Source organism: Copadichromis virginalis, linkage group LG13 (genome assembly GCF_057382275.1).
Source record: "Copadichromis virginalis isolate Kocher_CV1m ecotype Utaka linkage group LG13, C_Virginalis_male_GT1.1, whole genome shotgun sequence".
Taxonomy (NCBI): domain Eukaryota; kingdom Metazoa; phylum Chordata; class Actinopteri; order Cichliformes; family Cichlidae; genus Copadichromis; species Copadichromis virginalis.
Genome location: NC_140630.1, coordinates 13,832,116 through 13,975,937, shown reverse-complemented (window position 1 = coordinate 13,975,937; position 143,822 = coordinate 13,832,116). Strand labels below are relative to the sequence as shown.

Here is a 143,822-nt window from a genome sequence, read left to right as displayed (position 1 = left end):
ATTTTCTTTTTCATAGAAAGAGGAAAAAGTCCATAGCTTTGATGCTCTAAAAGCTATGGTCTAAAAGCTAAAAGCTGAAATGCCCTGTTTGTGTTACTGCAACAGTGGAAAGTTTAAAATGTCATAGTCGGTCAAGCCAGAAATTTTCCAGGTTGATTTGAATATTATTTTGCAATATTCACATTTTCCACTTGCCAAATATAAATTGATATCAAGACAAAGTTGATTTTAATTTCAACAAGTACTTGAAAGCTCTTTAGCAGGCGTGACTGGGAAGCCATTTTTAAGGTTACTTGAAAAGATAACAGTTTATTTTTGAGAACAATTAATTACACAGCTTGTTTGCAGTGTTCATTTGGAGGATACATGGATTGGTAGCCTGTAAGTAGAAGCTGCTCAGGGAGGATTGGGTGTATCAGAGACATCTGATCCATCCCTAGGCGCACTTTTACAGCCTCTGAAATGAGACGCATCTTTGATTTGCCTGCCCTGTAAACAGAAAGAGACATGAAGGGGCTCTGGTCTCAGCCTCACTCCGAGCTGCCAAAGATTCACTGCCTGAAAAATGGACACAGTCAACCTCGTGACTCTGACACGTTTTTTCCACTACCCTGCCATGTTAGACAGCTGTTGAAATGATGGTTTTGTCAGTGTTGATGTAATTGGAAACTTTGTTAACACACTCATTGTAATGGAGGAAAATAAAGTATATTCATAACCGACAGTTGGGATCAGGATTAACAACATACCAGCAATGTTCACATGCCCATTGCTATTTACTTTTTTTATTATGAAATACTTCCCAGTTTGGAAACACACACACACACACACACACACACACACACACACACACACGCACACAGACTCTCTCTCTCTCTTTCTGTCTCCCACTCTCACTCACACACACAGACGCACTCTTGTTGTTTGGGTTCCGTCATACCCCGGGGCCTCTTCTTGGCCTGTCAACATAAGGGCCGCGGGTCCGTGAACCGACTGACAGCCTGCTGGTGCTTTCAGTGGAAGCCTAATTACATTGTACAACATATTTAGAGGAAAGATAAAACCTCTATGGGAAAATAGTTGGGCTTAAATGGGGTGACAGTGTCAGTGGTGCGCCGTAATCTCAAAAGGTTACAGATTTGTTGTCTGAGAGGAAGATCTCATAACTTTTACAGTTGGTGCCTTGAGATGAACGAACAGGTTTCTCAATCTGAATGAGATGCCGTGTACAAAACAGCTTTGTAAGTGCTGCTCGGGGCTTTTATAGTGCATTAACCTTTTTCCAAAAATGTAAGGAAATGCATAACACTTTTTTTTAATCCTTCAGTGAGGTCAATTAAATTTTGGCATTGCATTGAATATTCCATTATGTTACTACATAAATTGTATGTTAAATTTATTATTTACCGCTAATGTAATGTAATCCCAATGATAATAAATAGCAAAGTAAAGTAGGGTTTAAAAGAGATTAATATTGCACTTAATTAATAATGAAGAAGTAGGCTAGCTGCAGTTAATTAATATGAATTAATGTAATTAATATTAATTAATGAATTAACTATATTTAAGGATACCTCTTTTGTTAAACACAGAAGCTACACTTAGTATCAGTAATGTTCAGCACTGTACTGTAATATATGAATAGTAATTTTGCAGTAGTTGCAAATAGAAGACATAACTGTTTTTGCTATTAATAATAATATTATATTTGGTTAGTGAAGACTTTTCAGTGCACCCTAAGATGAAAGATAAAACTCCACTAAACAATACATTAATTTGAATAAGGTGCGCCAATAATTTTTTCTTTTCTTTTTAGTGTTGGTGCAGCCTTCAATGTGCTTGTGGGGAGACTTTGAGAATCAAGCAGCAGCCATGGAGAACAGTCTGTTGCTCCGGGGTTGGTGCTTGGCCCTGACTGAGCATCAGAGGAGCAGAGTTTGTTCAAAGCACCGCAGTGATGGAGTATGTTGGTGAGGTATGAGGGTACAGTACAGTCTAACTCGCTTGAAACAAAACCTCCTCCAAGGTAATTACAAAAAGTGTCAGCAGTCTAAATGATGACCAAAGAGACCAAAAATATAATTGTTGACTACTGAAAATGTTCATTATGATAAGTGCTTATGCTGTTCATAGCGACACTATTTCTACATAAATTTGTGTGGGGTTTTTTTTGTTTTTTTTTTAAGTGAGTGTGTGTGTGTGTGTGTGTGCTTAACATATTAATGCCATCTAGACAGATGAATCATGACTTAATTGGCTGTAATGAGCTCAGTTGTTTTTAATAAGCTATTCCTGGCAAAGTGAACAAGTAGAGTGGTGGGAGGTAGAGGACAGAGTAGTCCGAGTTGAAAAATCCTGTTGATGCTTTCATATAAACACTGCATGCTCTTTCCTTGTGTAAAAGGGCAGCTGGGCATTACTCAGCCTAAATTTATATTGTAAATATTTTTATTTTTATATTTGACAATCTAAACAAAGACAGATGTGATTTCCACACTGTGCCTTTGGTCTGCTGTGACCTTTCCTGTTGTCCCTGCTGCTGTGGGCTGAGAGTCAAAAGAGCAGTGATGAGTCAGGAAGGAGGATGGAGTGATGGTGAGTGTTGCTCCTCCTCCAGACAGTCTGCCTCCACTCTGTGAACATGAAGCGGTGCGGTTGGCTAATGTGGCTGGGGAGAGAGCGGCAGAGCTAAGATGTCATGTCTGTCTGTTGGCTAACAATTAAATGTGGCACCTCAAGCAGATCAATTTGACTTTGAGGCTTCAGGTTTTAACTTCTCACTCATCTCTCACCCATGTTCTCTCTCCCCACTCTCTCTCATTTTTCTTTTCTTTTTTTAAAAAAAAATCTCTCTGGCTCGCTTTTTCTCTCCTGAATTTTTTATTTTCCCTTTTGGCAAATTAACCTCTAATTTCCTCTAATGCCCTCACTTCTATAATATCTTTTCCCCTTCAGTTTTTCCTTGTTTCCTCCATTTTTTGAGGTTATGTCTTTGTTTTAAAAATGCAACTAAGCTGAAATCAGAACATAACAGCACATCGCAGAAACCAAAGTAAAAAAAAACACAGAGAGTCACTCGCGCCAGACAGACTCCTGATTCAGGACGGAGACGAGCGATGCTGCGGGGAAACACAACACCAGCACAAACCAGCACTTGAAATATCAACGCTCCAGCCTTCTAATTAAAGCCAAGACTAATGGGCCCTAATTGCATCGCTAAAATGCACCAGTTCTTTTCTCTCCAGTGTAACTTGACTACACTTCCCCCGTATGGATTAATGGGGAACGGAGCTGCAAACTAAAAAGCAGTTAATTTGTTGGAAGATCTGTTAGGAACGATGGGGGCGGAAAGGGAAAAGGAGGAGAAAACAGTGGAGGAAGATGAGGGTTGCCAGAGAAACAGGATATCATCAGGCTCTTGTTATTAAGAATGCATTTCATATCTGTCTTAAAGGGGTTGCATTTAGATTAAGCTTGTTGATTTTACTTGTTAGTGACATTTGGCTGCTACCCAAACCTTTTTAGACTGTAAAGAACAGGAGGACTCTTACATTAACTACTTGTGGTTGTTTCTTAGTGGTTAGTTCAGAGAAAGGGGACTGGGGAGATATGCATTATTTCAAGGTTGCGGATGATATCTTGGCAGATATGATGCTGTGCATTAGAGTGCCTCTATTCCCTTTGTTTATCCAGGTAAAAACAAGAAGCCATTTTCTGTGGTGAGACAAAATGTACTTAACAAGAGTACAATATAAGCGTGTAAATTACTCTTTTTCCCCCAGGTGGAAAACCATTAAAGTTAGTACACTAATCTGCTTTTTTCTCCACCAGCCAGATCTTTCTTTGTTATTGGTTTACTTTTCATAATGGTTTTTTTCAATCAGATATTGCTATTAATCCATTAGAGGGTGATATTAGTTTTGTGGTCACTTCTGTGCACATTTCAACCATAGGAGGCATGAGCAAGAAGCTTCTACCCTGCATTTAAACTAATGTACCTTCAGTTCTGATGTAATACCCATTACAATGTAATACACAGGTCGGTGTATTGAGAAATGTGCTTTAATATTGGCCTTGTTATCCCTGCCAGTTAACTGAATGGGGGAAGAAATGAAGGAAAAAAATGGTGAAAGCACTTTGCAAGTATCTTTCACATCATTACTTTTGTCCAAGCGTCAAAAATAAGCACAAAATGAGAAAGGTCTTTTAACTTAAAAAGCAATTTGCTTGCAGTTGTTCCGCATCTGTACTTTGGGAAGTTTCAAGCAGTCTTTATGTTCACTTATTTTGGTCTTTTCAACAATAGATTGTAACTGCCTTCAAAAATTGTTGACATTATTTTCTATTATGTTTATTTCCTATAAGTGAGCTTCTTATGTTGCAAAGGTCTGCATAGGTGTACACACAAAAACATATACGCTGGCTGCGACAGAAACCTGCCAGTAAACAAAAAATTTGACTGGTAGTGGTGCTGATTTTCAGAAACTGAATGCAGGAGTGATTTGCATATCCAAATGTGTGCTGCAGGAAGAATTTTTGATGTCAGTGAGAGTATTGCAAGGTATAAATAAATACAGTCAAAACATGTGCACACTGAGAACACTGATATGATTTTTTAAATGTATTTTTTTAACAAATTTGCTGCTTTGAAGCTGTAAACACATCTTTATTTCAGTCAGTATGAAAATGAAATGTGCACGTGGTGAAAGGCGTGCAGCCAAACTGCTGTGTTTGCATATTTACAAATTAAACAAATATGTCGGATCTTTAAATGAAGTGAAAACTATTTGCACCTGTATTAATACAGCTGACTATCTGTTGTGTAGGAAGTGAAATATGAAATAAGCGGATTTAAATGACCCAAATTCAGAGTGATTGCTTTGCAGTTTACATGAATGCCTGTTCAAATTCAAATTATATATACTGAACTCTTGGACTTAAACATAGGCATGGCCTCTTCTCATGCAATAAAGTTACGCTGTTGAAAAATGTTTTGGTTTATTTAGTGTTTTCCAGAATGTTGCGATGCCTCAGTGATGCTGCCTTTTGACCTTTTGATATTACATATCATAACTCCTAATGTTTTATAACATATGATGATATCTTGAGTTGTGGCTCAAAACATGCGTAGTTACATTAAAGCTGGACATACACTGTGGGGTTTTTTCAGTCGCGTTATTCAGCTCCTGCTCAAACTGTACAATTGAATCTCAGGGGTTAGAAGTTCGAAGGTCACGATTCTGGGTCTTACACTATACGGCCCGATGCTCTGATGCGAGCTGAGTGCTCACACTGTGCGTCCATAACATGAAGCTTACAGCACAAAATCTGTCTCTCGCTCTCTCTCTCTCTGTCTTTCACTCACACAGACACACACACCACCACCATCAACTTTGCTAAATTGCTAATGAAAATCCAGGCAGCTGCAATTGAGCAGCAATGTCCATCCAACTATTTTCACGGTTGTTGTGGTCGTGATAATTTTGTGAGGCCACATCGAAAAGGCTCAGATGAGCTTGGCAAAGTTCTACAAGTTGGGCATCCATGGCTTGTGTCCAGATCACACGCTGCACTCTGTCTTTTTCACTTTTATTTCTGTGTTTGCGCGTGCGCAGTGTGAGAGGCTGCGTTGATACCCTCACCAGGGGCGACAGGATTTCAAACAGGTTGGATTTTCTTGCGACCATACGATTGCTGATTGGGAGCTGGTCGTGAGGTGTTAATCGCTTCTCGGCGCCCCATGTATACTACACGATGCACACGATTAAGGTGAAACTCGGGCCGATCCCCAAAACGGTTGCACGACTGAAAACTCGGCTCAAAATGGGCCAAAGATCACGCAGTATATGCCCAGCTTTAGATGACCTTGACCTCTATGTACCCAAATCTAATTGAATAGGTGGTGGGGTAGTTAACACCGGAGCCTCATCGCATAAGCGTCCTGGTTTTGGATCCACCGGCCAGCTGGGGACTTTCTGTGTGCTCTCTCTGGGTACTCAAGATTCCTCCCACAGTCCAAAAACATTAAGGTTTGGTTAATTGGGGATTCTAAATGTAAGCCTTGGGTTTGCACTGCCACAGACTGGTGACCTGTTCAGGGTGCACCCCGCCTCTCGCTCCATGACAGCTGGTACAGGCTCGAGTGCCATTATGGGGCGATCGTGGCTCAAAGAGTTGGCAGTTCGTCTTGTAACCGGAAGTTTGCTGGTTCGAGCCCCGGCTCGGACAGTCTCGGTCGTTGTGTCCTTGGGCAAGACACTTCACGTACCGCCTACTGGTGATGGCCAGAAGGGCTGATGGCGTGATACGGCAGCCTCGCTTCTGTCAGTCTGCCCCAGGGCAGCTGTGGCTGCAACTGTAGCTGCCTCCACCAGTGTGTGAATGTGAGAGTGAATGAATAGTGGAATTGTACAGTGCTTTGAGTGTCTAGAAAAGCGCTATATAAATGCAATCCATTATTAATATTGGACAAAATGAAGCAAATGAATGGATGAATCTAAGGGAACATATGACCAAACTTCCTAAAGAGATTTTGAAAATATTTAGAGTTATGTTTTTCAACTTCAAGTAAAAAGATGTTTAACAACTGGTTGAGTGCTTCACAAGTCTTCACTTGTATCCGTTTTTGATTACATTAGTCTTTCCTGAAAAGTGATACAAAATGAGCCATCTTTCATTTTATCTGAATTTGGTGGTTTCTGTTAAATTGGCTTTTGTTTAATGTACTTATTTAATTTTTTCCAAGAAAAGCTGTATGTTTTTGGATGTTTTCCAAGTCTTTGAGCGTTAGCAAGTTCCTGAAATCAATCATCACATTCAGGTGTACTACAAAGAGAATCTTATTTAAATTTGTCAAATATAAAATTTAGCCCAAAGTTCACTGTGACACCTGTCTTACTGTTCCTTCAAGTCAAGTTGACACAAGTACCTACCTGCTGCTGTCTGAAAGGCAGTCATCTGAAAGCAAGCAGAAGGTGTTAAAAAAAAAAAAATCATAAACTCACATTTTAATCAGAAAACATATTAAATGTTTGAACTTAAAAAAAATCTACCATTGTCATACAGGCATAATGTTGTGAAGAAAGTGCACATTTTGACATCGAAGACATGAAAATGAAAATGTCGACATGGTAGCTGTGACCCTAACTGTATGCAAATTTAACACTAGCAAAAACCTTCTCAACACTTCCTGTTATGTAATGTAAAAATATATTACCGGTTCAGCACCTGCCAAATGCAGGCATATTCAAATTAAATACTGTGAAAGTATAGCTAAAATGCATCATGTGACCTTGTTTAGAATAATGCAAAGATTACACACATATACAGATTACAGAAATGATGTAGCATTTATAACTTACAGGGTTCAGCTTGTGTTGTAATGCTGTGCTACATGCACTTTTATTTGAACTTTTTTAATATGTTGGCAGTGCTTGCATATCCTGAGTTTGATTAAGACTTAAGTTCTGTAACTGAAATGTATATTATGGTTAATGTACAATGACTGCAGTGTATCTCCAGCTGTGATTCTAGTCAATTGACAGTTTGACTCTGCCCTCCTGCCTGACCAAACCTTTTATCTTTAATTGTGCTCACATTGGACTTCCAATCAGACCAATTTTGCCTTTAGCAACAGCTCAATCTGGCTAATTGGTTTCAGCATTTTTTTAAATTGTAGGCTATTGATTACACAAGGTCATCTCTGTTTCACAAATAAGAGAGTTTGCTTTGCTTTTGTTTGGAAACTTGTAAGGCTCTCATCCTTTCAGGCTTATTGAGAAGGAACCGTAGTTCTGCTCATTAGCTCACAGACCGGCTGGCTCATGAATGCAGCTACTCAGATACACAGTAATATATGCGCACGTACACAGAGGAACAAACCTCTAGTACACATGGTGCTATCCCCGTATGTGCTTAGAGCAATCGTCTCTGTTTTTTTGTTTTTTTTAATTAAACAGTCCTGTACAATGTACAACTAGGGCGAAAAGAGCTGCACTTTTAGCTTCCATTTATTTCAGGCCTGTTGATGTTATAGGGAGACCAATAGCAAATAAAGAGAGAATCAATGGGGCTTCATTAAAAGCAGCAGGCAGTCTTTTGCCTGGACACAGCTTAATTACAGTTTCACTGACGTTTGCTTTAATTGAGGAAAATAAAAGGAGTGAAGTAGAGTGAATGGAGGACATTAGCATATCTATCACTGGGAAAGGCCACAAGGGCCTGTCCAACCTGCGGCTGTAAACCTCACCTTTTGCTCTTCAGATCTACACGCACAGAACCACACATTTTTCCCAGCTTATTCACGTGTCTCGGATAACTTACAGTAAACACACAGAAATGTGCACGTGTATTTGATTTTACTGGTTTTTGGCACATAGACCTATTGGAATCGGGTAGTATTTCTGGAAACCGAGTCAGAAAAATTTGAAAGTATTTACAGGCAATGAGCACCATCATGCTTTTCTGATACAGCCTTGATCTGTACAGTGGTATATTTAGCTTGACAAATGACAAAATGGATAGTAAGTAGATATTTAATGGTAGCAGCACAAGATATATCATGGGTGTAGATTTTTTGTATTCCTGTATATCTACTTGAGATACAACCACAGCACATACAGCTTAGTGATTTGTGATTGTAGGGGTTTAAAAAGTGTACTTCAATAATGATGTAAAGTCATGTAGTTTCTTTGTTCCCTAACATTTGAGAATGAATGAGTGAAATCAAGTTTGACAAAAATTTCAGTCCTCAAATTTCATCCCATATCAAACTGGAATTGACAATACAAGTCCAAATGTATATGTAAAGCACAAATCTAAGCATATAACCCACCGTTCAAGTTGTGGTTGCGTTTGGAAGAGTAGCAAATGCAGAGGTAAACTTTCATTTTTATAGCAAGTCCAAGTAGGAGAGGAGCATTTGCATAAAGTAGTGAGGAAATAATTTTACATGCTCTGTAAACTTCACAAATACGGGTGCAATAGCCTTATGTTTTTGTTTTAACATTCACTGCATGCCTCATAATGCAGTAATTTCTGCCACACTGATAGGAAAAAAAACATGTATATTTTATTTGCATATTCAAGCTGAGGGACTGGAAAGTTGCTTTGACACTTTTATAACACATTGTTCCAGCAAAAGTGATAATAATGTAAAAATAATTTTAAAGATTGTTTTCAGGCATTCAGTAGGTAATAGATATGAATATTACAACTCTTTGTCTACTTCAAACTATATTTTATTTTTTTTATTTTTTCTATAAGTTAAATATATTTTTTTAAAGTCAGCGCCTTTCCAATTTAGATTCACTTTATACTTTTCAAAGGGGATTTACTGTGTACTCTGCATTCACTCTTAAAAGAGTTTCTTCTGTTTTGCAGTTAAACTGGAGTGGCAAACAATTTGAAGTGAGCCTTTTGGCTCTCACAGGTACATACAAAAGAAAATATATGAATATACTTAATAGTTGTGAATCATTTGCTGCTAAACCAACCTCTTATATGTAGACTATGGGTAGGCAGTATTGCCTCAAAATTATACCACGAGGAAATTTGCACAAATAATGATACAATAATGATATTTCTGGTGAAATCGAAGTGCTGAACAATGTTTTTAATGTGATTGCAGCTTGCACATGTGCTGATTTTATGCCATTGTCCACTGAACTAACTGTCATTGACTGACTACCTAATTCAAAGTGTAAATCTATTGCCAGAAGGTGCCAGTAGCAGTATTATTATAGTGCTATAGTGTGTTTAGGGTAGTTTAACACTAATAATAACTACAGGAACTTAACCTTGTAGTTCTTCAGGAACCTAAGGAATATTGTCACAAAATAAAATTGACGTTGAAAAACATTTCTATCTGAGCTATTGCATCTTGGGTTGAGCTTTTTAACCAGCTGCTTAAAGACCTGCTTTACCGCATCTGTAATTTCCCTCCACTGTTTTTCTCCCCCTGTTATAACGAGTTTAACTACTAAGTGTTCAGACACTGAGTCACTTGTTTATTTGTTTACTTTTAAGTCGCACATCACCAGCTGCTATTATCTGCTCCTTGCACGCCTTCATAGCCTGGTTGTACTAAAGTGGTGAAACAAGTTTGTTGTTCCCACCTTTCGAAGGAATGGTTTTCTTGCTTATTTTGCAAAGTACTGTGCTTTGTTGGAAGTTGTTGATGTGGCTTCCTCGTGGCTCTCGCTGTTAGACATGTCTGGGTTTGTTTTATTGTTATATGTGCTAAGGAAATAAATAGATGTTGTCACGGTATTAATAATTTATGATATTATACTTAATCCATTCATCCTCTTCCGCTTATCCAATTCAGACGCGGGGATAGGCTCCAGCTCTTCCGTGATGTTATACTGATGTCACATAAAATTTAATTTCGTTATTATCGCAAATGATGCGATATGGCACAGCCCTAATTTAGACACTTTAAACACAATTTCAGAAAACTAAAAAAAAATTATTCAAAATCTCATCTAAGTGAGGATGTGAGTCTATCTGTCTATCTATCCCCTCTTCCTGAGTCTATCTCTGACAATGACAGATTGCCAGTCGGGATCAAACCATCCTCAGCAGTGCTTTGGTGACAGGTGAGCAGAGACAGTTTGAGTCTCATTCTCTCCCCCAGCAGTTAATAACAATTTGAAAAGGGGTTCAGGGTTAATAACACAATCATTACCTGGATGAGGACAGGAGACAGCTGTAAGCATGTATGCAGATGGACGGCCATCATTAGTCCTTGTCAAACAAGCTGAATAAGCGTGATCTAAGAGAGCACTTCAAATTTTAGCCATGAATGGATAACAGTTTAGAAAGGTCCAGCATTTAGCTTGCTTTCTTGATCATACGAGAGTGTATTTTTGTTCCTGTCCACACAAAGTCAAACCGGCATCTGTTGTTATGATGTGTTTTATTCATGAGGACAATTTTAGTTTAAAAATGTTTTAGTTAAAAACTGTACATGATGTGTTGCTTCATGGAACAATAGACGTGACCGAGTGAGCGCACTGGAAGGTCCTTCATTATTAAAAAGATTGATCTGTAATTTGTAGTGTTCCCATCTGTCCTGGTTACGCAAAATTATGGCTAAACCAGTTAGTAAACACTTTGCCCCATTGTCTGTTGTTTTGATAATCACCCATAATAGCATCCAGCATCAGTATGGTCTTTAAACCTGATTTAGGAGTTAATGGAATAAGAGGGAGAGGCAGTCAGTATATGTACCGGGCCTAATGTCATTAGAAATGTTTGCGGAGGCTAAATTAAATCAGTCGTAAATTGTGCTCTCAAGTAAGCCAGAAAAACCCTGCCTCGTTGAGGAGAGGAGGGGGCGGCGGGGATTCATATTTTAACCTTGCGTAGAAAATGCACTTAAACAGATTAAAATAAAATAGGGACCGTGTGGATGGATGGGAATGGTAATTGCTGGTGCTTTAATGGTTTCCTGTTAGCCAAGTCGGGCTGAAGGCAGAGCTATTTTAAAGTTGGAAATGGTGATTGAGGTCGTAACTTTGCAAATCTGGTGATTAAGGCAAAGGGTGCATGTCACCAAACAGCACGTTAGACATCTAATGGGGCTTTTGCTGAAAACAGATGTTTGTAGAGGGTTTTCAGTGCTCTACATGCTAAGTCGTGTTGCAGAGCAGGTGTGGGTTGGAGTGGATGGCTTTTGACCAAACAATCCAGTAGAATGTGGACTGTGAGCAATATAGCCTGCCAGAATGGGGAAATCTGTGTGTGTGCATACTTGTATGTGAATGCACATAAAGCCCACCCATGTGTGTGCCTCATCCATTTCCCTTAATGCTGTCAGTGCAGGCATACTGTTTGTCTGGTTGCATCAGGTAGCTCATCACACAATGCAGCCCAGACGGTAATGATAGCCATAAATACTCTGGGAATTCCCAAACGTGGATTAAATTAAGACAGTGTCTTTCCCAAAATCTGACAAAAGGCAAAAAAGCAGTGTCTATATCAGGGGGAATAATATAGTTACCCATCAGACATAGTATTATAGTAATAAGACACTATGGATAAAGGATTCACATTTCTGGTCACTGCTCTCTGACATGTCTTCCTTTTCTCTTAATTTGCACTCACTCTTCAGGGTCACACCACATACCTTAGGTAGTTTGAAGCACAGTTCGTGCAGACACAACATATTTCATTCCTTGAACACTGTAGTTCTCAGACTTTGCAGGTTTAGCTTTACCTTTCTAAGTTGGGTTCACTTGTAACTCAACACTGTTGGCTCCAGGTAAAACTGTGGCCCCATGCATGCTCATGTTCAGCTATTGTGTAAATTAACAAGGAAAAGCCTGTGCGGATCTAATGGCAAATATGCCAGTGATGACACATCCCAGGCGCACACAAAGTATGTGTCATTGCTCAATGCCAGTTAAATAGTCAAACTGTCTATGATAAAATCCTATAGTTTCTCTTTGTCTGCTTATCTTTCTTTTATTCTTCATCTGTTAAAGTGGTGGCATTTTGTCATTCATGAATATTCAGTCACTTTCACATAAATGTTCCTCAGAGTTTAAGTCAGACACACCTATGCTGGTGACCGAGGAAGCCACTGGTTACACGCAGTACATGCAAAATATCTGTTGCACTGAGCACTGAGCATTGACTCAAATGCAATCACATTTTTGAATGTTTAATTCGCCGTGCAATTTTCACAGCAACTCAGTCTGTCTGTTTGTGTTTTTATGTGCGCTTCTGCTGCAGCAGCAAGTTATAGCTGCCCCCAGCCTGCACACGAACTCAGACGGTGAGATCTTTTTTCTGGACTGGAGAGAGAGTGCATCGTAGATGAGAAACGGAGATGGTTAGACAAGGTGTTATGGGTTTGTTATTGCAGGGCCTCCTGGAAAACAATGAGGTTTTGAAGTGAACCAAGTACCTGCCATGAGAGACGTGCAATGATAATCTTAGGCAGTAGCAGTAAGGCAAGGCAAGGCAAGTTTATTTGTATAGCACAATTCAACAACAAGGTGATTCAAAGTGCTTTACAGAGACATTAGAAACAAGAACAAATAAAAAGCATGATTTAAAATTGATTAAAACAAGCAAATAAACTAACTAACTAATTAACAAACAAACAAACAACAGTATATAAAATCAAAACAGATAAAATCAGAACAGTAGATAAAATCAGTAGTTAAATGTAAGTTTTGAAATTTAAGCTTAAAGTGTGGATTTGGTGCTTTATTCAAATGCAGCTGAGAACAGGTGAGTCTTCAACCTGGATTTAAATAAACTGAGTGTTTCAGCTGATCTGAGGCTTTCTAATAATAATAGTAATAATAATTACGAAACTTTTCTCCAACAGTTTTCAGTGTGCCATACAGAACGAGAAAAAAAAGCTCACAATTAAAAGTAAAAAGGCTTATAAAAATAAAAACATGGCATAAGACCTGAACAAAAAATGTGATAATATAGCAAGTAAAAAAACTAAATATAATAGAAATAAATAAGTCAATAAAGAAATATGATGGGAATAAGAACAACAGTTTTATCAGAATAAACCCTTTATGTAAAAATACGTTTTAAAAGTATATAGCCTACCAATAAACCGAATGCCTGTCTACTAAATTGACAGCATGAATTTTAGTCCTGTGCTTTGTTGATGCGATATGTAAATCTGGGTAGCAACATTTCCGTCAGATGGATGGAAATGACTGCATGACTGAAAGGGGCTTTTTGTGATGCTTTAGCTTTTTATAAATAGTCAAATTAGGAAGAGAGACGTTAAGAAGCATTTAAGACATTAATCCAGCGTAGTATTTGTTTTGGTGTGGAGGATAAAAATAATTTGAAACGTTGGCCACGCCTGAAACACTATGGACATGGGTTTAGTTTCAAGTCCCGACCTCTTATTGTCATATCTCCAGAGACCACTGTATTGTCCGTTGGTACAATTGAAACTAAATTTAGAGAAGAAGAAAATGACACCATCATCCAAATAAAATGAGGAAAAGTCATCTTCTCCATCAAAGACTTTATCGATGTGTGTCATCTATGTAGTGACACGCTATGATACTTGTGGGCGTCACAGAGTTAATACAAATTGTAAATAAATTAATCGAAATTTGTGAAAGAATTACTTTTAAAAAGGTCGTTGGATATCTGTATACTTACTGTTGCTCTGTAAATTGAAACCTGGACTAGGCTGTCAGTGTGCCAAAGGTTGATGTCACTGAGTAGCACAGGGTGACAGAGACACAGAGTACAAGTGTTGAAAAGGCAGGACAGGAGCATGTGTAGAATCACCTGTGTTGTTCCCTTTGTGTTTCACGCTGTAGGGCACATAGCTCACTGGGTCACAAGTGTGAGCTAAAACTCTTTTGTCCAACGTCTGCGCCCCTAGGGTTTAAATCTCCTAGCTGGGAAAGATATTGGAATGCACCCTTTTCTAAATGCACTGGCTGCAGCATACTAGTGCGCTGAAAGTTTTTAACAGTGAATTGGTTCTATGTACAAATAATACCAAAGTATAGCCAAAATTTAATAAAGACTATTTTTCTGTGCTAAACACCTCGATTCTTGTTTGATGGACACAAGCTTTTAAAAGAAAGCTATAAAAATTGGACTTCTTATTTATATCTCTTAATGGTATTTGTTAATGCTGGAGATCGTGACATAGCCAAAGTTATCATGATTGCATGCAGTGACCTTGCAGTCTTGTTCTGCTCTTAGTCTGATATCAACGTGCAGGTGAATGCAATCTGTTTGGGTTAATATGGCGATTACTTGTGATGAATGGTTGAAAATCATAAACCTGTTGCTGTCTGCATACACATAATTTCACATTAACTACATACATTCAGAATCCAGACAGAAACTTGTTGATTTGAAGTAGAAATTAAGACATTCCTTGGCAAGTAGTTGATGCAGGATGATGATTTAACTGCAAAATAACATAGGCAGTTGGCAACTTTAAGCTTTAATTTTGAAACATAACCAGAATACAATCTATGGTCAACCGGTTAAGTCAAGTCCCCTATTACAAAGAAATGTGTTGCAAATAGGTTGCACTCATCAGCACAGACTGCGATTGATTGCAACCTGTTAATAATCTCTCTGCTTTAATTGGACAACAGACTATTTACAAACCATTGCCAGTCTGTCTGAGAGCGATTACAGTCTGTCCAAATTGGTCTATGATGGTTTGGAGACAGTTTGCTTCCCATCAGGCAGCCTTTGCCATGTCAACAGTTGAATTTTGTCTCCTTCCACCACCAGTCACAAGGTGGTTGCCATCCTATCTTTACTCTACTGTAAGCCATTAGAACCTGACTGATACACTAGTTGGTCAATATCATCATTACAAAAACTGTATATTAGTTTTGTTCTGCCTGTTGCTCAAAATGAAACATTATGTGTCCGAAACACACCTAGCATGTGAAATGTGTGGTGTGTGCATGTGTGTGGTTTTAAAATTACAATGACAAGTTTTCACAAGTAGAATGAACAACACAAAAAGCCTGAAAACCTTCACGATGCCAGCAAAAAGTGTCTTGATTTGGGGAAAACAGAAAAGACTTGCTGCACAATATTCATATATATCTCTGCATGCGTTGCTTGTTAAATAATCATCTGTACCATTAGTCAACAAAGCTTCTTACACTCTTTGACCTTTCACACAAAGCTACAATTGGTGTTTGTGAGTCAAAAATCGCTCTCGGGTGGCTCATGCTTCACAAACACCTTATTCAGTAACAGCAGCCTGAGCTGTGATTGAAGGCATGGGGAAATCCACAGGTAAGAGTAGTCAGTTCACGTCCCTTGAAACCAACCCAGACAGTGTTTAGGCACACAGTCAACAACTCTTGTCCTTGCTTATCTTAAGAATGTAAACCTCTATAAGCAAGCGCTTCATCTGTAATTCTATTGTGAGTTGGCCGGTTGTCTCAAAGTGTCTGAATAATCTAATGTAATGTAAAACCAGCTTTGTCTGCGACACCAAATACTTGCTTTAGCACAGGCGTCTCGACTGTTGGCCTGCACTGTGTGGAATTCACAGGTAGACAGGATGACTAGACCACACCAAAACCTGCCAGTTACATTCTTTGCATGATTCAGATGTATCCATTTCCCCCACTGGGACTGAGCTGAGAGCTCTGATCAAAAGAGCCATCATCCTGAGGAGCTGAGATTTGGATGTGAGGTTGGAGAAAGGAGGGATAGCGAACTGTTGGTTGTTGTGTTGTTGTGTGTTATTATTTCCATTTGTTGGGGAACAGAGAGATGAATGGAGGAATAAATGGATGATGGGTGTGCGGTGGGGAGGAGGAAATTCCCTTGTCTCGATGGAATTGGATGGTGAGCTTGCGGATGGATGGAGGGAGGGATGGGGGGCACCTGATGTAGAGGGTGCTGTCAGGCCCAGGACAGCGGGGTCTTTGTCTTCTCAATAATCACTCGCGGTACCTCTTCTTTCCATTCCTTTTCTCCACACTGCCATTTTACCTTTGTTTTTCTATTTCTCATCGCAACTTTTGGCTTATAGGTCAACCGTCTGTCAAAAATAGTGAGAAAGAATTAAAAGTAAAGCCTAAAATTTATCTCAATCCTTTATCCAATTTTTTCAGTCGTGGGGAAAAAAAGCTCCTTTGAGGTATGTACCATTTGCATTAGTCTGAAGGTAAAAAACAAAACAAAAACATGCTGGTCTTATATCTAAGTTTGTTGCACTTCAAGTCTGAAGTGAACGGTGTCACATTTAAGGTAGAGACATCAGAAAATGAAACACATACAGAGAAAAAAGGTGGGACAATTTATATAAACTTTTCAGATTCCCAGATTCAAAAACAAAAATTCAAGTAACTTTCTCCTGTATTTACATTACTTCATTCTTTCTTTCATTTAATAGCTCCAGCATGGGACTTTACTGAAAATATATAAGCTAATCGGAGTTTCACCATTTTATTCTGCCGTTAAAGTCCAAGTCCCAAAAATGTGTTTTGATGGCAGACACATTACATTCTATGCCAGGTCACATAATCCAGGTAACTTCATATGTAGAGGACAGGGTTATACTGTATTATACATGATCTGTTACTGTTGATTTACACGTGCATGTTGCAAAGATACGACCAAGAGATCAAAATCCTTTGAATATACGCACATTATGAATGTATGTGTGTGTTCAGCGAACACAATTTCAGGCCGATTGGATGTCATGTAACGCCGTAGCGGTTTCTAAGCTATCCTGAGAAGTTATAGTACATCTGAAGACATTTCTGGAATGTGAGTTTATCCTCCTCATTTGAGGCGCTTGGTGGCCAGCAGTAGTTAAAATAATCAGACTGTCATTATCGCACAAACCACAGGAGACAAGAGGCATAATTCATAACCCGCAAGAGCCGTGAAGATGACAGGTGGGTCTCATTCATCAATGGGAAGAATTGTGTTTGATTTAGGGATTCTTTTTGGCTTTGTTTTCTGAACAACAAGACGTTTATTTCTGTAATGATATAGTTGTGGTTAGATATATTCATTTAGAACTTTGTGATGCAGTATTTACTTACTTACTTACAGGTAATACCTGACATAATAACATGCATTTTTTTCCTACTTTTGTTTATTGTATCTCAGCGCTACAAGCTTTTGACAAAGTGAGTTTTCACGTTTTTGTCATTATGATGAAAGTTGCCCCTCTCTCTCTTATTCCCTCCTATATTCTAGATATTTCCAAAAGCAACTTCTGAGCAGCTTCCATACCTTAACCAATTCACCTGACCCAATCAATTCACCTCAAGCCTTTCTCTGAGTCAGTCGTAAATCATGAAAAAAATGGCTGCAAAAATGACGACAGTGACAGTAAATAAATGTTTGTTGTTTCTTTCCCTTCCTTGTTTCCCACCCTTTTTCTTTCTCTACTCTTTGTAATGGATGGGATATTGGTGGTGCTGCCCTCTGGGCAGGGTGAGTTGTTTACTTGGGTGTAAAGTCCCCCATCCACCAAGGGTCTCTGTAGGGGATGTCTCAGCCTCACTCCTAACCTCCCTATAGCTCCAAAAGTTAATAGCATGGAGGAGACGTGATTTATATCAGCTTTGGAACCACCACCAACAGACTGACTTCTTTGTGCTCGTGGCCTGTTCAACCAGCTCTGTTCATCAATAAAGATCACATATAGAATTCACTCCAAACTCAGTAGATGGTGATTTAATTTCTGCAGAGTTTTTCTAAATAAATAGTCACCCACGTTTTGGAAGTGGCTTGAGGCAATAGGACTGATTTTTTATTCTTCCTGGTGTAAAACTTTTTGAGATAGGATGCAAGAAGGAGCTCTGAGATATCAGTATGCTAGCACAAACATACAACTCTCTTTGGCTTTAGAGTTTGGAAATTCCTGCGTGGAAAAAATAGAGGTTTATATGTTGCATATTTTTTACAGGAAGTTTCCATTTGTTTTGAAGCCCTGTGACCAACAATACAGTGAGCCATTTCAACTGCCCATTAACACGAAAGGTCATTTTCATGAGGACTTTCACATACTGACGCTCAGCTAAACTATTGCCTGCCTGTTTCACCTTTAGAAAGCCACTAATTCAAAGCTTTGTGGAGTGTTTTTTTTTAACTCTTTCGGTTCCATACAGAATGCTTTTGAAAAAAAAAATCTCTGTTTTGGTCTAAGAAATTTAAACTCTCAGCAGTTCTGAAGCATGTGTTGTAGCTAAAGAAATGGCGTAATCTGCAGTGTAAAGGTACCGTTTTCTGCCCTTCTGTTGCACATTGAATGTGTGTAATTTTAAGTATGTAGCCTCTGATCAGTTACACGTTTTTCATTGTGTCTTCAGTCACGTAAATGCTACCCTTGAATAAGATACATAAACTGGCATAGCATAATCTCCTTACATAAAGGAGTCATTTGCTTATCTATTATGGCTGTACTCCACTTGTTCCAACAGGCCTTTTAACTGGATATGTGGAGTTGAGATTACAAGGTGTCTTGTTTGGGAATGAAAAATGAGGAGCTTCTTGGCAATAATAGTTTTCATATTAGGTTTTTTCAAAGAAAGATCTCGGCACTGACACTAATCCCTGTTGTGTCAGTCTGTGGTTGCCAAATGTTAGTATATCATCTCCTTTATGTGTGTGTGTGTGTGCGCGTGTGTGTGTATTCTTTTCACTTTGAAATATACCAGCACATTGTGTCACTATCATAAGCTTTACCATAGAACTATGGCAGGACGGCAAGATTCAGTTTAACCACAACTGTTTACAGCTGTCAATATATGGACCAACAGCACAATAAATGCATTAAATTGCATGTGGCCTCATGTCACTGAAAATAAGGTGAGTGGACGGGCTGTGTAGGTGATGCCGGCTCTCACTATTATTACACGGCTGTGTCTTAAGGGTTGTCTGGGCTGCTGTCCATTGGATTTAATCAGCCTCTATTACCTGCTACCCTTTTCACAGTTAAAATAATCACCCACAATTACTGACATAAAGGGGAGAGCTGACAGGAGAGTCAGAGGCAGAGAAATCACACACAAAGTAATTTCTCTCCACCTTGGTTGCTTACGTGGCTTTTGATGTTTCGGGGTGTATAATAAAAGGATTGAGGGGTGTCTGGCACGACTCGCCTTTGGAGTAGATATTGAAATGCCCTTTAAAAACACACACACACACACACACACACACACACACACACACTGACACACACAGAGACAAGTAAATGTAGAAGATACAGAGTATGCATGGTGCACACAAAAATACAGTCTCACATGAGAGAAAAAACACACATTTATAGTACATACAATACACTAGATAACCAAAAGGGGGAAAGAAAAGCACATGTACAAATACAGACACAGTATGCATTCTCACATACATGCAGTGCACACAGGTGTGAACACACACAGACACCCACTGCCAGTGCCATTAACCAAAGAGCTTCGTACAATTTATTGTATGTTGGAGATGAAAGAAAAAGTGAAAATAATTTAATAATTGACCACCTCTAAAATGAAGAAAATAGAACCACGAGAAAAAGAGCATTGTGATCTACTGTACTTTAATCCTCAACACGCCGCTGAAAAATAAGAGACACCATTAAATGTACCTTTGAAATAAATGGGCCCAATTACTGAGATGGCTGGGGCTCTCTAATGAAGCTTTTGTCAAGGCAGACAAACATGGTGCAGGGACACTCAAAACTGGGTGAGGAGCAGGAGGTAGAAATGGGCGAAATCATTCAAAAATGATCTTTCACATGAAAGTTAAATTCACATAAATGTTAATGGCAGCATAGTTGTGATGCAGGGTCCAGAGAAAACATGACTGAAATTTCCCTATTTGACGAGATAAAGAGTGAATGATAGCAGTCATAACCACATGAGTGCAGTGAGTAAAAAAAATATTCACACAATTAAAAAAATATGCTAAATGTAGACAATATGAACATTAGTCACAATCATTACCAAGAGGGTTGCTCAGTTACATTAGCTGTTATGTGTTCGGGAAGTAAGTCGTGTTAAATGGGTTTAGGAGAGTTGTTTTGATAATGGCGTTTTGTTGAATCTCTCCTTTTTAATTATCAGGTCAGAGGGTAGCAGCTCAAACTCCCTCTTTTTCATCCCTCTTCACAACAGTGAGTGCTGCCGACCCTTCCCACAGCAATACAGAACGCTCTGTACTGCTGGTGTAAAACATTGCCTCAATTACTTTTCGTTGGAGCTCTTTCCCGAGAGTGGATTGAACAAAGAAAATCAGCGATTGCATGAAAAGTATATAAATCAGGCATTATTAGTTATGATTGTATGGTTCAAATAGCTCTGCTTTTTATAATTTAGAGAAACGAGTATTTTCTAAAGGGTGGTCGAAAGCTTCTAATCAGGAGATAAGATTTGTGGTATCGTGTGATGACCTCTATATGCAGAAGGCCTTGATCCTTACTCGGAAACGTCCCTTCCTTGAGCTTGATCGATCCAGGAAGGAACCAGACCTTAGACATGGATCTTGTAGATGATTTTGGACATAACAGCTTGTCAAAGGGTAAAGGTTAAGGCCACGAGTGTCTGCTGGAGCACAGACAGAGGTCATAAGGTCTCAGTCAGGGTCAAGACCCCAAATGACCCCAGGTCTGCACTCACAGTTGCTTGTTGCATTCATGTCTGTGCATTAGGCACTGTTTTCACTGTGGCTTCCCTTCTTTGTTGCACCAGGAGAAAATCAGGCATTTAAAACTCAAATATTCTGTTTTTGACTCAATTTGTGGTTGCAAATATGATTTTTGATGGCATGTTTCAGGTATCTGTGTAGCATAATGTAATACAGTGGACTTTAATAATAGTAATATTAGAATTGAGGGTGACAATAACTCTTACAGCTCCAAATTACGCCCAGATCCTTTATTTTGATATTTGTCTGAATTGTCTGAATTCTCTCTCTTTTAGCCCTGCGACCATCCAGGGTGTCCCCTAGGCTCCATTACCCCCCGCCAACTTCAATCAGACACGTGGAAGAAAATTCACAGATGGATGTAAGGTTTCTTCATTATTATTATTTTTAATGAACACTGTTACAGTAAAAACAACCAAAAACCATATTCACAGATATAATAAATGATTTTGCAAATAAAGAAAACAAACAGGAAATCGGTGACAACAAACATACAACTCAAGATTTAATAGAGACATCACATTATCTTGATAAAGCTCTAACAGGTTAACAAGTGAAATGTAAGCTTTACGCATCGTCTGCAAAGCCAACGCTTCAGCCTCAGCTGGTGCGTTAAACATAACAGAGTGTAATGTGTACTGCAACCCTACTGTACTATTCATTTCTTCATTACTATTTTATATATGCGTATGATTAACACTCATTGCATGGCTCAGCTCCCAATCTCTCTGTCGGAGGCCTCCACTAAAGACAGCTCAAGCTTGAGAGATTTTTTTTTTCCTCAGTCATTTAAATTTTTACACTTCCATTTACCCGCCTTTTAATTTAGCGTATAATGATGCCATTAGAACAAAATCCATCTGGAAGTTCTGTTGGGAGCGGTTAATGTTCCATGGCTTTTTGCTGCTAATGCCATTGCGCCTGCATTGGCAACAGATGCTCTGAAAGCAACAGATACATTCTCTCACAACATCATTACAATCATGCCCATGTCCAGGATAAATGTTGCTGCTTGTTTAGGACTATCATACCTGCAATGGGACTGTAAAAAACAAAGGACATACAGAAGGCTGTAACGCTGCCAGTGAATTCCAATTTTTCAAGCTGATGATTCATAAGCATTGGGTGTGATCTTATCCCATAGGAAGCTGAAAGGCAATGATGCCTTTAGAAGTAAGGGGGAAAGAATGAGAAAAGGGAATGCATACATATTTAAAACTTGCTAGTTATTAGATTAAACCATGTACATGAAGTGTTTTGTCACAGCACACTCAGATTCTTTTGCTCCCATTGCAGCCAATTTAGTGACCTCTCTCCCACCCACCAGCAAACACTCTTGGACAGTTCATCTTCTGTGATATGAAAGCTAGAGAAAAAGGCCAAAAAAAATTGATTTCAGTTGCAATTTAGGTGATTAAGTACGGTGGATAATTAATTGGAATAACAAACAATTTCCTCCATAGAGGATTACTGATTCGTCACACTCCCCTACGCTGCCGTGGCCTTTTTATCCTCTCTGCTTCAATTATGTTAATGCTAACTTTCTTTCCCAGAAATTATTGTGATTAATTTTGTCTTGTTTTGAATTACAATTGCACCGGCTTCTAGCACTTTAAAGCATTCATTAATTCCCAATTAGATTGGTGGGCTCATTTGCTCCAGTGCTGCTCGGTTCTGTAGCGCTTTGTGTTTAATGTGCTAATTGGGCGAGATTAAAAACAACTAACCTCTTATGAGAGGAGAAAAGTTATTCAACGGTTACATTAGCATAATTTATCCCGGGATGCTTAATTAGACATTGCCACAATAATCATGAAAACTGACTAACAACTGTTGTCAGCAGTTGGATACTAAAACTGTAGTAAGTTTAGGGTCCAGTTTAATGCACATGCTGGCTTTCTTCAGATCTGAGTGTCTCACTAATGTGTTGTCTGTGCTTATCTCCAATCATCCGACATGTCTAAGACAGTACGGTGTTTTTTTCGATTTCTGCATTTTATGTCTCTTCAGTGCTTTGTTACAACCACTCGAGCAGCATTAACAGCTCACTACTCCATTTACCCAAGACTTGGATTGTCTCTAACTCATTTACCACCATCAGAGGATCGGCGCTTCAGGCAAGCATGAATGGGGTTGGATATAAGGAAAAAAGAATGCTTTCATGTCCCGATGTGATCTCTTCAAATGGGACCTGGAACCTGGGAGTGAAATATTGTTTAGCTGTGTGTACCGCACAAGCTTTTTCATCATAAGATGAGAGATACTGGTGTGTGTAAGCCCAGAAACCGGTCTTGAGAGGTTTGGTAAAGAACTGGGGTTGTGCAGATCAAAGGAATATAAACCTTGATCATTCATCTATCAGAGCTGTGTGTAGGTTTCTGAAGTCTGAACTTTTTAAAAAAAAATTCACCAATATTTCAGTCTGTCATTTTGTTCAGATTGAATAATATCATCAAAATTTAGAACAGGGCTTTTAGTTAAGTGCTTACCTGTTTTTTATTTACTTTTTCCCAGATTTCCTTATCTCTCACTTACACCCAGGATGTGCAAACGGCAGAGCAAAGGCTATTTGTTAAAGATAAACAAAATAACCCTATAGCTCTCAGACATTTTCGTTTTTGATGTATATCTTTTGTGGGACTCACGGATGAGGAGGCCCAGAGGTTAAAAAAATAAAGGAAAACCATAATAACAACAAAAACTTGACCTGTGTTTCTTGCCATGTGACAGTGTTCAGACTGTCATGTGATAGTTGGTGGTTCAACCAGAGGGATGCTCTGTTCAGTTGTCAGGTGCCCAGTGACACTCTGCATTTGAAAAGGCTGCCTGTTTAATGTTTTTCAAACTGCTTTGCTGCAGCCTTAGTAAGTGTCAGAAACCTTTGAATTTTAAAGAAAAACTTCCAGCACTCAAAGTGACTTTGCTTGCTTTTCCTTCCAGCACCTTAAACTTATCAATTATCAAGGGGGAAACTAACAAATTGGCACATGTAAAAAGCAGGTGTCATAAATATTTTGTGTACTTTACCAGCATATCTGCTCAACACCTCACCTGTATACAGTTATATTTACACGTCACAGGTGTATTTTACATGTCAAAATTTGAATATGGTAAATGGACTAGTTTTATATGGCGCTCTCCCATTCTACCTCAGCACTCAAAGCGCTTTAACATGCTTAAGTGCTTTCTGTCAAACATTCGCTCTCTGATGGAGTCATCAGAGAGCAGCTTGAAGTTAGTATCTTGCCCAAGGATATTTGGTATACAGACTGGAGGAGCCAGAGATTGAACCACCAACTCTCTGATTAGAGTATAACCTACTCAGCCTCTTCCACTGCAACATATTTACTCACCAAAGCTGTCAGGTAACTGTAATAAAATAAAGACTTTAATATTTTCCTGTAAAATGTACACTATAGGCTTTACACCGTATGCCGTGTTGCAATGAGAATCATACCTTTAGTCAAAGAACAAAAATGTCCACACCTCAGTGTATAAGTAATACATATAAAAAGGGGAACTCACAGTGTAAATAGCTCCAACAGAAGTTGTGCTTTTCAGTGATTCAAGCCAAATCGCTGCAGGGACAGTGACCACATGCAAGGTTCAGCGAGGCGGCAGTTCTAACCATTGCTCCACTGTGCTTGCTACATTCAACGGGCATAGACGCCCGTTGAATGTAGCAACGTTTTGTTTTTGAGGCTCTTAGCCAGTCCATGAGAAAATGATTCAGAAGCAGTCTAATTCTACCCTGAAATCCTTTTTCTGTCTGCTTGTCCATACACCTCATACAGAGAGCAAGCAGCAGCTTCTGTGTTAAACCCAGTTCTTATATTGAGGGCCATTACACGGACGAGAGGTGGATCTCCGTCTCTAACCTAGAAAAAAGTGTCAGTTTTCAGTGTAGGAGCTCACAGTATTCAAGCCCAAAGAAGGTGCATTAGCTCAGGAGCATGACCAGTGTGCAGGCTTTTTATTTTGAAGTTATTAGTGGTTAATTTGCCCAAGTTCAGATAGTCAACAGTGAATTATATTGTCGACTAAGGCATCGAAGGGGGAATATTCAGTGCAAATTACCTAAAATGTGTTGTGGCATGATGCGCCCGCTCGCTTTGCATTGTAAATACCGGAATTTCTTGGATGTTTTGGCTATGCCAGCATAATCAAATTCGCACTGTTTCCTTCTTCAATGGAATCATTTCAGAGCTTTAACTGTTCCGCATAAGCAGATGTTATTTTGGACCATTTGCCACAACAACTTGAGGTTTCCTGTTTTGATAAAACTTGATAAATATTAGTTGCTAGGTTGGAAGGTTACCTTCAGTCTTAAAGATATTTGTTTGCCCAGTGGGGATAAAGAGTTCACGTAGCTTTACAATTTGATCCATACAGAATCTTTCCTAGACTGCACATACACTAAATAGTAAAAGACCCAAAAGGAACTGGATACACTCACAAGTGTGGATAAGTGAGTATAATGACATCTGGTGTAAATAGGAATGAATGAAGAGGGGTACTATCATCTCAGTTCCAGTGTTGCTTTAACCTCTTTCATGTCTCAAGTGCTCGGACACTGGCAAAATCTATTAGTACCCTTTGAGAATTTCAATGCAGTGAATAGTATCCTATCTAGTGTTTTGTTCAGGTAATTCATGGAGCACTTTGAACAATACTGAAGCATCAAGATGAAAACCATTGTGCCTTGTGTACAAATGGACACTTGCTTATTTCATTGCACACATTTCATCTATATGGAAATGAAATGATGCGCTTTCAAGCTTGTTTGCTTGTTTGTGTTGTCCAGCAGGGACAATGAAAGGAAAATAAGAATTGCCTGTGTGCTGGGAACTTTTGTAGAGAAAGCTCTCGTGGCATTATTTGGGGCAAGAGGAAAGAAGAGCAGGATAAAAGAGATGTCTAGTGTCACAGGCAGCCCAAATTCTTATTTTGGAAAATAACTATATTTTTAAGAGAGTCATTGTACTGTTAGCACTCATCTATACGTTCTACCTCTAAAGATGAAATAATATTTAGGCCATATAACCCTTGCTCTTTTTGATTTTGTTTCTATTAAATTTCCTCATGGCAAGTCACATGGAATAGGAATATTCCATGTGACTTGTGACTTGTAGGATCTGTTGAAAATTATTTAGATTTTATTTATTTATCTATTTGGCAGATGCCAGGTAATTTGAGAATTTGAGGAAAGTAAAGATGATGGTAGTATAGCTTCTACATGTCTTTGGTGATTCCACACATGCCCTTTTTTGTCATTGTGAAAACTGAAATTAAAATAATTTAGATAATGCCTCAAAACTAAGCACGTGTTCAAGGGGTGAAACTGACTTATAGGAAGACTTTGGTCATAATATGTTTTCAACCCAACTTAATCCAAGCAATCCAAAGATACCTTTCCTTACCCTACCTAAAGATATGTCTTAACCAAACTTGAACTTGTTTATCACTTGTTCTACTGCAATCACATTACATTTTATTTAGTAACACACTAATATAACACAATCCTGTACTTAATTCATTAATTATGCTAGAGTTACATGTATATTGTTATTTTTCTTACAATGGTTTTTCAGTCATCTGCAGGATGGACTGATAAAAAAGATTTTTAAAAAAAAAAATTTTCTCCAGGAAAATGGTGGTGTGGTCTTCACCTTTTGATGAGGGAATTTTTTGGAAATGCAGATATTGACATAACTTTTATTTTTAATCGATTGAAAGGACAAGTGTGCGATGGAAAAGAGCAAACTGCATCCAGGTCAGAGAAAACAGCATTCTGCACAGGTACTACACTAACACAAAAGTTGTGAAGAACCCAGTGTGATGTTAAACCTGAGTATATGCTGACCAAACTAAGCAGCCAGATCCTGATCTTCAGTAACTAAGACGAGCAGTTAGGGTCATAGCTTTGTAGCCTCTATTTCTACATGCACAGCTGCAGTAGAATCGATGGTGATTGCACGAAAGTCTCTTTTTTTTTTTCAACTTTGCTTTGTTTTTACACTGAAATACTAAAAGAAAGTTTGTCTGCTGTGTCTTCATTAAGATAGAGATTTGTGTCAGTGTGTGAGCCTGTGGGTGTATATTGTTTATTGGAAAATGTGACAGTGCATTTCAGGTAACATAAAAGTAATTTAACAAGTAGTATAACAAATTACTTTTGTGTAAAATAGCGATCTAACTTGTGAATACAAAGATGTATTACAAAATACTGAAACGTTGGGTCTTCTTTTAATTAAATTTTAAATTACATTTTTAAAAATCTTGTAGCAAACAACAAAAATTTTGTCTGTTTTTAGCTACTGTAATTCTCAGGAAGCATAGCACTTCAGTCACACAAAAATCAGTCTCAGCAATATAACTTTGGATAACTGAGAGAACTTTTCACATGGATTTTCAGGTACTTCATACAGTACAATGGCATGCCTTCACAATTTTTTTAGTACTTTTGCATGTTGTTGATAAAGAAAAAGCTGCCTCTTTAGACCTTTCAGCTACTTCTCTTCAATTCCCAACTCAATTTCTTCTACTTCCTGTCACAAACAAGGGACAAAGAAACTCTTGTCTGCTAGCCGTGTCCACTGCCATTGGGACGTTAAGGCGGAGAGAATTAGGAAGGGGCAGGAATAGGGCTCCCAACTACAAGGTAACAAGGGAAAACCAATCCCACCTGGAATTATCCTGATACTGGAGACACAGGGCTCACCAGACAGTGGATCAATGGGTCTCTCTGGGCCGAGAAGGAAGGAGGAGGGGTCCAGAGCAGGATATTGCCCCCAAGAAAGTGTGCCACACCATGTCCAAATTACCCCCAAAGTTGTGTGGGATCCAGTTACCTGTTCAGATGTTTCAGTTTGAATGTTCACTTGTCTATTTTGGCTGTATGCCCACCCCACACCTACCTGGCTTTGAGACTAGTATTACAGATTACAATAAAACAGAAGTGTTCAACAAGGTTTATTCTGCTGAGGTCTAGAAAGACAATGTAAAGAACAAAAAAGGTCTATCTGGACTCAGTTTAGTTCAAGTTTGGTGGTGGAATTGCTACCTGATAACATTTTCTTTAAGACATGATCACTTGGCAGATTGCAATTCTGCAGATGCACTATAAATCTGGAAAACTAGTAGGTTTGAAAATGGCATGAACAAGTGCCAAAATAGGGTAAACGCACTGTCTTAACCAATCAAATTCTTGCAGGCATACATTCATAATAGATAGATTTGTGGCATCAACATGGAAATCCTGATATTTTGCCTCTATCATGTAGACAGAAGATAAATGCATATCACTTTAATACAATTATAGCTCTATGATGATCAATCAATGATCACAATGAACAATATATATTTTTTAAAAATTTAGGCATATGCTGTAGCTTGTGAAAAATTATGACTAACACATCTTCAAGAGTTCCTGCACCACTTTTCTCTCTAGGCGCTACCTGTTTACATCTTTTCTACAACCACATTCATTAAGACTGAGGCTCTCGTTTCCCTTTATCCACCAGCACACATTACTCTTCCCCCCCACCCGTTGTCTGCCTTTATGTAAGCATTAGCCAACACACGTTGGAAATGAAAGAGCAGAACACTCTTGGTCCTCACCCTCCCAGTCATTGCCATCATCCCAGCCATACAATGCACTCTTGTCTAGTGCGAGCGAATGTCATCATCCAACATCTATGAATGAGTAGAACAAGCGCATCACATATTGATCCACTCCCTTTGTGAGACCTTCCAAGCTTGTGATAATTAACATCGTCCATTAGCGACTTTGCCGTGCTAACATGCCCATTAAGAGTCAAAGCTTCTGTTCTTCTCTGTGAACATTCATTTGGCCCAGATTTTCTTCTTTAAAGAGCATAATAAGGGAATGGTAAAATACGTTGTGGACAGATGAAGAGCGGACAATATAAAGTGGGTGTTTAAATGCATTAAAAGGCATCCAGATTTAATTAACACCCTAGATAGCTGGCAGCTTTGTTCGTGTGCTGTAAATGATCATCTTAGCAAAGAAGAGAGCTATAATTTTGAGTATGTTTTTAAAAGGTGCTTTGCAGAGACATTGCAGATGCCTTCTTTTCATAGCCCAAATGCATAACTTCTCTTTGCCAGCTTAAAATACCAAAGTAACCTATTAGACTCCAACGCAGTATACTACCCTTGCACTCATTCCCTGTCCCTGTTTTTGTAATTTGCCTTAATTAGGGGAAGAATATGTGTAATCCTCAGGTTTGTTAGCAGCAAACACACAACTCCCTGACTCAAATTGAAGATAACAATTTAATTAAACAGTGCATAAAACAGGATGACACTGTAACATTTTGTCAAGAATAACAAAACATAAAAAGTAACTTAAAATAGAACATGTGAGCACTTGATGGAATTGTTCCTTTGGTGGTCCAGAGCGGGGTATTGATTGCAGCACAAGAGGTTCACATCTGCCTGTTTACTTTCTCTGTTTACTGTTTGCATTCCTCTGGCAGGCAAAGATATTATTTTTCTGTTGAGGACCCTAGAAAAGCGGCCACCCTGCGCTCAGTGTGCGACCTCAGCCCCCATTGCATCACTACTGATATAATGAGAGACTGTAGAGAGAAACTACCAGTGCCAGTAGAGGCTCTTTGTGAGGCACCCAAACAGCAGCTTCCGCTCTTGCCTGTATGGATGGCGTTCTGGGATGCATGCATGTCATGTTGACCTTACTGGCCATCAGCTGGCTAAGAGGGGAAATGAGCGCGGGGTATGAGAAGGAGGGAGTATGAAAGTAAAGTGCTCACCCTGAGCCATTATGATTAACCATCAGCAGTTTTTGTGTTATCATCGGCAATGTGCACACTGCAGAATCCAGTATAGAAAGAGCTTCAGAGAAAAATCAATCACATTATATTACTGTGGACATGCTTTATTGACCTCTGTTGGTGTTCACACATTTCATACTTGATTTGTATCTACTGGCGGGCATTTAGAACAATGTGGGCAATTTGGGCAATGAGGAAAAACAGGGCAGCATTTTCAAGCCCGGAGCCCATGCTTATAGATTGAGTGCTACTTCATGAAAAAGAGGAACCTATTTAGATGCACTTTCTGCATACATTTCATGAAATACCCCGAAGCAATGGATGGAACTGCCCCTTTATTCAGTTCATTCAGGCCTATAGTTTGGGCTGAGTTGTTATATATATATATATATATATATATATATATATATATGCCATATATGGTTGGATAAGGGCCAGCCACACGGTACAATGTGCGAAATATCTTGCTCAGGCAGACAACAGTAAATAAGATTTGGATGTCTCATTATCTGTACACCAAGCTGTGACAGATGCATTCATCCAAAATGCATTGTATCTAAAGGTTAAGAGTAGTTATGAGAAAAGTAATGTATTATTAAAATACCTTTCGGAGTGAAGTACCTTCTGATATATTTTCCTTGGTAATGAAAGTAGGATTCGGTGGAAATGTAGTAATTTGGAGGCCCATTTCTTCAAGCCTTTATTCCCCCTCTCCCTCTTCAACAATTTATCTGGGGAGAGTGAAGAGCTCACAGCTAGCGAACAGACAGTAAACATTTTGTTATAGTCAGAACCATCTCTTATTACTGGTTTTTCATTAAAAAAGAAAGCCTTTTGAAGCATTCAAAGCATTTCGGCAGATGAAGATGCTTCACAATTTTCTCCCTCTCACCCTCTTTCTCTCCTCACTATACCTGAATCCTTTCTCTTTTTGATGCTGTTAAGGGAGTAATTGAGTGCAGAAAATGGCTTGGCTTATTTGGACTGAGCCTGATCCAGAAATGATTAAAGCTAAAGGGGTTTGAGGTATTCAAAAAGAGAGAATGACAGAAAGAATATGGTTAATGCTTTTTTCTTTTTCTATTTTGTGAGGAGAGAAGGAGACGGGAGGGGTGGTCAGGCTGAGCACCGAGCAGCCAGACAGGTTGGTGTTCGAGGGGACTCGAGGGGAGGGGGGTGTGGACGCACAGAATAGCCCCTACTCATACCCCTATTAAAAGCATCACGGTTGTCAGAGACGGTAAAAAGACAGGAAATCACTGTAAGAAATGAAGCTTCTTTTACCAATTACTGAATACCGAGTGCACACCTTGGAGTTCTTTGTCCTTTGTAGCACCAGTTCCCTGTCTCTCAACCCCTTTCTTCCTCTTTTTCTTTCTTCCCGCCTTTCTCTCTCTCGCTGGCTTACAGCCTTTGAGTCAGATGCATTAGCACCAAGGCCTGGAGAAGAGGCAGCATTTTCAAAGCCCAGTTGGACTCACTTCTAGCCTGTCGTCGTAGCTCCTTTTCAGGCTTTTATTCACAGACAGCAGGGGCAGGTCTGAAAGAGACGCCCTCAACCTCTCCACTCAAACATTTATCTCTCCCTTTTTCCCTTGCTACAGCAGAGATGATTAGCAAAGGGAGCCATTTACTGATTCGCAGCACCTTTCCATACAGAGTGTTAGAAAATAAAAAGGGTGCACATTCAGTATGTCTGATTAACACACACCCACACAGTTGTGCACATTCAAACACGTCCTCCAACAAACATGTATCGTACATGGGCACAGTCAGTCAAGCACACAGACAAATCTGTATCATTCAAATTGCACAGTGGTGACAGCAGTGTTTTTTTTGGGGGGGGGGGTTGTCCCTAAATAAAGTCTCTTTTATCTCATCAATAATTGATATGAGTGTGAGCCTTTAGTTGAGGATCTGTCAGGTCATTGAGTTTGGATAGATGAGCTCTGCTTTGCCCCCTCACCCCAGAAATGACTCTTGGGACCTATAAACACCTTGCAGACTGGCTCTCCATCCCACCTATTGACAAAGTCAGTTAATTACCTCCCTGTTAAAACAATAGTGGATAGCCCATGCAGTCTGTAGAGACCATTTAATGCCTTTGGTTGTTTGACTTTGTAGCCTGTACATCTGTGTAACAGCACAGCAACATCCTGAGCCAATGGGAGCTGCGTTAATGTGGTTTCACATCATGGATTTTGCGAGGATTGTTGCTGTGGATGCAGTAATCGTGATAGTCACTGGTAATGGTGTCGTTAAAGATATACTTTCCAAATCAGAGGTTCACAGAGCATATTTGCCATGGATATAGCTGCCTTCAGGATCCATAACATTGTTAGTGGGTTTTCATAGATATGCTGATGGATGCTGTCGGCTTGTTCAGGGTTTGCTCTTATCAAGACACATGAGGATATTATTATGTAAGATTACTCATTTTGAAGGGGTTTAACTCAGGGTCTGTTTCTCTGCAGCCACTCCAAACACCCCAACCCCAACCCTTCTCCACACCAATTCCTTTACATCGTCCTCACCTCATCTGTCATCCCCGCTAGCAGACAGCAGGAGACACTTTTCAAATCACCCAGTATTTTGCCACGAGCGTTGTTGTGATGCTAATAAGATTTTCATTTATTTGGAAATATATGGCTTCATTTTAGCTCCCTGCATGAGTACAGGTGTTTTTAATGGTTTGAGATTTTTGGCGTGGTGTTAATGTCAACCATCAGGAAGTTGCCAGAGTTGACAGTGTGAGTGTGCGCGCATGTGTGGCGTGAGACATAGCTGCTCTCTGGCAGCCATTTGCAAGGTTAATGTTGTAGAAAACAACATCCATCTCTCCGTTCTCACCTCGCAAAACAGTTTCATTAGTCCTACAGCTCTGACCCCTCTTCTTATATCGTTGTTGAATGCGACATGCGTCATATTATCAACGAGTGATACGATCAATAACATTTCAGAGTCAGCCCCACTGCCAAGGTACCCATCCTGCGTGCATATTTTAAAACAGAGTTAAATTGGCATGGTGCTGCCTGGCTATTTCTCATTCATTCCCAGTGGGTTAATAAGACACGCTGAAGGCACCGACTATCAATAATAATAACAGAGTGAGTTAAGTTTGAGGCTGTTATGATGAACAAAGCTTGCATGCCTTTGAACAGCTTTTCGTTTTTTGTTTTTAGTGCTGACATGTTGGTGTTCTGGGCGAGTAAGTCTCAGACAAACATTCAGATTAATTACATTAATAAAACAAAAATACAACTGGGATCAGCCATGGTCTCTGCCTCAGTCCATCTATCCTGTTTGGATAAACTCTGCTGAAATATTCTAAGCATATACATTACTGGTTAATTAACTTTGTTGTCTTAAAATGCCATCTTCCCACTGAGGTAACACAGTTGTTGATTTTTTTATAGCAAGAAATTTTCATATGAGGCGATAACTGTTGGTATAATAAAAAAAACAACAACATCCCATTGGGATTTAAATAGTTGGAGCCTGGAACTGGTTTATTTCTTGCTTGTAATGAGAGTAAATATTATTACTAGATAAATAAATTTAAAAGGAAACGCTATAGATGATTTTTATTTTTTTTTATCAGTTTTGATTGGTCCGCTAATAGCGACATTATCTCTAATCACATCGGGAGTTTGGAAGAATTTTTTTTCTTGAAATATCTTTTGTGTTCAGTAATACAGAGAAAACCCCAACAATGAAACAACAACCTATCAGCATGCACTTGGTGACAGTAGGAAGGAAAAACTCCCTTATAACAGGAACAAACGTCCAGCATAACTAGCCTCAGGGAGGGGGCAGCCATCTGCAGCGACCGGTTAGGAGTGAGGGGAAGCAGAAGGGACAAAAGACACCACCAGTGGTTGTGAATACAGAGAAAATCAGTACACCCTCAGCTGTGGCTGAATGTGCACAGATCTAAATTAAGACCCACTTTAGGACCTATTTTTAATGCAACTTTTAGGATGGGAAACTATCAAAGCCTGTGGCTTTGATAGTTTCTGTTAAACCTGAGTTAAGTTAATGGGTTGTTTTAATAAGTTTTATACTGACTATATGATGCTGCCTCGATCTTGAACTGGTGCACCTTATCGCAGGTTCAGATTATAACACCATAGATTGAGACACAACTAATATTGCCTGTCACAGGCAGGCAGAAAAGCCAGAGTGTGATCAAAACCAAGAGCTGGATGCTGTTCTCAGCCTTTTAAAATGAGCAATGAGTACGAAATGCATCACATAAAGTGACACATCATCTTTCCTTTACCCTATTTATTCCGGGAGGAGGGGGGTCTCTCAACTGGCAGGATGCAATGACTGGATGAACATATTAATGTTTTTTTATGCATCAGAAGGAACATAAAGTGTATTCTGTGGTAATCCAAAAGGCAGTAAAGCAAGCATTTTTGTCAGGTAACACAAAAGTCTTCAAAAAAAAAAAAATCCTTACCTTGACCTTTTGGGGGCTTTTACCAGAAAAATAAAAAGCTTCATAAATTAAAGTCAGTGACGTTTCTGCACTGAGCATTATTTTGTATCTGTAACACAGACCTGAGTTTAAAAATATAAACTGAGAGCCTAGAAAAAAATAAAAAAAAATGAACAAATTCACAAATCTGTAGGAGTTTTTTTTCAGTCTCCATACGGTGCTTTGTCATTATTCTTAGAAATCATATATTTATTTATGTTGTGGAAATTACAACATGCTTTGGTTAATGACAAAAAAAATATTAAATGAATACAAAATGTTGCACCTGTTTTTTGTTAATGCAATGTACTTAAAACATGTTCATATTGCATAAAATACTTTAAGAAAACTGAAACAAGCTCGTCATTGATTTAGGAATTAGAAATAATTCTTGATTCATTTAAAAATAAGAAGAAGACAAAAAAAGGTATAGATATCCCGGAAGGTGTAAAATGATCTAACTGGGGATTTTACAATAAAATCATACTGGGTTATAAAATTCAGGATACTGCTGGCGGATCATTGTTGTTGTTTTTTAGCATAGACACTGTCAAATATATTGATGCTGCTGTTTCCTGTGAGTGTGTCAAATGCATTTTTTAAAATGGACAAAACAATGGAGTGAAGGTCTCCTGTTCAAACAAAGTTAGAGTCTGACACATTTATAAAATGACCTGCAGGTAATCAGTAAGTAAAATATTCTTAAGCCCGAGCCAGCAGAAATGGACAAAAAAGCACTGATAAATTGCTGTGCTCATTGTGAATTCCATACTCAATTGTGGCATTTTCCAGGGTAAATGGAATTGTACATTAAAGTCTGAATATGCCTGACTTTGGGGGAGTGATACATTTTATTTTCCTTTTTTCCCTACAGATGTGGCCCGTGGAAGCCACAGTATTGCAGTGCTTTCAGTGAAAAGGCCATCTTTAGGACCTCTTGATCAATCTGTGACCTTTAAGTACACAGCCATCTCGTAAATAGGAGGGTGCGCTTACAGAGACTTCAAAAGCAAGGGGACCCGATAATTTCAAAATGGAGCGGTGTGGAGTGGCGCTGGTGGGGAGTCCATAAAAGCCTGCCTTGTTCTCAACACACCTCCTCTTTGCTCCACAACAGCCAGTTAGGGTAATAGCTCAAGGGAGAAAGGAGAAGAGAGAGAGGGACAGAGACAGAGAGATAGAGGAGGAGGGATGGATGGAGGGAGCGAAAAACAGGTAATTACTTGTAATCATTGGTTGAGGAAGAGCTGATGATCCCTCCAGTATAACAGATTGTACTGTTCCCCGTTGAAAAACACTGAGGAAGCCGGATGTGGCACTGTCGGCAGTAACGACTGGGAAATTAGTTGGTAACCTTAAACCCCCTTCGCAATCATGGAGAAATACTCTTTCCCTCTTTCTCTCCTTTTCTCTCTCATTGAGAGGAGTTATATAAATCTCAATGTTCCACTCAATAAGCACCGTATAAGTAGGGACTATGGGTCCTTTATTATATTACAATCTTTTTTTATTTAGATTGCACATCAAGTAGAGGGAAGTAGCTGTGGTTCAACAAGGAGACATGGTGATACAAACAGAAATATGTAAGTGAGAGACAGAAGCACTTGGAGTTGTACCTCAATCTTCAAAACATATTCGCGGAATATTTTGAAAAACCCATCAGATCTCTGTGTTTAGTCAAATTTGGTCGGGTTCTGGTTAAAACTAAATCACCGAGTCAAATATAAGCTGTGTCCACCAGGCAATCAAAGTGAAATGTGATTATTATTTTTTAAATCCATATGCTGCAACAAGATTCTCCTGTAATGCCCCTGCAAATAGCATCAGGTTTCTGAGCCTGGCTGTCCAGCAGCATTATCAATTGTCTGCTAAAACCATGTACGTAAAACACAGACTACACCATTAATTAATGAAACTGCCTCTAACCATTTGGTAGAATGTGCCATAACCTTTTCCAGAAATTACTGCCCATTGATTGTTGCAACAACTATTACTTCTTCTTTTTTTTTTAAACTGAAAAGCATATTTTAGTCCCTTACAATAATAAACGAGAGAACTGCAGTATAGCACAGGTAAAGCCAAAGAGGAGACATTTGTAGAAGAAGTCATGACCAAAAAAAAAAAGTGGAAAATAAAATCAAACATATATCCAGATCAATTCCAGTAGCCCAGCATAACACCAGTTTTTCAAAGTGCACTCAAACTATATTTACATCACTTGGGTTTCATATTGCATAAAACAACTTGTGCAGTTAATATCATCAATGCTGGGCTACAAGAAGTGTGGACTTTAGAAGAGCCAGTGACACAAGAAGAATTATTGATTTTGAGCAGTGTCTCTTCTTGGGCTCCGTGTGACTAGACAGTGGCCTCGTCACATTGGGGGCCTTTAGTGAATCAATTGGGAGCACTTGTGCTGCTTGTACCTGTTTGTAACTGATAAGACAGCACTTCAGACAACTGATAATGATTAGCTGAGGATAAACAGAGCAAATCAAGATACTCAGGAGGAGCAAATGAAGAAAAATATGGAAGAGCAACATTGATTCTCTTCTAATTAAACTGTAGTACTTCTTTTTGGTTTTCTCACTATTTTGCTTCACACACACGCACACACACAATTATTAATTTTATTAGACAGGGGTGTTTTAACTATAATGCCCAACAAGAACACAAATCCTTAAGCTGAAAATTGCATTGTGATATTTTCTTGCGTGACAAGGTGTAGTAAGTGGGTATTTTGTTGTCACTGAAGACTCATGAGATCACCACAGTTTCATCCATATCCCATAATGTTGACACGCAGAGCCCATACCCTGATCCTCCCCCACATGAAAAGGGAGTCATGAGATTCAGTTTTGACCCAGATGTTAAAGAACATACTGTGCACGAGCCCATTGTCTCAATTTCTCATTTTCTTCTGCAACATAATATTTACTGAACTGATTGAATTCACTAACTTTTATATTTATGTTGCATGAGAAAATGCAAATTGCTCCTTTCATGAGTAAAAAGTAATTGACCGAACTGATCTCTGATGGGTTGAAGATTAAAAAAATAGATGAGAAAGACAGGGCCATAAAATATGAATGAAAGTCGAGGAGGGTTGACGTTTGAGGGCAGATGCCTCTTGTCCTGACATGTGACAGGGCTAACTGTTGTCATGGGAAGCCCATCACTTAAAACAGGCCAGATCAAAATGCGCCGCTGGGAGTTACGCCTTCCGTCAGCACTGCCAAACAATACCACAGCAGTGCAGGCGTAACTCTTACTCTCAATTTGTTTTCAAAATTACAGTATCACTAGCACGTTATCCACACCCATGCAGTATCCTATTTTTTGAAGCCCGTCTTAGCCATTGCATAGTTTTTGTCATGGCAATTCAAAAGGAATTACCAATAACACAGCTAATAATAAAAGACTTGTAATGGATACACGGGGGTTTGTCGTCTTGCTACAGTTTAATCTGCCCTGCAGTTACTCCAGCAGTGGAGGACAGGTAATGTGAGACTCAAAGATTCGCTGCATTAGTTCTGCTTAGCTAACCGTGAATGCTAATTGCAGGAAGAACAAACTACTATTCTCCCCTCCTTTTCCTCTCTCCACCCATTTGGACAACAGTAGCGCTCATTGGAAAGCACAGAGAGTGTTAGACAACTTTACATGAAGAGGGAACAAAGAAGGTTGTTCTGCAAGCGATATTCAATATGTAGAGGGGAAAACAGTCGAACATACTGAGTTCCCCACAGCCATCTCATAGAAAAATCAATATAAATCTTCAGGACATAGCTTTAACTTTACCTTGCCAGGTAGGATGCTGCGTGGTCGCCTTTTAGGCCATATAGTGCAAAATATTGTTTTGTTTTAGCTATAATTAGATATAAAAAATCAAACATTTCTTAAGCCTAAACATATGCACATGGGGTATTCATGAGGCACCGATTTTAAAATTGTGTCTACTGGAATTTCACACAGCGTGACCGAAGACAGAGTACAACATGAAACCAACTGCAAGAGCTCACAATAGAGACCTAAAGTCCCAACTTCAAGAGTGTTCTTATGGAAAGGAACCCAACCATGACATGCCTTCATGTGAAAACAAAACAATAAAAGAAGGAGAACTATGAGTTAAATCCAGTACTAAGACTGATACTGATACTAATCTGTGGGCAAGGTCAAAGACCCAGTTACACACCAGAGGCTATAAAAGTTCAGAGGTGCTGGTCAGCCTGAGCTGTGAAACCTGTGATCACTCACTGAGGTTCTGACCTGGGCAAATGAGAGGCCACTACCCTGGTGGCAACCATTCTCTCCTATCAGTCTTCTATCCAAACATCTATAGACTACCTGCAGGCCCTCGGGAAAGAGATATCATATAGCCACTGTACCAAGCACTTCTGTCTTTACCTTGCAGTGGAGATTTATTGTAATTAGAAGATTCCTTTACAAAAGCTTGGATCTGCGTTTCTCCAAGGCTCTCCGTGCGGTCCCAAGGGGGACACCTTTTGATCTCGACCTTCGAACCTTAAGGGTTAATCCCTTTCTTTGCAAATGAGTTTGACATGATGGACCACTTCCTAACTGGCAAGTTGCTTGGGTCATGCTGGTTTAACAAGTGTATGTTTTACTTCACACACTCTCCAGTGTCTTTCCAGATCAGTGGTTTTAAAGTGTGTCTTTTGAGCTACCATAATAGAATCATACACGCTTGATGTATGGAAAAGGATCAAATAGTGAAGTACTATAAGAGATGTAAGAATAAAAAACTTAAGGGCTCACTTGCATTTGCGCCTTTGAAACCACATAATAATTAAGTTTATACATTTGTGACCCAATCAGGCTTTTAAAATGTGTTGAAATTAGTTTGCGTATGCCACTGGGAGTATTGCGTGTTTTCTCTCTTTTGTCTGTTTCACTGTTCCTCCTACTGTGTGTTAGCTTGATCATGCTGATGGCTATGGTAGCTCCTTAACGATCAGAGACCCTGGAGAAGAGGTGGTGTCGAGTCCCACCCTGCAGCATGTGGTTTGTAAGTTTCTGCCCCTCCCCACCTCCTTCTTTTCCCCAATCAGATTAGTTTGTCTAAATAGTGAGAGGGAAGGTTGTTGCCAGTGAGCCCTTCAGGCTTAGAAGAACAGGTGGCCAAGTGCTGAAATGGTTTCTCTGGACTGAACTGAAGAAATTATGTTAATGGAGGCCTGTATCCAAGATTTCATAAAGATTTTAGCAAATAAATTAGATCGTACTATCCATTAATTTCAAAGCAGATTCAGAATTTTTTTTGAATGAAATTCTTAAATAAATACATTGAATTAATAAATCTGTTTGTGTGCTTCAATCGGCAATAAGACTTTGTTTCATTGCAAATCCTTAGAATGCCTTTTTACATATAGCTATACTTTCACATTCTACCTGCAGATGTTATTCTGATGGATTATCCAGTAACCTTTCCCGAGCACCTATGCAAAGTTTGCCCACCTGCAGGACGACTGGAATCTCCCCTGCTAAAGCACCTCCTCCTCTGTCCACCAGGAACGTGCCTCGCCAGCCGCCTAGGCATGAGACGGATTGCTTAGAGGTGCAGAATTAGTCAGGTCAGGGAATCCTTGGCCTTAGGACTGGCTAATTCCTTTCTAATGTGATGACGATTCTTTTGAAGAACCAGTCTCTCACTGGCCAAATCTCTTTAAAAGCATCTTGGGGGGTGCAAAAGGGGCCGAGAGGGAGTGCACGGTGGCAGGCCACACCAGGGCCAGAGGGGGGGCTCGGGTTACACCCTGCCTGCCGTGATGCATTGTTGGTGGGACGCGTAGGCTCCAGTGATCCCCCCCCACCTCCTCCTCCTCCCCCCCCCCCCCCAGCCACCACCTCCATCCTCCTTCTCTCAGTGCAGTCCCTCCAAGAGAGGCTGCCACAGAGCCTCACAGAAACTCTGACACCAGTCCAGAGGATGCACTCTGCACATGAAACCTTACACTCAACTAATGGTTACAAATGTGTTTTCAAAGAAATCCCAGGTCTCTCTCATATAAGCCATAGACTGACACTCCTGGCTGTGCATATGGACGCACACACACTCACTGCCATGAATATGGCCATGCTAGCAGACAAATTTGGGGAGAATTGTTGTTGCTGAACTCTCAGATTTAAAAAGGACTGTATGAATGTCTAGATACAGTATGAAGTTCTTACTTGAGTTCACGCGTGTGGGGAACAGGACAGAAAAACTAAAACGGCCTATAATTTAGATATTATTTACTGTTTAGAACAAAGATAACCAGACATCAGGAAGTCCGCTCTTTGATAAATTCCCTTTAGAGATTGCAGGTGTCTTGTGGCTTTGACTGACACTTCACACAGATTTCAGTGACCTCTTGCTTTCTTTCCTTCATTCCCTCAAAGACAATGTATTCCCTTCCAGGGGAGTGATCCCTAATTAGCTGTCAGGTGATAGTGTGCTGCTTTCATTGTACTGCCTGCTGCTGCACTGCAGGCTATGTGATCACTAGTCAGTCTCAGACTGAAGTGATAGATCATCTCTCTATACGTGAGACCCCTGCAGCTGAAAGAGACCACTTGGTCCTTACAAAGAGATCGCAACTCTCGTGTTAAGAAGACCTCAATATCATATCTCATAACAAATGGATCACTGGCCCAGAAAAGACAAAGGGATCACTTGAGAATATGCCTGTGCTCTCACTAATAAAAACAATAAGCAGTGATGTGTTTATCATCCACCAATAGATGACTGTGGACTGGATTTGGATCTGAATTATTTTGTGTCTTTTATGTGTGTCAGTTTGTTCAGTGTAGGGGATTTTAATGGCGAGAATATTGTCATATCATGTTCCAACATTCAGTGAATCTGACAAAGTCTTTTATAAAATCACAATCACATATTGCCATAAAAGTGCAAAAAATAACTATCCTTTCTTGTATTTTCCAATAAAAGCCATATCTTCTCACTTCCCAGGATATGACAGGGCATTCCTGATATAAAAGATATGATTTCTTCCTGTCTGTCTGTTAGGTCCACTGCAGGCTCCAGACAGTTCCAGTATCCACCCAGGCAGCAGAGGGACCTTGTTTGAAGGTCATGTCAGCACCAGGGCGTAAACGTTAGACCTTTTTGTGGTCAGGGCAAATGTACAAGGCCGCCCTGCGGGAGCACTCCTTCCCTCTCTTTAATCGGCGTGTAACAGGCCCTTGTAGAGCCAAACTGTCTGCGACACATCAGCACTTAGAAATAAAAACCCCTCACCCAACCCTGCAATGGCTGCGGTTGGAGAACGGCAGCTGGATCATTTCAGAGGGACAGCACAGACAGGTCTACTAACTGATGGGGAACAGGAAGGGAAAATCCATCGTAAGCTTAAATTCTGCATGTCTATAGCATGTTTAAACTCTTGAATATAACATAGTTATTTATTATCTACAATATAAGGTAATGAGCAGCTCTCCTGATAATGTTATCAAGAGGAAAATTACGGAACTGGTTCAGTACCTTTTTTTTTTTTTTTTGACACAGTGGCAGTGCAGATACATTTTATGGCACCACTGTTGTCTTTTAGTGCTATAACAAATTGACCTAATTTGGATTCCAGCTTCTTTTTTTCCCCCAAAACAGTGTTGAGATTTGTCTCTCAGTAAAACTGGACTAAAGTTTAGACTCACTGGCTTAATAGTAAACCATGAATGTAAAATGTAGCCTTAAGGAATTAGCATGCTTTGTGTTCCCCTGTGATCTGGGTTACATGCCCAGATTATTTTAAAACTGTGTTTGTAACAGTTTTGTTAATGCTCCAATATTCAGCTCTGTAAAGCGTACAAAGTTAATGAGACAAAACAGAGAATATGCGGCCATCTCTCTGTCAGTGAATCCAATCATTTGAAGGAGCCGAGAAAGCAAACTTAACAGTTCTAATGCTCCAGCCGAGAAACTTAATTTACCAATTTGCAGGAAGACAAGATGGCAGGAAACAAGCCAATTTGCCACGTGTGCAGCGCACAACAAACCCCAGCCTTGCTCCACAGCCTCATGAGAGGTAATTATCCCTAAAAAAGAATGCCATGCTGTATTAAGATGAAGCCGCATCAAAACGAGGGAGACAGCCTCATTACAAGTAATTATGAGGGAATTAGAAACATCATTTAACTAAACGAGCAAATAATGTCCAGGATATTGAAGAAGCTGCCTGCACTTCTGCCGACCACTGCAAGTCCCATTACAAAAATTGTAGGTCTTTAATAGAATAATGACATGCTTTATCTTCCCTGCCTCTCTCCGAGAGGGTCTTGGAGCAGAGGGGAGGGCCGAGGGAGAGAGGGGAGGATGTGAAAACAACTGTTGCAGAGCTCTCTGTCTCTGTGGTCTCATGCTTGAGCGTGTAGCATAAGGCCTTCAAGATAATCCCCCTATTATCCTTACAAATACAAAATGGAGTGCACAAAATTATATCTCACATCCATTAATGTGTCAAAGGTAATGCTAATGGACTTATCTCTAAAGTAATAGCCAAATTCTCTGCACATACTGTAGTCTATAATAGTTTGATGCATATTGACCAGAGAAGGGCACTTCAGAATGAGAGTTTCAAGAAATGGTCGGTAATTTTACAATTACGCACAGTGCATTTTGCCATTAAAGCGCTAGTCCACATTACTGGGTAAATATTGTTCTTGAGTAGTTTGACTTAGGCATGGAAAGGTTTTCATTATGGTTCAAATAAAAGAGATTTTTCTATTCGGCCTTCAGTTTTTAAACAGCTTAAAATATACAGTATATTAATGTAGACAGTCACAATATCACAAGTTTAACTAAACTGATTTTGAGACTGAACACCATTTTTGTTATTTTTAATCAAATAACAGACTTAAACTTTTAAAAGGCGTATTTATCTATTTAAAAGATATAGCTCCTTATTACAGGTTTTCATTACAATTTTGGTTTAAAGTAATTTATAAAGCTGTAACTTTACCTTATTTCATTTAATAAACTTAGTCCATATGTTGCATTTACTGCGGCCATTTGCCTGGTAGCATATTCCTCCCCTGTTAAGGCGGGTAGAGGCTGTGGAGGGGGGACAAACACAATTTCCCTTCAGCTCCTTCATTTCCAGTTGATATAAAACAGAATCATGAAAAATCACTTCTGCTCCAAGCTCTCCTTTTTAACCATTAGCCCATAAATACAGAAGCTGGTTAAAGCCAGCGGATGACAGGGCCTGCCTCAAAAATCTTGTTACGCTCCTCTCAAATTCATTTAGGGAGCAAACAGGTCTTGAGAGTTGTCTGGCTTAATGCATTGCGATCGCTTTTAAAACTCTTGTCTTGAGGCAGACCCGGGGCTCTGCATCTGCTCGTGGTGTTATACTTCATAACCTTCCACTCTAATATGAAGCCACACATACCCTCTTTAAATCAAATTGGTGCTGTAAATATGTTGGGAGGTAGTTGAAAAGCCCTCATCCAAATAAATGATGAAAGGAAGGGATATTTAAAAAAAAAAAAGAAGAAGAAGAAGAAATCTTCAGATGTTAGAAGAGAGCATTACTAATGAAAAAGTAAAGTGTTAGATAGTGTTTTTGCAGCCTATATCAATTTAATGTGGTCTCAATTAATTTAGTTTTGATCTTCATTTTATCTCAAGATGTAAAAGAGGTGATATCTGGGGGTTTTAATTCATTACAATTCTGTAAATATGCTATAAAAACTATCCTGAGAATCAATTTGCCGGGTGCACGCTGTCTTTGCTTCTCCCTCTCCACACTGTGTGTAGCCCACAGTTTCCATTACTCCCATCATAAATTATACCACAGAGTGAATTACACTTGCTTTTCACCTTACCAGGCAGGTTTGATGAATCCTAAGGCACAACATATCATCTCAACAAATCTTCATCACCATGCCAGTCGCTGTCTCTTCGCAGTTTAAACCACTTCAAATCATTTTCATTGCCTTGCTATTAAAATTTGTAATTCACGCCTGCCATTGCAGTGATACATAGTTACATCGAACCCCATCCCCCCCACCCCACCTATTCCTCTCTTTCACTTTGGCTCTTATTTTCTCCACACATCTCTCTCCCTCTCGCCTTGTCTTCTAAATCAAACAACTTCAGGTGACAGGTCATGCAGATTTCCCAGAAGTCAGTGGGGTGCAAACATTCATCCAAAAGAGCAGCATATTACCGTCACACCTGATGACATAATGACCACTTGGAAACTAATAAACAACTTCATTCAACCAAAGCTATTGCTCCTTTTCATAAGTGTTACTGTCCCCCATCGCTCTCTCTATCTCTCTTTTCACTCTCTCTCCTATCTGTCACAAATTCATCCTCCTGCACCTCACCTCTTCGCTGCTGCTGGAGTTGCCCATAAATCACTGCTGTTGTCTAACGCTATCCATTTTCCCAGAAACACAGGGCGGCTGTTGCAGAAATTGGGTCAGGCATAATCTGCAGGGCAGCAGAGCCTGGCTAGTCATGATTCTGCTAGGTAATGTAGCCATTAGCACACAGTGAGAGATTGGTGGGATGGGTAGAAGGGCTTGGTTGGGTGTGTGTGTTGGGGGGGCTTGTACATGATGTGACACCCAAGAAAAGCTGGCAAATGACACAATTTTATCGCTCCCCATCAACCACAGGACACGTGCATGTGCTTCTGAGTGAGTGCGTGTATGTGTGTGAGATTATGGTCAGGTTTATGGTTAATATTTACATGTAGTGAATTGTTAATAGATAGTAAACACTGACAGGGTGAGCTGATTTAGTGCAACACGCCTCTTGAAAACCTAAACAAGCTCATGTGTTAACCAGACACACCACATGTGGTGTCCAGAATTCTTAAGGGAGCTGATAAAATAATTAACTACACAGACAGATAAAGAGCACAGTCTAATGACAGCCAGTCTTAAAGTTTGACAAAACGCCTCCTTCTTAGGTTTCCCCTTACAAGTCCTGATGCTTCAGAGCCGCAGAAGGCAGACTTCAAATGAGAGAAGATCCCGCCCAGAGGCGTGATTGGCCAGTGATAGTAAGCAACTCTTTTCCAGCCTGAAATGTGCTTTATCTACTTCTTATAAAGCCATGTGCCCTGGTCACCAATCTCTTAATTTACAGAGGAGTTCGCTGGTCACTAGCGTATACAAAAATATGACTAAAAAGGGCAAACTAATCAGATTTAGCTGTATCTCTCTGATGAACTCAATAGATTTAGACAGAGTTTGGTATTTTAGAGTATTTCCAGGCTAGTGTACTTAGCAATCAATATTTCACACCGCATTCCCTCGAAGTACATTTGTATTTCTTAAAAATGTAGTCAGATTAAAATGCACATCACAAGAATCCCACAACCTTTAGTATTATAAAATAACTAATATTTTTTGGTGTAATGTGAGAGCCAATAATCGTCTAGTGTTTCTGAATTTACTATCAGTGTCTTCCCCTTTTTCCCCTGACACACATTTTAGTTGTGGTTAAATCTTACATATAATAAAACAGTTAATTCAAGAATACAACGAGAAAAAATATATTAAATTAATACCCATTAACATAAAAGGATGGGTGCTACTGTGGTCTTCAGGAATCTCAGAACAGCTGAAAATAATTTTGCTTTCTTTCTTATTTACAATAATTCTTAGCCCTGTGTGCTGGGGGGATGTACCAGTGGCAAAGTTTACAAATAAAACCAAGCAAACCAAATTTTTCACTGAAATAGAAAATTTATTGAATGAGAAGGTTATTGTTGAAGGTCTAGATTACAATAGAAACAATGATATTTTTCCTTAAATGGAAGAATTGAGTGTTTCCTGTCAGTTTTGCGTCAGGTGGAGTGAAACTTAAAATATCTTTGACAAACCAATTCGGAATAAAAAACAGTGTAAAAGTCGGCCTTTTTTAACGTATTTTTCAAATGTGATATGAAGGATTAAATCCAGTATTTTATCACTTAAAGAAGAAGGAAGTTAAAATAAAAATACAAAATCGTTATAATAATTATACACATGGTGTATTTTATACATATAGGGAAGCTTGATTGCTTTCTTTCGAGACATACAATAACTGCATAATAAGAGTTTTCTCAACAAAAAAAGTGATACAATTGATATACAAGGCTTATGAGACACCTAGAATGTCGTATTGTTTTGTAATGCTTTTTTCGTGGACTGCAGTGAACATACAGCAGAGTCAATCAGTACTCGATTTTGTTATACAAGTTGTATAAAGGTAACGCTGGCAGGTTGCTTCCCGGGTAGTACAGGGGCGTCGGAAACGCGATAGACCTAGGGACGGGAACACGCAGTAAGGAGTTATCTCTGAAAACCAGCGGCATCCCCACTAGTGTCTGTGCGGAGGCGTGGGCCATGTTGGCCGCCTCCAGTTCAGCAGAGAGCTGTCGTTTCCATTTGTTCCTCCTGTTCTGAAACCACGTCTTGACTTGAGTCTCCGTCAGCTGTAAGCTGGAGGCTAAGCAGGCCCGCTCCGAGCTGCTCAGGTACCTCTTCATGTCGAAGGTGGACTCCAGCTGGTACACCTGACTCCGGGAGAAAACCGTGCGCGTTTTCTTTTTGGCCGAGCTGCCCTGCTTGTCCGCACCGTCTGTTTGTCTCTCCTCCGACAGAGGTGACATTTGATGGCACGGTCTCTCCTGCTCCTCCTTATAATCCTGCAGCAGAGGCTGTGACAGGTGCGGCCGCCGTGCGAGCCCGTCATTTCCAGACAGAAGTCCTTTAGCGGGACCTAAACGCAGCAGGGGGAGAAAGATGTGATGAGTAGGCTATCATGAGCGGTCTATGATTTAAGCGTGCTTTTTAAACGACTGAAAAAAAAATGTTTTACATTTTTTAGACATACTCAGTTTGAGAGTTCGTCAAGTGTGAACTCTGACTTGTTAAATCGACTGCTGAAAGCCTGTGACTTTTTAAATAAACAATTCAGCGTGAGTGTGCACGGTGTACAGTAAGCTATTAATTAAATCCAGCTCTATTTAACGCTCAATTGACGACGTGTAGTGCAGCCATTTTGGAAACATGTTTCGTCAATTAGGAGGTTCAATTAAATTTGAAATGAGAGGAAAGACAGAGGGCTAATTATTAGACCTTCCACTCTTCCGCTGCTGATGCGATAGTCTGCGCAGAACGTACAAGTGGCAGCGGATGGTCTGCGTGTCAGTGTAACAATCTCAAACACAAGCTAGTGAAAAGTGAATGAAAGTGCAAACAAAGCATTAAACCTGTTATTTCTGTGGGGAAAAAAACTCAGCTGAAAGTGTATCTGTGGGTGATAATATTGTTTTAATATTTCTTTGGTTTGTAATTTTAATAATAATAATAATAATCCTTACCTAAACAGGAAAAGTTATGGGGTTGGTGCTGGGTGCACGGCTCGCTGTGACCCGTGTCGGAGCAGAAGCAGTCTGCTGAGTCCTCCCCGCCACTGCACTCCTCCTCGGACGACACCGACAGTGAGCGCCTCCGCGGCGCTGGCGGCGGCCCCTTGGAGAGCTCCTTGGTCCCGGAGCGCGGCTCATCGGATGGCGTGCCTAAAATAGACTGGATAGTAAAGCTGGAAATCGGGCCCGACGAGCACTTGCTCCCGCTGTCTTCTGCGCTGCTCATTCTCGCTTCATAACAGTATTGAAGTATTGACTGAATCGGTCTGTCCCCTTGTATTCCGTTATTGCTTTCTACGGGGTTGGTGCGCAAAAAAATTACGAAAGCGCCTTTTGTCGGCTTTTGTCAACACAATCCGGTTTAATTGTGGAGTTTCAACATTGAAGGAGTTGGAGGTGTTTTTTCTAGAGCTCGAGGTACATGAGTGTATTCCTGGTCCTCCTCCTCACGCTCTGGATCAGAGGCAGCAAGGCTGCGTTGCTTCATTTGCATGTAGGTAAGCTCCTCGTGAGCCAATGGCAGCCTCCAGCATGAGCCCGGAAATTTCAAACTCCTGTCTAGTTTTTTTTCGGGTTTTTTTTTTTTTTCAGATATGATGAGAAGAAGGAGAAAGCCGAAGAGGAGTATTGGCCTTCATTTTTACATTCACTTAAAACACTCAGACTAGGCGCCCTAATATGCAGACTATGGTCTGTATGACTCAGAAGAGTCACCAAACTTTGACTTCTTTTCCTGTATTTTTATTGCTTACAAGTGTGTTAAAGTATTTCGCTTTAACGCTTACAACAGCTTGGTGTAAGTGCGTCTAAATTGCGTTGCCTTCCATAATTTCAGACAGTATATCTCAGTTTATTAGTTATGGAAATGTATAATACCCATCCAAGAAAAGAGGAACTGTCGTGTCGGCTTTTTCCGATTATGATAAAACTGGCTGGCGTGACGGCAACGCACACACAGTCTTGGAACTAAGACAAAGGCGTAACTCATTTTTCCTGAAAATAATAAACTCATTCCGCGTCCATTATCTACGATTAAGAATTAATTTGATCATTACTGAGCTAATCTGCCTCGTGATGACCGCGCGTGGAGTGGAGGCCGGCTAATTGATTGACTAATTGATTGAAGGTGGTGGGGGCTGAGTGCGCGCGCGCGTGTGTGTGAAGAGGGGATTTGCTTCCCACCACCGCCCATCTCCCACCTTCACCGCCCATGCTCTTTCCGTGCCTCTCCCTGGTTGTGTGTGGATGCGGGACAGCTGCGGGGCTTGAGCTCGAGGTTCGGGCACATTATCCCTCTTTTACTGGTTTGTGAGGAAGCCCCAGACACATTACAAATGGTCAGCTTTAATCATTATGTCAGCGCCCTTCCTGGTAGCAACCCAAGCGGCGTTCGGTGTTAAGACAGCTTGGAAAAGGGAGAAGACGGTGGCTGTGGACGTGATGCTGCTCCTGATGCTGCTGCTGACGGCCGATTCTGTCAGCAGCTGCATCACGGCAGTCAGATGGATGCATCCGGATCCACGCGTAAATATCCTCAACTGGCAGTGGGACCAGCAGCTGCTAAATGATCTTACTAAAACGCTTACGCAGGGGAGGCTTTTACTGAAGGGGGGCAAATATATGAGGGCAGCCAGGGTGGATGCTGAATTTATGGTGGTTACACATAAGGCGTGAAATCTGCAATGACAGTTAAATGGGTTTATTTTATATGCCGCTCCTTTCAAACAAAGACCTTTGTCGGCGCAGGCGCCTTCATCACTTTCAGACGACTTTTGCAAAGTGAGATTGGTTCATCACGGAGATAGTGGACATAACAGACTGCCATTGTGCTGCAGAGAATAAATTAAGCATGTTTTTTTTTTTTTTAAATTTAATGTCAAAGTGGTGTTTATAGACCAGCAGTACAGGCTGAGCAGTATAGGTCCTTCTAATGGAATGGAAATGTTCATCCCTTACCTATGTTACATACGTTTCAAGGCCCGGCGAAGCCCAAACAGCAAGGAGTGGGCCTAAGTCCGCGCTCTATCACAATGATAGGTGGTGTATGGCCGCCCTACCGCAATAACAGAACAAGATCTTTAGCAAGAGAGAACGGTCTGAGAAAGACAGATGAAGTTATGAGGCGCTTTGATCTGGGAATCAAGCTTCGATAAATATTAAACAAAGACCCGTTACACGTGTGTATTATGATATATGGCGTGTCCAAGTCTAGAATAAGGAAATTACCAGAGAAAATGATATCAATAAATTTTCTAAGTATAAACGTTGATTATGTTTCGATTTTCATTCAAGAAAGCGGGGCCTGCTCTTTTTTCAGGAGGCGTTTGGGTGCCTCCGTGCGCGCATATTTTGTGTGTATGAGGGTGTGCGCGCCTGAGAGAGAGAGGGGGGGAGAGAGAGAGAGAGAGAGAGTTGTAAACGCAAGCAGAGCACCCAAGCCCTGGAGGTGTACAATTTATGTAATCTGAGTGTGGAAATGAACTGGGTAATTTATTGGAAAACACAAAGTCAGGAAGATTGGATCAGTACAGCCTATCCAAGGGCTCCTATCCATCAAGTTCCAATTAACAACCTAACCATTGAGTTTTAATGGCTTTCCAATCTACTGCCCTGATAGACTCATCAATTCCTCGGGGAGAAATTAAGAAAATCGACCGCCCCTCGGCGTTTCAGTGTCATTCTTCACAGCAACTATATGTCAAATTAAAAACACAATTAAAATTTAAACTGTTCCAATCAGACGGTGCCCCGCAACCTATGTTTCACTTAATAGAACTTTGATGAAAATCTGATGCTCGCATTCAATCAGGAAAGCAAATGGGATGGGTTTAAAACAAGATTTCCTCTTTGAGAAGTGTCAAAAGAGTTCTTCAAACGCATGACTTTGGCAACTTGAGGTGTCGACGTCGCTTTTATCTGCACGCAGATTAAGGGAATTCACTGGTATACGATTTGTATATGACTGTATGCAGTTTTTGTTTTTTTTTTTGCAGTAAAGAGCCGAAGATCCTTTATAAGGAGGTTTGCTTAAACGTTTCTGTACCCACAATCACAACAATTTGGCCCATTTTGCCAGAAGAAGCCAGGAAAGATGATGTTTGTTGTTGGATATGACTTTTCAAAGATATCGAAAACTTTAGAGGTCAGGGTTTGAGGACAAACGTGGATTCGGACTGGGACTCCTGTGATTTTTGTTTTGGTATGAAAACGTCAGATTCCCCAAAGATCTCGGGGACCTTATTTAATCTTTATTTTTTGTCACACATACATATATATATTTATATCTTTTTAAAGACAATAAAACATTGCTTATTGCTGTCAAAATAAATGCTTTAATATCAAGCCTTTAAGTCCAGCTATAATGATATGTAACACATTTGAGGGGATGCAAGTGGCTACAAAGAAGAGGCTAGCATTATGCAAGGTGGTCGGGCCACTTGTGTGTTTCCAAACTGGCACTAAAACCTATGATAGGGCTCAAAATTACCAATTCAGCGCTCCATTTTAATGTAATACACTAAGCGCAGTCCCCGGTCACGTCCATTTGTCCCAGTTCCTGCAAATGCAGCTACTTTATCTGATTTTGGCCCCGCTCGCTCCCCTTTCTCCTTTACATAAAGATGTCGCACAAATGGAAATTATTGAGTGGTAATTTTTTCAATTTATGCGCGCAAATCAAGGTCATAAGCCGAGCCAGGCGGCGTGTGAACGTTGCTCTTACTTGACGCAATATGCTGCAGACGTTTACGGATCAATATGAGCCAGAACAATAATCCCATAACAATCTATTAATTTGCAGTAATGGGGCCATGTTGCGCGTGCATAGTAGTTGCACGTCAATACTTCTATGATCTGACGATATTTGAATGAACCCTTTGTCTCACGATGAGGTCATCATATAGAGTTTAGAGCTGACTGATTCATTTCCAATTACTGTGTTAGCCTGCAAATGGAAGCGGAAAATGTCCTTTGATGAAAAGGTTGTTGTGATGTAGGAAAACGCTTCTCTGAGCTGGATTTTGAATTTCAAAAATATTCTTTATGGTAATGTTTTCAGTGTTTGGGGAATGCAAATACACCACAGAGTAGTCTTTTATTAGATTTGCCATCCACTCTACTGCAGGCTAAAACTGCAGAGGCTCCTAAAACTGTCTTCAAACTGTGAGGCTAGAAGCAATTTGTCTTCCCGCGCCTCAGACACTAGGAATACTCCACAGCGAATGAAGCCTTGCTGAGAGATCGTGTTTTAATTAAATGGACTGTGAAAAAGCAGGCCGTAGTTTCTGTATGTCGTTTCTGGATCCTGCATCTGATCCACCTGATCCCTAATCACAGTCTAGAGGTCGATTCTGCTCAGATTCATTAGAAAAAGAATAGAATCACGTAGACATAAAATATTGTATCCTATTTCTTGTCTAAACCAGGATTTATTTTTGCAGTAAATTATTATCAGTTATCGTTGCTATTTACGGCCTGACTGGTGTTCAGCTAAACAGAGGATGACGAGTGTTGCCTCCCTCTTTTCATAGCCTCCTCCCCCAGATCGGTGTTGCTTTCGCATAAATTCTTAGTTACGTTCATATTTAATAATAATAATAATAATAATAATAATAATAATAATGTACATTTAAAAAACAAACATATGTAATTAGATTTTCAAAAATCAGTCATGGTTCATTTAGACTTGATATAATGTGTAATCTGATGAAACAAACAAAAAAAATATTAATATAGAAAAATGTGATTCTGTTTGTCTTTTATAAAGCTCCAGCAGTGTCCACATTTCCGCTGATTCTCTGAAATGACGCAATAAAATTAGAAGGCTCTTTAAATATCTCCACTTTTGCTCAGAATTTGTGTTCCTGTTCCGAGAAAACTTACAGGCTGATTATTTGCTATATAAACCGGAAGAACTGTCTACATTTATTTTATACATATATATGTATATATGTAATCTTGAAAAATGTAGGTATATACAGAAACCACGCGTGGCTTTTCAATGTCCAGTGACACCTGTAGGATTGTATGCATTAGAAAGCACCCACAATGTGGAGCATTGCAGAGTAATATGCTTCAACTGAAAACGCTGTGAGGAAGTAAAAAACAAAAAGACATCTGTACGTATGATCTTTCTTTTTATTTCCCTCTATATTGTTTATATTGTTTTTTCTTCTTCCTTTTGCAATTTGCACAGTTTCCCACCCTAATATTTATTATTTATTATTGTGTGTGTGTGTGTGTGTGTGTGTGTGTGTGTGTGTGTGTGTGTGTGTGTGTGTGTGTACGTACATATATATATATATATATAAAGGAATGGTTAAGGTCGCGGCGTTTAGCAACATCAGGTGGGGATGCTTGTCATAGATGCCGACATCCTTACACGCACGCTAACACAACCCAACACACAGCTACAAAAAACACGCGGTCACGAGAGAGAAAAGTGTTAAAAGACAGCAGCTCATGCACAGGGAGTAATTTCCACTTCTGAATACATTATCCATAATTTTGACAAGATGGTGGCAATTACGCATCTAATTGACCGAGCCACTTTTTATGTAAAATCACGCTTCAAAGTGCATAACACTAAGATGATTACAGAAGCCCACCTGCTCAAGCTTAGAGAGCTTATTCAGGCATGCGCACGCGTGCACGACTATAGAGTTGTTGGGGTTTGTTTTATAATAATTCAATTTTCTGCATAAAATATAGAAAACAAGCTAAACATAGCTCTATTTAACAACCTGTTATTTTTTTAGACGACAAAAAATGTGTTAAAATGTACGGAATATTCTCCATTTATTTCACAACATGGTTCAGCAATACAATATCAAAACGATGTTTTAACTGTACAAAGAAAAAGCCGTATGAGGAATCGCCTTTCCCCGCGCCTCATTAAATATATACATTTACATATTTTGTACACCAGGGTAGTCGATATTTTTGCCGTTCCTGCTCAAAAAACACAAAGCTCAGGAGACACTGGACCTCACACTTGTGCTTCAAAGACGTGTCCATGAAGAGGGGGCTAGAGTGAGAATTACTAAAACTAAACATAAAGCTACATGGGTATTTTACAGCTCAGAGTGTCTTGATTGTCCCCCAACAAACGCTTTATAAAGCAAAAATAATTAATAATAATAATAAAAATAATGATAATTACATCAAATCCTTGTCAATATTTTAACATGAGCAGATGACAAAACGTATGTTTCCTGTTTCATTCATTCACAGCATGCCGTGTATTGCACATCGTGATATCAATTCTTGAAATGTGAATAAAATCAAATGCTAAATGATGAGCAGATGTCGACTTCAGGCCGACACTTTTTGTAAACATGGTGATTTTTTTTTAGTCACACAGCTGACGTGTCCAGATACAAACGCAGTCTGGGAGGAAAACGAATAATAAAGACACTCATCAGGCAGTGTAAGCAAGTGGACTCCTGAGGTAATAATAATAACAATAATAATAATAATAAAAATAATAATAATAGTAATAATGGGATTCAAATTGTCAGATCACGTGTAAACGGCATCTTTATGAAAAATGAAACAATCTATTTGCCAAAAATAGGTCCATGAAAGCCTGACAGTAACAGTCTCTCATTTTTCTTTTTCTTTTTTCATTCACTGGTTGTATAAAAATATTTTGTCCTTTTTATTTTTGATTTCTTTCTTCTTCTTCTTTTTTAATGAGTTGATATAGGAAACAGACACCAAGTTGTGCCTAAAAACTCAACTATTTTCAAACTGGTCTGAGCAGCGGCACAGATGTGACGATGGGATGGGAGTAGTAGACGCCGGGGTGCGGGAAAGTGAGGAGCGGTTGGCTCACGGGCACGTTGGCAGTGGCCCCTCCGCTCTCCGAGGCCGAGTTCTCGTGGTAGAGGATGGGCACCCGGACTATCCTCTGCGCCGCAGCGTGGCTCAGGTTGGCAGCCTCTAGCTCCGCGGCCAGCTGCCTTTTCCACTTGTTCCTCCTGTTCTGAAACCAGATCTTCACTTGAGTCTCCGTCAGGTGAAGGGAAGCGGCCAGGCTGGCCCGCTCCGAGCTGCTCAGGTATCGCTTCATGTCGAAGGTGGACTCCAGCTGAAACACCTGGCTCCGTGAGAACACCGTGCGCGTCTTCTTCTTGCGGCACGGCTTCTTGTCATCGTCCCTTTTCTTCCACTCCTCCAGCTCATCTTTTTTGGCCTCTTCCGTGTCGCTTTCCTCCAGGATTATCTCGTCACTGCTTTTGTTGTTGTTGTGCTCGTCGTCCTCGTCGTCATCTTTGGTGTCTGGCTCGGATTTGAGCGCCAGGTCCGGCGAGTCTCTGTCCGTGCCCGAAGTTGGAGAGGAGTCTCTGGCTCCTGGTTTCTCGGTGACTGAAATGGGGATACATGCAGGGAGACGTAGTCATAAATATTGGAGTCTATCGGGCATTTATTACAGCCTGTTGATATTGGACAGTCAGTGGGTTTTGGGAAACAGATGGTTGCTAATAAATAGTGGCAGAAGAAAATGCGTTGCGTCATGACATAAACCATTTCAGAGGTAGACATAACTGTACACAACATCTTCAAAAATGATGAAAATGTCATTTTTACCCCATTAAACAGTAATTTGAATAGACCTAAGTTATAAACTATGTACACCTATTTTATTCATTATTTTTATCAGCCTATACTACAGCCTAAATAACTAAATAAACGTAAAATAATATCGCTTTCTTTGTATTAGGCTATCATAATGCCATCCACATTAGTCTATTTTTTTTTTATTCCAGGTGAATAAATCACAGAAAAAGGCAGATAAAAGGCTCCCAGTAACCAAGCCTCAGAGGTAAGATGTGCGCCAATAGACAAATCAAAAGCACGCTGCGCATCGTCACCCTCCTCCAATGATTTCATGATGTCTACTTCATTTTATGTGTGTTTCTTTATTGATCTATTATCCCACGTCGTGGCATAACAAAATAGGCCTTCAGAGGACAAGGTGTTAAATCATACACTCTGGTGTGAGGCTATGTGTGCATGATGCCTATCAGGAAACCGCACAAATCTCCCCTTTCAATTTAGAAGTTTGCTTTACTCTACTTACTCATTAGAAGGAACTCATACAAAAACAGTGGATTCGTTGGATAATTGCGCAACAGTTGTTTGCTTACCTTCAGTTCTGTGTAGGTGGGCGGCTGAGTTGAGGGTGTAAGGGTACCACCACGCTGAGGTGCGCTCCAAGTAGTGAGCGGGTAGACTGAATCTCTGTGCGGGCAGTTCGAAGCGTGGAAAGTTGAAGTCACCAACCTGGGAAAGGGAAAATCCTCCCTCTAAAGCTGCCTTGGTGGCCGCCAGTACGGGCTTGGGCTTGGACGGTTTGTTATCACAGTTCAGCAGGTTCTTAATGAAGAAAGGAGAGTCCTTGGCCGAAGCGCACGTCTCTTGCGTTGTCTCTGGCATCGCGGTTGTTGTGGTCTGAGCGCGAGGGGACCACGGAAGCCGGATTTTTTTTTTAAAGGGGGGGAAGGCAATGTTGACTTACAGGCTGTCGTTATCCTGGCTACGAGGAGTTCCTGTTTTATTCTCTGAAACTTGATTTCACAGCCGAAAAGCTCACCAAAAAGAAACGCGTCCGTCTAGGCTAGAAAATAATGAAATAAACTGTTCGAGAGGCAAAAAGAGCACACGCGCTTAGAAACATGGAGATGCCTCATCCCGGGCTCTTCCGTTAAAACGCAAAAACTGGGTCCACCGTGTCAGTCAGTCTGGTGTCTGATGCTAATGATGAAATAAAAATGTCATCCAAGTTAAATGCGGAAAGTATAGGCGATTGGGCATGTACAATGGCAAATGGGATTAAGGGAGAGACGGTGACTAGAGAGAGAGAGAGAGAGAGCGAGGGAGGGGGGGGGAGTCCTCCCCTCTCTGTGCTCTCTAGCTGCAGGCTGTGTGCGCTCGCTTGTTATTGGTCTCATATAGTCCAATTAGCAGCAAATGAACACGGGGCTGTTACCGCCAAAAAGGGAGGTTTGGACCGTCAGAACAAGCGTCCCATCATACAGCTGACATTACAACGAGACCCAGATTTACTGCGCGAGGTTATTCTGAATCCAGTCTCAAATCACGTCCCGCATTTTTTTGGAAATTGTTTGAGTAATATATCCCAACGAAACACCGTTTTACATATGACTTTTTAAATGATCATCAAAAAAAAAGTCGAGGCCTATTCTAAAGAATAACTGGGTGACCTGCTGGCTAAAGCACGTCCAAACTTATCGTCAAATATGTGAGGCCTAAATGTGATGTTTTTATTTGGAGTCCGTTTAAACAAATCGCTGTTAATGAGAAGCGAATAGTGTAAAACGAGCATAATAAATAAATAAAATCCAGTCATGATAGAGTATCAGGTCAAGATAATATAAGGCCTTCTACTTCTACTTGTAAAATAACCTTAATAAAAACAAAACATAATGCAAAACCTCAGCGACGTTTTTCAGTTTATAAATCTCCAGCCCGTATAATCTTTAACATTTCCATATTTACTTGACATTTGCCTATCACTAAGGTGCTATGGCCTCCATGCGAGCACTGCAACTGCTAAATAGCGCACGTTTGTAGTTCCTCAATTTTTGTTTGGCTCTCTGCGACACGATATGAAAAAGGCGTGAGATCAGGCTGCAGCTGCTCAACGTGTCACCAATGGGCGATTAGATTCATATTTCTAATTCATTGATTTTCAGCGAGGGCCACTTCCACAATGTCTGCGGGTCGCACGGTCATTTTTTCCTCCCTAATCGATTTGGTTAATTCATCCCTCAGATTGCACTCTTTGTAAATGTGCTATGTATATTCACTCATTGATATTAATTGAGTTGTTTAAAAAAGGGGGAAAAAAAGTCCATTGGTTGGAAGCTGCTGTAGAAGAAGAAGAACGAGGAGACAGCGTCCTCTGTGGGCCAAAAGGAGAAACTGCATGTGTGTGCCATGTTGGAAAATATTTGTGTGTTTAAGTTAAGCACAGTAAGGTGGCAAGAGTGTTAGCATAATGTGGTATTAAGGAAACTGGGAGACAAATATTGCAGTATACATTGAGGATTTTAGTTATGCTTATGTGCAGCTCTGTACTATTTATGGTAAAATTCTCCCAAAGAGACTAAAAAAGTACGTTTGAATTCAGGACAAACATGGATTATTCGCCCTATAACACAGTTTCATTACATGTGTGGCCTGACTGATACACTCATTTTTGCTATCAATCCTCATCATCATCATCACCTGCTTCCTGAAGAAATTCATTAGCCCTATAATATGCAGAGATAAGGAGGGATATGAAGGTTATAGTCGGCATTATGGTTCATTTTCTACATCAGCATCAGAGTTCCTATGCACTGGCATGTCTGTGCAATTACCACGTGTAATTCATTTAGTGAGCTCTGCAAGTGGAAATATCCTGGAAGAGGGATGTCATTACAGCATTTCCTTATAGGCAGCATTGCATGTGTGTGCACTCCAAAGGCTGAGATGGAGATTGTGTACACTTCCACTGTAAAACCCCATCATTCTAATTGTATATATCTTTCAAATGTCACCTGTTTGAACTTTTTCATATAGCCCTTATAGTAGTTTAATTTTTTTTTAATCAATTTACTACAATAATAATACTGAAATCAGTAAGTTCCAGTTATGTTTGTCTCTAAGATGCTGAGGTTGTTTGGTTTTTTTTTTTTGTTTTGGGTTTTTTTTTTGCAGGATTTGTGTTATACAGCACTGTTAAATGTTAAAAAGCATTTCATGACAATGGCCTCAAATCCTGAACTACTTTTTAATAAGTCTAAATTGGTTCACATCAAAGGGGTTACTTTGTGTAGCTATAAATATTGAATTGCCAAATTTAGCTCTGTAGTTAGTATTCATCGCACATATTTGTGGACTATATGACAGCTAGCTTATAAAACGAGACATTTTTGTACAAATGGTTAAATTTTGGTGTATTTTCTTCATTAAGTAAATGTCAAGTTCACTGACATTTTTTTCTCCTATTTTCTACCAGTCTCTTTACTCTCATACGTATAGCTTAGTGTTGAATTAAGAAAAAAAATCAAACAGTTAAGAAATGTAAACAAGTCATCTTCTTTTCCAGCTCTTAGTATAAGATAGGGTTTTGCTTAACTGATACAACATCTTTAATGTACCTATGAAATTGTAACTGGACCGGTACTTTATATAGCACCTTTCTACTCTATTTGACCACACAAAGCACTTTCTAACTACAAGTCTCATTCACACGCACAGTCAAGCAAATGGAGGGTTTAAAAGCATCTAATCCCTAATAACCATCTATGTGATAACCTGTGTAATTTGAAAACTGTTCTGTATGTATTAATACAGACTGGAGTCACAACACCAGTCTGTATTAATATTCTAACCCCTGCATAACACTGACTCTTGTACCTATTTATTGTGATGTGACTCAACAGAAATGACTGACAAGTAATATTTACTCCATAAACACAACCATTCTTAAGTGGGAAAAAGAAGGAATGCAATTAATGCTTATATTGAAAACAAACTGTACAAACTCAGATCCCGTAGTCTGTTTTTTTGTTTTTTGTTTTTTGTTTTTTTAAAAGTACAGTTCATATTATGCATTGATTAGAAACATGCAGTAGACATTGCCCAGAAGCCATATAGGCCTTCTGAATGCTCCATAAGTCTATTTTTGTTGCTCCTTGGGTAGGTTACTATGACTTTTATATTATTTATTTCAAAGCGCCCAGATATTGATTATTTCACAAGGAAAAATGACAAATGGCAGGAGGGAATGACACGGTCAGCAGGTTCTATTAGAGAAATGATAGTGTTGCTCGTGGTTTGTTAAAAGGTCCAGTTTAGATACTTTATAGGTTTACATCCATCATCATCTAATGACCTATTTGATGAAAAACACGCGCTCTGGTGACAACAGCCTTGTGCAGCCAACTTTGCTTTGTAATTGCGCCCATATTAAATATAGATTTTTGTTTTGATATCTTGTGAGAATTCCTTTCTGTGGGTAAAAACTGTGATAAAAGACATGGCTGCAAAGGCGAAAGCTCGGAGAAAGAAAACTAGAAAGAGAATGGGGGGAAAATAGGTGGGTACGAGATTTTGACAGTAGAATTGTGGGTTTGGTTTTTGGAGATGTGAGCAGCAGTGGAGGAAGTTTTCAGATCCTTTAAATGAGTAAAAATAGTAGTACTGCTATATAAAAACAACCTCTTACCAGTGATAGCTCGACACTGCAAATGCCACTTTAAGTATATTTTCTGTTTGTCTACTTTTACTAAAGTATCAAAAGTATAATCATAATGTAAAACAATGCTCCTGTGTTTTATTATTATTGTCAGTTCCAATTTCTAGCAAGTATTTTTACCATTGTCATTTGTTACGGTGAAGCTAATTTAGCACATTTATACTGTTTTGTTGTTTCATCTTTCATTGTTACATTTTAAACTGTACACTTGTTTTTGTAAAAATCATGATCTTCAAAGTAACTAGTGCCTAAACAGCTTTAAGATTAATGTGGTGAGAGATAGAGGAATACAAGTTGAAAAAAAAATACCATTATCACTCTAAAAATTACTCCATTACAAGTAAACATAGAAAATTATATGTTATAATCGCAAAATGTACTTAAAGCATGAAAAAGCATTGAAGGTGGTTATATTTAAAAACCAAATTCTTTGTTAATGCAGTGTAGAAAAAAGTAAAACTAAAATGTGATGGTTTCTTTCTTTCTTTCGTCTCTACTTGAGCACTTGAAACGCTTTAGACATCATGCTTCAATTATCCATTTACACCCGTTCATACAAGCATATATGTTTTAACATTCATACTCTGATGAATAATAATAATAATAATAATGCACGCTGGCACGGTGGTTAGCACTGTTGCCGCACAGCAAAAAGGTCCTGAGTTCAATTCCACCATCAGCCCGGGGTCTTTCTGTGTGGAGTTTGCATGTTCTCCCCGTGTTTGCGTGGGTTCTCTCCGGGTACTCCGGCTTCCTCCCACCGTCCAAAGACATGCAGCTTGTGGGGATAGGTTAATTGGATAATCCAAATTGCCACTAGGTGTGAATGTGCGAGTGAATGTGAGTGTGAATGGTTGTCTGTCCCTATGTGTTAGCCCTGTGACAAACTGGCGAGCTGTCCAGGGTGTACCCCGCCTTTCGCCCTATGACAGCTGGGATAGGCTCCAGCGCCCCCCGCGACCCTGAAAAGGATAAGCGGAAGTGAATGGATGGATAATAATAACAACAACAACAACAATGGATTGCATTTATATAGCGCTTTTCTAGACACTCAAAGCGCTTTACAATTCCACTATTTATTCACTCTCACATTCACACACTGGTGGAGGCAAACCACAGTTGTAGCCACAGCTGCCCTGGGGCAGACTGACAGAAGTGAGGCTGTCATATCGCGTCATCAGCCCCTCTGGCCAACACCAGTAGGCGGTAGGTGAAGTGTCTTGCCCAAGGACACAACAACCAGGACAGACAGAGCTGGGGATCGAACCGGCAACCTTCCGGTTACACATCCAAGAGCTAGTTTAGATTTGGTATCTTGGAGTAATACTTTGGACAAGATACAGGCAAACTGGAAACTGGAGCAGTCAAGGGTTAAGCCACCAACCTTCCAGTTTGTCGTTGTCCTGCTCTAGACCCTGAGCTACAGCCACCCCAGATACAGACTAGAATCATTTCATTTACAGTCATGTGAAAAAAGAAAGACTTAACAGGTTTTTATGCAGTCTTGTGAAACATTGTACACTGCTTTCATAAGAATTAAGTGGATAAGTAGCAGCCAGGTATTGCTAATCAAACACTTGATTGACTGATCATCAGCAAGTGTGGGCACCTCAATAACCCAGTGTTTTGGTCTGGAGTGTTCAGAAGCAATCACTGCTGCCCATCAGTCTGGGAAGGGTTAACAGTGTATTTCCAAACAATGTGAAGTTCATCATTCTTCAGTGGGAAAGTGTATTAACAATTGGAAAAACATTCAAAACAGTTGCCGTTCTTCTCAGGAGTCTGTCTCAGCAAATTCACCCAAGGTCAAACCATGCAATGCTCAAAGAAATTACAAGAAATCCAAAAGCTACAGGCCTCAGTCAGCATGTTAAATCTTAAAGTTCACGACAGTAAACTTAAATTGTCAGTATGCCTTGGCAACCCTTCTTTGGAAGAGACTGATAAAGTCATACAGAAAGCAGTTATTTCAATTTAATTCAAGTTATTGTTGCTAAAGGGGGTTCTGCAAGCTGAAGAATCATGGAGAGTCCTGTGAAAACTATACATGGACTCTATGTACAGGTACCTCAGAAGTACTCCAAAAAGGAGCCTTGTTACTTTCCACTACAGGTTCTGAGCTTATGAGATTGTGTACTCATTAAGGACTTAGTGCAATTAAAACGATAACAGCCTTATTTAATATTAAAATAATATAGTAGTATTTTACTGTACTTTGGACTGTAACTGAAGCCCAACAGTGCAAATGACCTGCTTAGGTAAATGCAGATGCCAGCTGACGAAACGTCACTCTGAAACAGAGTTTTTACACAGAACCCTGAAGGACAACAAGGTCTTAGAGTCAAACTGCATCCACACAGACGACGCCATTGATCAGTGAAACCCGTCCAACCTGTGTCCTTCTTGCACTTTTAGCTGTCCACTCCACTTGGAACGAGCCATTAAACCAATGAAGGCCACACTGAGATTGCTTAGATTTAAGTATTGCATTTAACTTGTAAAGGAATTGGTGGCCGTCCACTGACCCGGCAAGCTTTAATTGGGATTGTGCAGGTATTGATTGCAAGTGGCCAGGCGAATCTTGAATTACAGCCTGATTAGCTTTTACTTGGCTCCTTGCACCAGCTAGTTGAAGGAGCTCAATGTCATTCAGGCAGCACTTGGTTGAATCTTGTTGCTTCTTGTGTAAACAGAACACAACACGTATGAAGATGACAGCTCTTTTGGCAAATGTTTTTATGTCACACGAGGCCATAATATTCGATATATGTGTGTCGACTCTCTTTTAGAAATAATCAAAAAGCATGTTGCTTAGCACCTTATGAACAGATGTGGGCACACAGAAGATATATTCTCCTTTTTATCCTTGCTGCTATCATTTTATCTACATTTTATCACCCTTTCCCTTTCTTTATTGTTCCTCAGCAGAGATGATGACCTCTGTAAGGTTTGGATGGAAACAGTCATAGGAGTGATGTAGTCCTTTTTCTCCATTATGAGCAGCTTCATCTGAGCCCTCCAGGCACACAGGCTCAATGTCCATCCTCTGTACCTCCAGAAACTCTGCCCTGGATTGTAAGCTTTTACCTAGGCAGCCTGTATGTGTCATTACAACTCGGTAATCTGGAGAGGGTAGCAAAAAAGTTCTCATCAGTGTCAGCCTGAGATATAGATATGGGCCGGGTAACAAATGGCCAAATGCACAGGCAACAGAGCAGACCATCAATAAAGCAATTTCTTGTGTCATAACAGCCACGCTTTTCCTAAAGCCAACCTTTCAAAACTTTTCCCTCTGCAAATCGCTGCAGCCCCACCATTAGAGTCCTGCCTTGTGAATTTAATGGATTCCGTACAAATAATATTCCACCATAATGGAAAAGGTTGAAGTCACTGAAGACAGATGAAGTCATAAACACGTATAATTGAGAATCAAAGACCGATAAATTTTAAACTGCTATCCATTTTCTCTTTTTAGATGATGATCTATGTCAGTGCGGCGGCAGGAGAATGGAAGAGATTATGGGGGAAAATTATAACAATAAATTTTCTAAACATACACCTTGATTATGCTTCGATTTTTTTGGAAGGGTAGAGGGTGAGAGAGGGGGTTAGAAAGAAGGCTGGGATTGCTAAAAGCTTGCCGGCTAAATGGCACCATAAAATAGGTTCCCTGCTCTTTTGCCTGCAGAGAGAAGGCATGCCTGGAGGTGTGATTCCCCCCACCCGCCCCCTCCCTAAATGGGGGAAATGAATTGTGTAATTTATTGCAAACGTGCACACAGTGAGATTAGATCAGCATATCCCATCAAAGGAACAACAATCAATCAGCCTATAGTTAACAGCTTGAAACACATAAACCAGGGCACCTAATGGCTTTCCAATTTAACAGATTGATAGACTTATCCAGTCCTAAGGGATGAATTAAGAAAACCGGGTACTTTCACACAGGCACAGGCACTTTTGACAGAACCTTTTACCCCTCTAGTTTACTTACAATCTTTACTTCTGAGTATAGAGATAAGGTTAACCTGGAATTTAAGACAAAGTTAGTTTTCCCTCTTTTTTCTCCCCCTTTCTATTTGAGAAAGCACAGCAGAGCTGATTTGTTATTCAGATGAGGCGGGAGTGGAAGTGTGTCAGATGTGGAGAATGGGCTCATTTTAATGACCTGATTATCGTGGGTCATTTGGAACTGTGAAATCAAGGGAGCTATTGAAAGCCACTTAACAATATCTAAATGTGGCCCGGGCGACCCACTCAACCAAGGATGTAGTTTTTTAAAAAAGGAACTTGTTTGTCTCGTATCTTATTAATCACGTAATTGATTGATTGCAAAATATGGTAAAAGATTAGTTAGACATTTTGTGAAATTTGCTGCTTTACATTCTTGCTGAGAGTTCATTAAAAAAGCATTTATACAACACTTGTGTGTCTGTATGAGAACACAGAGAAAAAGCTAGGCTGGCTTTCTCCAAAGGTTAACCCCCCCCCAAAAAAAAAAATTCGTAGAGCAGATTTCATTGAAAATCCTCAACACTTAAAAAGAAAAAGGAAATTTGTGAGAGTGTGTATAACTGCTGCATGAGGCTTCAGTAATTTTTGCTATTTCCTGACTAGACATAGTTTGATCTCCAGTAAAACTAATTAGCTGCAGCTTCAGTTCAATTCACTTTTATTTACATTTTATATTTTATTTACATATCGAATCACAACAACAGTCATTTCAAGCTCCTCAACATGTTTTATATTGCAATACTATAATAGAGAGAAAACTCCAACAGTCAAACTGACCTCATTTGAGCAACCACTTGGCGACAGTGGGAAGAAAAAACTCCCTTTTAACACGAAGAAACATTCAACAGAACCAGGCTCAGGGAGGGGTAGCCATCTGCCGACCGGTTGGGGGTGAGGGGATGAAGACGGGTCAAGATCAAGATACACACTTTGGAGGAGAGCCAGAGATGAATAATAACTAAGCATTAAATGCACAGACGTGTAAACACATAGTGAGGGGAAAAGAAACACTAACTAACGACTGATTCACTGTTACTTAATCCAGGCCTAACTACAAGCTTTATCAGAAAAGAAGGCTTTAAGCCTAATCTTGAAAGTAGAGAGGGTGTCCATCTCCCAAATCCAAACTGGGAGCTGGTTCTACAGCAGAGGGAAGACTCTGCTTCCCATTCTACTTTTAAATACTCTATTGGAACCACAAGTAAACCAGTAGTCAGGGACTGCTCTGTTGGGATCATCTATTCATTCGCTTATCCTTTTTCAGGGTCACGGGGAGTGCTGGAGCCTATCCCAGCTGTCATATGGCAAGAGGCGAGATGCACCCTGGACAGATCGCTAGTCTGTCACAGGGCTAACACACAGAGACAGACAACCATTTGCGCTCACATTCACACCTATGGGCAATTTGGATTAATCAATCCCCACAAACTTGACTGCATGTCTTTGGACGGTGGGAGGAAGCCGGAGTATCTGGAGGGAACACAAACACGGGGAGAACATGCAAACTCCACACAGAAAGACCCCGGCCTGATGGTGGAATTGAACTCAGGACCTTCTTGCTGTGCGGCGGCAGTGCTAACCACCGGGCTGCCTTTTGGGATCGTCTAGTATTATTCTTTCGTCAAGATAAGATGGGGCTGATTATTCAAGACTTTGAATGTAAGGAGAAGGATTTGCTTCTTGCTCCAGCTTCACATGTAATCTAAAAAATGTTTTAAAAAGACATTTGGAGCAGGATATGCCAAACTTTTCCAATTTATACAGGCACTGGGAGGTTATGGGGCATTTTGTACACATAGTCTGCCTGATGACTATATGTTCAGCAACTTTGTAATATTAGTAGACCAAGTGAGTAGTTCAGCAGATACTAGAGCAAACCTTTACTGCAAAATCTTAACTGAACCAATTGTACTGAGTTATCCTTGTAATTTACTGAATGAGTAGCTTTCTGGAAGTCTGTCTGAATCAGTGGCTTAATTCAAAAAGCCTACCTCTACAATGAGCATCAGATAGCAGAGACATATGCAGATAAGGTTAACTGGCTGTACTGTCCTCTAAAGAGCTTGGCTACACACCCAGAGAACTTGTGTAATGCACTGTCAGCGTCACCATATTATCTTGTCCCCATCCACAGAGACAGCTGATCTCTCTGTGTCACTGCATAATTGAAGAGTTGTTGGTATCAAGGATGTGATCCTGACAGGGATGAGAAAGTGTCACCTTAGACCTCGACAAGCAGAGCAGCGGAACCACCTCAAGTGAGCCCAGAAACACAGACAGAGTGCACTCACAGGCCAGACATAGCTGACTATCTCCCCACGACTTCAGTCAGACTGCCACAGAAGCCAGTGGCCCGTAAGAAATACATGTAACTGATGTGTGCGCTCCAGTGTAATGAGAGAGACCGCCGCATTAAAGACTCACCAGTGCTTCTTCGTAGAATTAAGGAGGCACTTCAGAAAATGGATTGAGATTCAGCTCATGGGTTGGGAATGAGCCAAAATTGATTACTGATGGATCAATAAATTGGGTAATGAATAAAAGCCCATTACTAACCAATCAAAACTAACAGCAGTTTAACTGCCTCTTTGTCTCTGCTTTTCCATCAGCTCTAGTGGAAAACCTGCAGCTCTCTGACACATAAGGGGATGGATGCTCCAAAACTGAAGAGGATAACTGGGGAAATAACAAAAACAGAACAGGAGCAAGACTATTAAACTCAACGAAAATCTCACTTTTCCAGGTCAAAGAACAAAAAAACGTGTTTTTCTACTAGACACTAATGCTCATATCTTCCCTGTGGGCGAAGCTTTGCTGACCCTCTTGGTTGGTTTGTGAGTATAGCAAGGAGTATATGATCACGAACAGGGCTCAAATACAAATTCCCCCTCCCCATAACAGACAGTAATTGGTGTTTGTTTGCTCTCTCTTCTCCTTCTCTCTTGTCATGTTTTGGTAACAAGTGCTATTGCTGTCAACTGATTAGTATGTGTCCTCTGCCTCTTACAGCAGCTTTCAGGACTGCCTACACATATATGAATTTGAACATATGCAGAGTAAGTTTATGTACTATGTGGACACCCTTGTCTTTTGCTACAAAAGGACCTCATTTAATGTTTGGATTTACATTAGAAATACATAAATAAATACATTTGAAGATGAAAAAAAGTATAACATATAAGTTAACTTAGTTACTCATTATAACACTTTTTTGTTTTCTGCACTCAGTTCGAGTCTCAAAGGGTTTGTTTTACTTTCATGTGTTGTTGTATGGGCTAATTTTCAAAATAAAATACATTTTGAGGAAGAATTTAATAAGAATAAGAAGAGTTTTAAGTGGGTATAAAATATTTTTGCTTTATTTAAAAGGTTGATAAGTAAGGGCTTTAGTGTCTATACAAATAAAGACATATATATAGTACATATACAGATACATCATATAATGTAGATAATAGAATTTTGCATTTGTCCTATACCAATCGTTAATGGGCCTCTCAAAATTGCTCTCTTCATATGTCAAGTATTCAGACCAAGCCTTGACAACTCTATCTTCCTCACATCTTAACACATGCCAAAGTCCTCAGGGCACCCAGGAAAATTAACCATTTAATAGCAATAAATAACAGAGTCTGACTCAAGGGGACTTCAAATCACTTTCTCTGTTAGGCACATACACACAATGAGTAGCCTCACATAGCTGCTTAACACCAAAAAATTCAATCAAATGTTTTATGACTGAGATAGAAGAGCATATGTAACACATTTTTTTTCCTCCATTTATGCAGACAACAACACAAGACATGTTTATAATACGCACTGTATTGCTAAATTGTGCACTCTGTTGTTTGGTTGGGAGGCATAAAAGCAAATCGACAACAAGAAAAAAAGCTGTTGATATACAAAGCTTACTTTCATGTAACTGCACAAATTTATTTAAATACTTGGGCAGAAATCACACTTCAATTATACATATAAATGTTTTATTTTTATTTGTATTATTACATGCATTTTTGTCATCAATGAATGCATCAGAAATATAAAATATTAAAAGACAGGGAATTATGTGAACTTTTCAGATGTTTAAATAGATTTTGTTATTAATAACTGTTGTATAAATTCACATAAATAACATAAATGAAAGCAAATTTTTCTTTTTGTATTTTTTATTTTAGTATTTGTGTATTTACATAAGTAAAAGATAACGCTTGCGTCAACATTCGTTGGCCTGAAGGAATTGCGTAACCTGTTTGTTGAATCTGTGCTATTTCAGGCTCTTGGCTGAGCACTCCCACATTGATCCTTTTTTTCAGTTACAAATATATATTTCTTACTTATTTCCTTTTTCCCTCTTTGACAGTGTATGCAGTCATTACGCCTTGTATCAGTCAAAATGGAACATTGATTATTTGTAAAAACATAAGTGCAAATCAAATCAACAGTGCATAGGGAGAACTGCCTACCTGTGCACACGCTGGAAAAAGGGGGCAGTTATTGACCAATTGATTTGATGTGAAGGAGGGGCATTCTTTTTCCCCACAGTGGAAAAACCTTGACTGTAAGGCTAGCAATCACTCCACCACCTTACCTCCAACTACAACCACCTCTAATACCCAACTGTGTCCTCAATCTCCCATCCAATGGGCCCAAGTATGCAACTTTTCCGTCAGCACGTTATGTATTTGGCTTTCTATTTCACTTTAATAGGGGAGAAATTGGCAACATATTCTTTTACAGCCCCCTGGCACCATTAGAAAGCCTGCTGTCATTTGGATTATTTATGAAAAACTATTTCATGCTTACTTACATTTGCCGCTTATTTTCCCCCAGTGTGACCTGCAGCAGATTTAGTTCCATTTTGAAAGCCTTAAAGCCAATTCTTTATGTCTGCAGGTCAGCCTTCTCGATTGAGTCGAGATTGAAATACCAGTGTGTAGTGGGAAAGGTATGGCAAGAGGAAACCAATAGTCTTTTATTGTGTAGGGGGCTATAGCAAAGAGAAAAGGAAGGGGGATACTGAAGGAGGTGAAACGATAGAGGGGTAAGAGCGGGGGGGGGGATTTAGGCAGATATAGAATTGGAGACACCTGCAGAAATAAGAGGCAATGCAATGGTGAAAGCTGAGGAATGAATGCCACACAAACACCAAGCTGCTCTGCTCTGCTCTGGAGCAGCAAAGACAACAAAGACCGGACAAGAACTGAGTCAGCAAACTGAAGAAAGTAAAACCAGAAAAGACATAAAAAGAAAGTGGTCTTAAATCTCTGGGTTTTTATACTTCATCCAAAAACATGTCAAATACCATTCCAAGCACAGTGTTTTACAAGGTCTACAATGATAAACTTTACCGGGGCGTTTTGTTTGTGTTTTTCTCCCCCGTGTTTCTGTAATCTGTACTCATATTCTTGTCTATACAAGAAAATTGGTAATCTTTGTTTTTCAACATATCAAATGAATCAAAATAAACTTCCCCACTAAGGAGCTCGACAGGGCAGGACAAAGCAGTCACACTCTCCTTAGGAGCATGCATCTATACTCATAATCCCATACTGTATGAGATGGGGTCTTTCACTCCCCACTGAGCACAGGCGTGCACACACACACACACTTTTGATCTGGGCTTGGCCTGGGCTTTATACAGCGACCTTAATAAACTGCGGTGTGGCTGAGCAGGTTTGTCACTGTCACAGGTAAATTATGTAATTAATGAGGGTGTAGTGGATTGGATAGGAGCTGGGGTGTTAGATTTTAAACACCTCTCCAGCTGACTGCGTTTGGGGAGGCCCAGCTGGACACAGCCAGCAGATCGATACGGGGTCAGGGGTCAGTCAACCCTCCTATTATGGCCAAGGTAGCTCCCATCATCATCTGGCTAACGATGCCTGGAGGAGGTCCAGTGATGGAGTCACTGCAGAGAGCAGCTTTTGGAGCATCAAACTGAGAATGGTTTGGTTTCAACTTCCTGCCTACGAGATTTGTTAGCACTGTTAAAAAAACTTCACCATGTTTGGCAAGTTTCATGTTATGTTACTAAGAAGTAGCAGGAATAATTATGTTTGCGTAGTGAATGCAGTTTCCTTTATGTTAAATGTGTTATGTGAGAAAATATGAGGGATTTTTTTTTATGTGCTTGACACAGAAAAACTACAATATTGGTAAAAATAAAATAAAATAAAAGACCATAGTGTTTGCCATCTATTGAATCATGGGATCCTTGTCTTTCTGAAAATAGTTTACTAATATTTTTTTTTTATTTCATTTTATTTTATTTTAGATGAATGTTTGAGTTCCCCACTATTAAAGAATTTTGAGAGTTTTTCCTTTTCCATGCTTCACTGTGCTACCAAATTTATCTTTGTGGTTTTTGTGTAATCTTGTGTAATCTTGCTGAAAAACCACACATGAAGCACTGAATATGTACCACCGCCGTGGGGCAAAAGGCAGTCCCATCAGCCCATTAGCCTCTGGCTAATGTCAGAAAAGAACAAAGTAAACAGCAGGGGATCATGGGAAACTGGTCAGACTGGTTTAAGGCAAGGCAAGGCAAGGCAAGGCAAGGCAAGTTTATTTGTATAGCACAATTCAACAACAAGGTGATTCAAAGTGCTTTACAGAGACATTAGAAACAAGAACAAATAAAAAGCATGATTTAAAATTGATTAAAACAAGCAAATAAACTAACTAACTAATTAACAAACAAACAAACAAACAAACAAAACAGTATATAAAATCAAAACAGATAAAATCAGAACAGTAGATAAAATCAGTAGTTAAATGTAAGTTTTGAAATTTAAGCTTAAAGTGTGGATTTGGTGCTTTATTCAAATGCAGCTGAGAACAGGTGAGTCTTCAACCTGGATTTAAATAAACTGAGTGTTTCAGCTGATCTGAGGCTTTCTGGGAGTTTGTTCCAGATATAAGGAGCATAAAAGCTGAATGCAGCTTCTCCGTGTCTGGTTCTGACTCTGGGAACTGATAAAAGACCGGATCCAGATGACCTGAGGGATCTGGATGGTTCATACTGGGTCAGGAGGTCATTGATGTATTTTGGTCCTAAACCATTCAGAGCTTTATAGGCCAGCATCAGAACTTTAAAGTCTATCCTCTGACGGACAGGCAGCCAGTGTAAGGACCTCAGAGCTGGACTGATGTGGTCCACTTTTTTGGTCTTAGTGAGGACTCGAGCAGCAGAGTTCTGAATGAGCTGTAGTTGTCTGACTGATTTTTTAGGTAGACCTGTAAAGATGCTGTTACAGTAATCAAGCCTACTAAAGATGAATGCATGGACTAGTTTTTCCAGGTCCTGTTGAGACATCAGATCTTTTATCCTTGATATATTCTTGAGGTGATAGTAAGCTGACTTTGTTATTGTCTTAATGTGTTTTTCTAAGTTTAGGTCTGCATCCATCACTACACCCAAATTTCTCGCCTGGTTTGTGGTTTTTAGATTTATAGATTGAAGTTCTCTGGTGACCTGTAATCGTTTTTCTTTGGCGCCAAAGACTATTACCTCAGTTTTGTTTTTGTTTAGCTGGAGAAAATTGTGGCACAACCAGTCATTGATTTCCTCAATGCATTTACCAAGAGCCTGTACAGGGCCTCGGTCTCCTGGTGACATTGTGATATATATTTGTGTGTCATCTGCATAGCTGTGATAGTTTATTTTGTTGTTGTTTATAATCTGTGCCAGTGGGAGCATGTAGATGTTAAACAGAAGGGGTCCCAAGATGGAACCTTGGGGAACTCCACATGTGATACTTGTCTGCTCAGATGTGAAGTTACCTATTGATACAAAGTATTTCCTGTTTTCTACGTATGTTTTGAACCAGTTTAGTACAGTTCCTGAAAGACCTGTCCAGTTCTCCAGTCGTTTGAGTAATATGTTGTGGTCAACTGTATCAAATGCTGCACTGAGATCCAGTAAAACTAGGACTGACATTTTTCCACTGTCTGTATTCAGACATATGTCATTAAACACTTTGGTCAGAGCGGTTTCAGTGCTGTGGTTCTGTCTAAAACCTGACTGGAAGGCATCGTAGCAATTATTCTGTTTTAAGAAGTAACTGAGCTGTTGAGAAACTGCTTTTTCAATGATCTTACTTAAAAACGGGAGATTTGAGATCGGCCTGTAGTTGTTCATTTGTGTCTTGTCAAGATTGTCCTTTTTCAGTATAGGTTTGATTACAGCAGTTTTTAGTGATTCTGGAAACACACCTGATAATAAAGAAAAGTTGACGATCTGTAACAGGTCTGACTCTAAAGTCTTTGAGACCTTTTTGAAAAAACTTGTTGGCAGGACATCTAAACAGCAGGAGGAGGAGTTCAGTTTACCTAAGATGTCCTCCAGGTCTTTGCTGTTAATAGGTTGAAACTGTTTCATGGTGTTTAAACAGTTTTTTGGTGGACACAGTACATATCCTGGATCTGCTGTTGATGTACCAATTGCTTGTCTAATTTTTTGGATTTTTTCTGTGAAGAATTTGGCAAAGTCATTGCAGGCCATGGTTGAATGAAGTTCAGCTGCCACTGACACAGGAGGGTTTGTTAGCCTGTCAACTGTAGAAAATAAGACCCGAGCATTATGGCTGTTTTTAGTGATGATGTCAGAGAAGTAGGACCTCCTTGCATTCCTCAGTTGTAAATTATAATTGTGAAGTTTCTCTTTATAAATGTCATAATGAACCTGGAGGTTTGTTTTTCTCCATCTGCGCTCAGCTTTCCTACACTCTCTTTTTTCTTTTTTCACCAGTGTGGAGTTTCTCCATGGAGACTTTTTCCTTCCAGAGATAACCTTCACCTTAATGGGAGCAATAGTGTCCATTACATTTAACATGTTAGCATTGAAGCTATTGACGAGCTCATTGACTGACCCTCTGGGCAGGTCAGGTGTTAATGGGAAGACCTGGTTAAAAATTGCACTACTGTGTTCAGTTATACACCGTTTTGTGATCACTGTTGTTGATATATTTGTGTGGGCTGAGATTTTACTTTCAAAGAAAACACAATCAATAATTTTAAGCCTATTGACTCTGCTCATTACGTTACACTTTTTGTAATGATGAATATTGTCAAAGCTAGTGGCTGTAAATTAAAATTAAGTGAACCTCTTTCCTCTTATCTTGACATCTTTACTGTTTTTCTAGTTTTAAATTATAAATATATTAAAATTACCCTCAAATTGGATTTGTTTCTGAAACAAATAACATTTCCTTTATTTCAAAGTGTTCTGTTGAACTTTGATATTGTCTGTTTAATCTGTTCGGTTTTGTATAGGATGTCAGTTGTTACATAACACACATGAGTGCAACTCCTTCAGTCCTTTTTCTTTGCCTTTAAGCCAATGAACAACTTCAAGAAGTAAAGTTTTGTACACTAATTATTTTCAAGTATGTATCAACTATGTATCTTTGTGAGATTTAAAAAATAAAAGCATATCACAGATCTGCCTTCAAACGGCTGAAGCCGATTTTATAATCTAGGATGTCCGCTCCTATTAGAGATGTCCATTTCAAAGCTCTACACAGCAGAGATAAGGAAGCAGCTCTAAGCCAGTCACACAAACATTAAAACTCAGTTGATATTTTAAGTGTCCCTCACCTTTCTGGGATCTTTGGGGTTTTTATCCTGTAGGTGCCCGAAGGAATACTGTGGCCAGTTTTGTTCGTGACGTTGATACATTATTAATATTACAGGGGAGCATGGGAAATCGTTTCTGGCCAGATTGCATTTGATCAATATCCTCAAAGGGCAGAAGCCTCATTAATCTAAAACTTCCTTCACATTAGCACAACTGTCCAATTCAGACAACTCTTTACTCAAACTCAATAGCCACTCAGATCCAGGAATACTGGGACCTGCTTTGTTAACAACTTGATATCGATAAATAACAGAGCATTATTCAGGTTTGGGTTTGTTTTTGGTTTTTTGGACAACAGAAATGGGTGAAAAAAAATATTTCTCCTAGGTTTATGTATTTATACACTCAGAATTAAAAAGAGGACAATTTTTCTTGTTATGTCTTATTTTTCATTACACTGGGACTTTGTGTTCTACTTAAAGAGATGGTAGGGGGAATTTATTCATATTCTGTGCTACCTTACAATAATAAATTAGTAAGAAGTTGTTTCATAGCATTAAGACATGATAAATGAAACGGGTAAATGACATGAATATAGTATTTTCAAAGAAAATGTAAAAAATAGCATCAATGTAATTTGAGAGGTAAAACCAACAAAAGTGAACATAAATACTAAAAGTCAAACTGAAATCATGTAACTGCCAATTGAAAGAAGAATAATCAAACTCCTTTTTCATATCAGATAATCTTTTAAGTAGTTTCTAGAGCGAACATGCAGGATATGCTGCGTGACTAGTTCACTAACTGTCGTTGAGCTTTTGATGACTAATCAGGTCAAACAAGCAATATGAAAACTTTACTTTGAGTTATAGGAAACATTAATGTTCAATTTTAAATACAGCAAAATTAATTCATATCCTAATTACTTTAGAAAACAATTAGCAGACTAATTGCTAAAGACATTGGTTAACTGAAGTCTCTTTTTAAGCAATGTATCACGCATGCTGAGAGTTGACGCTCTGTGTTCCCCATAGGTATTTAAGGATGTGCCAGTGGATGCACTATATTATCTTCCTATGGACAGGCTAATCCATTATCAGTCTTCTTGCAGCAAGAGTGAAACGCTCGTATTAGGGCAACTGTGCGTTCAGAGGCATCATTCAGGACAATGAGCTATAGCAAGAGAGTGACAAGGTAGAAAAATGTCCCCACTTTTCAGGCTGTACAAATGACGTTTGGCCATGATAACTCACAACTGGACACTTCATTTCAAGTTGGGAGCTAGCTGGCCAGTCAAAAGCTATTATACCATCTTCTTTATTTGTGGTCCACGGTTTTGGTAGTGGGACCATCAAATAAATACTGCTAAAATGCCACTTCAGTCAAAAATATTGGCCAATTCTTTCTCGTTCGTGACTGGGTCCGGATGACAACCTGTTTCTGATGGTATAAACCTTTAAGAGTGAGGTGGTGGGTATGATGGCATCCATCATACTCAGCAACACCATGAGTTAGTGCTGGATACATATGCAAGTGAATGAGACTGACCAATGCTGCCAGTCCCTTGCAGCCTTTCTTTGAGCACAACAGTCAAATGAATTGATTACCAATTTATCATTGGGGGAATTGCTTGCTTAGAGGAATAATCACTCAGCGATAAAGAAGAAATGGCTATGAATACATTTCAAGGATGACAATCTTTGAGGAGTAATAGTATAATTTGTCACTTGTGACAGTCTATTTGATTGTTCTGGATATTTCAGCTCGGTGGAATATTGGGCAGAATCACTCCAGTTTGTGAGATTTGGGCTAAGATGTGTGTGAATTTGTCGAGAGGTGCTTTAATACGGTAATAAGGGAGTCAGAAGAACACGCTTAGACTTCCTAAGGTGGCAGCGGCTTTATCACGCATCGCCTCATAAAGTCCCATCATATCTGTTCGCCACTATTATCAAATGGGTGTTTAGTGTGCTTTTGTGTGCCTGTGTGTGGGTGTGTGAAAGAGAGAACACCAGAATGAGTGAACGGCCTCAATTGTGTCCGCGAGCTGTGGGTGATGACATTAAAACACAAAAGGATCGGCACAAAACGTGAGTTGATCCCAGCTCAAGGCGAAAATACTGTAGGATCACAAAGATTGTTGAGGTTTTGTAAGAAAAATAAGCCCATCCTCCCCACTGAACTGAAACATTTCTCTTTTTGTTCATATTCTCTCCTGCAGCCCAGGCAGCTATGGTCAAACTTGGGTCAATAAAGTGTCTGTCTGTCCATTGAGTTGCCACATCTATCATAAGATGAAAGTTTGTCTTTAAAGGAGAGATAGAATTCAGTGAGGAGAAAGTGGGACCTTTCTGTGAGGCATGCAGGAAATTAATCAAGGAAATGGGGTTTTTGGTGTGCCTATATCAAATCTAATCTATCCTTTGTCCACATGTAGCTAGCTCCAAGCCTCACCAATCAAGAGCGACACGCTGGTTATATGAAAAGCCACTTGTTCCCTGCATAATTGGGGGGTCTCACTGCTGAGTTAAATGGGCGGTGGAGGTGGAGGGAGAGGCAGTCTTGTTTGCCCATGTAAAGTGTGATCCAGATAATAGCATTCTCATCAAAGGCGGCAATTACATTCATTACAACAGCGCAAGGCGCGCCTGCAAGGAAATTAAGTGGTGAGAGGAAAGAAAAGCTTAATATATACCTCCTTTATCCTATCCCCCACCTCTTAGTTCTTTTTCAAATGCTCCACGTGGAGCGGGAGACCTCAAGAAAGAAACAGTCTCAGTAGAAGAAGAATAAATCTCGTCAAAGTCCCCCTTCACCTTTCTCCCTCCAAGAGGCTCCCGTCTACCGTTACTATGGCTGCACTTGTCTAGGATTAAAAAGCTTTTCCAGAAGGGTGATCTCTAATGCAGCTCTTACACAAGCCCAACAAATGACACCAAGTCTTAAAAAACTGGTCAAGGCCTTCTCTAAATTAAATTCCAATTTCTTTCAGGAGAGGAAGAGCAAATTAATTGTCCCGTGTGGCATTAAACCACAAACAGCCTGTAAATCAAGCGGTTAAGAGGAGAAGGGAACCTTTTCATTCAGGCCTTTTAAATGTGAATCAGAGTAAGTGGATAACACTGTAGCCTTCTCAAAGGCAGGTGTTATCCCGGCGCAAATTTTACATGTGGCAGACTGTGTATATTCAAACTCACTCATATAAATTAGATTAGTCATGTAAAGGCTTTGAGTTCAAGTCAGACCTTTAGAAAATGTTAAGTATATGAGTGATTGTGATTCAAATAGACCAAAATTTTGATGTAGAATCCATGTGTCTGTTTGTACAATGTTTGACAGTAAGCTTCAACACATCCTTTTACATAGGAAAGTCATATAAAATCACATACCATGTGTAAATGTAAGTCCAAATAAACTCTATTAGAGTAGCACCTGCTGTCAGTCTTATAATACATTGCTCACTGTTGAGCATTGCATTAATGCAAAATTAAGTTTGAACCTTAAGTATTTTTAGACTTAATAAATTACACCTTCAAAGTGAAAGGCCTCATTGGTTCTAACTTTAGGAAATGTTTAGCAGGAAGTACAACACAAGATTATTGCTTCACTAATTGATATGGCAGGAATTAAAAACAAAACTACTGAAACAAATGAGAGCACAGAGAAGTGCGCACTTTGTCTTTTGGTGGCGACAAATCATTGTGGCTGCTGTAAATTATTCAACAGGATCAGGCCCCAGAGGAAACCTGAGCATAATTAAATTGCAATAAAATAACATTAGTGTGGACAGGCTGTTAGAAGGTGATGTAATTGGCTGCTCCGGTGGTCATGGTTCAACTGATGAGGTCGACTGTCATGTCTTCCGCTGGTCCTGTTCGTGCTGTCCCTGGGACTGGGAGCTGACGCACACTGTAGGGTACTGTACACTGAGCTTCCCGTGCCTGGGCACAGCTTTGAGCTGTAATCTGCGTAAACATGGCGAATAAAATGAACTCTGGACTTGTGAAGATTACTGTGTTTGCTTTGTATGTTGCGTCACGTGGAGTACTTTTGTTTAAAAACTGCATGCGGTTAAATGAGAATGGAAAGAACTTATTTCACCACTGAGGCATGTGCACCACCTAGTGTCCAAATTGTTAAACTGTATTTACATGTTTCCAGGCAATAGCACATGCAACCAAATGCACATCAAAAACCATTATATTATCGTGTTTAAATACTCTTACTTCTCTAAAGTGACTCACAGACACACCATACTCCTAATAAAGAATACAGTACTGAGTAACTCATGTTACAAAGGGTTCACCAGCAACAGGTTTACATTACTGCTGCAGTACTAATGGCCTGACAGTAGTTTCAACATGGTAAAAGGATACAGTGGTCTCACTCTACTTTGGTCATTTATTATCTTCTCTTCAGTGGTTCTTCTACAACTTTGACACAAATGGGGGAATGTGATCTTCATTAGGCGCGTACTAGTAAATTATTGATTGTGATGAAACATGAATGAGTCGATAGCTTTTGACAGTATTGCAGTTGCTGTGCCTCATTTGCCTCTTGCGCATAACTGCAAGATGTACATGTGAAAATATGCTTTGACATGGATTTGAATGGACAGGCTATCTTTTAACTTTTTTTTAGCTTATGGCAAGAGATGGGTGTTTCATATCAACATGACAGTGTGCTTGAATAACAACTGTACTGGGAAATAACAACACAATTATAGGATTTCTTTTTTTTTTAAATCCTAAGCATTTTTAAGTAGCTATCAAGATATCTAAAACAAGATTTTATAGTACTGTGCAAAAGCCTTCAGCTACCTCCAGTTTCTTTGTATTTGTCTTCCAAGTTTCCAGACTTGAATGAGTAATACTTTTTTTTTGTTTAAGCCACCTAACTGACCTATGAGTCATTCATAAAAATCCATTTACCTCAAGGGATAATACAGTATTGGGTCTTCACATAACAGACAACTTAGTAATGACCCAGTTTTAAATTTTATCTTTAGGTACTTACTACCAGCACAGTGTTAAAAACATATCATTTGTTTCTATTTTTTTAGTTGAATCAATCAAAATGCCAAAGATAACACAGTTTGAAAAGCATAAGGTCATTTCCTGGCATATCTTAACATGGTGTGTGTCCTTCAAAAGCAAGGGTCTCCAGCCATCTGTAAAATATGCTAGAGGTTCTGTCATGGTTTGGGGCTGCATTTAAGCCAGTGGTCTGGAGCATCTTGTCAAAATTGATGGAATTATGAATACAGTGGCATCAAATTTTAATCCAGCTTTCAATGTAATTTAGAAAAAGTATGATTGGCAATGGATTAATTTCTTGGCATAACAATAATTCAAAACACGCTGATAGTGCAGTAAAAGAATACACTGAGAAGCAACATTTCCAGCTTACTTCGTTTTTCTAAGTTAAATGACTCAAATAAATTGAGTTGATCAGCTTTTTGAATAAAAAGTACTGGTAACTTACTTAAATTGAGTTCTAATAACAAATTGTTAAAATTTGAGTTCAGTCTACTTAATATTTTTAATTAAACTCAATATTAGATTTTACAGTGTATCTACATAGAAAAAACACACACATGCACAAAAGAACACTTTCAGTCATGGTTTGGCCTCCCCAGAGCCTGAACCTCAATATTACTGAAGCAGTGTAGGATGATCTTGATAGAGAATGGAACAAAAGGCAAGCAAGCTCGAAAGAAAGACTTTTAATGTCTTTTAAGAAGTCTGGAGAACTATTCCTGGAGACTACTTAAAGAAACTACAAGAGAGCTGGTCTAAGAAAGTTCAAGCTATGGTGAAGAAAGAAGTTAGTCATACCAAATATTGACTTTCAAGATCGTTAGAATTGTACAAACTCTGTTTTTTCCTTATATACTCAAATTCCGTCTGTGTTTGCTCTTAATTCAGTAAATTGCTGAACATATTTCACATTTTCCTAGGAATTCTCAGAGAGCCAGAATCATACTGCCTGCACGTCACGTCAAACCGTAAGCTGTTTTCTCCTAAAAAAAAAAAAAGTACAACTAGCTCGACAAGAAGCTACGGTGGCCTCTTGTATCTGTAACTAACATATCACGCGTTCCTGGGTTTGTTAGAGCTTTATTCGTAGGAACTCTCGTTTTACACCGTAGCTGTGGCAGGAGGGTTTTTGCGGACGAACACAGAGTGAACTTTAACCCTGGTAAAATGGGCTATTGTTTTGATTTAGTAGGCTTCTTTTTCGTGTGAATAATTACTAGTTTGTCGACAGAGGGAAACATTTAATCGCTCCGGTATTATTGAGGATCTAGTTAAGCGTAAATGATGACCAGAAATCCGGGGTAGCTCTTTAACAGAGATGCTTTCTTCAAGATAAGCTAAAGTTAGCTTTTCGGCTAATGTAGCGTAGCGTAGCGTAGCGTAGCTTTGGTAACAACATCGCGAAGATGAGGAGCACCGTGTAGGACAGACGGAGCAGACGTCGGAAAGCGGCGATTTCCTGCTTGTCAATCATATTATCCCAGGGTTATCCTGTCTGTGTGTCTGGATTACCACAAAACAGAATTTCAGATCAAACCCATCGAAACATTTAAGTCGTTGTTTTAGCTTTGAAGAGGTGGGTGTGCTTCTTTTAAAATCCGCTAGCTGATGATGGTCATGCTTTGACTTTTTCAAATCCGGTTGTTTTCCTGTAATCTTTTACTTAAACAGTTCAGAAAATTGTTCTTCCGACCTCGCGTGTCTTCGTCTTTGCTGGTCAGTAACACGTGTCTGAACGTCTTTTTAGTGTTGGACCTTTGCATCACTCGCACATTCTTTCGATGGGGGAGGAAAAACCGGACACGCTGGACTTTGTGAAGGATTTTCAGGAGTATCTGAGCCAGCAGACTCAACATGTCAACATGATATCAGGCTCTGTCAGCGGCGTCAAGGAGGCGGATGAGCTGCCAGCAGGTAACAAGAAGCTGTGTTTGTAACGCTCTATTAATTTTGTGTGCTTTGTGGTGAAGTTTGAATCAGGATGAGTCCATCTCAAATCCCCGTAGGCCTTCTGCTCGACCATCTCAGATATGCCTAAAAACCTTATGGTTCAAGGATTGGACATATACAATTATTGCTGTGAAATTTTAGCTTCATTTATTAAATAGTTTTGAAGATTTTTTTTTATATGGCCGACTGACAAGAAAATCACAAAGATTAAAAAAATTAAATTACATTTTTACTTCTAGTTTGAGCAAATATGACAGGTACTACAAAAGATTTAAAAAAAATACCAGTAGATGTTACTGTCCATGTAGAACAAAATCTTTGCATTTCCAGATGGTGCTGTATAACTGACAAGGTAATTTTGTTGAATTATTTTGATATTAATTTTTTTTTTCAAGACCTACCGTACAAGGACAAGTCCTTCCATTCAGGTGAAGTTTAAATTGTATCAACTCAGCAAGTACCAGTGTAAAATCTGTAAAACAACTATGAGGGATTAGTAATTGATTTCACGTAAGTAGTGCAAAGCCAAGATGCTGTTGACACTGGAAGTCCAATACAAGACCCTAACCCCCTACCCCATCCCAAACCCTAAAACTGCCACAACTGCTGCAGGCAAGCAGGGGTCAGGAAGTTATTGTTATTTTGTATGTATGTATGTATTTATTTATTTTTGGTCTATGTAAAAAATCATTTTAATTTTCCTATAAGCAGACTGCAGTCAGAATGGACTGGATCACCCCTCAGTGGACATGTCATTGGAGGACAACTCAGGGATCCTGGTAGATGGTTTCGAGAGGACCTATGATGGCAAGCTCAAGTGCCGCTACTGCAACTATGCTACCAGAGGCACAGCACGGCTCATTGAACACATTCGAATTCACACAGGTAAGATTAAAACGGCTAATCTCCAGGAGGTAACACTGATGAGATTTTGGTGCTCAGCTTGTTTTCTTTTGAACAGGAGAGAAACCTCACCGCTGCCACCTCTGCCCATTTGCTTCGGCCTACGAGCGTCACCTGGAGGCCCACATGAGATCGCACACTGGCGAGAAGCCTTACAAGTGTGAGCTGTGCTCATTCCGCTGCAGCGATCGTAGCAACTTGTCACACCATCGCCGGAGACGTCACAAACTCCTGCCAATGAAAGGCGCCCGCTCACTGTCCCATAAGAAGATGCTGAGTGTTTTACAGAAAAAAGCCAGTTCATTGGGCTATGGCCGCAGGCTCCTTATCAATTTCAGCCCCCCTTCTATGGTGGTGCACAAGGCTGACAATGTGAACGACTTCTCCCATGAGTTGCCCCACTTACGTCAGGAAACCTATGATAATCAAAGTCGAGCAGGCGAGGACGCTCTCTCCGCAAACCAAAATCACCATCACCATGATATGGTCGTGGATAACCCCCTGAACCAGTTGTCTACTCTGGCAGGCCAGTTGGCCAGTCTCCCCTCAGAGTCCCAGCCCCAGACTCAGCCTTCGATGTCTCCAGGAGCAGAGTCTATCATTGATGAGAAGCCATTCCTCATCCAGCAGCCACACCCTGCCACGGCTCCTGTTGCTGTGACAGCCAATATGGCCCATGCTTCTTCCTCATCCCCAATCCCCCCAGAACCCCGGGCTCCTCCCCACAGTAATTGCAGTCCTGGAGCGGGACCGTGCAGCGAGCACAGTGGGCGCACCAGCACCCCTAGTATCTCCAACAGCCAGCCCAGTACACCAGCTCCCGGCCTGTCCGCCCCACTTCAGGACCCCCACATGCTGCATCACTGCCAGCACTGTGATATCTACTTCCCTGACAACATCCTCTACACCATTCACATGGGCTGCCATGGCTACGAGAACCCATTCCAGTGCAACATCTGCGGCCACAAGTGCAAGAGCAAGTACGACTTTGCCTGCCACTTTGCACGCGGGCAACACAAGTAATGGATGAATGAGGAAAACTTTAAAAGAACTTTTAATGGACCCCTATGTTTTATTATTTCTATAGTAATATTATTTATTTATCTTTCATTTGGCCTTTATGTAGCCTTGTCTTTGAAAGTTGTACTTAAACAGGAAAATAGCAACATTCAGATGAATTTTGTATAGTTAAAGGTGCCCATTCAAGTGTATTACAAAGGGATGGTCAGTGTTTTTAACAGGTTGAGAATTTATTTGTGACAGCAGTTGCAGTGACATTCACCTACTGTCATTGATCAGGAAAAAGCTTGACTATGTAGTGAAATGTAAGACACTTTATTCAAGGCTACTAAATTTACCATGTTGGTTTCAATCTTCTTTTTCCTTTGGTATAAAAAAGAAAAAGAACTTTGCTCAAAGTGGACCTTTCCCCCACAGGCAAACGGATCAGATTTTTTCTACAAGGTAAAACCAGTGACTGCTGAATGAATAACTTTCAGCTATTTGGCAGTTTCTTGTAGATGATCTTTTAATGTTGCATTTGGGAATGGAACAGGTGAAACGCTGCAAGAATGAGGCAACATAGGATTTTGAAATTGATACCCTGGGTGTATCCTGCAAAAAATCCCAGCTCCCATCCCAGTGACGTTGACCTTAAGTTCAAGGTCAGACGTCAAGTTTCAAAACTTGAAATTGATGCCATAGAGGCATCTTACAGGATGAGGGGTAACACTGACAGCGCCCAGTGTTCAGTGTTGTATTCACTGAAATCTCTGTAAACAGTACTGCATAATATTTGCTTGCTTGCCAAGAGAGTGAAAGAGGGAAGGTCTACTAGAATATCAAATTTGCATTAACAACATGTCCCTTTCCCAAAATTAGAAAGTTGTAAAAAAAAAAAAAAGAAACTCCACACAAATAAATTCTCAATACTCCTGGAGCTTTAACCAAGTATTGCTCTAATATTACTAACTCAGGAGTGACACTGTTGGCCTTGAGGTATCTTTGTTAAGCCGCCTTGTAGAAATTATTTCAGTGCTTGGTGCATTTTTACAATTTCTTTGCAGTGCCTGATATAGTCACTTTCTTGAGTAGATAGAAAGGACTGTTACTTTGAAGATGAATAGATTTATTGTTACACTAGCCTCTTCTTATTGTAACCAACAGACCCAGAACCTTAGGAAAAAAAAGTTTGGCCATTGTAGTTTTCTATGGTAGCCATGATTTATTTTTGATTTTTTGCCAAAATTCTGCTACATGAATGCTGCTAACTAACGTAAGAATCAGTGCCAGCTGTACTATAAAGATGGCATTGAGAGTAAAATCTGGCCAAACTGTGTATCACTGGTTTTTGGTCAGCCAGCTAAGTTGTCAACCTAGACCATATTTGAAGTTGTTGTTTTGAAGTTCCTCCAGAGAGTGCCGTTTCCCGAAATCCATCCTAGTAGCTCCACTTACTTTGTCAGAAGGGTTTTGTGGACCCTTTTAACTGCATCATGTCACTTTCTGACCTTTCGATATTGTATGAAGTCACTTTAATATCCAGTATCTCCATGTTTAGGACAGAATTACAAAGTCTTGTGTGTCATGTGAACACATTCAGAATGGCCACGTAGCACTGGGTTGCCACGTTTTAGCCTCTGTGTTTACACACGCTGAGATTTCCAATTCATCATATTGATCCCAGTGATTTTTCTGAATATTTACTGAGTATTGTATTCTGAATGGTTGGATAGATGTTCAGTGTCGAGCAAAACCGTGCCGCAGTTAAGACTGCTCCTTTAGCGAGATTGTCCTGTGTCTTGGGTACTGTTGTCTGTTGCTTAGCAACATGTGTGAAGAACATAGTTATCTGTTTTTAGGACCACCTTGTTACCTTACTTACCAGTAATGGGGGCATCCAGTAATGACTGCCTTATGTTCTCTCATTGTGTCGTAGGTTCGTAGGTAATCGTGAATGTTTAAGCCTTCTGGCGGTGACATCCCTCTGGGATGGTGAATCATTGTGAGATGGATTAATCTAACTAATTTATAAGTAAAGTGTTTTCTAACTGAGTTGTGGTATGTCTTCTTGTTTTTGTTTCGTTTTTTGTTTGTTTTGTTTTCAAGAACAAAAATCAACCACTGTCCTTTTATTACAGGATGATGACAGTTGACATAATGAACAAAAACACATATTGTCTTTTGATGATGCCTTTATTCATGTAATGCAAGAAAAGGACAAAAAAGAAAGGGTGGATAATATTCAGTGTTAGAGTGAAGGTGTGAAGAAGAGGGAGAGAAGTGGAGAAGATTTAAGTTTCTTTCTGCTCATCATTCGCATCTTCCTTTTTCTCAGGGTCTAGAAATTTAAAAAAAAAAGTAAGTAATAGTCAGATACTTTGTTCACTTTTTGTTCTTCTAGCACAAGAATTCAAAACAAAGTACAAAGTCGCACTTACCTAAAAGGTGAATGGGACCCACAACCAGAGTTTCACTCTCATGTTCAGACCCCACGTCTCTGGCCACTCGTTTGGTGCATCCGCGGCGGCAGCGGGAGTTGTAGTCGGAGGCTGGACATATTAGGACCTTGCACTGGAGGTACACGTCTTCTGTGGCCCGCAAGAACTGGAAGGCCTTAAAAGTGAAACGAGCAAACGGGCTGGTGCCAGTAGTGTAGGCATAGTAGGTGTTATCTATTGGACAACTGAGAATGATAAAGAAAGAGATGTTACTGGAAAATACACGCATTACTGGTTTGTTTTTTGCTTACAAAAAGAGACCATTATTTAGATAAAGTGGTGGAACAATTAATTTATTATAAAATAATGTCCTTTTATGAGATCATTGTATCTTTTAAATTGTATCTGTGAAATCCTAATGTTTAAAGTAACCATAGCTGGAGTATAAGCTACAGATATCTCAAAAGCATACTAAATTATAGTGCTTATTAAATATTGTACTTTTTTCAGTTATTTTCACTGGGAGTTTTAGTATTTACAACACAAATCCCTTTGTTCTTATTGTGGACAAAAACCAGTGTAGTTAGCGAATTAAACTGACCCGTGGAGGGCACTCATTATCTTACCCATTGCGAACCAAGTAGTAGGGTCTTGACTGGAAATCAAAGGCTGATGGTGATGCTATACAGGTGTCAATAAAGAGGACCAGACTGCTGTCACCTCTCCTCATATCGATTTCAATATACAAGTTCTGGTTTAGTGTTATCTCATATGGAAATTGAGTCACCTGAGCGTGAAAGAAAATTATCAGCATCATATAACTATAACGATAGGAGTTTTCTCTCTAGTCAAACCTTCACTGCCCAAACACACCTGATAGTAGAAGCTGCTGGATTGGTAGAAAACCATGCTGGTATTGTATCTGCCTGTGCCCGTTATGGTGGTGTTCTCTAGTTCACGGACCTCGTATAAAATCTGAGATACCGAGTCTTCCTCCATTCGGCAGTTGACGTTTAGCTTAAAGTTAGACTGGCGTGTGATCTCGCCGTAGTTGGAGTTGTAGGCACGAAGACTGTTTGTGTACACAATTTTGCCATTCTCAAACTGTTCAGGGAAGAAGATCAGTTGTTTTGAAAATTATAAAATACTGCTGTTAATGGGGGTTTTTTTTGTTGTTTTTAGAAAGTTTTGGGGTTCCTACCTCTCTTGTGTTGCCACAAGTGTTGAGAGGAAAACTGAAGACCACATTGTAATAGGAAATCTGGGGTCTGCAGTGTGGGTCGTTCAGGTACAGGCTGTGACCATCATAACCCAAACTGTTCAAGTAAGACTTCTCAATCACGATGTTCATGTTGTCTGAGGAGCAGTCCACTCGACCTGACAGCATGTTGTTAACAAGATTGGTACAGCAGCTTGAATTTTTTTCAGGGTTTGTCGGTCCTACATTTTGGTTCTTATTGAATTATTATTCAGCCACTTTTTACAGTATGAAAAATGGTACAGATATGCATGATGTTTTAAAAAAGAAAAACGATATAATCAAAGAAGCAGAGGCCAAAATAGCCCGACTTTTACTTCCTAATAAGCGTACCTGAGCTTGGTGTCAAAGAGCTCGTGAACTCGGCGTTGAAACCTCGACCAACCATAGAACCGTCAGTCCGGAAGACCACAGTCATATAGTTGGAAGTGGAGAAGAAAGTGCTCAGACTGTTGTTGCAGACTTTGCCCAAAAATGGTGAATAAACATATGGCCCATCATAGATTTCAATGTAGTCGCAGGAACAGCAGTTTTCCAGCCTGTGTTTTTTTTTAAACACAATAAAAGCCATAAATTAGAAATTAGCTTAAAAGTTGAAACATAGATCTAGATTTTAAAAAAAGAAGATCTGCATGTAACTTCTGTCTTCACATGATTGATCCATCTGTGCCTCACATAACAATGCTGCTCATTTTTCTATTTACTTACTGTAGGAATGTGAATTGCAGGAAGATTCTTTGGTCGTATGCAGCTCTTAGTTGCCACATGCAGTAGGCATTGTCATGATAGTAGCTGGGATAGTTAGGGCTAGAGAAGGTGCCAGAGCCAAACAGATTGCCTCCACATGACCCTGTTGAATGTTAATAAAATAGCAAAAAGTGTCACTGCAATGACCAAAACTGCTCCAGACTAATTCTGCACATCGAGGACCCTACCTGTTGGCTCCCTAGTTGAGACTAAGCAGTAGGCTGTTTAAAGGGAGAAATGAAGGTTTTAGATACTTTCTTTTTAAGTAATATTGCAATAAATGTATGTTGAGATTGCTTGACCAGATACCCACAGTAGTAGTCGTAACAACAGTTTCCATAGTATTCACATGAGCTTGAGCAGGAACAGCTTCCCATGTAACTGCCACAGTTGTATCGACATGAGGGTTGAGCTGAGGGACACAGAAATCATTCCAGTAAGCTTTCTCGCCAGAGGCATTAACAGTTTCTGGTTTTACTCGAGGTCACTGAGGTTTTCGTACCTGTGGTAAAGTCAGGAGACTGGCAGTAATCTAGAAGAAGTGAAGAAAATAATTACAACATTAGATCAAGTTACTTACTGTCAGGAATTTACTTATTTTATCGTAAGTTGATTCAAATAATACAGCAAATACAGTGAATTTTATAGCCATACACTATACTGTTGAGCAGGAACTGTGATCACCATTTGCAGTGACGTTCTCGTCTGAGCTTTACTTACAGTAGTAGTCATTGCAGCAATTTCCATAGTATTCACAAGAGCTTGAGCAGGAGCAGTTTCCGATGTTCCAGCCACAGTTGTATTGACATGAAGGCTGTTCTGTGGGGAGTAAAAGTGTGTTTGAATAATTGGTGTGTTTAATTTTTTTTTGTCATTCAGTCTGTTGAGAGATTGTCATACCTGTAACAGGCATGGTAGTGGGCGTGTCAGTAGTCCATTGGCAGTATGCTACATGACAGAGGAAAGAAAATATTTTGACTTTTTGCCAGTTTAACCTATACTTACTTATTTAATGTGCTTGTTTAACAAACCGCTTATTCACATTATGTTAATATGAGCACTAATGAATTCGATGGGCTGAACACTTACAGTAGTAGTCATAACAGCAATTTCCATAGTATTCACAAGAGCTTGAGCAGGAGCAGCTTCCCATGCTCCAGCCACAGTTGTATCGACACGAAGGCTGAGCTAGAAAACACATGGGGACATAAGACTACAGGCAAATCATTAAATATCAAACTATTGATTTTTTTAAAAATTAAGTAAGGGTTTGCACCTGTAACATCAGGCCACGTAGTGGTTGATGAGCAGTAATCTATTTGACAGAAAGAAGAAAAGGTTTTCTAAATAAAACATAGTATTTAAATAATTGGGCATTATTGTGGATGTGGGAATTAGATACATAATTCCCACACTCTCCAAAAAATATAACAAAAATTGTTGCTTTGCAGTCTGATGGGGGCAGTTTTAAAATTACAAACACTAATTTTCCCTCCAGCCTGGAGTGCCATTTATTTATCTGGATTGTTCAGTTTTGGAGACGTCCGCTGTGCAGATGTCTCCCTTCTCTTATACAGTATATAATGGAACTAAATGGTAATTGTGTTGTGGTGTGTAAAGCACTAAAATATTTTTGAAAACTCAACAGGAATGTCTCTGTTCAGAAATCAGGACCAGGTTTGTCAAAGAAATATTGTAAAACCTTGTTTTGAGCAGTTTCATGCAGGGACTTTCTTTTCCCCAACATGTCAAAAGGAGCCTGTTGAGGTGATTCTGATCTTGTTTGGATCACTCCTAGTTGCCTATCTTCAGAGGTGTTCTGGGCACGCTGAACTTGGAGGAGACCCCAGGGAATGTGTTGCAAAGATTACATTTCTAATAAGGCCTGGATTCAGGATCCCCCAGGAGGAATTGGAAATTGAGGCTGGGGAGAAGGATGTCTGGAATATCTTGCATTAGCTTGTTGCCACTGCAACCCAAGTTCAGATGAGCACAAACAAGTAAGCAGTTGGTTGTTGTTGTTGTTGGGTTTTTTTGTTTGTTTGTTTGTCTTCTACCAAATTGCAACTACCAAGTATATCATTCTGCAGAAGGAAAAGCAGATCTACCAGGATGCACACACAGACACAAGCAAGTATGGGTCAGTGGATAAAGCTGCTCATAACAAGGTTTGTGCATTATGACCCATTATGCAAGGGTCATAATTTCTGAAAAGAGACATTACGGCTGATCTTTTCCTTTTTTTTAAAACTATGTTTATTACTCATTTATTTGTCTTTCTTAGCATGACAAGGGAGTTTCATTATATTCAAAACATGACAGACATATCTCCAAAACTGAGCAACCAAAACAATCTAGATGCATACAGTATATCCCACTGAAGGCCAAAGAAAATTGTCTCTTTAAACACAAAGTCACAATGTCATGTGTCATTTTCAGAAAACCATTACACTGGAATCTGACAGACTGTTTGCTCCTGCAAGAGATGGCTGCAGAGACGGTTAACAACGTTGATCTGTAAGACTTGCCACTTACCATAGTAGTCATAGCAACAGTCACCATTGTATTGACAAGAGCTTCTGCATGAACAGCTTCCCAGGTGCATGCCACAGTTGTAACGACATGATGGCTGATCTTGAAAACAGAGAGAGATACAGTATTTAAAAAAATCTATGAGATGGCTTTTACTGAGCTGCTGCTTTAAAAATGTTTCCCCATACAGACTTTTATACCTGTGACTGGATCTCCTGTGCTTGGGCAGTAAGCTGAAACAAAGGAGCAAACCATACAGATTAAAACTCAACAGTTTATCTTTGGCTCCCCCCCACCCCACCCCTTTGTTTTTGAATAAACGTGACTGTTTAATAGGCTGGGTAAGTGTGAGACCGTTGGAAGTGTGGCAGCACACCTGTAGTGCAAGAAAAAATTATTTTCATTGTAAAGTGTGATCATAGTGAGCAGGGCCTCCTTCTGCTGAGCTTTGAAGGACAGAATACTTACAGTAGTAGTCATGACAACAGTTGCCGTAGTATTCACAAGAGCTAGTACAGGAACAGCTTCCCAGGTGTGAGCCACAGTTGTAAAGACATGAGTACAGATCTGGAAGACAACATTTACTTTATAGCTTTTAATCTAATTTTTTTTTTAAACAGCATCTTTACTTAATTCTTTTTATTTACCTGTTGTTGCATCTGTTTCTGGCATATCTGTTACTGTTGTGGATCCGCAGTGATCTGTGGGATAAAGATTTTAAGATCTAGTTTCTTTTATGTTTGTGTGTATCATAACAGGCACGTTGGGTCAGGAAAGAAGAAAAAGAAACATACTCTGATCATGCTGTTTTCAAATATTTGGGTACTATATTTTCTTATTCATGAATTATTTATCGTATTTTGTTTGTATACCTCGTTCCACAAAATAAAGTACAAGTTGCGCAAATTGTCATTAAATACAGGCCCTGAATAAATGCGTTTTGGCACTTTTCAGCATTGCTTACCTTCGTAGTCATAACAACAGTCCCCTCTGTATACACAGCTCGAAGAGCAAGAGCAATATCCAACCTGGTAACCACAGTTGTGAATGCAGGAACCTCCAGCTTCAAGGAGGATAGACAAAAAAGACAAAAAAAATTCCCATTAATTAAAATCTCAAGATTATGATTTTTACTTCTTTTTTGCTTGTTTGTTTTCTTTCACTGACAATAAAATCCACAAATAAACTGTAGACATGGTACCTAACTTTATTTATAAAGGTATCATAACAGGTGTGACTTACACACAACTCTGTAAGAAGCATGAAATCCTGTGTTTCTTACACTGCCATCACTCCTGAAGCGCACAGTCAAATAATAACTGGTGGAATAGAAAGTGTTGTTTTTGGTGTTGTTACATGTCTTTCCCAGAAGCCGGTTTCCAGTACTGGAGCCATCATAGACGTAAACATCATCATATCCACACTCAGTGCTGTGATTAACACAAACCAAGAACACAACTTTGAATTAAAAGTCACCATAATACAACCAAAGTAAAGAGTGATCACACTCATCCTAGGTATGGAAAAATACTTGCTTACTTTACATCTGACAGCTCCAGCTGAATAATTTGATTGCCTGGTCTGATGTACCATATACAGTCAGAATTGTCTGGGTACAGGTTTGGATAGTTGGGGCTGTAAAAACTGCCACTGCTGCCATACAGGTAACCACCACATCCTGAAATAACACAGAGTCATTAAAAAAATCTATTAAATAAATGTTAAAAAGCTAATCAATTAACAATAAGTTTTGTTTAACATTTTAGTTGTTTGAATGTATAAGATTGTAACTGCTACAGCATAAACAGATATCCAGAACTATAATATTATTTATAAACTTTATATGCATGTGTCATATATATAAATTCTAAAGAAAACAAATTGGCCCAGAATCATGAATGTATTGCACAATTTGCATTTGTTGCATCAGCAACGGGTGCATTGAAAAAAAAATTGTATGTAGGTGTTGTCTCATTACCTTTAGCAGTAAGTGGCTCTTAGCTGTTTAGCTAGCTGCTCTGACACAGGGAAATCTAGCTGTTAGCCGTAATGTTCGGGTTTCTAAAGCACTTCATAAAAGAGACCAGTGTGGAGGAGAACCTGTTTGAGTCAGGTGACAGGTGGTTCACTGGATCTACTAGCTGGAGTCAGAATCAGCCGATGCTATCAGTGGTTTTTATTCAATAAAATAATCTTTCTCTTCCCAAGTACATCCAACCAGTTTACAACAAAAGAGATTTTTAGCTGGTTCTGTTATTAGTTAGCTATATGAACTAATGTAAGTCAGTTGATTGCAACCAACCAACTCAGGTTCTGTACTGAAAAAGATGGCGCTAAACATGTTTTAAAAACTTTAACTTGTAGCACTTATTTCTTAATTCCAGCTACATTGTTACATTTATGTCAGTTTGTGTAAATTAACTGTTTCAGTGTGTAAATTAGCCTTTATACATTTAGCTTTCATGTCCATTTTAAAAAATCTCTCTAATACTCTGTTTTGTTCATGACTGTTATTTGATGTAAACTGTTGACCACAGCGATTAAATGAACAATATTAAGACAGACAAAGACAGTACCATATATCTTTCCTTTTACCTGAATAACCTGGTGTAGTTTCCCAATAATCTCCTGAAGTTTCCCAATAATCTGCTGTAGTCCACCAATAACGAGCAGCGTCGCCACGATCTACACCTGATGGATAATGACATAAAGATAACATCAATTTCAGACTACAAATGCAGCACCGACAAGCCATCAACTTGCAAATGTTGTTGAAAATATCAAATGACAAAATAACAAATTTGCTTGAAAATCCAAAAAGAAAAAAAGCATGATAAGAAACGAATGGAAAGTACCTTGCACCTGATGTGTGATGAGCACACCACAAAGGAACAAGAGAGTCCACATGTTTGTATTCGTTCACCTTCCAATTTGTCAGAGGTACTGAGCATTGCAGCTTATATACTCAGCAGCCGACTCAGACACTTTGTTTTAGCACCTACAAAATTACTGATATCACCAAATGTTTAGTGAGATTACCCATTAATCCTTTCCATGAGAACCACACACTTGTTTAATTATAATAAAAGGTGTGCAAATATTTTTCAGTCTAGTTTTAGGATATGTTTTAATGTATTTGCTTAAGATATACATGAGAGTTTCAGGAACTTGATAATAAAGCTGAGTTTTTTTCTAATATCAACTTCAATAACATCAGTGTTTGCTGAATAACTGTTATAAAGGTGTAACTATTTTCAAATTTGGATTCTAGGGAAGGAGCTGAGTAAATCTGGAGGGGTTTTCACTGAGAATTTTAAAATGAATTGAAAAATGAGAATTTTAAACAGGGTTTAAGAGATTAAAGTTAAATTGCATTTTTTTTTTTTTTTTTTTTTGGTTCTTTTGCCATCAGAATTCTTGTCTAAAGGCAAAGAAAGATGCCCAACAAATTTACTTTACCAAATGGACCATCCCGGCCTTGCCATATTGGTCTATTTGATTCACCTTTGTTGTTATTGTTATTGTTGTTGTTTTATTTTATTTTCACTTACTACACATGGGATAGACATGACTGGGGGAAAGAAAAGGGAGAAAGAAAGAGGTAGGGAAAAAAAACAGCAGGGAAGAGGAACAGTGATAAAGGGCAAAAAACAAAAACTAACAAAACAAACAGACAAAAAATACACAGGGAGTGCAGAATTATTAGGCAAGTTGTATTTTTGAGGAATAATTTTATTATTGAACAACAACCATGTTCTCAATGAACCCAAAAAACGCATTAATATCAAAGCTGAATGTTTTTGGAAGTAGTTTTTAGTTTGTTTTTAGTTTTAGCTATTTTAGGGGGATATCTGTGTGTGCAGGTGACTATTACTGTGCATAATTATTAGGCAACTTAACAAAAGACAAATATATACCCATTACAATTATTTATTTTTACCAGTGAAACCAATATAACATCTCCACATTCACAAATATACATTTCTGACATTCAAAAACAAAACAAAAACAAATCAGCGACCAATATACCCACCTTTCTTTGCAAGGACACTCAAAAGCCTGCCATCCATGGATTCTGTCAGTGTTTTGATCTGTTCACCATCAACATTGCGTGCAGCAGCAACCACAGCCTCCCAGACACTGTTCAGAGAGGTGTACTGTTTTCCCTCCTTGTAAATCTCACATTTGATGATGGACCACAGGTTCTCAATGGGGTTCAGATCAGGTGAACAAGGTGGCCATGTCATTAGTTTTTCTTCTTTTATACCCTTTCTTGCCAGCCACGCTGTGGAGTACTTGGACGCGTGTGATGGAGCATTGTCCTGCATGAAAATCATGTTTTTCTTGAAGGATGCAGACTTCTTCCTGTACCACTGCTTGAAGAAGATGTCTTCCAGAAACTGGCAGTAGGACTGGGAGTTGAGCTTGACTCCATCCTCAACCCGAAAAGGCCCCACAAGCTCATCTTTGATGATAGCAGCCCAAACCAGTACTCCACCTCCACCTTGCTGGCGTCTGAGTCGGACTGGAGCTCTCTGCCCTTTACCAATCCAGCCACGGGCCCATCCATCAGCTTGTGTATCTTGTTCAGTGGTGGTCGTCTTTCAGCCTTTCTTACCTTGGCCATGTCTCTGAGTATTGCACACCTTGTGCTTTTGGGCACTCCAGTGATGTTGCAGCTCTGAAATATGGCCAAACTGGTGGCAAGTGGCATCTTGGCAGCTGCACGCTTAACTTTTCTCAGTTCATGGGCAGTTATTTTGCGCCTTGGCTTTTCCACACGCTTCTTGCGACCCTGTTGACTATTTTGAATGAAACGCTTGATTGTTCGATGATCACGCTTCAGAAGCTTTGCAATTTTGAGACTGCTGCATCCCTCTGCACTATTTTTGACTTTTCTGTGCCTGTCAAGTCCTTCTTTTGACCCATTTTGCCAAAGGAAAGGACGTTGCCTAATAATTATGCACACCTGACATAGGGTGTTGATGTCATTAGACGACACCCCTTCACATTACAGAGATGCACATCACCTAATATGCTTAATTGGTAGGAGGGCCTGAGATGACCCTAGAGAGGTGGCGTCTGATACCCGACCTGACATATAGACACAAACAAACAGGCGCACACAGATACAAACATCCATTCCCACCCTCATGCTCTCATATGCAAATAGTCAGCACTCACCCAACGTGGAGACAGACATAAATAGACACTGCACATCGCAATCACACTCCCCAAGCGTACTCTATAGCCCAGGTCTGGGTACCCTTGCCCCTAGAGGGGGAAACTGCACCCAGACCCAGGTGGTGTTACCCTCTTCCCTGAGGTGGAGAGAAGCAGACCGCCCTGACTCCGCAGCAGCAGGGAGGCCCCACATTCCAGAACCCAATCGGACGGCCAACTCCTCCTCCCAGCCCCCCGCCCTAACAGGCAACAGAGAACGGGGGGGGTGAAGTCTCCAAACCTACTTCCGCCCACTCATGTGTAGCGTTGATGCATGTCTGTTGTAAGGTGCATTTAAAAGTTAAGTTAAATTGCATTTGAAGATTCAAATAAAAAACACATCACATATATACAGTAAGTGTGTGCACATATATATATTGTGTGTGTGTGTGTGTGTGTGTGTGTGTGTGTGTGTGTGTGTGTGTGTGTGTGTGTGTGTGTGTGTGTATTTTGGTCAGGATAAGTCATTTAACGTCCATATTAAACAAATATATGGGACTGATTTCTGCCATTACTGCCTGAGTGTAATGCTGAAAAACTAGTTAATGGATTTATTACTTCTAGGCTTGATGTTTGTAATTCATTATTATTGGTTGTGCCATGAAAAAAAACACAATACCTCCAGTTAACCCAAAATTCTGTGGCAAGAGCACTGACAGGGACTAGAAAGAGAGCTCAAATTTCTAGCTTACTGGCTTCTTTTCATTGGCTCCAAGTTAAATTCAGAATTAAATTTAATATCCTCCCTCTCATATACAAAGTCTTCAATAATCAAGACACATCATATCTTATTACCATATTATCCTCACAGAGCATTTTGCTCCCAGACTGCTGGCTTACTCGTGGATCTAGAGTTTCAGCTTTCAGGCCCCTCGGCTGCGGAACCAGCTTCCAGTTCAGATTCAGGAGGCAGACACCCTCTCTACCATAAGATTAGAGTCCAAACTTTCCTTTACAATAAAGCTTATTGTTAGACCATCCATAGTTATGTCACAATAGGCCTAGGCTGCCATGATGCACTGAGCATTTCTTCTCTACTCCCTTTTCACTCTCCATGTGTCATTATTTAGCTCTGGCTTTGTCTCCCATTGCGTGTCCGGTCTCTCTTGAGTCTCTTCTCTTTCTCCTCACCCCCAACTGGTTGCAGCAGATGGCTGCACTTCCTTGAGTCTGTTTCTGCCTGTTAGAAAGACGTTTTTCATTCCTACTGTTGCCAAGCGCTTGCTCACAGAGGTTCATCTGATTATTGGGATTTTCTTTCTATTGTTGTAGCTTAAAGCATCTTGAGGCACTATTTAAAAAAATATCTGAATGGAACTGAAAGTTATTATATATTTTAAAGGACAATTGCAGAGACTGTGATATTAGAAAAGACATACTGTATTAGTCTGAGATCAGTGACAAATAAAAGAACAATCCTTCGCACTGTTATAAACATTACATGAAGTGAAAGGTCAAATAAAATTTCTTATCCCATTAACGTTGTAACAGTGTTTGTTAAAGATAAAAGCAGGAGTGTAAAACACTTGACCTGATGATGGTTCTCTCCGGTGAGAAAATCTAGTGTGCCCTGTCCTGTTGAATCAGGTGTGAGTGTGACGGATTTTCTGTACTGTAGTCACAGATAATAATTTTAAGATAAAAAAATATGATATGTATTGTCTCATAAAGAGCTATTTGAACATTTGAAAAGTGTTTGCTCTTTTCCCAGAACAGGTGGGGTTATTTTATAGTTCTTGTTCCAATGATAACACCCTCAAGACTCATGAAAATCTTACACAGATGTCCGCAGAGTTTCTCTGTTAACCTGGCTTAGTGAGTGTTATTTTAAAAGTACACTAAAAAAGAAATTTGCATTATATGGAATGAATAATGTGAGACATATGATCCATTATGATAAAAAGAAAAAGCAAGAAAATCTTAAAAGGGTTGAATGAAACTTGTTTCCTCAATTCCTCTTTGACGTCTAGGTTGAGCAAAAACTCCAAAGAACATACGTAATCAATACAGAACACAATATCCCCCCATACAAATAAATACGTGTGCAATATGGTGACTTTTCAGTGAATCACCCTGGAAAGGTGACAAACTGAAACAAGACTGTTTATCCCTCCTTTTCCCAATTCTTTATAGAAGTTGAGCTCTCCTTTTCACCCCATTCAGGATTTTCTTGCACCATTCTCCTAAAGTCATTATATAAAAGGGCACTGGGTGGTCTCCCAAACCTACTCTCAAACCTATTTATCTATATCTCAAGCGCTGTCTGTACAAAGCAGGATATGAGTCATGACAGGAGAGCCCCTGACTGACTCAATGGTACTTTGGTTAATCAGTAACTAGAGTGGGAGCACACAGCTGGCCGGGTGGGTTAAAGTAAGAGTGCAGAGGAGTCAGGACCTCACTTAGCACCTCATTCACCAGCGACAACGGCAGACCCATCTGGTAAGAGAATTTTTTTTTCTTTATTTCAGTAATTGCTTTTTGATTGTGTGGTAGTTTGAACTGTTAAAGATGAGGAGGGATTTTTTTTTTCCAGAGTGCTTTGCTGAATTAAAAACTAAATGTGTTGAAAAGCAAGAATGTTTGAAATTGAAATTAAATTGAAATTTGTTTCTGAAAATTTCTATATACAGAAAGAGATTTTATGAAAAATAGATTTTCAAGAAAACTATTCACATATCTGAACCTCATAACATAAGTCGTGAAGTAGCCCATATTTTCACCACGTCTGTAATAAGGTAAGCAGGTACACAATAGGTTAGTTGTGTATAGGAACATCGAATGCACTGGTTTTATTGATCAGGGACCAAGGCCATGTCCTGTGTTACATGTCCTAATAGATGAAAATCTAGTGTTTACTTACCGCTTCTAAGAGTTCATCAGTCCACACTTATGCATGTTCAAGTCAAAGGATAAAGTCCTATTTTTGCATAAGAGAGCACTTACCAAAGTCACTCTGCTTCACAGCTTTTTAGACTAATCCTTGAAAGAATTAATGAAAATTGTCACTTGACTTGAAAGCTGTCCAGTAAAATTGGACCTATAAAATAAATTATGCATTTATACAGCTGTGAAAGTTTGTTTTGTACTTCTATTGATTCTTTCATTCTATGTGTTTTGGGTTTTTTTATATGGTTTTTTTAATAGACTTGTTATGTAAACACACAAATAAGTTAGTAACAACATATAAATAAGTTGTTTTATTTATTTTAAGCACACTAAGTTTGTACCTGTCGTTGCAAGATAAATTTTTATAGGATACAAAGTTTCCCATCTTATTTGGGTCAGTGAACATATGCAAATACACACACACACACACACACACACACACACACACACACAAACACGTCTTCATTATCTACGCGACCTCTGTTGCCGAGGGTAATGTCTGCTCTCACTCACTGACCAGCAGGAGAGAAAGCGCACAAAGAATTCAATCAATCTCTGACATCCAGTGTTCCTGCCAGCCAATCATATACAAGCTGAAAACCAGATTGAGCCTGATTTGTGATGAAAGCTGTTGAAAAAGTCACGTAACATTCCCAGAAGACGTCAAACTCAGCGCTCTCCTAACCAGGCTGATACAGAAAATGGTCAGTTATACTTGAGGTGATTGAGGTTGAACTAACTAAATATGTGTCTCCCCCACCAACAGAGACAACTATTTTAGGGTAACTTCCAACCAAAGGTAAAATGCAGAGACTCTGGTCACCTCTTCTGGTCCTCCTACTATACTGCTGCCTCTCAGGAAGCCAAGCCAACCGAGTCTACGTTCACCCCTTCTATCTTTTTGCTGCCGAGAATGTCAGCTGTGAGTCCCTGCAGGCCCCCACGGTTAAGCCTCTGGAGACACTTCCTGTGGCTCCCCTTGACAATGAAGTCTTGACACCAGACCACAGGGATCCATCAAAAGTTGATGTACAGAGGCAAAACATCACAGAGAGGACAGCAGTTTTGGCAGCGCTATTAAATGCTCTAGGCTTGAGGATGTACCAGGCTCTCAGCAGCAAGCAGCACAGCACTAACACGCTCTTATCTCCAGTCAACACCTTTGGATCCCTGGTCACCTTCTACCTGGGAGCCTCCAAGAAGACAGCCGGTTCATTCCAGGTATTTATTTACTTTTGTTGTCACTGTTGAAGTAGAACCTGCTGAGCCTAGGCTATCTGTCTGACCATCCATCTGATTATTTGATTATGTCTTGTACTTTCACTCTACAAAGAAGTAAACAACCTCAATTCATTTCTTTCTATCCAGCTTCTACTAGGCCTGAGTAGGGATACTGATGGAAAGGACTGCGTGTCCTTAATAGATGGACACAAAGTTCTTAAGACCCTGCAGGGCATTAATTCTCTAGTGGACGATGGACCCAGAGATGAAATCACTACCCAGGTTTGGGCCTTCACTCATCAGGATGCTCAGCTGTCCGAGGACTTTATTCAAGGCACACAGGACTTGTCAGACACGTCGTTTATCCGAGGTGTGGACTTCTCCAAACCTCAGGAAGCAGAGCAGCTGGTCAACAGCTTTGTGGAGATGACGTCAGATAGGAAGGTGAAGGACATCTTCAAAGATCTGAATGCCACCAGTAACCTTCTGTTCATCACCTCCTTCAACTTCCAAGGTCTGTCTCTGTTAAGTTGATTATACAAAGTACGTAGATTAGAATTCACAATTAAAAGTTCAAACTAGCTTTCTGCAGCCTACACCAGCTTGTCAACCCTGGTACATTATGTATGGCACTAATCTATAAATATATAACTTTTTGCAGTTCTATTAATCGTGACTCTAATTACCAGCTTTATGTGCATTGATCCAGATGCCAAACTTCACAAATAACAATGCTGATTGTACCATAGAGATATCGATGGGCCACAGTCTCAGCCTTTTCATCATGGAGCATTTCCTTTCCTCAGACTTTTGCTTAAATCTCTCACATTAAAAATGTCTTTATCGTATATAGAAAATTCGAATCTGTGTTTGGTTTCGTCTCTTTAGGAAACTGGAAGAAAGCTTTCCAACCAGAGGAAACGACCTTGAAGGAGTTTCATGTGGATCAAACAACTACAGTAATGGCTCCACTGATGACCCACACGGGTCAGTATCACTACTTCAACGATAAGGTAAATCTTTGTATTTAAGAAACAAAGATTAATAACAAGTTGGTGGATTTAGCTTGTTAAAGTCATAGCGACCTGACTCTAATATTTTTGTTCTTTTATTTTGAAGGCGCGGCAATGCACCATTGTGAAGCTGTCTCTGAGCAAACGCTCCTACATGTTGTTGGTCTTGCCTCATGAGGGGGTTAAACTCGGTGATGTGGAGTCAAAGCTGCGCACAGACATAATTTCTGACTGGCACCAAAACCTTCAGGAAGGGTGATTATTGAACTTTACTAGTACTAGACTTAGAATAAACTTTGACCTTGAACGGTTGTTGTTTTTTTGAACAGAAACGTAGTGCCTATATGCTGTTTTTAACTCAAAAGATCAAAATAGGAGAAAAAAAAAAGCTATGGATTTTTAGGTTCAGGTCCAATACTGTTAAAATTTAAAAAACAAAAAACAAAAACAACAACAAAACAAAAAACACACTCATTATAAACTCTGTCTCCCTCTTCCAGTCTCCTGGAGCTGTCACTCCCCAAGTTCTCTATGTCCTCTGTGACTGATTTGCGTGACCTGCTGACTACCGTGGATCCTGAAATCGATGCCAAACTGTTCGGCTCCGAGGCAGATTTCGGCCAACTCAGCAACACCAAACCCTTCACCATAGATAAGGTCAGCCTGAGTAGTCAGCTTGTCATAATATAAAAATCACTCTCTGTATATTTATGAGACATTAATAGACCTTCATGTCTCCTCTTAGGCCATCAACAAAGTGCTGTTTGAGATGTCAGAGGAAGGAGCAGAACCTCAGGACCAGACACAGGAAGAGGGTGTCCCTCTGAAGCTGTCCATTAACAGGCCTTTCTTTTTTTCTGTTGTAGAAGGAAATTCTAACTCCATCCTTATGCTGGGCAAGATCATAAATCCTCTGGTCTAATGATATATAGTGCTTTAAGTGAACAAACCCCCCTGACATGAAAAATTTCCCACATACCAGGACTATTTCTTTACAACGTACTTTATCATCTACAGCTTTCATTTCTGCAGGAAATCTCTCATGCTGCAGACATTGTGTTTAAAATCATAGATTTGTTTTCCTTCTGAAATAATTCTCACATACAGTGCATGAGGAATTAAGTGTACTCACACGGAATAAGGATCTAACAGTGTTACTGATGGCTCTGATTTGCAGTATTTATGAAAACATGTTACTTTAAGTTGTTTTCAAGCATAATGTGAAAATCCTAATTAGTTTTTTTTGTAAAATTTATTATAGCAGAGTTCTGTACAGTATTTTTCAGCAGAGTACAGGAAGTACAGTAACCACGACTGTCTGTGATGCACGGCTAGCATGTTGTATATTGTAACTAAGAGTCTATTTTTGTTTTGTTATGATTTGGTTTTGCTGAAATAAAGCATCTGTTTCCAAATGCAAACAAAGTTCACTGGTTTTTAATCAGCATTTCAATTGACCTACTTAATCTGTGAGACTTGTGGGAAGTCATTTAAACAGGTAAGGAAAGTCCAGACTATCATATTTATTCTCATACATTCTGTGCGTAAAACGATTATAGTATTAGGAATAAGCCTCTCGTACCATCACCATACCATGTAACTAAAAGTAATGAACAGGTTGTGGATTTAATAGAAAAGCAGTTACAGAGTGAGAAAATCTACTGAAAATAATCCCAAAAATAATTTTAATGTAGATCTCAGCAAATTTGTAACTAAGATGTTATAAGGCATGGCTTAAAATAAGGTTACTGTACTAGCAATTATTTATCACCTTTTACACATAATTATATACGTTAGTTAATGAGTGAAAATAATGCACATGCATGTCAGCATTACTGAAGGCTGGCTGTGATTTATAGGGTTTGAATAACTTGCTTCAGCATTCACAAAAACAAATGTTATTCTCCCGTTTAGCTTTCCTGTGCATGTAATAATGTTGCGGTTTATTAAAGGTTCATGGTCCTGCAGCGTTATTGGTAGCACTGAGTATAAGCATGCATGCGGTGAAAACAATGACTCGTATACACTCACCGGACACTACATTAGTTACACCAAGCTAGTATGTGGTTGGACCCCCTTTTAGCTTTCAGAACTGCCTAATTTCTTCATGGCATAGATTCAACAAGGTGCTATTGTGTCAAAATGGACCATGGAAATATTACTCTGAGGAATGTTTCCATTGTCCATACTGGTGCAGATTTGTCTCGGAATTTCTGAACATCCCATTCCACCATTCAAAGGTGCTCTGTTAAGACTGAGCGATTGAGATCTGGTGACTGTGGAGGCCATTTGAGTTTAGTGTTTTCATGTTCATGAAACCATTTTCTATTTCATTTTGCAAATGTGATTTTTTTCAGCAGAAAATGAGACTCATTAGACCAGAGAATGCTTTTCCAGTATATCATTGTCCAGTTTTGTGAGCCTATGTGAATTTTAGCATCAGTTTTCTGTTCTTAGCTCACGGAAGTGAGACTTCAGGTGGTCACCTCCTTCAAGATTGAACATGTTGTGCATTCAGAGATGCTCTTCTGCTCATCTTGGTTGCAACGAATGACTATTTGAATTACTCTTGCCTTCCTGTCTGGGCATTCTCCTCTGATCTCTGGGATCATTTTCACCCAGAGACCTGCCACTCACTGGATACTTCCTCTTTTTTGGAACATTTTTTTCTATAAACTCTCAAAATGGCTATGTGGGGAAAATCCCAATAGATCAGCAGTTTTTGAAATCACTTTTGTTCTCATTCGCATGCTTGGTTTGAACCTCAGCAGGTTAACTGCATTTTGATTGGCTGATTAGATATTTGCATGAATGAGCAGTTGAACAGGTTTACCTAATAAAGTGGCCATTAAGTATAACTTGCTAATGTGTCTTTGTAATAAAACCACACACAGTATAACATTCTGTACAAAGTTCTTCATTACCTTCATGTTAAACATATTATATTATACAACTGTTTTGCACACGTGACAAATTAACAGACTTCTCTTAGATTAATCCATCACCAAATAATGATCAATGTACTCCCTTTGTAACTTATTTTGAGCCTCTTGCTATGCAACTTTCTGGCCCAGTGAAAGTACAATACAGTAGTTACATAAAATTACATAATCATAGTACCATCCAGTCCCTTTTCTCCATTTTGCCTACACCAGAACTGCTGATGCTCCAGCAGTAGTTTCTATGCTGTGTCAGCCAACAATTTACAGCCTAGTTCCAAAGTTTACATTGAACTAAGTGATTTGGTACAAATGTTTGAAAATGATTACAGTAGCGTTAATTCTTCCCATTATTTTCCACCTCTTACCAGCCCATGACTCGGACAAGTTTTATCCTCCACAAGTCTCAAGGAAATGTGAAGATGTGAAGTGCTGCATATCAGTGTTTCAGTCATTGCAGAGTCTGTTTTATTGGTTTTGTTCAGCAAGCTCTCTGGCTTCCTTCACAAGATCCATCAGAGTGGAGAACATAGAGATGTCAGTTGGCTGAAGACCCATCTTCTGAATCTGAGGCACACAACAGTATAAAGTTATGACATGAGTTTCTAAAAACATATTTTTGTTGACTGATAAATGTGCACTGCTTGTCACATGTTCATATATGTGTCTTCATACTTGGACTACATGTGGTTGTGCACTCATGGAAGAGCACCCACCTGTTCCCCCAAGTATTCCACATCTAGTGCCAGCTGAAGACGAATCTTGCCATCATCTGTTAGTCCACCATTTGCTCCTGCTGTTGTAGTCGCGGCTGCACCCTTCCTGGCTTGTTTCAAGCGTTTCAAACTCTCTTCCATCTTTCTGACTGAGCTCAGCACCTCTGAGATGGTCTCATAGTACCTGAACACAACATGAGATGGGAAAGCAGAAACAAATTTAATTCGCTGGCTGAGGCTGGAAAAATCTTTATAAAATGTAAACAATCCAGCTTTTAGAAAGAAATATTCTCCCTGTTGCAATAAAGAAACATTATTGTAACATCATCACAGGCCATATTTCTAAGTCATCAAATCTATTATTGTATCAGGGTTTAGTGGTGGATATGTGTAATGCTTACTTCTGTGTGCACTCAGACAGTGAAACTCGCAGCCACTCTTGTGCTGTGTGAGGGGTGACCAGCCCTGTCGAATCAGTCAGTAACTGATGTAACGGGCGTAAGGCATTATCCATGTACGCTGATGCACGCACCGGTATATCCTACATGGAGAGGAGGTACAAAGTATGATATTATATACTATAAATCAATATACAAGCTTTATATTAAGCATTTTAATACTGTTTTGACCAAATGTAAAAAATAAATTAATATAAACTGAATTATTTTTCTTGGCCTCTTATTGTGAACCACTTGCTTTGTTGTGCGAGTATTGCAGTGTAAGTTGGTACATAGTTACAAGTATAGTGGATCAAATATCAGACAAAAAAACAACCAGTCACAGGTGCAACATGTCTAAAAACCTTTAATTAGAGATATTTAATGAGTTTCTTTTTAATATATTTTAACCAACTCAGATTAGCATTGTTTTGCCTTATATATTGACCGAGTTTACAAAGTGGAACTCATTTTGCAATGATTTGGATCACATTGATTATAAAGACTTGGCAGATATTGTTCTGATATTCACTCTACAATTATCAATCACTAATAATAAAGGAGTCTGCCAACATTGCCACAGAAATGACTGATTAATCAGAATAACAGACTATTTCAGATGTATGTAGTTATGCAAAGTCCAGCAGCACTGCAGTGATGTGCTGAAAGGGCTTGCAGCAAATTACCATGCAAGTTGGTGAATGAATGCAAGAACACACATGTTCAATAGAAAAATAAAGTCAAAGCATTTAAAAGTCCAGTAAATTTCTCTTGCTTTTTTTTTTTTGATGAAACTGCAATTTACAACAAAATCATAATGAAACTTTATGCTCAGTGACTACACGACTTTACACACAATCAATAAATCAAATCAGCCCCATACTGAAGCGTTATTCATTTCAATAAAAGCCTTCTGGGATTTGAATATCAAACAGAAAATCTACCCATGGTTGTTAATTCAGCTTAATTTTGAGTTGAATATGTTGTGCATTTCCAAGATAAGATTTTGAATTTTACATATGGTGTTTCCTGCATAAACAACCATTTGAACGCAACGGCATCTAAGATATGATATGTGAGAGTGCACCTTATGAAAACATTGGATAAAGACATTTGTATACATAATTGCAACTTCTCTTACTTTATTAGTTCTGCGGTAGAGTCGTGGAACCTCTGAGGCACTCTTCAGGAATCGACAGCTGCGTTCGGTCAGATGCTGGGTCATCCTAGTGTTCAGAGAGGGAATGCTGCTTGACAGGGAAGCCTTGGAGTCTGCTAGAGCATCTGACATAGAGGAGAGCACTCGTTAATGCACATACAGTCAACTTGAGCTAACATCAGGAAGTGGAAAAACCTGAGATTTAAGAAATGATAGGAAATACTGCATAAGAAGTGAACCTAAACTGTAAGTCACCTTCCACAAGAGAAAAGTTTTTGAATCCAATGGCTTCAAACCGCTTTCTGACCATCTCTGACAACTCTGGGATCTAAAGAAAGACAAGCCAATTGTGAGATGAAAAAAAGGAAACTAAAGAGGAAAATCCTTTAAGAAACTGCAAATCAGGCTAAACAGTAATATATTAAATGTAAACAAGTTGGAACTACACAGATAAAAATGTAATTAGTTTGTTTGTGAGCACCTGCTCCTGCAGTTTTTGGATGTCTGCTGCAATGTAAACCAGCTGTTTGGTGGACAGGGAGGCAGGACTCCCACTCTCACTGCCGCCTTCCTCCAGTGATGTTCTGCTAGATGTAGAAGAAGCTGAGCTCGGCAGAGGCCTGGTTGGCTCCTTAGTCACCTCAGAGGGCGGAGACTTAGTCAGCACCTGCACAAGACAACAATCAAGATGAGAAACAGGTTATAACAACTGGCTTTTAATTTGGCTTCTTTGGCATTTTTTTTTAAATCTCATAAATAAATAAAATAATCAATAAATAAATAATCACATAAATAAATAATCATTCATATATTTTAAGTTTACCTCATCAAGAAACTTGGCATATCTTGAGTACAGCTGCAGCGTAAGCTTCCAGAAGCGATGTGCCAGAGGTGACAGATAGACATTGTCTGACCAACATCTCACTAAGCAGGACCACACCACCTCAGATACCTGCAGGTGGTATGCACTGCCAGCTGAACGTAAGCAGATACATAGTTACTCTAAGTACTGTATAAGGAACAGATAAAATTCAAATACAATTTAAAAAAAATACAATAAATCCACCTGGTGCTGCCACCAATCCATCACTAATAGCATTCTCTAGACGTCCTGCAATTTCCTTGTATCTGGAAAAACAAAATTAGCAACACAGAGAGGGAAGGAAGAAGACAATCAATCTGTTATCAGCTTCTTTCTTGCATCAGCTCTGATGTGTACGTGCTCATAGCGTGAAACAACAACACGTGTAATGGAAACTTTCAACTTTCCAGAAAAGGTTAACGGTGGTGGTTGTGAAATAAAGACATGAACCCTAATCTTTCTCTTGACGTGCAATGATGAATGTGTGTGTGTATTTGTGTTGTATGCTTTACAGTGTGCGAGTCTGTGGGGGTGGGAAGAGGTTGAAAAACAACTTCTCTATTTTTCCACAGAGATCAATCACCTTTCAGCCAAGGTCCAGCAGCATGTTTATGGACTATGTTTAGTAACTTCCTGACCATTTGCCAACTTGTATTATCCCCCAAAATTGCTGACAGGTTGCCATTTTAATCCAAACATTTCTCTTAAGTTCTTGAAGAAAGACTCAATTTTTTTTTCAAAAGTACATGCTGTACACATCTTTATTTATATAATATCAATATTGTTAGAAAAATGTATAACTAAAAGTTGTGTATGATTTTTATTCTACATTAAAAAAAAATGTTACTTCAACCAATTCCCTAAAAAGTTTTTGGATTTTCAGCTTATGGGTAACAAACATACAATATACAAACATACTTAAAGTAACACTGTGAACATGACTGAACAGTTAAGGCCCTTTATGTTTATAAAAATGACAAACTTCTTCTGGAAAATAGACACAGAGTGTTTGAGTGTATTATGGTAATACTCACCGTAACTGAAAGTAGACAGGCAGGTTCCATTTGTTCTGGAAGCTTGTATATGAAGGGTGTATTCTCAGTCTCTTCACACTGGCCTGTGAGCTACACTGTCGTTCAAACCTCTGCACAAACTCCATAGTTACACTGTAACGCTAAAAAGATGATAAAACGAAAAGGAAACGCAAGAAAAAATTATACAATCAAACCTTGCATTATGTGACCATACACATGCATACACAGTCTAATTGTGTCACTGCAGCTTTACCTCGTAGAATATGTCGGGGTTTCCAGGGTTAAAGATGTAGGCCAACCTTTCCTCTATGCCTTTGACCATCTCTGGCCAAACAGAGTTCACCAGGAAATCATAACCTGGCACTATGTCAGCTCTGTCACTGAGAATAAAGGGTACATTTAAAATATGCTTTGAAACTTTATTCAGTAGTCACTATTATAGCCACTGACTTACTTTGTGTTCGTAATACTAGTAGAAATTATCAGTTTTGTACAAAAATTGAAAGCCACTACTCAGTGAAACTATTAGAATATATTGTTTTTTGGCTTTTCAAAATTGTTCTCCCAAATTTTCAGAATTAGGACAAAAATATCCTATTTGACACAAATCTTAAACTTTAAATTTATCCCAAAATGTCCTTTTATTTGTCCCCAAGCATATGGCCAAGAAATGACATCACTTAACTAAAAAAAATAGCTACCAAAATGGTGTAAAGATAATCACATAACCTGGTTCATATATTAAATGCAGTGACACTGAATGTGCTTTGGATGAATACGCCCGTAACATTAATACCTGGATATGGCTCCTCCAGTCACCTCTCTGAGCAGTCTACAGTGGTGTGGAACAAACTCCAAAAGTCTAGAGTACATCATCTGAAGACCACTTGGACTGGACTTTACCACTTCTTCAACTATCACCTAAAGAAAGAACATGACAGGGGATTAAATTAATTTTGTATCTCTTTTTCAGTATTTCATCGAAATCTGTCTTTTTAAAAAGTCAGAATTTTCTCTGCCATATTTATTATAAACTAATAATGCTCCCATTCATGTTAGATAATATCTAAAACATATTTACGCAAAAAGCTGAGGTATGTGTGTCATATTTACCTGGTCCATATATGGTTTGACGAGCACCTGTCCTACCAGGGCCTCAGCATCTCGAGTCTTGTCTACGGTGGCGTAAGTCCTCAAGCAGTGACGTACCATGTCCACATTCGATGTCTGCAAGCCCTCAATCAGCAGACCCTCCAGAGACTGCTGCAGCATAGACGTGATCCCTGCAATACGCTGGCAGAAGACATTCCCACTTGGTGCGGTTCGTTTTGTGCAGGTGTGAACACAGTAAATGGTAAATGGTAAATGGCCTGTATTTATATAGCGCTTTACTAGTCCCTAAGGACCCCAAAGCGCTTTACATATCCAGTCATCCACCCATTCACACACACATTCACACACTGGTGATGGCAAGCTACATTGTAGCCACAGCCACCCTGGGGCGCACTGACAGAGGCGAGGCTGCCGGACACTGGCGCCACCGGGCCCTCTGACCACCACCAGTAGGCAACGGGTGAAGTGTCTTGCCCAAGGACACAACGACCGAGACTGTCCGAGCCGGGGCTCGAACCGGCAACCTTCCGATTACAAGGCGAACTCCCAACTCTTGAGCCACAATCGCCCCAGTAGTCATACTCAGGTGCAGACATAACAACCCCCCCCCCAAAAAAAAAACACTGAGACCCTTTGAAAAGAGTTAGTCTCAGTATGTTCCAAACAAACCCCAGTGCAGTTTGTTTTGGGGGTAAATGTGATCTAACCCCGATCCAGACCAACTACTAGGTGTGTGCTACAAGTTTGAGCTAAAGAATGAACAGATAGCCACGCATGCTTTGTATTCTTGATGTGGAAAGTTACTATAGATGTGCAAACCTCTGCACGAGCTAGCAACTAGCTGTGAAATGAATGTAAATTTTCCATTTTCTCACACAACACTTTCTTCCTGTCTTTACTTTTATGCTCCCACCCCAGACACATCTGGCCAATGAGCAGACTGAACTTTTTCACATGAGTTGTAGTGACACATTTGGGAGTTCACTTTGATTTTTCTCTGTGGGAACATATCCAAACCACAGAATAAAGCTACATGTTTACAAACTCATCAACTGATTCAGACCAGAGTAAATGAATTATAGGTCCGCAAACACCCTAAGTGATTGGTTCATTAATACTTACAGGTCTGACTTTGTCCAGCAGGGGCATGCCTTTGCTCTGTACAGCGTGGAACTGCAGCTGGTTGAACTCTGTTGCAATCCTTTCTAGGATCTGTCCTGCTAACAAGGGGCTGTGAATAAAGAAAAATAAAAACCCTCACAATAAAAAAAATAATAATAAAAAAAGAGGATCTATGGAAAATGGTCTGACTCGCAAGATAGCATTATGTCCCTGCAAAGACCAAGCTCAACAAAACATAACTCCTGATGTGATGCCTGGGATCTGGTTTGAATTTTTCTTAATCATTTCAGATATAATTTAACAATCTACCAAGTAATACACAGATTGACTAGATTAGCATGTCAGCTCTCTACCTGCTGATCTCCAGAGAGCTGGATTCCTTGGAACTCTGTGAGTGAAGGATTTTCTCAATCTTCTCCACTGATCGTACAACCTGAATCAGCCTCATCACACACACCTGATTGATGGTGACAATGAAAGGGAGAACTGAGCTTGCTATGGGCTTAACATAAAATTAACACAAAATACAGTTTGGTCAAAGCATAAAGTCTGACCGTAAAAAGAGGAGCCAAACCTTTTTTTTCTGCAGGTCCTCGTGCTTCAACAGCTGGTTATCTATCGCCTGTATCACCTCACTAACACAGGACCGCAGACTCTGCAACAAATAGCAACCAGAGAAAAGTACTCAGTGGCAGGAAGTAATTACAGTCGGAAGTATATTTATTCAGAGAAGAACGTACCATAACCTCCTCACGTAACTGTCCTAATGGCACAGAAAGCTGATTGAGTGCTTTGTCCATCCCAACCTAAGATGAAGGAGCAGATGTCAGATTAGGCCCAGGCTTTATTTAAGAATATTAAAACTGTAGGATTTGTTTAACTGTTCAGAAGCATATTAACAGACCAAATACTAGATTCATAACTGTTAATAACAGTAAGTCACAGATATTTTGCGGAATACATTGCTCTGGAAAAAAAAAAAAAAAAAAGTGGAAAAGATGGAAATTCCTGTTATGATTTCTTGCCACAAGCTGACAATTTATAGTCAAACTTTGTCCAAAACAAATTTGTGATTCAGCATGGGAAAAGCCAGCGAAGGACACAAGAGCCCCAGCTGCACTCAAAAATGGCCAAATGCAATCAAGAACAACCAATATTTGTAATGTTTATTATTATAATCTTAAACTCTGCAAAGATCTCCCAAAACTATCCAAATAATAATTCTTACTGAACAGTAACAATTATTTTTTACTGAACAGTAACAATTATTTGGGTGCAAAAACTGCAAATAAACAGTGCACTGGCCTTATCTGGTAAACCTCTCAACTATAAGTGGAAAACCCCATGTTTGGCTCTGCCAAAATTTGCCAACTTTGTGACGCAGCAGACTTTTGCGCACTTAGCCTGTGACGATAACGCTGTGTGGACTGTGACTGATCAATGGTGGCTTGAATACCTTTTGGCATTTTTAAACCACAAGTGTAATAATTTATGAACATACTACAAATGAGTATTCATCTTTCTGGATAAGTTCTGCACCACAGAAATTCAAAGGATGGATACAGTTTGACATTTTCCAGTTAAAAATAATCATTAAAAGATACACCAAGAAAGATTTGTTTTACAGTTTCATCTCAAAGTTTTGAAGTCTAGTAAGCATGAAAAGTTAAAAACTTGAATGCAAGTTCAATAAGTAAGATCCGTAATCACTCATCTGCCTGCTTTCTTGGGTGTTCAGGCTGATACGCTGTCAAACTCAGTACAGCCATCATTACTTTAATCCAATCATTTTCTTGCCTGCTATCTCCACACTAGAGCTGGGCGATATGAGATTTTTTCATATCACGATATGTTTTTTTCATTTCAGGCGATAACGATATCTATCACGATATAAGCCAAATAGCTATATTTGTAAGATTTAAATGTGCCGTTGCTCACAAGTAAAATGTGAAATAATCAGCAGCTTGTTTTTATTTAAATATTTATTTCCCATAATAAGTTCAACAGGGTAGATGTACTTAAGGAACATGAGACTTTTTCAGATAAATAAAGGCAAATATTGCAAACTACACAAAAGGCAGCCGCTAAAGCGTTTAAGTTTCAAAATAGAACAAACGAAACAGACTAAATTGTCAATTCCACTTAGAAACAAAATATTAATTCTAAAAATAAATCTTAGTTTGTTTTACAGAAGAACAGACAAAACTGACTAACCTTTGTCAATATCAAATAAACTGAGAACTAAAAGGAAATTCTCAATCTCTCCTTGTTGTATAGCTTAGCTTTTCAAACAGTTTTAACAGTTACTTTAGTCTGACAAAAGCCGAATGACGAATTAGCGCTTCCAGTCAGAGACTGAGGCTACGTCCACACGTACACGGGTATTTTTGAAAACGGAGATTTTCCGTTTTCGTTTTAAAAAATAATCCCGTCCACACATAAAGGCAGAAATGAAGGAAAACGCTGCTATGAACATGCCAAAGCAGCAGGTGGCGCTAGATTCCTAACCGTGCAGAAATGTTGGCCAATCAGAAGTCTAGAAGCCTCGGTGGGAAAAAGTAAACAAAGCTGGGGCATAGAAGCAGAACAGAGTCGTATGTGTGGAGGGAAAGTAACTGTGTGTATATGTAAGCATTTAAACACTGCAGAGAGTAGAATTAACAGTAACAGTATTGTAGAAATTCATTTCACCGAAACAATAACGTGGCGCACAGTGTGACGCATGCACCAGTTTATTGTATTTCCAGACTTGCTTTCGGCACAATTTACAGTGCACGCTACTCTGTTTTTGTCAGACTTGAAATAGCCGAAATACCTTCACACTACGGAACTTCTATGGCTCTTCCGTTCGACAATCTCTCCGGCATTGGAACCATCATCTGTTTTCTCTTCGGTCACGCTCGGTTGATTTTTCTAGTCGGCACACTCATTTCCTCCATTACGCGCTGGCTCCATTACCCGCTGGCTGTTTCCCAAACAAACACACGTGCGGCTTGGCACTTGTGCTGTACGTAACAAGTCACGACGTGACGCTGCGGCTGTGATTGGTTCGGCTCTGCGCTGCTTAATTTGGATTGGCTGACCTTTTTTTTTTTTTTTTAAGAGGACAAGAGCGGCGAGGTCTATCGCGATAGCTTAATTTCTCTATCGAGTAAAAGTTATATCGCGATACATATCGTTATCGTTCTATCGCCCAGCTCTACTCCACACCAATCAGTCCCCATTCAATGTGCTTTAAACCTCACTGCTCTTCTATCTTTCTGCCTTTCAGGCAGCCGCCTTCTCCCCATTGCCATCTCACACTGATCACTTACAGCCCAATCCAAGCCTCCATCTTCATCTTCTCCTCTAGTTAGGGTCCTGTACACTGCTAGGATTTTGTTCTGCTATGATGGGCTAGAGTCTAAACGCCAATTCAATTCTCTTTCTTACTAAATCATTGTTCCCAACGGCCTCTCCTTATTGAAACAGAAAAGTATGAAGTGCTCACATTTTCGAAGTTGAACCAGCAAAGGTTTGCTTGATTAGTTCTACAGATTTGGCCATTTTTCCCATCACTTAATTTACAAATTAAATCATTGAGTAGATCTAATAACTGACAAGACATACATTCTGTTTATTTACATAAATAAAACAATACCTACCAATAATAATGACTGATTTATTAGCTACATTTCATCAAGGCAGTTTACAATTATGTTAAATTTTAAATTACACCAAGGGACATCCTCCTGTTGGCTACTGTTTCTAAACTTTACACATTTAAAATTACAGTTACTGCCATTAGATAACATGAATAACAACTGACCAGGTTGGTAGAGAGGTTAACAAAGTCTGCATAGTCCTTGTTGATGAGCTCCACCATGGCTGTTTTCAACAGCTTGTAGTAGAGCTCCAGGTCCTCTCTCAGTTCTTCCAGCTGGACCTGTTTCCGACACTCAGCCACAAACTGGTCAACGTCAAAGTCATCCTGCAGACACAAAGGGAAGAAGGCAGCATGCATTCAACGACACATTAACTCTGGTCACTTTGATAGGTACATCTTGGCCCTCCTTTTGGTTTGAGAACTGCCTTAATTGACTGGTGATAGACTGAACATAGATTCGGAAAGATTGGTGCCTTTCCTGTTCTTGCTATGCCACTCATTTCAAGAACAGGAAAGGCACCGGTGTGTGTGGTGCATTCAGAGATGCTCTTCTGCATAGTTTGGTTGTAACATCTGGTTATTTTAGTTACTTTTGCAGCTCTATCAGCCAGTCTCCTGTGACATCGACGAGGAATTTTCACCCAGAGATCAGCTGTTCACTGCATATTTTCTCTATTTTTACACCATTCTCTCTGAACCGTATAGAGGGTCGTGTAGGGAAATGCCACGTTTAAAGCCACTTTGATCAGTCTCATCCCTCCTTTTGATGGTCGGTTTGAACTTCAACAAGCCAAGTCTAAACCTCGTCCACACGAGCAAACGCTTTGGATTACTGCCATGTGATTGGCTAATTACATATTTACATTTCTGAGTTAACAAGCACTTGGACAGGTGTACCTAACAAAGTGTCAGGTAAGTGCTCAAACTGCAATCCTCAGGCGTCGACTGTTTCACGCAGAAACGCCTGCATGTTGCCTGTTATTTAAGGTTACTCTGCTGGCTCGGTAAAAACATTCATATCTACTGACTGGTAAACCTTTACTGACACAGGAGCATCAGAATGAACGTCCACTATCGACATTTAGCTAGCCTAATGCTAGCTAGTTTGACAACGTAACGCTTTAACCAGCATTTACACACTCTTACCTTCATAAAAACATCCTTATCGAAGCACAGAGAATCCGGTCCCTTTGGTAGATTCATTTTTATAAGAAAACACAACTTGAAGCTACAGTCAAAGAAATGACGACCAGCCTTGAGCTAGCTGCAGTCAAGCTTCCGCAAACATGGCAAGCGCACCGACGAAGAAGACAATGATTAAGATAATACTCCTGCGCCCCCTAGAGGCCCCATGCAATGTGACCACAGTGCATTGAGACCGCAGGGGTCGCTGTTGAATATAACCTAAATATTTTAATATTTAAATAAATAAAATGGTTTGTTACTAATAATTTTGGATTTCAGAGTAGTCACATAAAATTGCTCAAAACTTTTAGGTGCTCAATTTTTTATTTCCAAATGCCATTTTGTTAATTTGCAGTATATAGAAAAAAAATAATTAAAACTAAATCCGCATTCACTGTGACAGTCCTTTCCAACATCAACAGCGTTTCTCTTTTCTTTGCAGTAGATATGAAAAGAAAAATCTATTTTAATCCATATATTGAGGTCTTGTTTAATTAAAAATACATCAAAATAAATTAATAAATAATAGTTGTAATTTTATTATATCTATAATCTAATAAAATAATTTTGAATTTTAATTTTCCTCGTTGTCATTTTCTGCGTCCATCATTATTATTCTAGCACTGTATTATCGTTAGTCATCATAATCTTCCTTCACCTCAGCTTTAGCAGCTGCCATCAGCCGCACCGCTCCTGTCCGAGTTTGCTTTAGAAAGTGAAATCTTATTGGCTGGCGGTGCAGCGCTACGGCGTCAGGTGATTCAGTGCCAGCCACTACTCTCGCTATTCCTCGGAGTGGATAAATAACTCGCTGGTCTCTCAACCCGGATGCTGAGCCAAAACTATTGATGATTTTGCCCAGTGAGCAGCGCTGTGGGCAGAGCAAGGGGGCGGAAATATTCCAGTACCCTTGAAGCGGACAGCTGCCACCGGATCTACACTCTGCTGACCACCGGGCTCCGCATCCGAGCCGGGACGGCAGGTGGATCATAATTCATACCAAACACAGGGGAGGGTGTGATCGCCACACTGAAGGCAAACACGTCTCCTGCTCCTGCAAGATCGTGACCACTTGCACGCCACTGAGGAGGTAGTGAAAGGGTGAGAAAGAGAGTGGAAGAAAGAGAAAGGGGGGGGGAGGAGAGAGGAGCATCACTACAGAGAGAGAGATGGCGGAGTGCGGGCGAAAGGCGCTGTCTCTCCTGGAAGCGGCCCGCTCCCGGTACGAGAGCCTGCAGATATCCGACGACGTGTTCGGCGAGTCCGGGGACGACAGCAGCGACAATCCCTTCTACAGCACCTCCGGAGACTCCGACTCTGATAACTACATAGCCGAGGTAGGTGAGGAGGATCAGCAGCAGCAGCAGCAACAGACACCGCAGCAGCACCACCACCACCATCACCACCAGAAACGAGGCGATAAGGAGAGTGGACACAGCGGGGGGACAGGAGGTGGCAGCGCAGCAGGACCTCCCGGCTCCCTATCCCGTAGTCAGGCAGAGGAGGAGGGCTGGACGGAGACTCTGCAGGATGTCACGGTCCCGCCGTACAATGATACATACGGTGAGGCACGATGGATGGGCTAATTTTTGCACTGGTGGGGAGCAAATGCTCACGGCTGTGTAGTGATTGGATAGACACAGACAGGAGTGCCGTCCGTGTTCACATTTTTCAGGTCAGGCAGGCCATTTCTGTTTGTCACAACAGCCACAAAGCAACTACTGCTTTTTTTTTTTTTTTAAACAACTGAATACTGCTCTCGTTTTTATCTCTTTCCCTCTCTCTGTGTATGTGTGCGCTTCTTGCTTGTGTGTAGTGACACATGCATCGTTAATTGCTTTATTAAGTTAATGGCAAAGGCTTAACCTTTGATGCATCACCCCTTGGTGCTGTTGTAGACATGCTGTCTTATGTGTATGTGCTCATGTTTCAGAGCTGTTTCGTTTAGAGAAACGGCATGAAGCCTCTCCTGGCTCCATGCACATGTATTATGTGCAAATTTTAGAATAAAATAAATAAATAAATGGCACATTTTGTTGCATATAAACTCAATGTGCATAACAAGAAATATCTATGCACTTTGTAGAGCCACAACTTAACCTAGCATGCATGCCTTCTGATGCTATGTAGGTGTGTGCATTCATGCAGAACTAACGCACAAATGCCAGCCTTTGTCCACTGGTACCAACAGCTTAAATGTGAGACACAAGCTCAGAGAATCCTGATTTATTCATTTGGTTATTTTCCTTTTTAACTGCACACTTCTGCAGGTCTGTTTGTGTGTGTGTGCGCAAAGGAGAGACATTTGTGTGCATGAATCGTGACAGTTAAACAGCAGTGTGTGCACCCACACTGCTCCTTCCTCTCTACCACACCATTAGACTGTCAGTCTTAAGAACAGTATTTATTTATTTAGTCCATTATAGATCAGAGAGTGGGGTTTGGGGTTTATAGTGCAGCTCTTTCAGTCAAGCTATGTTTGGATTGGTTCTCCTTGTCCATCTTTCCTGCCTCCGCTGAAGCCAAAACGATTTGTGAGAATGCCATCCTGTTTCCACCGTGACAGGATGCACTGTTGCAGACTTGGAGGGGAATCGGCATATGGCTGTAGTAGATACGGACCAAGCCCCAGTGTGCTGGCACACTACCTAGTAGGAACACACTTATTCAAATGAATAAAAAGCCCTGGCTGTAGATAACCTGCCAAGATGCCACTGCAAAGTAAGTGAACAGCACTCGCTGTTTGCAAAGAATTGTTCCCAAGCTGTTCCAGTGCAGCAAACACCGAAATGTACTACATGATCATTAAAAAAAAACCCCACATATGAACAAATGAGATAAAGCTTTTAAATGTTGTTTTGGAGCTATTTGGTTCAAGAAACAGCCTGTTCCAATAAACAGAAAACTAAAAAAAAAGACACATACTAAATAACATTTATTTCTGGATTATTTTTTTTTTATTTATTTTTTTCAGATCCAGCTAACTTTAGTAATCCTGCTCTGGGATAATCTGAGCCTGGATATAAAGTGGTGTCTGTTTTAAGCACCCAAAATAGTCTGAACCAAGCTGCACTGAGCTGGGGTACCATAAGAGGTTCTTGCTGTGCCACAAATGTTAGAGGATGTTCAGTACTTCTACATCCTGGACTGTCTGACTCTATTTAGCTGTTGTGACTTTGTTGACTTAAGCTAGGGTGGCAGCAGGTGTGTTTGTATGGTCTGGTCTGATTTGTTAAAAATGCAGTCAGTGTCTGTTTGCACAAGCCACTGCAACTCTAGGCCTGCCATCCTGTATCAGGGTAGGTATGATTAAAAGCGTGGATGTAGTACTGCCAGAGCGCATAATCACACTTCAGACCTCAAGTAGCCAAGACCTTACTCTGACTTAATCAGCCCGAACAGATAAGAATGACTCCATCCTGAGCAGCATGTCTGCATAAATGTGCGTCTCCGCAGATTTTAATGGCACGAATGACGTTTCGGCAAAGTCGGTCAGTGCCCGTCTGTCTGCCTGCCCATTTCTATGTCAGTCAGTGCGTGCTGACACAGGATGTTCATATGTAATATGCTGTCTTCAAATGAGTTTGTGATGGTTGCCCCTGCAGTGCGAGGCGGGTGGCAAATGACTAGACCAAAGATTATGAACTGTAGCTCTTAGATTATATAAGCACTTTATCATGATGTCGAAGGGAATTAAAGAACTATTTATTGCTTCAGTTTGCTGAAGCTGACTGAAAGATTACTGCTCCTGTCCATATGTCAGTTCATCTGCCTGACTGTGTATTGCTACCTTGTCTGCATGAGATCTCTCAGCCATTAAAAACACTTAGACAAAGATGCATTTTATTATATTTATACATAATATTCTCTATCAATCACATAAAGGTAGAACGCTGAAGTAATTGGACTAAACAACACAAATGAAAACGTTTTTGCTTAAAGACAGTAGATATTGTTTTATTTGTAAGTCCAAAAAAAATGTAATCAATAGTCGCGGTGGTGAGAAATTGCACTTAGGTGCTGTCTCTTTAATTTCCACTAAAAACTGAACTCGGAACACATTTAGTCTATGTAAGGGTTGATGCACTTCAAATACACAGTAATCTCTCCTACTAAATCCATGGCTATAAAAGCTCTATGAGACAGATGTTTGTCCTGGGACAATGGAAATGCCACAACAGCTGATAATCGCGAGGGATTATACCTGTCTGTGTGTGCACTGTAGGTGGATTTTTCTTTTGAGCAATGTGGGAAATCGATATTTATAGGACTGCCACATAGACTAGCATCAGCTGAAAGAAGAGTTATGTAAATGATTAATCCTGGACTGGACTGACGATGAGCTGGCAGGGCTACTCAAAGAGGAAGGTTGTGTTTGCTCAGCAGCAGCAGATGAGACAATTCTATTATCCAGGAAAATGACGAGTCCTTCCTCACGCTGTATTCGTACCTCCCTTCTGAGATGAGTCGTGTTAAATCATTTTGCCTCAGTAGATCTTCAGTCTGAACGTCTGATGTTTTTATTCAGGGGTGGACTGGAAGTCATGTTGAATATTACCTTCAGCTTTCAAGTCTAATTGGATGTGAATGAGTTGATCTTTGAGCTGTGCCCTGGCTATTTCTGTGTCTTGTCTGCAAGCATCAACTGAGTGGGAGTGCTTGTATCCCACTCTGTCTTTTCTACACTTCATGTCTTGTCCTCCTGCACACTTTTAACAGTGTACTATATAGGTTGAAGTCGTGTGTGTTATCGTTAAATCCGCAAAGAAAAGAGCCTTCATTATTTTAGTTGCAGCCAGCTACACAGGGCCTGAGAAGGGAGAGTAAAAGCCTTTTTTTTTTTTATGTTGTTCTGAGATAATGAGATTGTGCTGTTCAATCGAGCCAAAAGATGTTCTGCTCAAAGTCCAAATTACCTCTCATGGATCCAACAACCTGAGAGTGAACCAAAGCCAGTTAACTGCACTGAGTATTGACTGTGTGGCTCCAAAGCTACATCCAAAGGCAGACGGACGGAGAGCTTTTTAAATGGGAGATAAATGTTATCTCGTCCTTAACCAGCGAGGGAGAATAATTAGGTCAGGCAGAAAAGTCCCGACTACGCTTCACTGTTGCTGCCATTAGCACATTTTAGAAAACAGCTCTGATTCTTTGTTGATTAATTTTAGTTAAATTACCTATTTATCCATTGCCTTTAGCTAGTTTTGCTGCTAATTCATTAATTATGCCATTTCAAACATTTATACCGCAGCTGATGAACCTTTTTTTTTTCATATTTGAGCATTTATCTATTGCTTTTAACAATTCTTTGATGTTAATGTTTGTAAATACAGTTATTTTAATTGTGTCAGGGCTTCTTTACTTTAAGCCAACAATTTAAGTTTTCGTTCAGTACTTTAAAGGATGGATCAGTCCCATCTCCATATTTTACAGTTTAACCGCGTCCTTATTTATCTTATGTTGGGCTAACTCTCTTCAGATTGGCAGCACCTGACAAACAGAAGGTTTGAACAGCATGTGTCTAGAGCTGTGGGTTGTGAACACCATATTAAGAGTATTCCCTGTATTTGACAATGTCTAAAAGTAGCGGGAAAAAACGACTCAAACAGTGTTGTTATTTGAAATTTTGGCCACGTGAGTGTTATTTTGAATGTTTATTCTTTAAGCTGTTAGCCACAGTCACACATAGGCCACAGTCTGGCATAGAGACCAGTTGGCGACTTCTTAGCAACCACCGCTTCCTAGGGAAAATTGTGCATGCCTCAACCAGTTAGTGAGTGGTTGCTGGCAGTGACTAGGTGAAACTGATCTAAAAGGGATATACGGTGCTGCACAGACAAGTTTCTTGTGAGCGGTTTGATCATCAGCACAATTAGCATGGTTCATGTCACTGTCACTTCACAGCCACCTGTTCTCTCTGCCTATGTGACCAAGGCCTACACTTTTAAACACAGTTTCCAAAAAGAAGCTTCTTGCTTGATAACATAGACTTTCAATAGATTTAAGTAGTACATTATAAGGACTAAACACTGTACACTGATCACACAAACTTTACAACCACACACAGATGAAGTGAAGCTTCTGTGTTATTCCACAGGTTTAGATACATTCAAATTTCATTAATAAAAAGGCAAATCATTCTGTATAAACAAAACCATCAGTCAAATTAATTGAAATAGTGCAGATGTTTTTTAATGGCTCATGGCTCGCAAACATTAAAGCGTGATTTTGACTTATTGCCTGCCGTAACACAAAAGCAACAAGACACTGAAGCCTTCCGCAAGCATAGAAATGCCACACTTTGACTGGCACCACAGTGTGGTGGCTGTCAGGTCATGTAAACTTTCTAACTGCTGCCCTGGGCTTATGACATTCATACCCAAAAGCTGCTGATGCACGAAGTGTACTGCGTTCCTCTGATGTTTTGTTTTTTGGGGGTGTTTTTTGCTACAATGTAACACCTAAAATTAATTGATGCTTTACGTTACTGTTCTCAAGATTCTTTTGAGATGTCACTGGAGTTTATATAAGCAAGAATGAGCCTGTGTGCATCCCACACAGCTTTGAAGATGACAGCTCAACAAAATGATATTTTATTGTGTCAAAAAAAACCCTTCTACTCAGCAAAGTCAATCAAATTGAAGGCTTCGTACCAAAGTTAAAAAGCTGGGCGTAAGTGACAGTGCTGTGTGCGACTTATCCCATGTGCGATTCTCTGTCTGTCAATCAGCATAATTTTTTTTGTCATAACATTTCACTTTTGTCCTTTTTCCCAACACAGGACCTGCTCAAAAGATGCCGGCCACCGCTACAGCCTTGGACTTTTTCCAGCTCTTTGTCCCGGACAACTGCATCCAAAACATGGTCACTCAGACTAACATGTATGCCAAGAAGTTTCAGGAGCGGTTCGGCTCAGACGAAGGCTGGCGTCCCGTCACGGCCCAGGAAATGAAAGCGTTCCTGGGCTTTGTCACCTCCACCAGTGTGCACCGCTGTGAGTCAGTGCTCAGCATCTGGAGCTCGGGCTTTTTCAGCAACCAAAGCATCGCCTTGAAGATGAATCAGTCGCGTTTTGAGAAGATCCTCAAGTACTTCCACATTGTGGCTTTCCGGCCATCACAAGGAAGCAACCAGGGCCTTTACAAGATCCAGCCCTTCCTGGACTCGCTGCAGCAGTCCTTCAGCTGCACTTTCAGACCATCACAAACACAGGTGTGTGCGTTGCGACAGGTGGCGTTTTCTTCAAGCCTCTCTTGATATTTTTAGATGCTTTCTTTCAGCTGGCAACAGATTCTTCTTGCCTTTAGGAGCACCACATTTTAACAGCACAGTTACATTTTATTATGCCTCATGAATTGCGTAGTATAAAAAGAAACGACCAAAGTTCCAGAAGTCATTTACAGGTGATGATGTTGAGGAAATCACTTTTTAGTCATCCACATCCAAAGTTTTGCTGTGTCAGCATGTTTATGTGTTCCAGTGCAATATTAACTTTCTGACCTGGAGCCATAACACATTTACACAGATGCAGAATGAGAAGGAAGAGGACAGTAATCAGTAGGTGGGGTATGAGTTGCATGTAGGTGTAGTTGCAAGGGGTATGCCAAGAGATTGTCTTATACATAGTTGTAATTTAATTAGTTTATCTCTTCTCTGACAAAATCATTTGAGCTATTTAGTTTTAGATGTAAAGCAAAAGAGAAATTTGTTGAATGACTGTTTTCAATTCAATTTGTATTTATACAGCACCAAATCACAAGGCCAGCCATATAGCTGAGAAAGCTATATGCAGTGCTGCAGTTTCACTGGAGGATATGTTTAAATATGGTAAATGGACTGGTTCTTATGTAGCACTTTTCTACTCTCACTGAGCACTGAAAGCGCTTTATACAACTCGTGCATTCACACAAGCACTTTATCTAAGGCTTTTTTTAGTGCTTCTATCTAACATTCACTCGCATTCACACTCCGATGTGCATCGGCGAGTAAATTTTTTAACAATGCTTCAAGTATTGCAAACCAGCTCATAGCTCCAGCAATGAGTCTCTGTTTGAAAAGCCATCTACTATATATATATATATATATATATATATATATATATATATATATATATATATATATATATATATGGGGGCGCACTCTGTTTTACACAGGCTTCCCCTGCAGAGGAATCTTAACTTGTGTATCCTATCCACATTTATGTAACTAGGCCAGTGGAGCGCCAGCCTTGTTTCTCTATTTTGGGTGGGCTGGACTTTTTTTCAACTTTCCTACTTTACTTTCTTCTCTGGATGAATTCATCACTCTGCATCACTGGAGATTTAAAAGTACCCCAAATAACCAGCCTGCCTAAAATCAGACTGATCTTTCACCACTGTGCCCTTTTTAACTTAATTTTTTTTGTATTATTTTGACATGACAGCAAAAAGAGGAAGCTTTTGAATCAGTTTTCTCTTTAGGTGTGTTCTTCTTGAGCAAAAAGGCACAACAGAATTTACCACGACCTTGTTTACGTAAATCTGATGAAAATGTAACATTAAAAATGTGTCTGATTGCTCCCAGAGTTCAAGCAAAAAACAAAGATCTTACATAAGATGCAGTTTACTCTTAAAGTATTTGTTAGTAGAGGATACGGCATTGCATACAGTTCCTATAAGGGCTTTTCTTTCTTTCATAATTATAGCTAAAATATTGCAACTTAATATTCTCAGTCTTTTGCGCAGGACACTGGGGTTGCTTTCAAAAATAAGTGAACAAGTTGATTTATTTGCTGTTGTCTTTCTACTGTATGAGTGCTACAACATCATCTTCATTATGAAAGATGATGCCAGTTCTGTGATGGGAGCATTTGGGAACACAGGCACTTAAAAGCAATGCCCTCCTCATATATCATCCACATCTAATTCATCTGTGCAAATAGTTTAAATATCAATATTTTACTCTTTATTTCATTGCAGCATAGTCACTGGTTGGGTGAAGTGTGTTAACTTAAATCTAAAAATGACAAAACTGAGCCAGTGAGGTCAGGAAGTGAGTGTCGTTGGCAGTGACGGGGTTTATGTGAATCTAGGCCAGTTTGTTTTATCAGTTCATTTTCTGTATTTTCTGCTCCCGATAGTCTCTCAGAGTGGACTAGAAAATACAGACAGTCTGAAACTGTAGCTCCACTGGCAAGGAAAAAGCAATCTTCTCAATAAATGACTGCCTTCTGAGAAAGAGGGAAAGAAACAAGTGTAGTTGTTGAACTCTGAATGGCAGATAATAATGGTTTTAAATGGGATGTATTTAAGTATTTGATTTTTTTAGTCATGTTGCTGCTAGCCTGGTAGCTCGATCCTTTCAGTTCAGTTTTATTTCAGCAGTACCTTCAAGGGGCTGTATATTGCAAGGTAAAAACCCTACAAAATATTCAAGAGAAATTTCCAACAATCAGACGATCCCAGTGGGTGACAGTAGGAAGGAAGAACTCCCTTTTGACAGGAAGAGGCCTCAGCAGAACCAGGCTCTCAACCAGGGGTTAAGAAGACGCCTACAGATTGGCATTGGCAGCATTGGCAGCTGTCCACTTCCTGCTGTGACAAAACAAATTTCCCACGTTTGGGACTAATAAAGCTTATCTTATCTTATCTTATTGTTGCTGTTGTTGGGCTCCACGCAGTCCTTGAGCTGCCTCTCCAGTGAGTATGGAGTAAGGCCCTGAAGGTGACAGCTGTTGTGAACTGCTGCTGCATGAATAAAATTGAACTAGACTAAATTGAATATAGTGCAACTCCAACAGTGGGGAAACAGTCATTGTTCAGCTCTCCAGGAGAACAAATCAAGAGACCCATTTCAGAGGTCACTAATATACATGGGTAACAGCTAGGTGGTCAGCTCCCAGACAGGTAAATGTAGGAGTAGGGGGGGCTTAGCAATGCAATATTGAAAATAGACATAGTTTGCATCTAACAGTTAATCATGTAGAGAAGAATTATGGGGGAAAAAATGCGCTCTGTTTTTTTTTTCTCTAACAAACTCTAGCATGTTCCTCGAGATACTCCTAACAGTGATGCGTCACATATTCTATGTCCATTAGATCTGTGCTGGGGTTAGTTTTGCATTCGCTCAGATCATGTCTGGACTGCTTTATTGCTGCTGTATTGATTTGCAAGTGTAAAATAATTATTCAGAAAGCCATTAGAAGACATCCACTCGAAGACGGTGAACAAATGAATGGTTTTATTTTCTCAGACAAATGATTTACTTCAAACATTTTGAAATGTAATCACTTTGGTTTCAGCTGTAATAAGATGAGAGAAGACGTCACTGTGCAGCTGTGCCGCAGCTACAACATGAATTATTTCTTAGGCTGTTGTGGTCTGGGTGACATCATCCATCCGAAGTCTAGATGGCCTCATTTATTTTTAACTTTTATGACTCCGTGATTCCATATTTGACTGGAAAATGACTTGTTGCTAGAGCAGCACGGAAGTGCTGGTCGCCACTCGGTTAGTCAAATCATGATGGGCTGGGCGGGAAGAAGAGGCAGGGAAACACCGGAGGAAGGGAGAGCCCTGAGAAATTTAAAATGCAAATATTTGCCGAGTATCAAAACCAATGTGTATCTTTGGATTTATGACTGTTGGCTTTTAAAATACTTTCTTTGTTTCTCGTTCACCATTTGGAAATTCCTCTTCAGTATCTGATATGACTCATTAGGAAAATAAGGGGGGGAGACTTGCACATTCATCCTTAGTATTTAATGACTGTGGGCTTAGGGGAAATAATATAGAACATACAAATAAAAATCAGTTTGTAACAACTGTACATTTCATATCAAACCCAATTCTGACAGCTGTCCAGAATGCAAATATATTCAGCTTAGTGTCATAGAAAGCAAAGAAAATCAGTTTTAGTTAAAGAACTTATGAGTAATGAGTAATTTAACTCTTTTTTGTGTGTGTGTGTGTGTGTGTGTGTGTGTGTGTGTGTGTGTGTGTGTGTGTGTGTGTGTGTGTGTGTTAAATTGATTGTCTTAAAGAATGAGAATCATAAAATCGTGTGTTTCTAAGGGCACCCTGAATTTTCTTCTTATACAAATGAACACCTTTTTTTCTCTCTCTCTATTTTTGCCACTCCGAGAAAAAGTTAGTCACACCTTATTTATTTGGGGATTTTATTTTGTTTTTTATATATTTTTGTCTATTTTCATTTGAATGGAGAATCATCCATGCTAAAAAGAAAACTAAATATAAAAAGGCTTCCACTGTTTGGATGAATCCAGGCAGAGAAGGAAGTTATAATGCATAAATGTAAAAGGTATGGACAACGTGAAGATGAAACATCAAAATGAAGTGAAAGTGACAAGGCAGAAGTTATTTTTCGGAGGGGTTTGCAAACAGAGCTGCACGAGTGAGAACATGTTTCTGCTGACAAAGTGTTTTTTGTTTTTTTACTATCACGCTCAAACACATACAGGACTTGCGAGAATCTTCAGTTGGCCGCCTTCTCTCTTTAAACTCTTGGTGTGGTATTAAATCATACACAATCTCATTCTTATCTCTCACACAGGAAGCCTCACAAGGGAAAACTAGTTATGTTCATTAGCACCTTTTTGCTTTTGATGAGGCTATGCAATGTATGTATGTAAAAATTCACTTAGACCCATGTTTCAGGTTCTTCATGAGCCCTTGATAGATGAGGACCCAGTGTTCATCGCCACTTGTACAGAAAGAGAGCTGAGGAAGAGAAAGAAGAGGAAGTTCAGCCTCTGGGTCCGACAGTGCACCTCCACCGGTTTTATCTGTCAGGTATCTGCACACAATACTCGATGTGTTTGTATGTGATTTGGAGACACGGAGGTGGGAAACTTCCTTCAGAATCACAATTGTTTCAGGTGTGATTTGAGAGTGAAAAATTACATTAGAGGAGATGAAAAAGAAATGATTGCATGTCTTTGTCTGCTTTGATTCTATTTTGATTTGCTGCTTTGCAACTTCATGGCAGAAATATAAAATTTGTTTTATTAAATATGGCATACAGAAGTCTCGAGCGTGCCTGAAGTCAAGTAAGAAAGGCTTTCATGAAAATATCAGAGGCTTTGATCTTCGCTAGATTTCAAATCTTATTCTTTGAATGTTGCATCATTTAGCATTCAATCTATTACTTTTCACAGAAAATTATTATATATTTTTTTTATACTGGTAAATTTATGTGCAACAAACTGCACGGTTTGAGTTTAAAATGGATCACATGAAAAGCCTTCTGGGTAAAAAATATTGTCTTTTGATGTTGGTTTTGAGTGGAAGCGCTACTAGCTCAAGCAGGCACATCTCAGGCAGGCAGAGCTGCTCTGACTAACAACCTTGTCCTTACTGCAACCTTCCACTCCTACGCCGGTTGGTTATGTAATACACCCATTTAACTGAGACCCTGCATGGAAGGACTAACAGACCTGTCCAACTCTGAGCATTACAGAGCTCATTATACAGTGGGAAAACAAATTCAAATTCAAATTTTATTTGTCACACACACACACACACACAACCATACACAGTATGACATGGGGGGAAACAAGAGAGAACATGCCCCAAAAGATTTTGTTCGTGCAGTTTTTTTTACTAAACTTGATGCACTTTTTATGCATCAGCCTTCCTCAGTGTTAATCATAGTGTGCATGTTGTGCAGGTCACCCACATTCAGCCACCCACACACATGCAAGCTCACGCAAGCAAACACACAAACATTTGCATTGGTATACTTGACAGGAGACCATGTTTTTAATACCAGTGATACCCAGCTACAGTTTATTAGTTAAAGGCTTCTGCTCCCTCAGTGGAGATGAATGGAATTTCACTTGTGCTCACAGCAATGAAAAACGACATTAGAAATTCAACATCAACACATATTTCCAGAAAGACTGCCCTACTTACTCAGACATATCACTTCTGTTAGAGGAAGAGTTTTATAGGGTGAAACTTGTTTGTTTGTTTGTTTTTTCGTTTATTTGGTCAACAATCACCACAGCTATGTCATCAAGTAAATAGGAACCCCAACCGTTACCTTAACCTAAATCTTATTCTGACCACCAACAATGAAGGCTGAGAACTCGTTTTTAAAGTCTTCTGGGTTTTAAAGTAAAAATAAAAGAGATCAAACACAAATGCAGTATGTATTTTATTTTCCCTTAAACAAGAAAGTCTTGTTCCTGCTCAATTTAGAGGTCGCCACAGCGGGTCATCTACCCCTTATACCCAACATCCTTCTCTTTCACACCGTCCTCTGTATTTCCTCCTTCACTACATCCATGATTTTTTTCTTTGGTCTTCCTCTTTTTGCGCTATTGGGGGTCTGGGGACCCAGAACCGGTCAGTATCTGGTGTGACCACCATTTGCCTCATGCAGTGCAACACATCGTCGCATGGAGTCTATCAGATTGTCAATTGTGGCCTGTGGAATGTTGGTCCACTCCACTTCAATGGCTGTGCGAGGTTGTTGGATATTCATGGGAACTGGTACACGCTGTCGTATACGCCGGTCAAGCACATCCCGAACATGCTCAATGGGTGACATGTCCGGTGAGTATGCTGGCCATGCAAGAACTGGGACATTCTCAGCTGCCATCTGCCCTGAACAATGTGAACCATGATTCATCCGTGAAGCGCACACCTCTCCAACGTGCCAGACGCCATCGAATGTGAGCATTTGCCCACACAAGTCTGTTACGGCGACGAGCTGGAGTCAGGTCAAGACCCCGATGAGGACGACGGGCATGCAGTTGAGCGTCCCTGAGACGGTTTCTGACAGTTTGTGCAGAAATTGTTTGGTTGTGCAAACCAATTGTTCCAGCAGCTGTCTGGGTGGCTGGTCTCAGACGATCTTGGAGGTGAACCTGCTGGATGTGGAGGTCCTGGGCTGGTGTGGTTACATGAGGTCTGCGGTTGTGAGGCCGGTTGGATGTGCTGCCATATTCTCTGAAACGCCTGTGGAGATGGCTTATGGTTGAGAAATGAACATTCAATGCACGGGCGACAGATCTGGTTGACATTCCTGCTGTCAGCATGCCAATTGCACGCTCCCTCATTGCTTGTGGCATCTGTGGCATTTTGCTGTGAGACAAAACTGCACATTCCAGGGTGGCCTTTTGTTGTGGGCAGTCTGAGGTACACCTGTGCACTACTCATGATGTCAGATCAGCATCCTGATGTGGCACACCTGTGAGGTGGGATGGATTATCTCAATATAGCAGATGTGCCCACTACCACACATTTGGACTGATTTGTGACCACTGTCTGGGAGGGATGGTTATATTGTGTATCTGGAATGAATTTTAGGTCTCTACGTCCATCCCATGGGGAATGGGAGCAAAAACAAAAGTGTTGCGTTTATATTTTTGTTCAGTGTATATTATGGTCACTTAGAATTAAATGAGCACCTGCAACTCTGGCATCTCCGGTTCAGTTCTTTGTCTCTTTGTCAGCATCCTTTTGTCTCTAAACCATGAATCATAGCAAATGTCACTGCCGTCCTGTAAACCTTTCACACTTGGTGTCACAAATCACTCCTGACACCCAAAATTCAAATTCCTTATCCACACTAATGCGTTTTTGTTCAAAAATGCATCGTTTTCTCTCCGTTTTGGCTTCCCGTCCACACTGAAACTACGTTTTTCCCGAAGGAAAACGCATCATTCTCAAAACGCTCTCGAAAATGCATACATTTGATTTTCGAGACTTTCGAAAACGAAGACGCATGTTAGTCATGTGATGCAGTCATGTGACCAATTAAACAAAGATAGCGGAGGGCATTATACAGCAGTTTTGTTTGCCCTGTTAAAGATTAATATCAGTTTGTACATGCTCCAGATAGCTTTTCTTCAAATTCTTTAACTCTCACTCGCTTTTGCAACTTTGTACTTTTGTGTTACTCGCAACAACAACTCCACCTCATTGTTAGTCCATTTAAAAAACTCTGTGCTTTTCCTCGACATTTTGCAGCGACGTTTCAAAGAGCCGGAAAGTAAATAAACGGCAGACAGAAATGAAGCAGGCCGAATCTTCTTGCGTTTCACGCATGCGCAGGACTGGAACCTTAAGCGTTTTCGGCTGTTTCAGGCGCAACTGTGAAAACGACTGAAAACGCCAGTGTGGACACGGAGCGTTTTCAGACGAAAACGCCGTTTTCAAATCTACCTGGGCTGGTGTGGACGTAGCCTAAGTTTGAGAACCTCCATCACTTGATTTTGTTAGAGAAAAAATGCTGCAATGGAAAAAATCGACAAAATATCAGAACAACTTTCAAGGGCTGGATGTTCATGAGTACAGCTGTTTAAGGAGAGAAAAGCAAGATGATTAAAGAATGTAAACACATGATCTGGAGTAGGATCAAACGACCTATTGAATAAAACTCAGTTGCATAATTCACACTTTCAATAGAGGGGAAAAATATACAGAAGCAGAGAGAACAACATAAAGACTCTTTAGAGAGACAAGACAAGATTGGACCAATACTTGTGCAACTTCAGAAACAGAATGCACAGAGATTAGCAGTAGAGCATGCCAACATTTTTCTGCTCATGCACAAATTGACCCAGACTTTTTGGACAGTTGGGTTGTAAGAACAAGAAGACAATAATACAACTTTGAGAGTCAGATACTTTTTATGATGAGATCAACATTTGGCATACAACTGTGTACACTAAAGGGTAAGTGTTTCCTTCTTTAGCCTGGAAGTAGGCCAGAATAGCATTAGTGGAGTGAGGAGTATCCTACACAGAATGTTAATTTCCCTTCTTTTTTTTTTTCTTTTTCATTTAGTTAAATTGCTTTACATAAAATAAAATAATCAAACCATTCATTATTTTTCTTGTAATCTGACCGTTTAAAACAAGTTGTGTGCAAGAAGCATCGCAGAGCCTGTCATTTAAAGCCGTATTCCATTATCCCATCCATTTAACAAATAAGCATTAGCATTCACGGTGACTGCAGGCGTTTGGCAGTCACTCAGTGTTCACCAGTCCTCTGTACACTGACGTGTGTCTCCATTGAATTCTGTGTCTAAATGAATTGCGTCGAGGGAGAGGGGGGGAAAAAAAATCAAAGAAATAAAATGAGTTAATGGAGCGAATCAATGAGATTCCATTAGCCAGTGTACCACACAGGGATCCACAAAACACACACACACAAACGCATGGACAGGCCACTTAGTTTAATAGCTATGGGTCTTGCGTAGATGCCGGCTAATCAGGCTAATGCCAATCAGCTCCCAAACGATAGTAGAAAGTTCAAAAGGCACACAGAGCCATCTATGGGTGTACATTTCTGTTTGTTCAGTCTTGATAATAGCTTTCTTTGGGCCCTAAGGACTGCATCATGTTCCGGGAATCATATCTACAAATGCTTCATGTATGTTAAACTAGGAGGCAAAGCTCAGCTTGCATTGATCTATAGTTTGTACAAAAGTCTTGAGCCGCCCCTCGTTTCATGGCATGAAGTGGCTTGAAGTGGGTGATCATGAAAATAAATCCAGAAACTGAGATATTTAAGGAAATTTTGATCCACAAAAATAAAATTTTTCTGCCAATCATTTTATGGTTCAGGCTTTAAAGGGGTAATTCTCATCTTGGAAAAACAAGCCTCCTCAAATCTCCACTGTAGAGTCAGGTGTGACAGTAGCTTGACTCACAGATCAAACCAGCTACATTTGGTTTGAAATTTCACAGAATATCCTAAGAAGCACCAAAATATTATTTCATGCCACTGGCATTACCTTTAGTGTTGTACTTATACCCCTGATATTTCATGCTGGAGTCTCCATCTTAATGTAACCTGATGTTTTATGAGTCCAAATACATTTTTATTTCAGTTCCACAGTATTTTCTCCCTCAGGATACACTTTAATTCAAAGTCTCTACTGCAATTTTGTAAATTGAACATTACAGTTTCTCTAGGGTTTAGACAGCAGCCTCTGTAAGCTAGAAAAGTAAAAATGTTTGCATCCACACGTCCTGACTTGATCCCCCCCCTCTTCTGCAGATCGCAGTCCATCTGAAAGATGGCCAGGGTACAGATGGTCTGGCCACCTTGAAGAACAAACCTCAGCTCCACAGCCTTGTGGCTAAGCAGCTCTGCCAGAACATTTCCGGAAAAAACGCCATCATCTTCACTGGGCCATCCATCACGAGCCTCAGCCTCTTCACAGAATTCAGCAAACAAGGTATGCAAAGAAGTTTCTGCAGCAGATTATGTCTGCTGCTTGTTCTTTGCTTGGTCTTGTTCTTTTCCCTTCCCTAATTGTTACTTTGTTGTGCACTTTGTAATCTATCTCCATCTCTCCATACCTCCCCTTTTTGCACTTTAAAAAAATGTGGTTATTCATTTTTAATGATGGTGTGATTATACCATCCCCAGGCGAAACAGCACGCACAGGACAGCAGTATTCTCTATTCTATTCTAAGATAAAACTACAAAGCCAGACAGTATGCATGTCGAATAATTTATTTTTTCATCTCTTATCCGTATACTGAGGATGAACTTGCTAAATTACACAGATGCCTTTGTTACTCTCCCAACAGTGCTTTCACCAAACTTGTCAGTCCCCCAAATTATCTATTTTTTTAAAGCTAACTAGCATTTAAGCTAACTAATCTGAGTTAAAGGAACTTTGAGTGTGGAACATTATAAGGCGATTGCATCGTCTCCAAATAGCCAATCTGTCTGAGAGTGTCTGCAATTTCACTCAGTCAGATTGATTAATGTTTGCAAATAATTGCCATCTATTTTATAAAAGCAGGCAACACATTGCAGTCAATCAGAGTCACAAAGAAGAATCCACGCACACCCTCGTCATCCTGTTGGGCAGGTGCTGAGTCAAAAAAAAATGTGAGAGAAGAAGAAATAACAGTTCACACACTGAAGAACTCCAGATTCCTTATTTATTGCATCTAGTGACGTTGGTCATCAGACCATCATCTGATTAAGAGCAGGTGTGCTCGAAACATCACTAGATGTCAACTCAAATAGTTGCTGGTTGTATTTGCTAGATAAAAACAAGTTTGGTGAGCGACTTTGCAGTTCAATTGCTGTCTAGCAGCAACTGCGTCCAGCCAGGTTCGGCCTGGACTTTGAATGTAAGCAACTAATGAGTTTGTGTGAATTTCTGTGTAGGTAGATATGCAACATATTTGTGATTTTTGGCAATTTGACACAGTTGATCCCTGTATTATCATAAAAAGATTGCATGTATTTGCCAACTTGATGCAGTTCTGTCACAAACCAATAGCAGACTGAAGCAGACACAGCAAAGTCTCTTTGAAAGTGGCAAATGACTACGAGTGGCCAAGTTTGATAGTACCAGTCTCCAACTGGTTTTCCTAATGTGAGTGTAGCATTAAAAAATTGAACGAATTGTCATGACTGTTAGGATGGATGTTTTTTTTACTAGTGCTCGACATCGATCCTTACAGGTTTGCAATGCACTGCAAAAGATTGTTTATTGCCTTTTGACTTACATAGTAAATCATGAAAGATTAAGCGTTTTGCCTTGTTGGAGCTTGAAAAATCAATAGACAGGTAAAGTAGACACTTTACCGGACACTTCATTCAAACACCTGACAATGAAAATCTGAATCAAAAGTGTTTGAGTCACTCTCAGTATGTTTTATTCATAATCTGTGGCGGGAGTCATAAAACCGATGCTTTTGTTTCGGAGATATTGGGATTTAAATGTTTTAATGCTGTCAATCCAGCTGTGATACTCTGATATTTGTGCTCATTATACATTTTTATTTTAATATGAAAATATACATTTACTTTGTTTGCTTCTTTTACATTAATACTGAAAGTGGGATAATGTGAACATGCTATAAAAGCTAAACACAATCAATGCAAGCAGAGAATAAACATTCAGCTCAACAGCTCCTCTGATAAGTTTTCATTTTTAATTTTTTTTTTTGTTGTTGTATTTTTGCTGAAGAATAATTGGCAATTTTAAACTCAACCAAGTGGAGCTTCATTATGTCAAGAAAATGAAGCCTGCAGATATAATCATCATTTTCTTTTTCTAATTAGTTGAATCAGCCCAAAAAAGCCCAGTTCTGAGCCTGTGAATGCATCGTCTGACATCTTTCCTTCAAATTTATCTTGCTGGATTAATTAGCTGAGGTAATTACTCCATATTACTCCGCAGTACTTACTGTGGACATGCGTGCATGTACTACACAGATAGAAATCAGTTTGCAAATGGAGACCAAATCAGCGGCAGTCAGCCAGATGATTGTTTTGTGTCTGCTGGATGGAAGAAAAAAAAGAGAAAGTTTCAGGAAAGAAAGGGATACACAAAAATCACTGCAACTAACAATCACTCCTGACTTTAATTGTTGACTCATTTTTTTCCCTTAAAGAATCACTCAATAATTTAGTGTAGTGTATAAAATGACTAATGCCCATAGCAATTTCCCAAAAGCCCTAGCTGACAGATTTGATTAGTCCAATCAAGACTGCAAAAAAGCATTCATTTCACACAACAGAAGTCTTTTGAGAAACTGTCTATTAGTACAATTATCTGCTCAGAAGCCAGTTTGTCGGATAATTGTGTCCAAAATGCATCAAAAGGCAAGAATATCACAAGCACAATGAAGACGTCCAGTAAAAATAAATTGAGGCGGCACGAAGCAGATAGCTGCCAGCTGTGCCTGCAGCAACATGTCATCCCAAGGTGGTTCGCCCTTAATTATGAGTCATTTTAAGCCTTAGTACAATATATACGAGTGGGTTATACAAAAATTCACCTCCAGACGTTGGCTATGAATGGGGGAAATTATCCATAGAGAATGTAAAGATGTTTATTTCTACTGCAACATTGTCCATTTTATCATGACAGTATATTCTCCTTGTCGAAAACCAAAAAGAGCTTTCAAACTGAAAGTTCTCCAGGAGTCAGAAAGCAGGTGGAACTGCCATTAGAGACCTTTGCAGTTTGGAAAACAACCCTTCCTCAAATAACCATGGAAACGGCTCAAAAGTGGAGAAATGATGACTGCAAAATTCCCTAAGCTGTTTTGCGGAAAGCTCTGGCACCTGTATCGCCGGAGATAACCTTAGAGCAACCCTAATTTACAGATTCTTAGTAATCAAATGTCCAGGAAAGGACAGTTTCAAAGACTTTGCATACTTATTGTGGAAGGATGATCGCACCTACACCTTTAAGACCACCCATGAGTACTATTTCCAGATGGTTGGACAGATGGGGGGGTCACTGGTATGAAATGGTGTGATTATCTTTGTCAGGTGTAAACAGGACTGTTGCCTGGAGCACATCTGCTTCAACCCTGAAGAATGGGAGAACATAAAATCCAAACTTGACTCTTTTTCTTTTTTTATGCATGTCCTCCCTGCCTTGTACAGCCCAGTTATAGGAAAAAGACAATGAATCATATCTACTGCATTTTCAAATTAAAATGTATTTGTTTTTTGCAGCACAGTTCTGCAAATGTTTCTGGGTTAACGCCTCGTTAATAGTTGATGACGTGGTTTTACCCTCAAGTGGCCATTTTAGGAACTGCAGTTTTTGCTATTTGCCACGATCATCCTAATTGTCTCTCTGTCCCTCTCCAGATATCTATTGCTGTGGTTTGCTTAGCACCAGGAAGAGCGACTGTACAGGCTTACCGCAAAGCATGCTGGTCTGTGGCTCCACGCCTGCTCAGCGTGGCCAGTCTCGCATAATGATGAAAGGCAGCATGTCGCTGATCAGCTGGTACAACAAAGGACACTTCAGGTTCCTTGCCAATGCCTATTCCCCAACAAAAAAAGGTAAGAAGATCATTTCCCAAAGCATTTCCCCACTACAGGAAACTTCGTTTTTCCTGGAATTAAATAAAAGGAGCTTACTATTAGAAATTATTAATATTTCAGTGCACAAAATCCATTAATTTTAGTAGAAAAACACAAAAGCAAAGACTTTCGGTTGTCGTTATTAAGAATTAGGAGTTTTTTGGGGGAAACTTTGGCTAACTGTACTGTCATTTGTGGATGCAAGTCACCATCTAGAGAAACTGGCACATCATTAAGCATTTATGTCACAGAGAATCAGTGCGAGCTTCTAATCCGTGGTAATCCATTTCCAGGAGGCGCCAAAAATCATGATATTCCCTTCCTCTTATAGAATAATCCACTCTTCATTATCCAGTTTTGTTAGGTTTTAACTCTAAATGAAGGTTGCAGTCTGCGTTTGTGCTCTTTGAGTGAAGAGTGCTGCAGTGAAGCAGGAAAAGTTAGGCTGTTATCATCCGGCATTGATTTTCCTTTCCCCTCTGCGTGTATATGTGTGTGACTGTTTTTCACTTTGTGCTTGTAGTACTTAATTGATGGAGTTTACTTTTGTACTGCCAATAATTATACGGTAATTAGTTTAAATGGGTCTAGTTTTTGCCTCTCACTGTGTTTGCGTCAGGGCTGATCATTAAGAGGAAAAGTGGGGAGATCCCGTGTCCTTTGGCTGTTGAGGCCTTTGCGGCACACCTCAGCTACATCTGCAAATACGACGACAAGTATAGCAAGTATGTGCACCGTTTTACACAACATTACTTGTTACCAAGAATATTTTACACCACAATGGATTTTAAATCAAACAATCAAGATGTTTTCAAACTTTCAACTTTAATTCAGGGGCTTTGACTAAAGTGTTACATTAGATTTGGGGGTTTTACACACATTTTTATACGTAGTGCTCGATTTTCCGAGGCTCAAAGTAATTAAACAGACCGAAATTATTTCAAATGTGGTGATTGTTTTTATTATTTGGATAAAAATCCTCTGTAGTCAATGACTGCCTGACGTCTACATCCCATGGAGATCATCAAATGCTGAGTTTCTTGCCATGAGATGCTCTGCCAGGCTTTAACTGCAGCCACCTTCAGGTCTTTCTACCTTCACTTTTGAATTTAATAAGTAAAAAGCGTGCTCTATTGGATTGAGATCAGGTAGCTGACTTGGCCATTGAAGAATATCCTTCTTCTCTGCTTTGCGCTTGCAGTATGCTCTGGGCCATTATTCCTTTTCACTGTGAAGCACTGTCCGATCAATTTTTCACCATTTGTCTGAATTTGAATCTGATCTCATCTCACTAGTGACCTGGTTTCACTGGCAGCCATACATGACCCTACTTCCACTATATTTGACAGATGATGTTGGATCATGAACTGTTCTGTCTTGCTCAATACTTTTCTCTTGGTTTAATTTGTCCAAATATATTTTTTCAGAGCTTTGCAAACTTTTTTTAGATGTTTTCCTGTATAGTCTTATTTGGCCTTCTTGTTCTTGATTGTAACCAGTGGTTTGCACCTTGTTGTGAACACTGTATTTTCATTCATTAAGTTATCTGTTGATTGTAGACTTTTACAACGATACATCCACCTTCTCAAGAGTGTTCTTGACTTGGTTAGATGTTGTGAAGTTGTTGTTTTTTTTCCACTACAGAAATAATTCTATGATTGTGTCCTTTTTTAGTTTTCTTCTGTGGTCTTTTTTGGGTGTTACTGAGCCATCCAGGTCATTTCTTCTTTTTAAACCTGCTGATTTGGCCCTTGTTTGCACTGAAATTGCTTTGGATCTCATATTTAAAAAAGAAAACAACGCGCAAGTTCAACACTTGGAATAAACGTGTTCACCCGTTCATAAAACTATATCCGTCAATTGTCCAATTAATTTTAAGCCTCTAAAAAAATGGAGGACTATGTATGACTGTAAAAAAAGTTAACATTAATTAATTAAAGCTAAAAGTCTGCACTTCGATCACATCTTGATTGTTTGATTTAAAAACCCAGAGACAAAATTGAAAAATCTGTTGGGCCTATATGTTTTTGGACAATAACTATAGATAGTCAAATGAAATCATATTATTTACATCTTTGCAAAGAGATTCAGCAGTAACCGGCTCATTTCTCCACACAGGTACTTCATCTTCCACAAGCCTAACAAGACATGGCAGCAGGTGTTCTGGTTGAGCATCAGTATTGCCATCAACAACGCGTACATCCTATACAAGATGTCTGACGCCTACACAGTCAAACGCTACAGTCGAGCGCAGTTTGGAGAGAGACTGGTCAGAGAGCTGCTTGATCTAGACGACTGCTCCCCCACACAGTGAGGAAGAGAAGGAGGAGGTTGATGAAGACAGAAGGAGCTCACAACAAAAACACTTAACACAACCCCCCCCCCCCCCCCTCCCCACACACACACACACACACACACACACACACACACATACATACATTCACGCTCAACCTTACAGACTTTGCACTCTGTGTCTATGTGATAATACTGAAGCAGTGCCAAGCCTATTTCTCTCTTCCTATAGTGGTTTTTGTGGCTCTGTAAATATTCATTAACACACAACTGCATATTACACAATAATCGTGAGCCATGAGACTCGACTGCAATCATTAACCCCGCAGATTTACTAAGGATTTGTCAACAGGAGCTTTTTCACAAGCAGAGCTGAATGATGGAACAGGAAAAGCAAGAAGATTTCACTCCTAAATGATGTCAGCTTCAAGTTTTAACGAGTTAAATTATTTATACAAGCCTGAATGAAACTTCTGCACAAAGTGTCCAAACCCCATAACCGTCAGGCTGAAAGGCTACATGTAGCTCAATATTTACACTCTGCAAAAACACCTGTAACAAAGTCTTAGTAAACCAGGAATAAGGTGTGTTCACACGCTGCATGCGTTAAGAATCTCGATTGTGATGTTTACTTGTTCGGTGTGAAAATGATTTCTGCTCCAGGTGAGTTTTGAAAATTTGTACGTGTGTATTTAGTAAGTGGAAACTGCCGTTTGTGTGTGCGACATTGAGCCAGAGGATGTAAATGTATGGCTTTTGTGACCCAGATGTGTTGTGTTGCTGCATATTGTACCTATGAGAGAAAGTCAGTCGCTATAAAGCCACACCCAGCAGTGTGCCACAGCTCCACAGCCTCCCAGAAAAGACCAAAAAGAGTTCCTTCTTCCAGTTTTTTTTTAATTGTAATAAGTAATATGAAATAAACGGCAATAAAGTTAAAGCTAGGAAAACATTCCTAGGTTTTGTTTTGTTTATCAAAGAGTTTGCTTCTTGAACTCAGGTTAGCTGTGTGTGTAGGTGTTGATTTTATTTGACCACAGAAATTAACAACTCCACAACTGTTACCAAATATTACCCAATCTTGATTGGTACACATATATGTGACTTTTTCTGTAGGATTGAAAGGCCTATACAAAGGAAGCAATTAATAGACTAGTTAATAAACAGGCATTCAGGGTCTTTAACAACAACTCTAACAACAAATGCTGTCACATCTGCGTCCCGTTTTTGTACCAAGAACACTTTTTTTGGCAGGAAACTCGTCATAATCATGTGATTCATTACACTTTAGTGTACTTAGCTTTGCAAGGAAGAACATGTTCAAATCTCCTCGATTAAATGAGCCAGTGTTGCTAGGCAATGAGTATAATCTTGGCCAATGGACAGGGATTTGGGTAATATTCCTTGGCAGCGTTTAGGTCCAGAAAGTAAAAACTAAATCACTGGTGGCTTATAAAACGTCTTAACAAAACAAATGTTTGAACAAATTATATATTATTATATTTTCTCAGTTGTTTTTGGCACATTTCACCAAACATTATTTCTCAGCACATTTTTGAAAAATGCACGTCCCAAAATTTTACTCGGTCAGTGAATAACTCTCTGTCCTCACAAATCACACAACGGTAAACCGAGCTGCTGAAAACGAATTTTTCATCAGAATGACCGACTAGACGTGTGTTCCTAATCTTTGTCATTTCCAAAATGTTTTTCCCAACTTTACATAGCACAATACAGACCAAAAAAATGTCTCCCTTTGCAGGTTTTGCCTGTTTCTAACAACCTGCTGTCACACTGTAGCTCTATGAATGTGTTTTATAGCACTCTTACACCTGAATTACACCTTTTATGCTAACCTGATCGTGTATCCCATCGGTTGATCTGAGAGGAATGTGTTAAACCAAACACCATGAAGCTTCTTACTTTGGAGCGGAAAACTAAATATAAAGAAAGCTGACCTGCCTCGAACAAAAAGACACATACAGTTAATAACTGTTAAAAATTCGAGACAATAGTGATTAGTCATCAGGCTAAATGTGCTAAATGATTTGCAGTACGCCACCAGTTCACAACATCCCACGCTAAAGAGTTTAGACACGACAGAAAGAAACTTTCTTAAAGCCCCTGAAAACTTTGTTTCAAAGTTGATTTCATGTTGTTTCAATATGTTCAACTGTCAATCAGTAAATGAGCCAAAAACACCCCCCCAGGCTATAACACTGCTGTCTGTAGCTTTAACAAGGACAAGGTCAACACTTTATTGTTGTGCTGAACCGTGTCATGAAGACTGTAAGTGAAAGGTGTTGGTGCGTGCTTGCCCCATCAGCATGGTTCAAAGTGTGTATTCATATACTGGTATGATGACAGTCTTTATGCTGGTAAAGCAGAGTTGCTGAGCAAATTGGTCCCACCCCCGTCACACTCTTGCACTTTGAGGAGAGCTATAAAGTCAGCAACACACATATTAAATAATAATTTTATTTTGATTTCAAATTGAAAAAATAAACGACTCTCTGCTCTCACAGATGAATTTTGTAAATATTAGTAGATACATGAAATAGATTGTATTAAAAGAAAATACACCAATGATATATGAATGAAATTTAATGACTGTAACCAAAACAGAGAATTCTACTTCCACTGTAGATTTAGAGAAAGTGCAGTACTGTACGTCTGTGTATATTTTGTTTACAAATTACTGTGAGTGTATGTCCATAATCACACTCTTACTGACACTCAAGATTGTGATTTCTTATTAATCTTTTTCACTAATCCAAAGCATTGTTGTCGCCGTTACTCTTGCCTGTGTGTGTGTGTGAGAAAAAGCCACTGAATGTTGTAGCATTGTTCACCCCGAAGTAACACTCTGAATCTTAGCCGGCTCTTCTATCGTGTCAAATGTTTGTCAACTCCTCCTTCGATTACAATATTTGATATCCACAGATTTGTTGCGTAGTTTGCCATTCACTTGAAGTGTATCATAATGTCGACGTGAAATACAGACGTAGACATTTTAGAAGCCGTCTGCCACCGTGCTGCATTCACTGGCAACACTCTCCGAGCTGAAACAATGAAAGTAAATTGGACCATTAGATGGATTTTGTTTTAATAACACAAATTGTGCATTCTGCATCATTTACACAGGAAATGCAAAGCAACTCTTGCTACTGATGAGCACTTGTGTTTCATAGAGGGTTTTTTTCTATTATGCAAGGGTAAGGACAGATTTTTTCACTTTAACTCTGTAGGGAATGAAGAATTAATTTCTATACAGATGAATTAAAAATCTCCGTTTCCATTTTATGCACATTTTAAAAATGATAAGATTCAATCATTTGAGGTTTGACTGGAGCTCTTAATTGTGTCAGCCTGCTCCTATTTAAATAATCAATTACTGCAGAGATGTTAATGCTAAAAAGTCCAGCTCTCTATCATTATCCCTGTGCAGTAACTATCTAAGTGATTGTTATGGGTCACTGTGTATCAACACTACATCTATTAGTGTGAGTTTCTGAACACGTTTCAAGGCCATTAATAGATGGACAATAGACTTTTTTCTAATATATTCGACTTATCCAGTTCACGGTTGTAGCGTGGAGTCTGTCTCAGATGTCAGAGGGTAAAAAGGAGGTATATCCTGGGCAGGTTACCAGTCTATTGCAAGGGGTTAATTTTATCTGTTAATAAATAATAATAAAACATCCCAGTCACTGTCGATAGATTGCTATTTTGGAGAAAAAAGTATGGCTAAGCCCCTTAAAGCCGGAAATCTTGACATCTGATTGGCATTTAAAGCCTTAAAAAACTATAAACTACAAACATGTGAGTGTTTTGTGTCTTTTTACTTTTGAATTAAGTCTGATATCTTCCATTAATGCTCATACATCTAGACATAATATGTAGACGTGAGAAAACAAGATGTTAATGATAAAGAAGGGAATTCTGTGGAGCCATTAGGTCAGAAATATTTGACTTTCATTTGAATTCGTCAGGAAGAAAAAATGTTGCCCAAACGTTAACTGCATGTAAATTATTACAAAAAGATAACGTGAAATTAGTCAGACTCATTTCATGTGTGTTTGTGCGTTATGTACCGGTTTATCATCTCCACACAGTGTCTCACAGATGTCTGTCGCTATCTGTGAGACGGATGTAATACTGAAGCATTTTGATGAGCGATAGCTTTGGACATGTTAAAGATTTCAAGTGACTGACCTCAGGGCTTCATGACTAATTGCTGTATAGAGCTGGGCGATAGAACGATAACGATATGTATCGCGATATAACTTTTACTCGATAGAGAAATTAAGCTATCGCGATAGACCTCGCCGCTCTTGTCCTCTTAAAAAAAAAAAAAAAGGTCAGCCAATCCAAATTAAGCAGCGCAGAGCCGAACCAATCACAGCCGCAGCGTCCGCACGTGTGTTTGTTTGGGAAGCAGCCAGCGGGTAATGGAGGAAATGAGTGTGCCGACTAGAAAAATCAACCGAGCGTGACCGAAGAGAAAACAGATGATGGTTCCAATGCCGGAGAGATTGTCGAACGGAAGAGCCATAGAAGTTCCGTAGTGTGAAGGTATTTCGGCTATTTCAAGTCTGACAAAAACAGAGTAGCGTGCACTGTAAATGTGCCGAAAGCAAGTCTGGAAATACAATAAACTGGTGCATGCGTCACACTGTGCGCCACGTTATTGTTTCGGTGAAATGAATTTCTACAATACTGTTACTGTTAATTCTACTCTCTGCAGTGTTTAAATGCTTACATATACACACAGTTACTGTCCCTCCACACATACGACTCTGTTCTGCTTCTATGCCCCAGCTTTGTTTACTTTTTCCCACCGAGGCTTCTAGACTTCTGATTGGCCAACATTTCTGCACGGTTAGGAATCTAGCGCCACCTGCTGCTTTGGCATGTTCATAGCAGCGTTTTCCTTCATTTCTGCCTTTATGTGTGGACGGGATTATTTTTTAAAACGAAAACGGAAAATCTCCGTTTTCAAAAATACCCGTGTACGTGTGGACGTAGCCTCAGTCTCTGACTGGAAGCGCTAATTCGTCATTCGGCTTTTGTCAGACTAAAGTAACTGTTAAAACTGTTTGAAAAGCTAAGCTATACAACAAGGAGAGATTGAGAATTTCCTTTTAGTTCTCAGTTTATTTGATATTGACAAAAGTTAGTCAGTTTTGTCTGTTCTTCTGTAAAACAAACTAAGATTTATTTTTAGAATTAATATTTTGTTTCTAAGTGGAATTGACAATTTAGTCTGTTTCATTTGTTCTATTTTGAAACTTAAACGCTTTAGCGGCTGCCTTTTGTGTAGTTTGCAATATTTGCCTTTATTTATCTGAAAAAGTCTCATGTTCCTTAAGTACATCTACCCTGTTGAACTTATTATGGGAAATAAATATTTAAATAAAAACAAGCTGCTGATTATTTCACATTTTACTTGTGAGCAACGGCACATTTAAATCTTACAAATATAGTTATTTGGCTTATATCGTGATAGATATCGTTATCGCCTGAAATGAAAAAAACATATCGTGATATGAAAAAATCTCATATCGCCCAGCTCTATTGCTGTACTATATATTCACTCACACAAATAGCATATATACCCTTATCAGGTGCTTTCAAACCACTGTAGATTTATTGCTCTAATCAGGAGCTTTTTTGCAAGAGTTGTACCGCTATTATTTCCAGATAAAATGTCAGAAATAACAATATTACTAAACACCAAAATGTGGTAAAAATGTTCCGCTTCCCATGATTCTGGATTGAAATGGTGGCTGCAGGATGTGGCATAAGCGATTACTGTGGGTTAAGTGTTATCTAGCTTCACAGAAGTGCCAGAAGGATGTGTGTATGTGCATGTAATGTTAAAGCTGGCTGTGTTTGAAAAAAAAATGTAATAACCGGTGTATGCTGGACCAAATAACTTTCTAAAATGTGTGTGGTGATGAGCTGTACAACGTTGTCGTGTAAATGTGTTTTCATTAAAACACCACTCATAAGTGCCACATTAAAGAGTTGGAGAGACTTATTATTCGTCAGGTAACTGTAAATCACAAGGAATGCTGAGACTTTGTGTCAAATGTGCGTCAGAGCCTGACTTGTATCTCATTTTTCCACAAAGTTTCACTTGGATCTAATGCAATCCATTTATAAAGAAATTTCAAATCAGAAGTCATTCTCACTGCGCTTAATGCAATTCTCAAATCAGTAACGCATTATCCTTTCTCATTGTTTTTATACATCCTGCTATGGTTTCTGTGCATACTTCACTGCTAAAGATATTTGTTATTGTGTTGTTGCACTTTTCACTTGTATCTCACAACTCATCAAGAGCATTGAATTAGTGTTTTCAATCAAATCAGCACAAGGTGGTGAAAACATTCCTTAAGAGATTTGGTCTACTGGGATTTTCTTGGACAACCATCTGTAGGCTTTACGGTGAACAGTCTGAAAAGGAGAAAATAAATCCAGTTTTGTTGGTGAAAATACCTTTTTGATGTCAGAGGAGAACGACAAGACTACTTTGAGCTGAGGCAACAGTAACTCAGTCAGCCGCTCGTTATAAATGAGGTATGCAG

General features: G+C 39.6%; 7 protein-coding genes across 10 annotated transcripts; 3 read left to right on the top strand and 4 right to left on the bottom strand.

Moving 5' to 3' along the window:
• Positions 1–46,163: 46,163 nt before the first annotated feature.
• Positions 46,164–48,286, bottom strand: hmx2 (H6 family homeobox 2). Its single transcript, XM_085476713.1, has 2 exons — positions 47,793–48,286; positions 46,164–47,188 (listed from the first exon to the last, which is right to left on the bottom strand). Exons 1-2 carry the CDS (start codon positions 48,064–48,066, stop codon positions 46,641–46,643), a joined length of 822 nt encoding a protein of 273 aa, XP_085332839.1. The 5' UTR covers positions 48,067–48,286; the 3' UTR covers positions 46,164–46,640.
• A 5,333-nt stretch (positions 48,287–53,619) lies between these two features.
• On the bottom strand, positions 53,620–56,649 carry hmx3a (H6 family homeobox 3a). Its single transcript, XM_085477434.1, has 2 exons — positions 55,991–56,649; positions 53,620–55,208 (listed from the first exon to the last, which is right to left on the bottom strand). The coding sequence occupies exons 1-2, from the start codon at positions 56,277–56,279 to the stop codon at positions 54,586–54,588; spliced, it is 912 nt and encodes a 303-aa protein (XP_085333560.1). The 5' UTR covers positions 56,280–56,649; the 3' UTR covers positions 53,620–54,585.
• Positions 56,650–79,657: 23,008 nt separating this feature from the next.
• ikzf5 (IKAROS family zinc finger 5) lies at positions 79,658–84,645 on the top strand. Of its 4 annotated transcripts, none has more exons than XM_085477432.1 (4): positions 79,658–79,706; positions 80,486–80,652; positions 81,397–81,573; positions 81,650–84,645. In XM_085477432.1, exons 2-4 carry the CDS (start codon positions 80,520–80,522, stop codon positions 82,612–82,614), a joined length of 1,275 nt encoding a protein of 424 aa, XP_085333558.1. In that variant the 5' UTR covers positions 79,658–79,706; positions 80,486–80,519; the 3' UTR covers positions 82,615–84,645. The 4 variants fall into 4 exon arrangements, with proteins under 4 accessions (XP_085333558.1, XP_085333557.1, XP_085333559.1 ...); XM_085477431.1 differs by lacking the exon at positions 79,658–79,706 and adding an exon at positions 79,742–79,900; XM_085477433.1 differs by lacking the exon at positions 79,658–79,706 and adding an exon at positions 79,743–80,314 and having other exon boundaries at positions 81,400–81,573.
• Positions 84,646–84,767: 122 nt separating this feature from the next.
• Positions 84,768–92,512, bottom strand: LOC146695343 (scavenger receptor cysteine-rich domain-containing protein DMBT1-like). The gene is made up of 23 exons (XM_085477428.1): positions 92,424–92,512; positions 92,164–92,259; positions 91,108–91,246; positions 90,811–90,998; positions 90,533–90,631; positions 90,216–90,269; positions 90,037–90,135; positions 89,769–89,801; positions 89,572–89,670; positions 88,313–88,351; positions 88,126–88,224; positions 87,937–87,984; positions 87,757–87,855; positions 87,539–87,568; positions 87,350–87,448; positions 87,225–87,257; positions 86,998–87,139; positions 86,623–86,828; positions 86,233–86,408; positions 85,905–86,135; positions 85,658–85,818; positions 85,032–85,276; positions 84,768–84,931 (listed from the first exon to the last, which is right to left on the bottom strand). The coding sequence occupies exons 1-23, from the start codon at positions 92,473–92,475 to the stop codon at positions 84,885–84,887; spliced, it is 2,514 nt and encodes an 837-aa protein (XP_085333554.1). The 5' UTR covers positions 92,476–92,512; the 3' UTR covers positions 84,768–84,884.
• A 4,638-nt stretch (positions 92,513–97,150) lies between these two features.
• agt (angiotensinogen) lies at positions 97,151–101,322 on the top strand. Its single transcript, XM_085477427.1, has 7 exons — positions 97,151–97,233; positions 98,447–98,901; positions 99,049–99,415; positions 99,790–99,914; positions 100,021–100,169; positions 100,415–100,571; positions 100,660–101,322. The coding sequence occupies exons 2-7, from the start codon at positions 98,485–98,487 to the stop codon at positions 100,834–100,836; spliced, it is 1,392 nt and encodes a 463-aa protein (XP_085333553.1). The 5' UTR covers positions 97,151–97,233; positions 98,447–98,484; the 3' UTR covers positions 100,837–101,322.
• Positions 101,323–102,815: 1,493 nt separating this feature from the next.
• cog2 (component of oligomeric golgi complex 2) lies at positions 102,816–114,623 on the bottom strand. The gene is made up of 18 exons (XM_085477426.1): positions 114,089–114,623; positions 113,105–113,266; positions 110,037–110,102; positions 109,871–109,951; positions 109,650–109,753; positions 109,297–109,405; positions 108,175–108,354; positions 107,858–107,982; positions 107,315–107,441; positions 107,062–107,201; positions 106,232–106,293; positions 105,989–106,140; positions 105,647–105,832; positions 105,421–105,493; positions 105,148–105,290; positions 103,971–104,110; positions 103,570–103,753; positions 102,816–103,420 (listed from the first exon to the last, which is right to left on the bottom strand). Exons 1-18 carry the CDS (start codon positions 114,143–114,145, stop codon positions 103,322–103,324), a joined length of 2,190 nt encoding a protein of 729 aa, XP_085333552.1. The 5' UTR covers positions 114,146–114,623; the 3' UTR covers positions 102,816–103,321.
• A 291-nt stretch (positions 114,624–114,914) lies between these two features.
• pgbd5 (piggyBac transposable element derived 5) lies at positions 114,915–140,040 on the top strand. Its single transcript, XM_085477425.1, has 7 exons — positions 114,915–115,690; positions 120,909–121,339; positions 125,782–125,916; positions 131,140–131,320; positions 134,719–134,916; positions 135,557–135,662; positions 137,056–140,040. Exons 1-7 carry the CDS (start codon positions 115,297–115,299, stop codon positions 137,249–137,251), a joined length of 1,641 nt encoding a protein of 546 aa, XP_085333551.1. The 5' UTR covers positions 114,915–115,296; the 3' UTR covers positions 137,252–140,040.
• The last annotated feature ends 3,782 nt before the right edge of the window (positions 140,041–143,822 follow it).

What these genes read in the sequence shown, in the direction of transcription:
- pgbd5 (XM_085477425.1), top strand. Translation starts at nt 115,297, where the DNA reads ATGGCGGAGTGCGGGCGAAAGGCGCTGTCTCTCCTGGAAGCGGCCCGC. An exon ending in CACAGAATTCAGCAAACAAG is followed by an intron (nt 131,321 to 134,718) that starts GTATGCAAAGAA and finishes GTCCCTCTCCAG; the next exon opens with ATATCTATTGCTGTGGTTTG. An exon ending in CTATTCCCCAACAAAAAAAG is followed by an intron (nt 134,917 to 135,556) that starts GTAAGAAGATCA and finishes TGTTTGCGTCAG; the next exon opens with GGCTGATCATTAAGAGGAAA.
- ikzf5 (XM_085477432.1), top strand. Translation starts at nt 80,520, where the DNA reads ATGGGGGAGGAAAAACCGGACACGCTGGACTTTGTGAAGGATTTTCAG. An exon ending in GGCGGATGAGCTGCCAGCAG is followed by an intron (nt 80,653 to 81,396) that starts GTAACAAGAAGC and finishes TTTTCCTATAAG; the next exon opens with CAGACTGCAGTCAGAATGGA. An exon ending in ACACATTCGAATTCACACAG is followed by an intron (nt 81,574 to 81,649) that starts GTAAGATTAAAA and finishes TCTTTTGAACAG; the next exon opens with GAGAGAAACCTCACCGCTGC.
- agt (XM_085477427.1), top strand. Translation starts at nt 98,485, where the DNA reads ATGCAGAGACTCTGGTCACCTCTTCTGGTCCTCCTACTATACTGCTGC. An exon ending in CACCTCCTTCAACTTCCAAG is followed by an intron (nt 99,416 to 99,789) that starts GTCTGTCTCTGT and finishes TCGTCTCTTTAG; the next exon opens with GAAACTGGAAGAAAGCTTTC. An exon ending in CACCAAAACCTTCAGGAAGG is followed by an intron (nt 100,170 to 100,414) that starts GTGATTATTGAA and finishes TCCCTCTTCCAG; the next exon opens with TCTCCTGGAGCTGTCACTCC.
- hmx2 (XM_085476713.1), bottom strand. Translation starts at nt 48,066, where the DNA reads ATGAGCAGCGCAGAAGACAGCGGGAGCAAGTGCTCGTCGGGCCCGATT. An exon ending in CCATAACTTTTCCTGTTTAG is followed by an intron (nt 47,189 to 47,792) that starts GTAAGGATTATT and finishes TGCTGCGTTTAG; the next exon opens with GTCCCGCTAAAGGACTTCTG.
- cog2 (XM_085477426.1), bottom strand. Translation starts at nt 114,145, where the DNA reads ATGAATCTACCAAAGGGACCGGATTCTCTGTGCTTCGATAAGGATGTT. An exon ending in TTAACCTCTCTACCAACCTG is followed by an intron (nt 110,103 to 113,104) that starts GTCAGTTGTTAT and finishes CCTTCATCTTAG; the next exon opens with GTTGGGATGGACAAAGCACT. An exon ending in AGGACCTGCAGAAAAAAAAG is followed by an intron (nt 109,754 to 109,870) that starts GTTTGGCTCCTC and finishes ACCATCAATCAG; the next exon opens with GTGTGTGTGATGAGGCTGAT.
- LOC146695343 (XM_085477428.1), bottom strand. Translation starts at nt 92,475, where the DNA reads ATGTGGACTCTCTTGTTCCTTTGTGGTGTGCTCATCACACATCAGGTG. An exon ending in TACGTGGCCTGATGTTACAG is followed by an intron (nt 88,225 to 88,312) that starts GTGCAAACCCTT and finishes TGTGTTTTCTAG; the next exon opens with CTCAGCCTTCGTGTCGATAC. An exon ending in CTCTTTGACACCAAGCTCAG is followed by an intron (nt 86,409 to 86,622) that starts GTACGCTTATTA and finishes ACATGCTGTCAG; the next exon opens with GTCGAGTGGACTGCTCCTCA.
- hmx3a (XM_085477434.1), bottom strand. Translation starts at nt 56,279, where the DNA reads ATGCCAGAGACAACGCAAGAGACGTGCGCTTCGGCCAAGGACTCTCCT. An exon ending in CCACCTACACAGAACTGAAG is followed by an intron (nt 55,209 to 55,990) that starts GTAAGCAAACAA and finishes TCCCCATTTCAG; the next exon opens with TCACCGAGAAACCAGGAGCC.